The 144,179-nt window shown below is 36.5% G+C and overlaps 6 protein-coding genes and 1 long non-coding RNA gene across 12 annotated transcripts; 4 read left to right on the forward strand and 3 right to left on the reverse strand.

The window, feature by feature from the left end:
- Positions 1 to 18,979: 18,979 nt before the first annotated feature.
- Positions 18,980 to 20,488, reverse strand: LOC113305272 (3-ketoacyl-CoA synthase 6-like). The gene has a single exon (XM_026554344.1). The coding sequence runs from the start codon at positions 20,486 to 20,488 to the stop codon at positions 19,037 to 19,039; it is 1,452 nt and encodes a 483-aa protein (XP_026410129.1). The 3' UTR covers positions 18,980 to 19,036.
- Positions 20,489 to 38,819: 18,331 nt separating this feature from the next.
- LOC113304602 (CASP-like protein 1E2) lies at positions 38,820 to 39,811 on the forward strand. The gene is made up of 2 exons (XM_026553746.1): positions 38,820 to 39,232; positions 39,333 to 39,811. The coding sequence occupies exons 1-2, from the start codon at positions 38,982 to 38,984 to the stop codon at positions 39,670 to 39,672; spliced, it is 591 nt and encodes a 196-aa protein (XP_026409531.1). The 5' UTR covers positions 38,820 to 38,981; the 3' UTR covers positions 39,673 to 39,811.
- A 14,053-nt stretch (positions 39,812 to 53,864) lies between these two features.
- LOC113302666 (acyltransferase-like protein At1g54570, chloroplastic) lies at positions 53,865 to 57,326 on the forward strand. Of its 3 annotated transcripts, none has more exons than XM_026551614.1 (12): positions 53,865 to 54,315; positions 54,460 to 54,511; positions 54,617 to 54,672; positions 54,841 to 54,999; positions 55,089 to 55,193; positions 55,312 to 55,418; positions 55,487 to 55,608; positions 55,706 to 55,814; positions 55,923 to 56,056; positions 56,172 to 56,541; positions 56,628 to 56,827; positions 56,949 to 57,326. In XM_026551614.1, exons 1-12 carry the CDS (start codon positions 53,967 to 53,969, stop codon positions 57,247 to 57,249), a joined length of 2,064 nt encoding a protein of 687 aa, XP_026407399.1. In that variant the 5' UTR covers positions 53,865 to 53,966; the 3' UTR covers positions 57,250 to 57,326. The 3 variants fall into 3 exon arrangements, with proteins under 3 accessions (XP_026407399.1, XP_026407401.1, XP_026407400.1); XM_026551616.1 differs by having other exon boundaries at positions 54,081 to 54,315; positions 54,813 to 54,999; XM_026551615.1 differs by having other exon boundaries at positions 54,081 to 54,315; positions 54,460 to 54,672; positions 54,813 to 54,999.
- Positions 57,327 to 76,473: 19,147 nt separating this feature from the next.
- LOC113303374 lies at positions 76,474 to 79,653 on the forward strand. Of its 4 annotated transcripts, none has more exons than XM_026552404.1 (4): positions 76,474 to 76,598; positions 77,288 to 77,483; positions 77,579 to 77,905; positions 78,764 to 79,310. In XM_026552404.1, exons 2-4 carry the CDS (start codon positions 77,288 to 77,290, stop codon positions 78,829 to 78,831), a joined length of 591 nt encoding a protein of 196 aa, XP_026408189.1. In that variant the 5' UTR covers positions 76,474 to 76,598; the 3' UTR covers positions 78,832 to 79,310. The 4 variants fall into 4 exon arrangements, with proteins under 4 accessions (XP_026408189.1, XP_026408188.1, XP_026408191.1 ...); XM_026552403.1 differs by having other exon boundaries at positions 76,475 to 77,084; XM_026552406.1 differs by lacking the exon at positions 78,764 to 79,310 and adding an exon at positions 79,318 to 79,653 and having other exon boundaries at positions 76,475 to 77,483.
- A 16,213-nt stretch (positions 79,654 to 95,866) lies between these two features.
- LOC113306795 (F-box/kelch-repeat protein At1g23390-like) lies at positions 95,867 to 97,364 on the reverse strand. Its single transcript, XM_026555714.1, has one exon. The coding sequence runs from the start codon at positions 97,328 to 97,330 to the stop codon at positions 96,149 to 96,151; it is 1,182 nt and encodes a 393-aa protein (XP_026411499.1). The 5' UTR covers positions 97,331 to 97,364; the 3' UTR covers positions 95,867 to 96,148.
- A 29,218-nt stretch (positions 97,365 to 126,582) lies between these two features.
- On the forward strand, positions 126,583 to 127,455 carry LOC113305274 (mitochondrial outer membrane protein porin of 34 kDa-like). The gene is made up of 3 exons (XM_026554346.1): positions 126,583 to 126,837; positions 126,929 to 127,198; positions 127,399 to 127,455. The coding sequence occupies exons 1-3, from the start codon at positions 126,583 to 126,585 to the stop codon at positions 127,453 to 127,455; spliced, it is 582 nt and encodes a 193-aa protein (XP_026410131.1).
- Positions 127,456 to 137,752: 10,297 nt separating this feature from the next.
- LOC113304830 lies at positions 137,753 to 142,710 on the reverse strand. Its single transcript, XR_003338436.1, has 6 exons — positions 142,176 to 142,710; positions 139,687 to 141,526; positions 138,846 to 138,941; positions 138,682 to 138,750; positions 138,403 to 138,453; positions 137,753 to 138,208 (listed from the first exon to the last, which is right to left on the reverse strand). It is a non-coding gene; the product is annotated as an uncharacterized LOC113304830 (long non-coding RNA).
- Positions 142,711 to 144,179: the final 1,469 nt, after the last annotated feature.

Genomic DNA, 144,179 nt, shown 5'->3' on the forward strand with positions numbered 1-144,179 from the left:
AACCCAAACAGTTGGACCTCTTCTTTTTCAAAACCTTTTGTTGGGCTCAATTCAAAATAATTCGTTGTACTTCACTTCACACAAGTTGTGGGTTGTTTTCAAATTTCTAGTGGGTTGTGCATTCTTCCACCAATGTGGGCTTGCTCCCGATTTTAAAACCAAATTTTTCTTTTCAAAACCCATTAAAAACCAAATGTTTTTCTCCCATAACAACCAAAGTTTTCCAAATGTTTCCCTAAAAATCAAAAATTTTCTTTTTCCCATCAAAACCAAATGTCTCCCGACAAAACCAAATTTTTCCCAAAAAGTCCAATCCCATTAAAAACCAAATTTTCTTGTATAGAATCTAGTAGATAGTTTCTTAGTTAAATCTTTTGTTTCTTTTGTACATATTTTGCTAATATAATGTGACTCTTAACTGAAATATGTTGGATTTTTGCCGAATAACGGAGTTCTACTTTTGCTTTCGCCGTCAAATCGGGTATTCTCTTTCCTTTTTCTCTACTCAGCATAATCCTCTTCGTATGTTATAATTCTTTTCATATTTTGAAACATTGAGGACCGTGTTTAGTTTAGGTTTGGGGGTATGGTATAGATACCACGATCACATGTTAAAATTGAAAACAGAATTCCTTTTTTTTGAAAAAATTGAAAAATTTGAAAAAAAAAAAAAAATTGAAAAATTGAAAAAATTAAAAATGGAGCTCATTTACCTTGAAATGTTGACTCTTTTGCATGTATGTAAACATAAGGATTCTTAGTCTAGATATTTAGGCACCCTGATTCTAGCACAATTCACATAGTGATAAGAAACTTGCACGCGCACGATCTACCAGTACATGTATAGCCTCATCCTTGAGGTGTTCTATCAGAATTCACGATTTCCAATCACTTTAGAATACTGAACGAGACTTGACTAGATTGTTCTTTGGTTGGTTGGGATAGAAGGTGGAGGTTACATTAAGAAATACAACCATCGAATTTAACTGGGTGCTCCAAAAAGGGCTACCTCTTGCAAAGTGTCATGTAATTTTTTGTTTCTTTATGCTTATGTATCAAAAGAGTTACCATGTTGTAAATAATGCTTTCAAACAAAAAAAAACACGATGTATATATTCAGAAAAAAATCAGAAAAAAAAAAGTATTTATCAATTCCATCCTCTCTTGTTCCAAAAATAAAAGAGAGTAGTCAATGTAAATAAGAGTCATGTAAAGAGTCATCTTTTGTGTTTTTGTGTTATAAGCAAGGAAGGGTGTATGCCATTGATGTACAACGTGAGTAGTTGTGAAATACCTCCAACTCATTCACAATTCTCGTAAAGTCCGGACAGCTAGCTAGATTTCGACCTCGGTTCTTAGCCTGAGAAACTATCTCTTGGTGATTAGTAGTCATAACATCCGATCTTTATTTACACATGTGTAGATACGCTTTACACTCTTATCACATGTCTTTATTTGTTATCAGTGCTAGGATTGTGCCTTTGATAGCTAGATTGACATCTCCATTTTGCTGTGAGCTTAAACTTTCTTGCACATGTCACATTTCATGGAATCTGAGCTTATATTTTGTCCTAGAACTTTGTAGGTACGTTCTAAGCAAACCTTCACGAGACTTCACTCGTCCACTAGGGACACTTAGTGGTTTAAAAGGCTTAGTGCATACGCTAAATGCATTCGAGAGACCAGCGACAGTGGTATAGGTAGGATTTCCTTAGTTTTGTTTTACTTGAGGACAATTAAAATTCAGGTTTGGGAGTATTTGATGAGTGCCAAATATTGTATATATTTGCACCTTTTTATTGGCATTTAACTCATCATTTTTGCACTAACGCTCCATTTTATCCCATATTCTGTGTTTTCGTTGTTTTCAAGAATAAATATTTTTCTTAATTAATTTTGCATTTTTAGGTACTAAATAAAGCCTGGTTAACTCACGGAGCGAAAAGAGCAAAGAAACGGCAAAGACTCCCGCAGAAAGGCAGCGAAGAATGATGTTTGCAAGAGCCGGATCAATTAGAAGTGGGCTTGAAGAGGAAGAATTGTTCTTAAAGAAGATATGGGCTTGGCATACCCAAGGCCCAAAACCCTTACCCAAATCCATTTCCATTATCCATACCCATTTCCATGAGAGCCGTCAGATTGGATCCATCTCATCATCCAACGACCGCCTCATCATTGTGCATCAAAATCCGAAGCTCCTGTCAAACATCATAGTACCTAACTCCATCTGAAGCCGTCAGTTTTGTTGTATCTCATAATCCAACGGTCGCTACATACCTCTCCATCGTAGCCGTTCGATTCAATCTATATGGGATCATCCAACGCTCTTTACTCGCTGTGCATCAAAGTTCGCTATCCCCGCTTCACACCCTAGCATCGGAACCTATACCCTTCACCCAAACACTCCCTTCCCTTCTTCCTATCGATCTTCTCTTCTCCAAATTTCTTTCTTCTTCCCCCGACAACAGTCTGCAACTCCATCCCTTCACCCGCTGCGCCACCATCTCCAAAACCCCATAAACCCATTCCCTAGTTGCCTCTCTTTCTCGTTCTTAGCACCCACACACTCTAGGTGCTACAATCAAGAGAGAGATGAAACTAGGGTTTCATCACAGTTGAAGAGGAGTTGATCGAGCAGACAATAACAGAAGAGGAAGAGAAGTACAAGTATGGGTCGAGCAGATTTCAGGAAAGTATTGATTTTTTTTTAGTGGTTATTTTCGAAACCCTAATTTTTCTGATTTGGAGATTTTCATTTAGGGTTTTTAAAATTTGGGGATTTCTTGTACTATAAATAGATATTAGGTTTGTGTGTGTGAGGGTATGCCTGGGCTGGCCAGAGCTTCACCCAAGAGGACTGGACTAGTCAGTGCCTCAACTGTGCTGTTTTGATTTGTTCTATCAATGCTCTGTTTATGGTCAATGTTTCAATTCCAGTTATTTAATGTGTTAAACATGTTCTAGTTTAATTTGCCAGGGTTTAGATGAAACCCTAGCTTAACATTTGTTAATCATGCTCTTGTCAGTAGCCATGAGGTGTTTAAATGCTCATAGTGAAACTCCATCTAGGGCTTCAAAACTAGCCTTTCACATTGGATGTCAGGCATCCATTGTAGTTAGAATCATCTAGTGTTGCTGAACTGCAACTCATGCTTAATTTTATATATTGTTCTTTTGATTAATTGTGCTTTATCTAGACAGTTAATGCTTAGGAGGAGTACCTTAGTTGTGATAGGAGATTTCATATCAAAATGACCCTTGCTATATAGAGGATTGACATCCCTCTTGCTAGTGGTTATAGAAAAACAAAGCTATTGTTAGTGATGAATAATCAGTGTGAGTTAGAGGTGGATTCAAAGACCTTGGTATTTTGTTTACATTTGTCTCCAAATTCTTGCTTCACTGTTTGCTTCTAAATTCTATACTTCACTACCTTTGGCTCATTGACATTGTAACTGTCATTTGCCACTGTCACTCTTTACTTCATTAGTTCACTGCTCATAGAATTAGCTTAGGAAACTTAAACTCACACCCTAGTCCCTGTGGATTCGACCCGTATTTGCACAAGCTACAACCGACACCGTGCACTTGCGGTTATAACATGTAGGCTTTATCTTGCTTTTATTTTCTGTCATCTTTCCCAGCCTACCAGCTTGACAATATTTTAAAGAATTTTAGCATTTTTATCTCCTGCACCGTCTAAGCTAAACATGCAGTATAAACCATTTAGCATAAGACTCAGTGAGTAAAGTATGGGGGTTTACACTTTACATCACTTCACATAAATCGTCACGCAAACAAGACTGTATTTTTAGCTTTGATGGTTTACAACAAGTTAACTTCGGACTGGAATATAGTTGAGCCCCAACCAAGTCTCAAACCGAGTAAGGTACAGTCGCGTTCCTTACGCCTCTGAATCCCAACAAGACTCTACGCACTTGACTCCCTTAGCTGATCTCGCTCACAACTAAGAGTTGCTACGACCCAAAGTCGAAGACTTTATAAACAAATATGTCTCCCACAGAAAAGTCTATTCTGATAGATAAATCTGTCTCCCAAAAAAATACCTACGAAGTTTTTGTTCCGTCTTTTGATAAATCAAGGTGAACATGAACCAATTGATAATCCGGTCTTATATTCTCGAAGAACATCCTAGAAATATCAATCACATCACAATAACTTAACTATATGGTAGTAGAACTAGTTTTGTGGAATCACAAAGAATGAGACGAAGATCTTTGTGATTACTTTTTTATATCTTACCTATCGGAGATAAATCTCGAGCAAATCTTAGAGAAGATAGTACTGAATACTATAGAACAAGTAAGATCATAACACGCAACTACAGAGAAAATAGTTGGGTCTGGCTTCAGAATCCCAATGAAGTCTTCAAGTCGTAAACCTATAATGGTTTTAGGAAAAGCCTAGGTTAAAGGAGAATCGACTCTAGTACACAACTAGTATCACACAGAAGTGTGGGGATTAGGTTTTCCAGTTGCTAGAGTTCTCCGTTATATAGTCTTTCAAATCATGGTTTGCGTTCTAAGTTAGCTTAGTAACAAAGAAAAACAGTATTCACCGTTAGATGAAAACCTGATTTAAGATTTAAGATAAGTTCTCTTAAAACCAAAGCAATGTCTCTCCACCATTAGATGGTATTAGCTTGTTACACATAAATGAAATATACCTTCATTTAGATATGAGTAACCGTACCTAAACGTGTATATTGAGTTCGCTCTACAATAGTTAACCGAAGTTAGCCATATGAACAATTTTGTATTAGCCACATTCATCTAACATTTCTAGATCAAATGATAATCAAATGAATCTAATTGTGTTACTCATGGAGTTGTTCAATTTTTTATATTCTCATAGAAGTATACAAGACACAACTGAAGAAAAATCGGATTTGATTCAAGAGAATCAATTCGTGAACATTTAGCTACGGTTTGCAAAGATTGCATTCCTTTATATATAAATGTATTTGTTCATGAGCATGAAATCATACTTAACCGATTTTAGAACTGAACCAACTAAGTTTGCAAACGCGTACGCAGACTTAAGTTCCGTACTTTGGTCTTGTTCGACAGTTCGTAAACAGGTACGCATACTATCGTCCCGGACCTCAACTCAGGTAAAACTGTTCGCATACTTGTATGCAAACTTGGTTCCCGGACTTTAACAGTTAAAACCATTCGCATACTGGTATGCAAACTTGGTTTCCGGACCTGAATCATATCACAACAGTTTGCATAATGGTTTGCATACTGTGCTATATCTAGACAATGGTTGATTGTTCTAAACTCCTATTTCAATCATTGAAACATCCTTAGAAGACGTCAATATCTATCTCATACAAACTATTAGGTTATAAGTAATTTTCAAGTGATCGAATGATCAACACGAAACATTCCGAGTCGACATCAAATGACTGTCTCACACAAATCATGTAAGATGTTTCAAGGCAATTTTCACATGATCATCTTTTGACTTATTACTTAGTTTCCAACAAATAAATTGTTTCCAACTAAACTCGTCAGGAATAATGATGAATGTAGCTAAAGCAAAAAGCTTTCCAACACATATTTCTAGATATAGATATACGAGGTAAAAGTATATAGCTATACGACTTAGTCTCATGAGGAGATATAATAGAATAAAATTCCGAGTGATAGATAAGTTTTAGTCTCCACATACCTTTTGTTGATGAAGTTCCTCCAAGATCCCTTTAGTAGATCTTCGTCTTTAATCGATGAACGCCATGAAGTTTAAAGCTCAACTACACATTCTAATTTAATCCGAGATATAGCTATAAGTAGACTAGAAATCAAGACTTATAGTTTTGATTACCTAAACTTGAAAAACAATCTTGAGATAGCAACACTTGCGAGTTTGATTGAGCAGTGCTCTAACAATCATATCTACCAAATTCTTAAGAACCTTCCCGGAGCTTAAATCCCGCGATCATACCGATGATGAAGCTTGAGAATGAAAATTGGATCATGTTTAATTCTAAGTTTTAGTTATCTAGTTTTAAGTTATTTCAATCCATGTAATTTTAAGTTATTTTAATCTATGAAATGAAACTCGGTTCACGTAATATTATTGGTTCAAATTAGCTAATTTTAAATATTTAATTCCAAATCTATAAATTTTGTTTTGAATTTTTTAAGTTGTATTTTTTAATTTCAATTTATAAAAAAAATATGAACAAAAAAACAGACAATTCATTTTTGTGATGTGAGAAGAGTGTAATTAAAGTAAATTGAAGATTACGCCATTTAAAATAGCGCTCAACGCTATTCACAATAGCGCAAACCGAAATTTATTTAAACAGCGTTGAACGCTATTCGGATAGGCGCTTAACGCTATTTTGATTGGCGCTCAACGCTATTTACAATAGTGAAAAATACTATAACCACCCTACTATATGGGTTCAACATATAGAAGTCTCATTAAATGGATCATTCATTGTCAACTCCATACTTTAGGAAGATGATATTGGTAGGCCCAAAAAAGGGTTATTTGGTTTTTGGTACTCAGGTTTTGACCATAACCTGAGTTTGGTCTAACATTTATCCAGCCTTTTCGTTTGGTCTAAAGACCAACGTTGACCTACATTGACCACGTTAAACTTTGACTTCTGTTAAGTAATTAAAACTAGACTTAACCAAGTCAACGTTGGTATTTAGACCAAACACAAAGGCTGGACAAATGTTAGACCAAACTCAGTGTTCGGTCAAAACCTGAGTACCAAAAACCAAATAACCCCCCAAAAATTCAAATTTTCTTCAGATCTGGCCCATAATTAATTATTATGAATTTTAATAATACCAAGAATACCCTTTAGTATTTATACAATAGGAATATCAGAAGATACTTTCATTTTCAGATTTTCTCTCTCTCTCTCTTCTCCAGACGATTTTTCTTCTGCAGATATGGTTTCTCGTCAAATTCTTCATTTCCAGATCTGAAACAAGATTTCTCTCCCAAAATCAAGTTCACACACATAACAATATCGTCAACAATTATTGTTCTTGCGATTTCAGTGCATATCGGTGAAAAAAAGTGAATGAAAATCGTCAACAACAACTAGAAATGAAGATTTAATCATCAAATCATGATGACAAAGATAAGTTCGATATATCTTCATATTTTCATTCGATTTAAACTTCTAATTTGTTTATTTACAAATGGAAATCAAAATAAAAAAAAAAAAATTGTTTACTGTTGAAAACCTAATCGATATGATTTCATCTAGAAATCTTTATTCAAAACATGATCATAACATAGATCTATAGTTATTTCATCTTGATCTCTCTTTTGAGATTGGCATTTTCAAAAAAAAAAACTATCTACAAATTTTCTAGAGTTTCGAATTGAAAGTCGATTTAATTTTTAATCTATATTTCCGATACAAAATCTAAGTTTATTTATGAACTCAGAGCATCTTAATCTTCGTTACCCATCAAATGATAGCGGAGATGAAAACAACACGATTTTTCTTAAATCAATCGATTCATTTATTTTGAACCTAGGCATGTTTTTGTTTGTCATTGTTATTGTTGATGTTGTTTTTGTTGTTGTTTCAAGTTCGATTTATTGTTTTTTACATTTCAATTTGATTTTTATAGGGTTGATTAATGGTGTTGGTTATAATTTTGATGGGGAGGTTGAATAATAAGTATATAAAATTGAAGGCGAATATGAAAAGAAAGAGGATGAACCATGTTTAGTTTCTGTTGCTGGTGTTGGCGGTCGTCACAGGTAATTAGTTGATCTCAAGAACTGAATCATGTATCTAATTTAGAGTTTACGTAAATTTTAATTTGGGATAAATCAAGTAAGTTGGTTATTAAGATTGATTGTAACTTTTAATTTGGAATAATATGACTTAATACAGACTTTATTAAGATGATTGCATTTTCTTATGGATCTGTTTTTTTACATATGAATTGCAGAGTGTTGTAACTTTGGAAAGCTAAATGGATGTGTAGCTACTAGTTACACATGAAAATTAGATGTGTAACTTCTAATTACACAATCTAAATGGATGTGTAGATAGTAGTTACACATGCTAACTGGATGTGTAGCTTATAGATACACATTCTAATTGGATAGGATAAAAAGTCTATGTTTATATTTTTGCAAGCTCTTATGGAATGGGATATCATGCAGATTGGATGACACTATTATAACTTGTAGTTTATCATATTTGTGTTATTGTAACTTTTAAGTTGTGGTGTTTTCATAATTGATAAATTGAAGAGATGGTGAGAAGAAAGAGGATGAACCATTTTAAGTTTCTGTTGCTGGTTCTAATGGTGGTGGTGGTCGTTACAGTAATTAGATGGTTCCAATTATTGATTTTGCTAGGTTCTTTTATGGATTTAATGATTTATTTTATTTTGGGTTCTAATTTTTTATGAACTGCTTTATTTATTTTTGTGCATTTTGTTTGATGTTTTGATTTTATTGTTATGCAAGTGGCTATAGATTAACCAACATGAGACACGCTTGAATCGCAAAGGAATTTGATTGCTCAACTATTCTATTCTCCTGAGAAATTGGAGAACTCTGATTTATCCTCATCACCAGTCTCATATATGTTGACATATATGAAAGAAAGTAGAGCAGAGAAACAGAAGTCAGGCAATGAAGATGATTATAGATGCCATGCTGCCAATTCTTTTAGTCTTGAGGTAAAATTCTTTTGTTGTTTATCACTGGCTGTGTCTGAGTCATTTGTTTATGGTTAGTTACTACATTTCTGATGTCATGCTACCAATATTTAGGTTACTCTTCCAATATTAGGTTGGGAGTAGGACTTACACTAGAAGAAAGAAAAACTCAGGAAGAAACCCTTATAAAATACCTTGATATGACATGTGTAACTGTTGATTACACATGCATATTCGCATGTGTAACTCCCAATTACACATTTCATATGCATGTCTAACTCCAAATTACACATGCATTTTTATGTGTACTAGCTGATTATATATGAGATTGTTTAATGCATGATAGGATATTGATGTATAGAAGTTCCTGGATCAAGACCTATGTGGTAGTGCACTGGAGCAATTCAGATGTGAAGTAAGCTCTTTCAGGTATTGATCTCTCTTACAATTTTTCTTCATCATCGTTTTTGTTTGATAAGTTTCACAGTGATTGTTCTATATGCATAGTTAGGTGATTGCTTACGAGTTAGGTTAAGAAATTACAGTCTTAGACATTTCTTTGCATTATAAAAACATGCATTCATCCGCACATTAGTTTAGATTTATCCAAACTTAATTTTGTTTAATTATAAATACTGAGGTCTTTGAACCATGTTAGTTTGATGCTCAGATGGAATTTTTGTTAGAGATGCACAATTAGACTTAGTAATTGCTGAGTACATAGGTCATATGTATGTGTAACTCCTAGTTACACTTTCTATATGCATGTGTAACTTCTCCTTACACTAGATAAATGCATGTGTAACTTCTAGTTACACAAGTTAGATGCTTGTGTAACTCCTTGTTACACATGCTAAACTGAAAAAACCTTATAACCAAAAAATTACACATGCTAGGTATGCTACTCATATGCATGTGTAACTTTCAATTACACTAGATAGATACATGTGTAATTCCAAGTTACACTAGACAAATGCATGTGTAACTCCTAATTACACATGCTAAGATAAGTTATCATGTGCCTTTTATGTCATCTTTGTTCTATAATTTTGTTTTGCAATTATTCTATAATTTTTTTTCTTTATTTTTTGTTCATCCAACCTAATTCCATGGATGTTTATTCTTGTTGCAGATGTGCAAATATATTGGAATCGAGAAAGACAAAAAAGGAAGGAAACATTTCTATTATAGGATATAATGGATTATTTCTAGGATTTCGCTTTCCATATCTCGTGTTTTAATTCGTTTATTGTGTTCAAACAACCAATTACTATGATTGTAGTAATTGATGAACGGACAAATTATTGTAAATGAAAATTAGTGTAATACATGTATTTTATGATGAATAACTTGTAGATAACCTTACATATAGCATGTTTATTAAAAAGCTACACATGCATATTGATGTGTAACTTGTAGATACACATACCATATGCATGTGTAACTTCTGCGTACACATGTGTAACTACAGAGTACACATCTATGTACAAGTGTAACTTTGCATTACACATTTTATATGAATGTGTAACTTCTGGATACACGTGTCATATGCATGTGTAAGTTCTGTGTATATATCCATATGTTGGTGGTGGGCGGTGGTGGTTTGGCGGTGGTTGGCGGAGGTGGCTGGCGGTGGTGGTCGGAGGTGGCTGTGGTGGTCGGAGGTGGTTAGAACATCATCAAATAATATTTTAATCCCTCTGTCCCACTATTAAGTGACCTATTTACTTTAGATTTTTTTCCACTATTAAGTGAGCTACATCACTAAACAAGGAGATATTTCTAAAATTATCCTTTTAATTGATTATAAGAAATATAAGAAATATGCATAATTTGATAGGCATGTTTATATTCGTTACGCAGGTGTTTTAAAATGCTTTTCAATGGTATGAAGTTTGCGAACATCCGTGGTGTAGCTTGAGAGATAAATCATTTCAAAATTTCACTAATTATTATACATAAGGGTATAATTGTAAAAAATGCTTAAATATACTCTTTTCCCTTACTTTACTTAAAAATTGAGCAAACTTGAACTAGGTCACCTAATAGTGGGATGGAGGGAGTAATAATTTTGGGCCCAAATTTAAATTTTATTTAATTATGGGCTTGACAAGATGCATAAGAGTATCAAGGTCTTTTAATATTTCGGGACCTAAATTTAAACTTATTTTAATTAAGGGCCTCATATTATGGGTTACCCACGGGTGAGATCTTATCTTAAAAACCCCTTTACAATAGGGAAAAAAACGGTTTAGTCCAAAAACGCATCAAAAAGTACGGATTAGGACATCCCGAGTTAACTAGGTACATTTTAGTCCAAAAGTTATTTAAAATATGGAAAATACACAAATAACCTTTCTGATTTACAATTTAGTCCAATATATACAGTTTAGTCCAAAATGACTCATGATGATGTCACAATTTTAAATAACATAATAATAATTAAAAAACAATTTATCTTTCGAACAACTCATCCAAAATTCGCAAACTTTATATATTTGGAAATCTCTTTCCGAGACCTGCAAAAAGAATACTCATATGACTATATAAGTTTCATTTTTAAAATTTTTTAGTTTACGTTGGTGTACAACTATGTACACATCTGTAAAAATCCAGAAAATCATGCCTACTAACAAAATAATCGACATATATATATATATATATATATATATATATATATATATATATATGTATAACTATGTCCATACTAACAAAACAAAAAAAAAACATGAATATTTTATGGATGATCTTTAGAACATGAGGTTGCTAGTAAAGCTTTCATAAGGAACATAGATGTGTCAAATAAAATGCAAAATTACCATAATAGTATCAAATGTAGGGAGGAAATCGGCTCTGTAACTTGTAACTTGTAAGAAGGACAGTCTTTCATGATAAAAAGTGCAAGTACAAGGGAATCGTGAAATCACATCAAATACACTTATTCAAGGACATAGGTTTCCAACTTCAGGGATATGCAGTTATTTTTTTGTTTGCTCTGCAAGAACACCACAATGGAACGTGACAGAGTTGGAAGACACAACCAAAGATAATTTATAAGAAAACTTGTTTGGTCGACGTCACTGTACAAGAAAATGTATACTTCCTTGTGAAGTGATTGAACAATAAAAGACTGCATGAAAGTTGAAAACAATACAAATAACCCCATGAGCTTTTGCTAAGAAAGAAACAAGAAAAATCAATCGACGATAAAATGGTCAATTTAGAGACAATCATAATACTTGTTTATCCTTGGAGTGTTTTTCCTTGTCAGCAGCTCCACCATTTACTTTTTGCCCACTCTAATCTTGCTAGTCTCCTCTTTCTCACGAATGAGCTTCTCTTTCCTCTTCAAAGAAACAACCTCTTGATATGCTACTTTAATTCTATCACTGTAAAATGAAATAGAAGAGTGGGTTAGTGAGAATATTCATATTGTAACAAGGTACATAACGACCACCAGGTGTGCAACTATGTACACATTAAGAATCTATATGTGTACAATTATGTATACATTAAGAAAAAACGGGTGTACAACTATGTACACATTAAAAATCAACATGCGTACATAGTTGTACACATGTAACCAAAACAGATATACCCAAATGATAGGATCATTTCTATGTTTCCCTCAACCATCAATCAAAAAGCAACCTAGAACATAATATCGTAACAACAAATAATACCAACCAACTGGGTTACAGGGATAACCTTATTCCAAGTTCCCCTGCCCCTAGACTAGCAAGGAAATGAGTAAAAGCATATTATCTTTGTAACCCAGAAATTTCATAGTTGTCTTGATTGGAATGAAATAAGTCATATACAGGAGCACACATGTTTATAAATAGATAGGACACAAAATGAAGTGACCACTCAAAATTGAGATTAAGTACTCTGAGTTACCCGTTTAATTTGATCATAACTAGCCAGTTTAGCATCATTTATAATGGCATTTCGACTACATCAGGACCAATTCCAGTCCAAGGAGCTTTAATTCCTCCCTAAATATTGGGATCAAATTTAGTAAAAGCGAATACACAGATAAAAAGATAGAAGACATAAAGTAATATCTTGAAACATAACCTGGTTAACGCTCGAAAATAACGTCTTGCTCCAAAGTAACACTCCACATGTGTACTAGTTTGTACACCCTAGTTATTTATGCAAGTATAAGCTTACGGAGTCATTATTTTCATAAGTATACTAGTTAGTACGCGGTAGTTATATATGAAAGCAAAACCTCATGAAGTCATTATTTTTCACAAGTGTACTAGTTTGTATACCCTAGTTATTTATGCAATAATAAGCTTAAGGAGTCACTATTTTCGCATGTGTACTAGTTTGTACACTCTAGTCTTGCATAAATAAGCTTATGGAGTCATAAATTTCACATGTGTACTAGTTTGTACACCCTAGTTATTAATGCAAGCATAAGCTTGTGGAGTCATATTTTCACATGTGTACTAGTTTCTACACACCTATAAAACATGCATGAAGTCGTTAATTCAGACCTACTTTTTCCATGGAAAATACATTGGTGCACAAGCATGTACACACCTACAAATATGCATGAAATCAAGTATTCATACACATAAACAGGCTACTTATCATAGGAAATGGCCTGATGCACCAGTTTGTACACCAGGCTACTTCGTACCCATTAACATGCTACTTCTCATACAAAAATTACTTGAAATTTTCAGGCCACGACAAACGATAGAGAAAAAGTAGTATATTTATAGGGTACCTGTTGGTTCTTAGAACTGCATTCTACATATGCTAATACACCAATCTTTTTCTTCAGTTCCCCACCCTGAAATAATTTTTAAGGACCAATCAGTCAACATTGAATTACCGATGCATTCTTGACTAACTCGTTAATTAACGAAAGGATAATAAACACTATACATCTAGAATGTTAGATATAGTGCTACTGCAAAAAATGAAGGCTGGAGCTATTCATTTTTTTTTCTGAGCCTCATTGGATATGGACTTTCTTCTTGATAGGAAATCTTATAGTAAGTAGAAAACAAATTTTAAGGTGAGGACTGTTTTTGCTTCAAAAATAGTCCTCACCTTATTCCCATGCGCAGACTCCTTTGTTCAAGTCATGCAAGTTAGTTCCGAAATCCACTTATAATACCTTCATTAGCCAGGCATCTCACAACCTGATAGTAGAATTAGATATGAGAATCAGAACATTCTAGGGTAAAATCTAACTAGTATATGGTTTCAACTTGTCAAAATTCAGGCATGATAACCCCCCTAAACACCAGTACGCTATCTTTACTTTAGTAGGGTCAATGATTCCAGCTGCCATCAAATTTTCCTAACACCAGTACGTTATGTTTATCTTAGAAGGGTCAATAATTCCAGTTGCCATCAAATTCTCCTATTTACCAGTTGCAGCGTTGTACCCAAACTTGAAATTTTGGAGAGTACCTGAAGTAGAAATATAACAGCCAGTCAGCAGATGGAATACCAAGAACTATTGTGCTGGCAGAAGCAACTATACATGTACATGTGATCACCTCACCAAAAATTATCGAAGGACAGTAAGACATACCTGGTCCCAATTTTATTATACTAATTTGGACTCACAATAGTCAACATCATGGAAATGACATTACGAATTTCAACAATTCTTAAAAATGATCTATCAGATGTATAAAGACGACAAGCTACAATGGTTCAGCAAAACTAACAAAAAAGTGGACTACAATATTATACCGAAAGTTTATTTTTAACACCGAGATGTATGTGCAGAAGTGATTGGTACTGGGTGGGATTCAAAACCAAATGCATATATTTATCATTTGTAATCGTGAAGACATAAAATTAAGAAGTCCTTTAGTTGCAGGGAATTCTTACAAAAACATAGATGATAGCGAAAAATTGCAATAGTCCATTATCTTCCAAGGTATGCATCAACAAGAAAATCTCCAAGTAATGGTGTAGCATAACAAGTTCCAGACCAATTCGAGACATTATTGACGACTACAATATTATGTTGGTAAGTTGAACTTTAAGATGGGTTACTAGATTTGTACCCATTTCATAATATGTCAATTTCTCAAAACATTTATTTCCTGTTCGAATTTCAAAATTAGAAAAACCAGTAAAACTCATGGTTTAGTGGCGATAAATTTAAATCGGATACAACAAAGACGAGTGACTACCTAAGATAAACGGGCAAGCCTTCCAGGTTCTTGTTTTTGTCTTGTCAGCTGGGTTATTATGATAGTCTACTGTACCATCTTGACTACAGAAATCTTCTTCTGACATAACTACTTCTACTTTCCTTTGTTTTGCCATGACTTGAGCTGTAGTAGTACCACAACTTGTTTTTGCAGTACTCTATTTTTTCTTGGATTCCACCTACAATATCATCACCATTTTAACTCATAAAATATTTTGAACAGTAAAACCTAAAATCTGAGTAAGCTAAACTTAATTTCTAAGTAGCATTTTATTTCACTACACCAGAATAGATGTTTCAGTTTATATTAAGATTTAAACCTAGAACACAACTTGAATTCTTCAAGGAAGATCAACATTTCATTAAAACCTATATTCAATTCATAACTAAACCTAAATTCAGTTCACAAGACAATCTAATACAGTTGACATAACTAAAAATTAACAATCAAATTTATACACAAATATTGGCACATTACGAATTTAATCTTAAATTTAGTACAAACACCTGCAAGGAAGAAAAGTATTGGAACACAGTTTTCTCCCAAATAATCAAAAAAAACAAAATGAAACCAGAAAATCTAGTGACACTGCAATATTGGTCTTGAATTAAAGATACAAAACTAAAAAAAATCAAGTAATTTTTGATTGGATCTACAACAATCGATCAAGAACAAAATGAGGTCAAGTATTCAGATTTTTGAAAACTGCAAAAAAAAATATGAAATTGATAAATTAACCTATCGAATTAAATGATAATAATAGATTAATTTAAACTAACCTTCCATTAGCTGATGAAATCTTCAATTTGGCTTGCTCAATTGATTCTCCTCAACTTCTTTTTTTTTTTTTGAATTCGTCTTCATGAACTGATACTTTTAATGAGGATAATTTAGGTTATTCAATTTGACATCCACTGAACCTACTATTTGCTTGATTCTCAGATTTATTTGGAGCAAGATTTGGCTGCAGGATTCAAGAGCTGTTTCGACACAATTTTTTTTTGAAAAGTAGAAACTGAACTGCAAGAAACATATGATATGGGTATTTTTACCATCAATGAAATTCGTTTTGGATTAAATCGTTGAAGAAAGGACTGACTCGTTCTGAATATGGTGAATTTGGACCTCCTAGTACTAGGCTTGAGGGGACATGACTAGACTGTCTAAAGCCCAAATAATTTGGGATTAAATGTTAATTTCTACTTTACAATAACGCATAGGGAACACTAATCTAAACAACGCTGAACACTATTGTGATTAGCGCTTGAGTTTCGCTTTTCTGATTAACGTTCAACGCTATAATGATAGGCGCTTTGTGTCTTCTAGCGCTATTCTGAATAGCGTTTTACGTTAATCTGATTAACGCTTCAATGGATTCCACGGACCATCCCACGAAATCATGGTACATGGCTTGGATTTTCTGTGGAAGACCCCAACTTGAAAACCATTAGATTTGACATTCCACGATTTTTCCATAATTGGAATAGGTTGTATTCCACCGGAGGACTTGTTCTTATAAATACTATCCTAAATTTATAATAACGGGTATTACCCAAATTGATTTTGGACGGTCTCTATATAGGGACTCAAGATTCATTTTGGAAAGTCCCCAAATGGGACTCAATATTTTTAATGGGCTTAACACCCAAAGTTAACGGGCTTTAGTGACAAGATTATACTTCTATCTGAAGCCTCCCCTAGTTAGGGGTGAGCATTTGGCCCGTAATCTGCGGATTTAATCGGGACCAACTGTTTATTTGCGGATGGATGTCCGGACCGTTCGTTAATGGGTAGGATGCGGATGAAATTTTTGAAATTCAACGGATTACGGATCGGGCACGGATGCAACTTTGAAAATCCGTTGGACATCCATATCCGTTAAATTAAGTGCATTTATATAGTTCTAAAAAATACTATGGATCATTTAGGAATTCTTAAGGTGTTTCCTTGTATTGTACATGGAATTTTCATCTTCCTATACATATATAGGATATGTAGGTTCTATGAAGAGTCATTTGTGTTTGCTTTATTTTCTTTATTATAAATTTCAACTAAAAGAAATCCATTGGATTATCCATATCCAATCCGTCCATCCGCATATCCATTAGATGCAAATCCGTTGGATGTGGATTGGATGCGAATGCCAAATTTGAAATCCGTAATATATTGGATTGGATGCGGATGGGATGAAAACCGGTCCATACTGGCCCATGCTCACCCCTACCCCTAGTGCAATATCTGTATGAAAACCTTGTGCAGACAGCAGTGTTTTAGACATGGCTTGCGAAATTTTAAAGCATTTTAGCAGTTTTATCCCCTTCACCATCAAGTCTAAACATGGAGAGGAAATCATTTAGCATAAGCATCACTACGAGGAGAATTTTTTTGATGGGGGCGTTTTTTGAAGGGATATGGGGGACAAATAATATGTTGACACGTGTCTTCAATTTTAAAAAATACCAATACGAATAAAGAAAACAAATTTTCTCTCTAAAAATACACTTTTTTTATATTTTTGAAAACATAATTTATTAATATCAAAGACACGTGTCAACATATCATTTGTCCCGCATGTCCCTTCAAAACACGCCCCATCAAAAAAAAAATTCTCCACTACGACCGCCTAAAGAATGGGGTTTTACACTTTACATCACTTCACAGTAATCATCACGCAAACAAGAGTGTTTTTTTTAGCTTTGATTGTTTATTGTTCCAGTATACAATGAAAGCAGGAGTAGGTGTGTGTAACTTCTGATTACCAAGAAGAACCGATTCAGTGCAGACATCCCTCTCCCTGTTTCTCTGTAAGTTTTAACTTGTAACCTCTCTGTCTCTCCACTATCCTTTCGTGTGTTGCGACTAACCTCTTTCGCTCTCTAGTAACAGCTAGTTCTCTTTTGCTTAATTAGTTCAATTCCATGCGGAGGAATACATGTTGAACATGTATGGATTCTAGGACATTTGGAAGAATTTGGGGCTTGGAGAATCCTACAAAGTTGGACTGTGCTGTGTCAACCGAATATGCTAACAAGACCTGGCCGTTTAAATTTGGAGCTTGTAGAGAATATATGGCCCAAGCAGGCGCTCATTGTTATGGGAGACAAAAAATGCTTTTAGTGCACAAGCTCAAGGTTAAGAAACTAGAGTGAAATCATCCACCAAACGAAGTTAGAAATTTCGATTCTATGCTTAATGATCTCATTATCAAATTTCAATTCGAATGCCGGAGTGCTGCACTTGACATCCCTCTATAATCTGATTATTACCCTTAGCCTTAGGTAACCAAATTTGGATATGAAGAGAGCATCGCCTGCCCTGTATCTCATTGAGATCATGTTATCTCAATGTACAAGTGGTGAATAGTTAATAAGATTCAATAGATGCTATTGAGCAAGAAAAAAGCATCCCAGGATTGACTATCCTGTAGTTTAATTTATTCAAAAATTTAGGTAATATTTACTCAATATTTTTACATTTTGGATCTCATTGTTACAGATTTGACTCTGAGATCTGTCTTCCTACACAAACTAGAGAGTAAATACATGATTAAACTAGCAGATTGAGTTCCTGAGCTTGTGATTAAATCTTCGATATCTTCAAAACCAAAACTGAAATTCAAAACTCAGCTAAAATGTCTTCTATTTGAGGTTAAATTTAGATTTTTGAGAGTAGAAATCATTATGCCAAATATATTTTGTTGTTGATGATCTTCCAAAATCATCTTCCATGATTTGGTTGTTGAGATGTATTTGTTGTCATCGCTTATGATCATAGATGCGGCGGCAGCTTTGGTGTTAGTTCTTTTAGAGATTAGGGTTTGTTTTTTAAGGAGGCACAGCTGAGCTTATAAAGGCAGCTGTAGTAGAGTTAACTCAATATCCGACGGCTGTGATATATGTTATGAAAGATAACTCCACCCAAAGAGGTCCTGCAATTGCGACGTGTTGTCTTTACATTCTATTTTACATTGGTATTGAACTCTGAAGGATGGTTCAAAAGAGAGAATAAATAAAAAAGAATGTGTTACAAAATGACTAGTGTATTGAGTTCGAAGTAGTATAAGATGCACGCTTAGCACTTTTTTTTAATTGTTTGCAATTCCTGGCCGTTTAACTTACAAAAAAATAAATTAGATCCTGGCCGTTTAAAGTGACCATGTTAGTCATTGATAACCGGATACCGGTTGATGGAGTCCGACCACGGCCCTCTGAGTAACTCATTTTGTATTGGCCTTAGGCATTCCCACACTGCAGAGTTGCATTTGAATCCACTGCCGATACCAACTTGCCAAACCTTGTCACCCTTCTTTACTCTTTCCTTAGCTTCCATGTAAGCTAGCACATACCACAAGGAAGAAGCAGACTGGTTTCCAAACCTCTTTAGCGTCATCAACGTTGGCTCCAACTCTCTTTCACCAAGATTCAAGCCCTTCCCAACCTCTAATACCACTGACTTTCCTGATGTCGGAATACAAAAATGTTGTATCACAGACATGAAATCTGGCACATAAGTGTGCTTATCATCTGCACGCGAGAATCTCTTTCGAAGCGTCCAAAGAACGTAACGTATCATCTCTTTGGTTGGTAAAATGACTCTACCCAAAACTTCAATGTTGGACCTAAGAGTATTACTGAAAGCTCCGAACGAGTCACGGTTAACGTTGAACCCGTTAAAACCTTTAGAATCCTCTTGGCGCATGGCAGCATAGAAACATTTATCGTCGAAGGCTCTTTGAGTTCTAACTAGCTTAAAGAGTTTGTATTTTGACGTGTTTTTGGATTCTTTTTTGTTGGTAAGCAGGACGGCCGAACTTCCCATTCGGAACATACAGTTTAATGGTAACTTGGATTTATCGTTACCCATGTACCAAGCAGAAGAGAGAATCTCTGCGCTGATAACAACTGCGTAGCAGCTTTTATGGACCTTTAACAGGTTTTGAGCAATATTAATACCGATGGCACCAGCACTGCACCCCATTCCAGAGATGTTAAAACTCTTAATATCACTTCTCATGGAGTATTTGTTGATGATGATTGAGGAAAGTGAAGGGGAAGGTGAGAAACTACTACAATTTAGAATGAGGATATCGATATCAAGAGGTGAAATTTGTGTTTTGGAAAGAAGGTCGTCGATGACAGGGAAGAGAAGCAATTGTGCTTCACTAATAGCGTCTTGATGCGAATCCTTTGGTGGTATATAATGTAAAGATGGTGGAACGCAAGTTTCTTCTCCTTGACCCGAAAATTTTATGCACTTTTCCATAAAATTGATGCTATCTTGGTTAAAGACTTCATACAAAGTAGCATGTTCAATGAAGCTTGATGTGGGCACTCTACAAGTATGTGGTGGCTTTAGACATGAAAAATCTACTAAATAGATGGGTTGAGAATTTGAACATGAATTGAAATTGTTGAGGTATTTGAAGATAAAAAATAGTACTAGGACAAGGATTGATGAAATGAAGAATAGATAAGAAATGGGTGTTCGTGCTTTGAATGCAAGATAACATTCTGTTGATATTACAATCAAAAGAGACAGAACGTTAAGAACATTATACAGGGTTTGAAGGAGTTGCTGTTTTACAAGTTTTGCACATGGATGAGCTTCCATCTTAGAGAATGAGATTATGACTACGGACTCTGACTACTTTATATAGTACTATGTTGAGTGCTCATATTCATAGTACCCAGCATAGAATTAATGAGGGTGCAACAGCAACATAATAAAATATGCATCAACCGAGGAAGATAATACAAGAAAAGAAGAGCACACCAAGTTTGACAAAAATATACGTGTTTTTCGTAATGAATTTGTCTAACCCAAGCATAATAATGCCACCTTGTATTGCGTCATATTTATGGGTATATGATTGAAGGGATGGATTTTTCATTAATAATTTATGCAACAAATAATGTTGTTTATCCTTAAGACAAGTAGATCTTGTTCACGATCTTGTGCTAAGTTGAGGACCAAAAACCTGATCTCTAAGTAAGCAAGACATCTCTGACTAAATTTTGGTGTCTTTGATCGCACAAAAACTTGAGACAAGAGAACTTTCAGAAAAAATAACGAGTATTTGATTCGAAAACAGTTGACTGTTCTTTTTGAACCAGTAAAATTAACCGTGATAAGGTGCAATCACATTTTGGTGCATGGTCGCTCCTCCTGTAGTTGGTTGTTTTATGCCATACCATTTCAGTGGGAAGGATGTTGGCTTTGTGCTACGTTGGTGCATGCATGCCTTATTTTGTTGCGATGTTAAAAAGAATAAATCTAGTCTAGGCTGGAATCTGGATTCCTAAAAATCTCTTTGGTGTGTTATTGGCAGTAGTTTCTCAATGTAAGTGCCTATGTGGTGACTGGTGCGAAAATAGAAATAAGAAATGCTACGGCATTTTAGGAATAAGTCATGTCAAATAATTGGAAGTCGTTTTTGTTTGTCTTTGGTGAGTTGATTGGAATAAGGTTTCGTACGCAGTGCTTTTTATTGTCACTGTGTTGCTTTAAAGGCCTTTGGGTTTCCCTCTTTCTTTTTTTTTTTTTTGTTTGGGTCCATTTCTTAATTTCCTTAACGCTCATTGATATAAAATTCCCATGTCCTATTTTACTATTATCCCAATCGTTTGAACCAGTAGGTGAAAGGTAAATGCCTATTTGTTTTGTAGGGGTTGCTTTACTCGACATGCTGGCTAACAGGCAGCTAACGAAGTAATCATAGGGAAGGACATCATGACCTAATTTCCTTGATTTGAATTGAATGTGAAAAGTTTTTTTTTCTTATAGAAAAACTTAGTCCAAGAAAAGCCTAATGCAAATAATGAAAAGTGATGCGGTACATCTCATAAGTGTAGCCTTCGGCTAAAGGTGTAGGTACACGAAATAGGTTCGCCACGTGACGGATATAAGGAGAAGAAATAGGGACAGAAAATTTCACTAAAAGATCCCAGTCAGAAACTTGTCAATTCAAATGTCAGAATTATTTCGTCGACGATCGCCCCTGCGAAGTACAAAGAGAGTGAGTGCGGAAACGAGGAAACTCGCACCAAGTGGAAGTACCCAACAAGATATCAAATACGAAGTCATAAGGGACGAAGTAAGATTACTTGGCTGAAAAGACAATCCACGAGATAGATAAATTATGGAGCAAGAAAGAGACAGGTATCCCGACAAGCCCATGTGAAGTAAGCGAAAGAAGGGGAAAAACTTTATGGAAAACGGCCTGGGCGAAATGTAAAGCATTACTGCGAGAACGCGACGAGATAAAATGAGTTGTGTTCCATTAGAGTTAGATGGACTATAAATAGAGGTCCTTGGGCAATGTATAGGGGGGGGGGGATTTTTGGAGAGTGGGAGAGTTTAACCTAGGGGAGAGATTAGGGTTTCCTTGTATTCTAGAACTTGTATCTTTTTTACTTTGAATGATTCATCAATAAGAATTTTCGGTGTTACTTTACTTAAGATGTCTTAGATCTTGGTTACTATTACTTTGGGTGCGCTACTGGGCTTCCAGTAGTTACATATTGGCGTCCAGAAACAAGGAACTTAGATTGGGGATTCATCCTCATCTAAGGAGTGGAGAGAAGCTAGAATTTTAGGAGTAATAGATCCTGGCAAGACATCTTAGCTAAAGTTGTAAGAGTAAGAGATTTTAGCAAACATACCTTTTTAAGATTAGGTTTTAGAGAAAAACCAATATTGAAATTAGGGAAAATCGATGACTAGAACACCAGATCTGGCGGCACACATGATAGCGAAGAGGAGAAGCAAACGATGGGAGTCCAAAAGGGGAGGAAGAATGGAAAGAGGAGGAACATCTGCTGCAGGAGAAAGACAGGGCGTGAACCAGCGGCGGACTTAGAAGGCTAACGAAGATAATTTTAGAGAGGGATCTGTACACACTTCCGACATGGAAACCGTCGCAGGAGAGGAGATGACTCGTGAGGAAATTGAGGAGAATATTGGTGAAGAAGACATGACGTTGGAACAGCCAAGGGAGACACTCCTCCTTGAGAGGGAACGAGACAAGGATCTAACAGAGCAACATGCCAGATTTACGAGACAAAACGCCAGGTTGGTGTTGCAGAATCAATAGCTGAACGAGGAAGCGACAGACGAAGCCACGGATTCAGAGGTGGACACGATATCATCAGGAGAAAAGAAGTTACGATGGGGAAGATACACCCGTGAGGATGACGTAGGAGAGCGAAGAAGAGAAAGCAGCGAAGAAAGAGGGTTGAAAAGAGCATTGGAAATATCAAACTGGGGATATCAAAGGCGGAGGTACGAAGAAGGAAGGAGGCGCGATGAAAATGAGAGGATAAGAGAAGATGAAAGACATTGAGAATTCAACCGGACGGATGAGGAAGAAAGGAGACGTGGGGAAGGAAGGCTCAGTGTGATGAGAGGAGACCGCTGGGAAAGAAACGAAGGGAACCTGAACCAAGACGTCTTAAATAAGCTGCGAGATATGCGAGCATTGATAAGCAATTCGCGAAGAGGAATCAGGGTGCAGCTGGCGGAGGCAATATAAGAGGCCGATAAATCTCCATTTACCTATGAGATAATGCATGCGGACATCTCAGAGAAATGCGTGTTACCAACTCTACCAAGCATATTCAGTAGATCTGAGAGTGTTGTGAAACACTTGAAGAAATACACCCTTTCGCTGATGCAATGGGGACGAAATGATGCGGTACTCTGTAGATACTTTCCCGCGAGCTTGGCCGGGGAATCATTGTCCTGGTTTGATGGGCTCCCAGAGATCGATTTCGTCGTTCAAAGACTTACAGAAGATATTACTAACCACCTATATAACTAACAACATACTGAGGCCAGGAATTGAGACTCTATTCAATTTAAGAAGGAGACCCACAGAAAGCCTGCGAGGATTGGTGACGAGGTGGAGAACGGTATGCAGCGATCTTGCAGGGAGAGTTGATGAGAAAAATTCCATCCTAGCTTTCGTGAACGCTTTAATCCCAACTGACCTGTTGTACAATCAAATATTCATTATCCGAAAATCTTTGACGACGAATAAATTAAGAGAGTACCAAGAGGAGTACATAGCCTTAGAAGAAAAGCAGAGGCAAGTTAGCGAAGTGGCACCGATGCCAGCGAAAGAAGGAAATTCAAGGCTATTACCAAGGACAATGCATGTCGTGGAGAATGATTCGAAACATGAAAAGGGAGAGCCTTCAACTCCAGTCTCAGCGAAGCTTGTTGTTATATCTAGTGGCGATCAAGAATGAATCGATCAACAAAGGTATGAGGAGTCAAGAAGAAGGAATTATGAGCCACGAAGTTACAATGCAGGGTATCAACAAAGGAATAATCAAGGGCCTAGATTTGGAGAGCGGAGACCAAATGCACCAGATTTCGAGGATTTGATATGGGAGGCAATAGTATTAACAGAAGAGATCCCACCACCCCACCAATCTGGGAAAAGAGCCACCCCCAGGAACCAGAGTCATGAGTTCTGCAAATATCATCGTTTTCATGGACACCGCACAAGGGACTGCCGAAACATTCGACGAATCATCCTTCGTCTGATAGAACAGGGAAAACTCGCGCATTTTCTGGAAGGCTATGTACCACCACCACCACCACCACTTCGTGACAATCAGCAGATATACCGAATTGAAATAGATCGGGAAGCACAAAAGACGAACTGTAATACGATAATACATGCAGCGAAGAGCATCCAAATTTCCATGACAACATACTTAAAAGGGTACATAAGAGGGACTTTGAAGGAAACGAAATATTCAGTGTTACAACAAGAGAACCATTAGAGGAATGGCAGAAAATAGAAATAACGTTCTCAGCAAAGGATGCACCATAAGGAGGAAATTCTCACACAAACCCCTTGGTTGTAACACTGAATTTTGGTAAGCACTCAAAATGGGAAGAAGATCAAACCGAAAAGAAGAAAATCTGGGCAATTGACAGAATCTTGGTAGATACGGGAAGCTCGGTCGATATACTCTTTTATCATACCTTTAGAACCACGGGGTACAAGGACTCGGATATCGTGCCATCAACATACAACATACATGGGTTTAATGGAGTAGCATCTAAGCCGAAAGGAGAGCTAGTTTTAAATTTGTTTGTTGGCGAGCTGGAAACGAAAGTCACAGTCTGCGTGATAGACATAGACTCACCTTACAACGCTCTCATAGGGAGACTATGGATACACGGGATAAAATGTATTGCATATACATATCATCAGGCGATACAATTTCCCATGCCAAGTGTGATTGGCGAGATAATAGGAGATCTCCTGGACGCAAAAGATTGCGTCAAGAAGGATGTCCATAACTATAAGGAGAAGCAAAGAAGGAAAATCGAGCAAAGGAAGAAGGCATGCGAAGAAAGGAGAGCGGAACAACTGATGGTGTTAACAATTGGTACATATGAAGAGTTGGACACAACACAGAAGGGCTCAGACGAAGAGGTAAACATGACGAGTGATGGTGAGAAGGAACGCGAGACGACTCCGAAAAAGGGGGATCAAGATGAGGAAAAACAGAGTGGAAAGGAAAAGAAAGGGAAAACGGCTGAAGGAAGCGAGGCACCAACCACTAGTGTTAAAGAAAAGCGAACCCCACGAGGAGGAGCAAAAATAAACACTTCTAAACATAAAAAGGTGTTGGAACAAGAGGCTGATGGAAGCGTCGATTTGCATGATTCTCTAGGGAAAGGGAAAATGGTTATACGAAGAAGAAGAGAAGGAACGATTAAAGGAGGAACTCTACCAAGAAAGACAAAAGAAGGAATACTTGGTGAAGGAATGCATAAGGTTGGAAAAACAAAATGAGAAGATTATAATTAAGAACAATAATTTAAAAAGGAAGCAAGGGGGGAGTAGTACACGAAGAGAAGAATATGCTCCGAAAGGGATAGCAGAAGGATGTTACGACTACCAGAGAGATAACAAGGGGCGAGGGGAACAAAACGAAAGAGAAGACTTAAAGAGAGTCATAGAGAATAACAGGAGGGAATTCCGAGAAAAAGAGTATCTAATGCAACAATCGATGGTGGCCGGCAGGAGAGGAAACAGTACCCAAATAATAGAAAAAGCAACCAGGCTGCAACCCGAATTAATGAACAAATGTGCAAGAAGCGAACCATGTAAACCAGAAATAGCAACACTATTCTCGTTAAGGAAAAGAGAAAATGAAAATATGCGAAGTATAGTGGCAAGATGCGGCGCGATTTGAAGATAACTAAAAGGAAGGATTTCAGAGGAAGATTTAGTGCGCTCATTCATCTATCCATTGTCAACTAGGCAGCCTTTATTCACGACGTTATTTAAGGTCAGAAACGAAGTAAAGATGAAGGAATTGAAAAGATATCAGTCTGAGCACATTCGCATGGAAGAAAAACACTGATAATCAAGGAAGAGTTATAAAAGTCAAATGAATGTACTTAATTCAATCTACCAATTGATAATGTATCAAATTTCAAAAGGATAACAATGAAATTTTTATGAATTTTGATAAATCATACCATGAATGTGAATTTCACAAGAGAAAAGTAAGACCTCACATTAGGAGGCAAAAAAGATTCATAAAATAAACAGTTTCTAGGGAAACTTAAAACCTTCGCCTAGGAAGGCTGAGAATCCACGACATGCACCCTAGTTCGCATGAGAGTGCAAGAGGCAAGACCTAACGCATGTCGTGAAAAACTCTCAGAAATATAAGCTAGGGGCAATAATAAGACCTATCCGCTGAGGGTCCCTTTTTATGATATCCTTTAGTAAGGGGTGCAGAAATATGACCAAGGCGCCGACGTATTCGGTTGAGCTGCGGGTGCCTGGGACATCTGGAGCGTTACCGGTCATGTCTGTATGGAAAGTCTTGGCTACGATGCACTCGATCCCAAAGAAACCTCACTTAGGTTATGTCTTCGTAACCCAAAGCGATATCGGAGAAGGTAATAAGAAGCCACGAAAACAACTGAATGTCGTAATAACTAGATGGGAGGATACCAACATGCATGTTAGGGTTAACCTCCTTGAAGGGGAAATCAAGGGGAATATAAAGGGATGGCACCCTCCAGATTAGGGAGCTGTGTGACCAAAAAAAGACGACAATGTCATGGGGCTAATGTTCATGGGAATAGTTATGCCTGTCACATTGTCGCGGAAAAAATAAAATTAAATTTTAAGACGAGGTAGATGGATTATTATTCGCAAGGGTAATAAGATCCTGATACTTCGTCGAATTAAAATCCTTCAAAAGGGATGAGGAAAAATTAGACCTTAATTAGGAGGCACGCTAAGACCTTGTATGAGTAACATGTAACAATCAGAAAGTGAATAGGAACTAAAGGCGACGAGATAATTCTTGGGAAGTAAAGGCAATAAGGTACCAAAGGTAAGGCTGTCAGAGGAAAATAATATTTTACATTTTAACATTATCCGTGCGAGATTTAACGTTTCACCCCGACGAAAAAAGTGAAGGCAAAGACAAGAGACAAAGACAAGGGCAGACGAAATAAGAAAGTTGACGATAGACACGACATGAAAGATGGAGGCGAAATACAAGATAAGATGCAGCGAGATACTTCGTAAAGGATTCAGCAAGATTGAAGCACAACTGGGAAAGAATTGATTAACTATTTACCCTACCTCGGATACACACAAAAGAATAAGAGGCAAGTATATACTTTAAATTTCATTATTCTTTTGAGTATTCCCCCGGTAAGTATATACTTGGTAAAATAAAAATCATGGAAATAAATTTAATCAAAGGTGCTACCCAAAAAGTTAAGATGTTTTTCCCCCCCAATCTTGGAAGCACCTAGAAAGACAAATTGTTTCCAGAATAGTCAAGCATAAAACCAAAGTATGTCAAGCATAAAACCAAGATATGAAAGAAGAAAACTAAGACTGTTATTGAGGAAGAACGTCGTCAATAACCGTTTCCCCAGGGACTTCATCACCCATTCCAGTAAGACCAGCACCAGTATTAGCAGAAGTACCCTTGGACTCTTCCTCCTCAACTTTTGTATTATCAACCTTCTGCTCCTCGCCCTCTTCATAGAATCTATCCTCTTCACCTGAGATGACCCTATCATCCTTTGGTTGCTCGTCATCGTAGAATACCTCCAGAGGAAAAGTAGGATGAGGGATACCTTGCTCGTCGCAGTAGTTGCCGAAGACAGAGGTCAGGTAATTCTGAGTATTCTTGCGAGATGCCTTCGCTACCTTCGCAGAAGTCTCAATCATCTCATCCATATCAACATTCAAATCATCGAACTCAGTCTTGAGGGGAGAATCCTCCGTGCGAAATTCATCCCTTTCTTGGGAAAGGAGAAGGACTTGAGTCTTGTGGCGCTCTTCAGATTCTGCAAAAGAAAGTAAATAGAATTTCATGAGAAACTGGAAGTTTGACATAATCAACAATATTTTTAGTTGCACCTAAAGCTACCTTCCATCTGCAAGATAGTGGTATTCAAGGTTTCTTTAATGTCAGTATACAAATGATCCATCTTGGAGATCGCTAGATCCGATTCTTTAAGTCGGACATATAACTCGTGATATGCATTGTCCCATCCTTTACCATGACCGGAGTTCGAGGTATCTTTGACGGATTGAATAGCTAGAGCCCTCTTGTTTTTGCGAGGTTCGATGGACTTGGCTTGGGAGGAAGGTTTGATGGCCTTCAGGCGAGATGAGATATCTTGATGATCCTGAAGGAATTCCACTTTCCTTTTTGGACAGTTAGTCTCTTCGTTTAAACCGGAAACTTTATTACAAGACCTGCGAAGATCAGCCACAACCTTACTTTTACTGTTGATCACGCACTCGTAATCTTCTTTCAGTCTCTTATAGGAAGCCTACGACGAGAGGTGGAGACCCCTCGAAGTAAGGAGGGAATTGTTGATTTGTTGAAGTTCCATCTTGAGGCGCTCATTGTCAACATGAAGATGGTGATTCAGCTCCTCATTACGAGAAAAATCAATGGACAGACGATCAACTTGCGAAAAAAGAGTTTCAACCTTCTCATAAATTACGTTCTCAGATACATATCAGTCATTCTGGGTCACGAGGTTCACGTTCTCGGCACGAATATCTTCTAACTAGGCAGATGCTTCAGAAGCACTCATTTGGCGTTGCATGCACCGAGCTTGATGAAATACGAAATGAAAAAATAACAAATATGAAAGCAAAGGCAAAGAATGAATCTGCGAAGGGGCGGAACTTACTCAGGAGCTTCTCTTTTTTTTTGACCCATCTTGCTGGAGTGCTCCTTCTCCACTTTGAGCTCCTTTTCCAAAGTTTTGATTTGAGATTCATCCTTCTTGGCTTTCTCGCCGACCAATCTAATCTCCACGAGACTGGCCATATGACGATTGACCTCCTATGAGTCAAAGAACCAAAAGTTAGAAGTAATCCTCGGAGCGAGAGGAAGGTCGAACTGAGAAAATACAAAGGATTCACTTGGCACATTAAGGAGGAATGCTGATGGAGAGACAAGTTCATAGAGGCGTTCAGCATCACAGAAAGATCTTGGGAAGGAAAATCGTCAGAGCTAAAGGTCACTAAGGATTCCAAGGCAAGGGACTTCAGAGATGGATCTTCGCGAGATTTGTCAAAAACCTCCTGAAGAAACTTCGTATCAGGATCGTAAATGAGATTAGACATCGCCGATGAAGCCGCTTACTTCTTCTTCTCGCCGACAGAAGGATCCTCAGTGGGCTTCTTGGAGCACTCAACCTTGGGAATAACGGGAGGATCAATTACTGTGGGATATGCGGTCGTACGAGGCTGAGAAGATTGAGGCTTGTGAGGAGTAGAGAGTCTTGTAAGTACGATAGATTTCGGAACTTCGGTCAAAGCAGCTAGATCCAGGACCTTCCGTTGCCTCTTATGCTCGCCTGAAGGAGTAGCGCGAGTCTTCGAAATAACAAGATTAGCAGGATGATGGCTAAGAGTTTGAAACGGGCGAGGTAGTAATGATGATGAAGTAGAATACCCGAGAAGAATGAGGAAGCGGAGCAGGGTGGTCACGCCTTTTTCGCCCCTTTGATGACCCAGAAGTAGACTGCTTAATGGGAAGATTATTGTCCTACGGAGATTAAAGAGTAAGAATTTAAGGTTATCACAAAGGAAGGATAATAGGCGAAGTGAATACCTGGTTGAGAAGGTTATGACAAAGTAAATCATACCTTGGCTGGCACAGACCACCAAAGTCTACAGGGATCACAATCAGCGAGATAGCAGTGTTTAGGGAGATGACCTTGACGAGGAACCCCTTTCTCGTCAAAACCCAAGACGAAAGGGCCACCCACCACCAGAGGATACGTCGCCCAATCATCATCGCAAGAAAGGAGGAGCTGGGAATCCACGTCTAACAAAAGAGATTTGATCGGATCCGCGGCAGTCTTTTGAACGAGATCGATGCCCCATTCCTGATGCTCTCTCGTACTTGGCTGGCACAGACCACCAAAGTCTACAGGGATCACAATCAGCGAGATAGCAGTGTTTAGGGAGATGACCTTGACGAGGAACCCCTTTCTCGTCAAAACCCAAGACGAAAGGGCCACCCACCACCAGAGGATACGTCGCCCAATCATCATCGCAAGAAAGGAGGAGCTGGGAATCCACGTCTAACAAAAGAGATTTGATCGGATCCGCGGCAGTCTTTTGAACGAGATCGATGCCCCATTCCTGATGCTCTCTCGTACTTGTGAATTTCGCCGAATAGTTGGCCACGAAGGAATCCACGTAAAAGTCACGAGGATCAAATTTTTTTCGGCTGCTAATGGAACTTGTGAGATACCATTAGCAAAACAAATTTTAAACTCGTTGGACATGCGGATTGCGTTACCAGAAAGCTGAAAGGCCCGGCATTGAAACTTTCCCATAATCTCAAGAAAGATAGGTTGGAAGGATCGTAAAGTGGGAAAGATAATCCATCCCTCAACTGACCGACAGTAATGATCATCTTGTCGGCCGACCATATACCCGACTAAATCCAACCATAGTTAAGTTCCTTGTCCTGAGTAGCAGTAACAGGTGGACTCACAGAAGAATCGACAGCATAAGTTAAGGTTAAGCCAATCTTCTTAAAATCTTCTTGGAAATCCTCAAGGGACTTGAGTGAGGAGATAGTTGTGGAAACCTTCTGGGAAGCCATAATGACAAAAGAAGAATAGAGGGCCGAGAAGGGGTAACAATGGCAGAAGAATGAGAAAATGCAAAGACCAGATAAATACAGAAAGGAGGAAGAGGGGAAGAAACCCCAGAACAAAGTCAGAGTCGGATATAAATAGCACGGGAAAGATGACCGTCTTAGTAGGTAGACGGCACGTTCGAGGTATACTAACCGGTAATAAACGGTTACCTAAATAACGTGGACACGTGGAGGCAGGAAAGTGGATAACGTGACGGCTAGGGAATCTGAAGTGGTTCTTATTCCATTCTCGCATGATTCGAATAGAATAAGAAAAGGGAAAATGTATGTACACGAAATAGGTTCGCCACGTGATGGACATAAGGAGAAGAAATAGGGATAGAAAATCTCACTAAAAAATCCCAGTCAGAAACTTGTCAATTCAAATGTCAGAATTATCTCGCCGACGATCGCCCCTGCGAAGTACAAAGAGAGTGAGTCCGGAAACGAGGAAACTCGCACCAAGTGGAAGTACCCAACAAGATATCAAAGACGAAGTCATAAGGGACGAAGTAAGATTACTTGGATGAAAAGACAATCCACGAGATAGATAAATTATGGAGCAAGAAAGAGACAGGTGTCCGGACAAGCCCATGTGAAGTAAGCGAAAGAAGGGAAAAAACTTTATGGAAAACGGCCTGGGAGAAATGTAAAGCATTACTGCGAGAACGCGACGAGATAAATGAGCTGTGTTCCACTAGAGTTAGATGGCCTATAAATAGAGGTCCTTGGGAAATTTATAGAGAGTTTAACCTAGGGGAGAGATTAGGGTTTCCTTGTATTCAACAACTTGTATCTTTGTTACTTTGAATGATTCATCAATAATAATTTTCGGTGTTACTTTACTTAAGAGGTCTTAGATCTTGGTTACTATTACTCTGGGTGTGCTACTGGTTTCCAGTAGTTACAAAAGGCTGGTAATGAAATATTAGATCCTTTCAGGAATGATAGCTATTGAAAATTTTGCAAACAAATAAATACAAACAATTTATTTATGAGTATACGGTAACACTTTTTTCATATTTTGCCCGAAACTATTTTCCTTTTTGTTTTTCATAGATTTTTATTTGATTTTTGACGAAGAATTTTATGTCAACAATTTCCGAATTCAGGCCATAATATTATGGTCCAGTAATTTTATTATTGTATTACCATGATATCGGCCACAGTTTCATTGTTATAAGTTAGCAAAGTAATCAAGAGTTCCGTTAGGTATTTCGCATGAAGATTTTTTCTCTGCATAAGTATAGACATGGTAGTTTTTTTTGAGTAAAAAAGGATATATTAAGAGAAAAAAAAGATATGTACAAGGCATATACAAAGTCGAAAGACTTTCAAAGGAAAAAAAAACAGTCAAAAACTACATATGCTACACTTCCTCCCATTGATGCAGAAGCTGATTCATAGATATGTGTTTAAAATGATCTGTAGCCGAACTCCAAAGACAAATCAAAATCTTCACCGAAATTTCCAGCTCATATAATGATTTCGATCTTCCCCCTTGCACTCTCCTGTTACGTTCATTCCATAATTCCCAACATTTAGCGCATATGGTATTAGTTGCCAAACCCCTTGTAGTCTTGGTGAAACTCTTGCTATCCTCCAGCTGTCCATAAGAGACTTGAAGTTATAGGCAATGCCCAGTTAATTCTCATATCAAATATAAAACTATCCCCTAATTTCAAGACCAACTGCAGTGAATGAACATATGCTCCAATGTTTCTATAGATGAGTTGCAGAACAAACATAAGTTCGATTGAATAATAACCCGCCTATACTGAAGCATCGCTCTAGTTGGTAGTGAATCATGTAACGCAACCAAAAATAAAAACATCACTTTAGGAGGCACGTATTTACTGGACAAAATATTGTGTTCCTCCCAATCAGGTTCTGTTTCTGTTAAGTTGGTGTAAATATCCCTAGCTGAGCACTCTCCTTCCAAGCCATCAACTTCCCCTTGCGTCAGATTCACATTGCGAAGATCGTACTTAATCTCTAGCAATTCTATCCTTTCGACATGATTCAATTCTCTGCTGATCTGAAAATCCCAACCATTGTCATACATCATAGCCACAGTCGCCATCTTCTGGTTACTAATCTTGTACAATCTTGGATATTTCTCCTTTAAGGACTTTTTCTCTATCCAGCAGTCGTTCCAAAATATAAGTAATCTACCATCTTTCACCTGAATCTTCACAGCATCAAAAAACACATCATAAACTTTTAATATACCAAACCACATGCTTCTGCCAATTGGTTCGTTAACTTGTAGAGGCAGTAAACAGTCCCCATCTGTTTTTTATTTTCTCGCGTACAATACGTCTCCAGAGCGCCGTCCTTTCCTTGCAGTACCTTACATGCCACCTTGCTAACAAAGATTTATTCACCAATCTTAAGTTGTGAATCCCTAAACCCCCTTTCTTTCGTGGTTTGTAAATTCGTTTCCATGATACCCGACTCATCTTCTTCTTATCATCATCCTCTCCCCACAAGAATTTCCGCATAATAGTATTCAACTTCTTATCCACTGCCGCAGGCATATGATGCAATGACATAAAATAGACCTTGAGACTCTCTAGTATGCTTCTGATCAAAACTACCCTTCCCGCTTTGTTAAGATATCTTCTTTTCCAAGGCGCCAATTTCTTTTGCATTCTCTGAATTACTATTTCCCAGATTACTTCACTTCTTCTGCTCGAACCAATGGGCATGCCCAATTCCAAAGCCAGCTCCTCCACCAATTGGTCTGCCCCCTATGCTTATCATAGTACTTTTTTCCAGGTTTAATTTCAAACCAGTTAGTACTTCAAACATAACAAGTACAATGAGTAGCCTTCGTACCTGAACTGTAGAAGCGTTTAGAAATATGATTGTGTCGTCAGCAAACTGCAAGTGTGACACCACCGTACCTCCTCCACCACTTGAAAGCCGTTGATTTTTCCTTGTGCCACTGCATTAAGTAACGAAAGAATTTCCACCACCAGTAGGAATAAAAAAGGTGACAGGGGTCTCCTTGACGAATACCTTTAGAAGGTTTAATCAAGTTAGTTGCTTCCCCATTCACCAAAATTGAGAAGTGCACTCCTATAACACACCATTTCATCCATTGAATCCATTTCTATCCAAATCCATTCTTAGTCAGAATAGCAAACAAAGAAGGCCAGCTGACATTATCAAATGCTTTCTGCATATCAACCCTGCACATTATTCATGGTATTTTTTGCTTCAATCTGCTATTAATGAGTTCATTAGCAATTAAAATACCATCTAGAATCTGTTTATCCTTGACAAAAGCCCCCTGAACATTTGAAATCAATACCGGCATCCCAACCTTTAGCCTTTCCGCCAGAATCTTATAAAGAATTTTATAAAAGCTACTTATTAAACTTAAGGGTCTATAATCCTTGACAGTAGTTGAATCTTTTCTCTTAATCAGCTTTAAAAACGAAGTATTCAATCTCCAATCCAATTTACCTTTACAAAAGAATTCATTAATTGCAGCCATTACATCATTCTTCAAGATTCTCCAACAAACTTTGTAAAACTCTAATTTATACCCATCCGACCCTGAAGTTTAATTCGCTCCGCACAATTTGATTGCTTTCAAAACCTCCTCCCCACATACTTCAATAAAAAAAATGGAAAAAATATATGTCAGGAGGTTATATGTTGCACTCTCAAACTAAAAAGAGATCACATTGCAACTCCCAACTTCCAGCTTCCAACCTAAACCTGGCTTTTGTTGGTGCATATTTATGAGCCGTTATGAATGTTGAATGCCCTCCCAACATTAGTAGACAAGTAAAGCGATCCTACTGCCACCTGCCACTGCTTTATCACCAACCCAGCAGCCAATCACAGCCGATTTGACACCAATACATTTATGCCTTTTCAAAGAAAATTGAAATTAATTGAACTCTGTATCTTTAGCATATCTTTCCAGTGGGAGGATGCAGAAAGAATTGTCGGGCTTCGTCCATGGTTAACTCTAGTTTTAAACTTTTAGTATGGCCACCGGATAACAAGGACCTCTTTTTTTAGAAACGGATAGAGTACTATTATTCTCGTACAATGCATATAACCTAAGTTTCATGCTTTGTAGGAGAAAAAAAAATGACATGATTTTTAAAAGTTGTCAGTTGTGGGCTCAAGATCTTTTTTTCTTTTTCCTCTTTATATTTATTTTTTATTATTGGATGAAGAGTATTACATTAACTAATTGAAGTCTAACAAGCTAAACTCCAACAGCGCACTACTACATGAATTGAATAAGTTGTCGTGCTAACCTACCAGCGAATCTCATGAATAACCTAACCAAGAGAGTCGAAGCGGGAGGGGGGACTGAGATTGTATCACAAGGGCGGCAAGCTAACTTTACCGTCCATGTTAATTTCTGCAATATTACGTCACTGGGGCTCGAATCTGAGACCTTCTGGAACGCCTAAAATTATGAAGAACGGGAATGACCAGCTGAGGTAGAGGGCCGTTGGAACATGTTAGATATTCAACTTTTTCATAGGGTATGTTAAACATGTTACATCCTCAAGTGAAAATTTAGGTTTGGAACCCTATAATAGGATTCAAAATTTATAGTCAATTTAATTTCTGTATATGTTCGTTGGAATTTTTCTTCTTTTTTTCTTCTTTTTCTCCGAGCATTGTTGGAATTTTTTTGTTTGTGCGTGATGGGATGATGCGATGAAGTTTCCTGTGAAAGTCCTTTGTTGTCACCGTGTCGCTAATGTCACGGACATTATTTTTTCCTTCTTCCTGTTTAGGTGTGTTTGGGACCTTTGGGTCCACTTCCTAACGTTCATTGAACCAGAATCCATCAGTGGAACAAGGGGGCTAGAATCCGGATTTACAACCTGCATATACATGCGACAGGAGGTGATCACACTGTGTTGTTTGGAGACATGACAGTGGGGGTTTGTTTTCTCAACATGCTAACATGCAGCTAAGCAGCTAACCGACAAACCATTGGGAAGAAACTTGCGAACTAGTTCCCATGAAAAGTGATCTAATACATCCTTCAGTTATACAGCGTACCATGATCCTTAGGGCTTGAGTTAAAAGATTGGTGGTAGGATCTATACTGATCAATCCATCGTTAGGGTTTGATGGTACAATAAGCAAAGCCGTTGGAAACTTGGAATTGTATCCCTGCAAGCATTTGTTGGAATGTTTGGATTGAACGCAATGCTCACTACTTCAAGGGGTAAAAGAAGAGCTGTAGATGCAATCATTAATACTGATGTTAAAGTCAATTGCTATCAGTAGGTTTCCGCTAATTCAATTTCTGTCAACTTTTTTCTCCAAGATGTTATTGCTAAACGAAAAACCTATTGTTTGAGCTCAGTGGGTTGTTCTAGTTGGAAAGCTTCCTTTGTTTTTTCTGTTCCTGGTTTCTCTTTGTTTGGTGGTGTTCCCTTTGTGCCGTGTTTGTATTTAGCCTCTTTTCTTAATATATATACTAGTAAGATCACATGTGCGATGCACATGTTTGATGTGGATTCTTTTAATAATACCAAATTTGATAATAATGAAGAATTTTTTTTTTTAATATCCTTGTTTGTACTCATTATATAGATAATTTAAAGAGCTTTCCAAATATATTAATTTTACAAAAATCCGATGTGTATTTTAAAGATATCTAAGTTTTAATTTTTTTGATCTATTTTTAAAAATAATGGCATTCCTGTGAATATACAAATATTAATTGAAAGCTTAGTTAATGGGGGTATTATTGTCATGAGAAAAAGCTTCACCAAACAATTACCTCTTTTCTTTATATTGTAACCCGTTATAGGGGCGACATGGTTTATTAGAGGGGAGTCATTCTAATATGACAAAAAGGGTCATTACATGATCATTCAAGGTGTCCCTTATAAAAAAAATACTGGAAATGACAAATTAACTCTCATAATTGATAATCTAGTTTAGTGATGATAATCAAGTTTAGTGTTAATGATTAACTTCACTTATGTTAACTCAAAATCAAAACTAAAATCAGATTTTCAGAGTTAAAATAAATAAAAAATTAGAGGAGAAGGTCAATCTCAATCAATTGAAGAAATTAACCAACAAAATGAAGAACCACGACCTGAAAATGACCTCGTATACTTCTAAATTAGTCCCAACTAGCTTTTTTTTGCTCAAAGTTATCTAAAATACGTAAAAAATTCAATTTTTTTACATTTTCAGAGCTAATTACGGTTGGAATTGTGCTCATAACCAACCGTAAATCGAAGTTACGGTTCGTAAAAGATGAACTACCAACCATAACTGGTTAAATTTGAAGAAAACTCAATCGTAAAACCAGTTACGGTTGGTAACTAAATGCTCGATACCAACCGTAACTGAGCTACGATTCGTAAACTAAATTGGTTACCAACCGTAACTGAAGAAAATTCTCAGATATAAGAACATACAGTTGGTAATTGAACTATTACCAACCGTAACAACATCAAAATATCAAGTTACGGTTCGTAATTAAGAAATCAACCGTAACTCACATGAACCCAGAAATTTCAATTTCAATTTTCATCTAAAACCCTAATTTTCGATAGAAATTAAACTTAAATCGAACAAAATAAACCAAATCGTAACTGGGTTTTCAAAACATACCTCATATAAGTCATTACACTACACTTGATTAATTTTTGAATCGTCGATTAATCGAAAGCGATGAAATTTTGAGTTTTAATGGAGGTTACGGTTGATGGGAGGAGGAGAAGAAAAGAAGAAAGAAAACAAATTTTCAATTTAGCTTTGATTTAAGTTAAAATATGGGAAAGATAATCTAGTTAATTTACACCTCTTATAAAACATCCCCTAACCAACTAGAGGAACATTGCTATCACGCTGCCGCCCCTCTAATAAAATATGCCGCCCCTATGACAGGTTACTTTATATTAGTACAAGATAAAATTTCCGTGTAAAAAGAAACGTTTTTCAGAAAATAGTGTGGATAGGTTTCTGCCTCTCTTTCAGGCCAGTATTCTATTTCACCCCAATTAGTCCAACAAATTGCCATAGCTTTTTTTCTTTTTCGGGGAAACCACACCGGCTAAGACTCATAATTTGAATGTAATGAGCAGTCACTTAAACACCATCCATCCTTCAACCAAAAAAAATAAATAATCCTGGGCAAGTTTTAACAACCGCCACACACCAAATAAAACAAAAATCTTGGAAGCTCAATTTAAAACTGAGCGCTGTGGATTGTTGTTGAACGTTACTTTGTGTACCCACCCATCCCAGGCAGTATTTATGATGCTTTCCAGCAGAAAAAAAGAAAGTGAAAAAATGATACATTACTACTGGTGGTCCAAACTAGTCGACCTATCAAAATCTTGGTAGGGCGATGACCATGACCTTCCCAACTTTTAGCATTATTCATAGATTTTGGAAGCTGTTACTGAAGTGAAATATAGCACGGCCCATTATATATGTACCATAAGTTTTTGATTTGGACGCATTAGTGATAGATGCATGTCGAGTCCTTGTAATCTCCCAGCGTATATGTTTCCTTGTAATCCATCTCAGGTTTCTGAAAGATCTTTTGCCACCGGTCGATTTCACTCTTTGCCCTGCGCAAACGCAACTACGTTGTTAATCTTATCCCTACATGCAACTATAACGTCATTTGATTTGATTTTCGTAAGGCTTTTTTATTTTTGATAGCAGCAGGCCGCACGACATTTCACCCAACTTCCTTACTAGTTCTCTGAAGGCTTTAATACCTTCTTTATTTTTACACCTAATATTGACCGGCCTCTTTTCTCTTCTATTCAAAACCATCTCTCTTCACCATCATTTATCTCTCTATTAATACTTGTCCTCTCTTTCTCTAACAGGGTACATCTTGATATATATTCATTTCTTTCTTTGATTCATTCTCTCTAACAGTTTTCGAAATGGATGAGAATGGATACAAGAACCCCATTGATGGAACACCAACAACAAATGGAAGCAACATGGCTAACAAAAGGAGTGTTGCAACTTCTGAATACATCCTTAGGTTTCTAGCCTTTGCTGCTACTTTGGTAGCTGTTATAGTGATGGCTGTTAGTAAGCAAACTAAGTCTGTTTCTGTTACTCTTCTTCCTGATCTACCACCAATCAGTGTTGAAGCTCATGCTAAGTGGCAATACATGTCTGCAAACGTGTAAGCTTCTTCAATTTGTAACGACTTTTATCCATATCGAAATCAAAACAATTTTTTCTTCAATTTTGTTTACTGTTTTGCTTTGTTTTCGCATGAACAGATTCTACATGGTGGTCAACATCGCGGCTTGTGTTTACTCAGCTCTATCTCTAATCTTAGCAATTGGAAACCGATTTGGATCAAAGGGGTTAGATCTAGGAGTCATTTTCCTCGACTTAATAATTTTATCACTTCTTTTTGCCGCAAATGGAGCTGCTGCTGCCGTTGGTGTTTTAGGTTACCATGGGAACTCCCACACGCGGTGGAAAAAAGTTTGTAATATATTTGATAGTTATTGTCGCTATGCAGCGGCATCCATCCTTTTGTCCTTGGTTGCAGCATTTATGTTCGTGTTACTATTAGCTCTAGCTGCTTCCAAGCTCCACAAGAGATGTCTATAGTTTTGGTTTAAGAATTGGATGGGTTAATGTGGGGATTGGTTTCAGTATGTGGCAATCAATTGTATGGTACATGCATTAAGTTTCTGTCAGACATATTGTAACTGTATTTCATTTGTATGGTATTTATTTTGGTTAGTTTCTTTTCTTTCATGTTGCGCAAATTAAATACAGATCATGTTGTGTTATCATCGTCCCATTGAAATAGATCCAACCACTGAATTACATACAAAATATATTTAAAGTAAGTTGCAAACTTACAGTAACATTTCGAACCCAAGAGATAGAGATATACGCCATACTAAAAATCTCTAAAGTGGCGCAATATTTATCAGGATGGTCCGAAATGTGCTTCTTGTGCAGGTTGTGCCTGGAAGTAGCGCGCATGCACATTTCATGGAAATCCAACACTTTGATGTAAAATAAAGTGTTCCCGCAGAAACAAAATTCCAGAAGTCTACTTTGATTTTCGATCAATTTCGAGAAGTTGCTTAATTTTCCACACCAATCATCTTAGACCCAGTATTATCGCAATACTGGGTTTGGGCTTGTGATTTATTCCCTCGCGCCAGCTTCTTCAATGAACCCTGTTTTAGGGCATACCAAAAAATTTCAGGGCATACTGAATAAAGACAAAAAAGGGTTGGAAATAGTAAATCCAATAGCCCCTTAATCAAATATTTTTGATAATGACAAATTTTAACCTTTGTGTGTTAGTATTAATAATAACGAATAATTTTGATTAGTGTTTAATGTAAATAATTAGTGATTAAGATAATTAAGTTATAAAAGTTTGTTTTGATGATAATTTTTGGGGAAGAAAAAAAAGTTAGGTTTTCTGGCGAAGAAGAAGAAGGGGAATTGAGGAAAAACTTGTATTTTTATGAGCCAAATCCAGAAGATGAATACAACGATGAGAAACCCAATGCTAACAATACACAAATATACTTCCAGACTATGTTTAATTTCATTTGTATATGTTGAAATCATCAAAATATTGATTTTTTTCACCCAAGTTCGGCGAACCAGAGATAGGTTCGGCTTGAAATTATCATCCGAGCCTAACTTGTATACTACAAAAGATGGACAGTTCGGCTTACTCGAAATACAATAGTTATTGACCGAACTTATATAGTTTGTAACTTCCGACTTACTTACGAGTTAACTGTTCGGCTAATAAGAAATTTTCATTATAAGTCGAACCTTCTCTTAAGAATTAGGTTCGGTTTTCACTCTAAATATCATATCACCAGAACCATATATTTTTCCAAGATCGGCTCGTATTCAAGAAATCATATCAGCCGAACATGTTACTGATTTTCTATAAAATACTTTGTTAGAGCATTGCTCGGTCGAACTCGCATGCGTTGCTAGCTCAAGCATGTTTGTCAATGTTAGTGATCAAAACTATAAGTCTTGATTTCTAGTCTACTATAGCTAAGGTCTCGGACTAGGATAGAAAGTGTAGTTGAGCTCAAGAACTCCATGGCAGTCAACATACAAGACGAAGGACTACTCAAGGAACTGGTGGATCTTCATCGACTAAAAGGTATGTGGAGACTTGAACTTATCTATCACTCAAAAGTCTATTTATCTCCTATCTTGAGACAAAAGTCGTTTTGCTATATAGACTTAGATTATACACATTTGGTATTTCGAGCCGAGTTTATCTCGCCTATCTATTTCTCGAAATATATGTTGGTAAGCTTTCGCTTTAGCCAAGTTCATCTTTACCTAGTGACGAAAGTCATGTTATATTTCAATCACTTTGAAAATTTCTCTGGCGAAAAATGGTTTGTGAATAACAATTATATAACGTCCTTTGAGAATGTTTCAATGATTGAAATGAGAGTTTAGATTATATAAACATTGGAGGACATAAGCATTGTTGTGGAAACACATATATGTATAAGTCCTTATTCCTTGAACCGAAGTTTGCGAACTTTGTTGATCAAGTGAACCGGAGTGCGTGAGCTAAGTCCGCGAACCCAGTCCGCGAACTGGCGAAGTTCTCAAACCCAAGAATTTCTGCTGGAGTTTGTGAACTCCATCTGAGAACTTAAATCCGCGAACTTGAGTAGGCTATATCTAAAAACGATGTTTGTGAACTTATTCATATTAACTAAGGAATGAAATTGCAAACCGTGGCTATATAGTTCATGAACCGATTCAAGTGAATCAAATCGTTTTTGCTTCAATTGTGTCTTGTGTAGTACATGAGATTTCCCTGCAATTGAACAACTCTCTAACTAATTCAATTGAGTCATTTGAACTAGTTATGGTGAAGAAGAATATGGTTGATATGAAAGTGATCATATGGCTAACCATTTGGTTAGCTATTGTTGAACCAACTACTGTACAAGTTTGGGTACGGTTACACAAGCCTAGAAACATGCATTTAATTTGTGTATAACAAGCTATGTTTTCAATCTAACGGTTGATAAATTAATATTAGCTTGAATCTAATCAGGTTTTCATCTAACAGTGAATGTTGAATGCTTTGTTACCAAGCTAACATTGATTGCAAACCCTGATTTGAAAGACTATATAAGAGATAACTCTAGCAACTGGGAAACCTAATCCCCACACCTTACGTGTGTACTAGTTGTGTGACATAGAGTCGATTCTACTTTAACCTTTGGTTTCTTCTATAAAACCAGGTTAACGACTTAAAGACTTCATTGGGATTGTGAAGCCAGGCCGATACTACTTTCTCGTAGTTGTGTGATCTGATCTTGATATTTCTATCGTCCGAGTACAATCGCAAAGATTGGCTTGAGACTGATATCTCCTATAGGCAAGATAAAAAGTAATCACAAACATCTTCGTCTCATCGTTTGTGATTCCACAATATCTTTTTTCGCTGCGTCGATTAAAACTATTGTGAGGTGATTGATAGTACTAGGATGTTCTTCGGGAATATAAGTCCGGATTATCAATTGGTTCCTGTTAAGCTTGATTTATCAAAAGACGGATTTATCTATTACCATAGAATTTTCTGTGTGATACAAATTTGTTTATTAAAGTCTTCGACTTTGGGTCGTAGCAAATCTTAGTTGTGGGTGAGATCATCTAAGGGAATCAAGTACGTAGTATCCTGTTGGGATCAGAGACGTAGGAGCATAACTATACCTTGGATCAGTGTGAGATTGGTTGGGGTTCAACTACAGTCCAGACCGAAGTTAGTTTTTAGTAGGCTAGTGTCTGTAGCGGCTTAATATAGTGTGTGTTCAATCTGGACTAGGTCCCGGGGTTTTTCTACATTTTCGGTTTCCTCGTTAACAAAATTATGGCGTCTGTGTTATTCTATTCCGCATTATATTTTGTTATATAATTGAAATATCACAGGTTGTGTGTTAGAAACAATCAATTGAAAATCCGACCTTTGGTTGTTGATTGAAATTGATTGATACTTGAACATTGGTATTTGGTACCGTTCAAGTTATCTCTCTAGTATTTGATAAAGACTCGCATATTTCTATTTTTTGGGTATAGATCAAATCGAGAGATTGAGATATTAACTCTTTGATATACGTTTTAAAGAGTGAGTCTTATTGATTCTCTTAAAAGTATATTAGAGTTATTCCATACAGATTTCTAAGCGAAATATTGGGTGTGGTTGTTCTACCCCCGCTTTTTCAATTGATATCAGAGCAGGCAAACACGTTAAAGACCTTATAAGTCTGTGTTTTTAGTGATCTGATTATGGACGAGTATATCTCTAATAACGTACCAGTCCATAAATTTCCAGATGATTTTAAAACCTCGTTTAATTGGGGGCCCCAAAGAACAGATAGGGGCCTTACCAATTTATACTCACACCAAAAATCATGGGAGGATTCCAAATATAGATGAGAGTATTATTTTATCCTTTCCCAAATAATAAAAACTTAAAACCTAATAACCCTACATCTAAAAGCCTAATGACTCAGAAAACCAAAACCCTCCCTTCCTCTCCCTCACCCGACTCCCATCTCTCTGTCTCTCGCCATTAACGACACCTGAAGAAAAATAATTTCTTCAATCGATTTCATCGTTGTAATCGTCAATTCGAAATTAAAAAGACCAAATTTAATTCATGTTTGCGTTTAATTTGGTGGGTTACTTCCGACATTAGGTTTTCCAACCAAAAAATTGCAGTTACAGTTCTAGGGTCGTCATATCGATAGGTTTATACCCTAACGACTTTTCATTTATTTTATTTTTTTATGAAAAATCGTCATCGTGTAAGATATAGGAGATAACGACCCTAATTCTGGGTTTTCAGATTTAATTTCCTAGGTTAGAGTCGTTTGGGTTTATACATAACCAAATGACGACTCTAAAGGGTATATTTATACAGAGTCTTTGGGTTGTAGAGTCGTCTATGTATATAGACAACCCTATAACGACTCTTCCTTAGGATCGTTATGCTATAAAATAAACATTGACGACTTTTCATAACCTGGAAAAGTTGCAGGTTTGAGTCGTCAATGTTAAGGCCAATACAATAACGACTTTTAAGAGTCATTTGGGTTTAGACCCCCGATATTGACGACCCTTTCACTGTGTGGTTACCAGGTAGTTGTGATTCGATTACTTTGAGCAAAATATAGACCATTAGAAGAGTATATGAAGTTTACCTGGTTATTTTGAGCTTTTGGTTGTTCATTTTCCCCACTTGAATCACTCATTTCTACAAACCCTAGTTTTCCCTCTAAAACCTACTCTTCTTCTTCTCAACTTACAAAAACCCAATTTTTTTTTTCAATTCTAATTCTAAAACTTGATTTTAATCTAATCTAATTAATTAATCTAATCAATTAATTATTAACACTAATCATCCAGGGGCATTTTAGCCATTTAAAAAAGATTTGGTTAAGGGGTGCCTTTGAATTAAGTTTTGGTAACCTTTTTTGTCTTCTAGTGCAGGGCCTCTAATTGTTTCTTGGGGCCCCCAATTAAACGAAGTTTTAAAAGCTTGGATTCACCTGAGAGAACTATCACATCTATGTCAATATCTAAACATTCTCTTGGTAAAAACTGTTGATTGGGAAACTCTCCTAGAAGAACAGTTGGATGAGCTTTCTGATGAAGGTGATTCAGATATTGATAGAGATGTTGATGAGGAAGTCTCAGAGTATGTTAAGTTTTTGGATTCGTGGAATACAAAGAAGATTACAACCTCTCATGTCTCACCTCTTCTGAATCCTCTCTGTCGAGAAAACAAGAAACTGAGAAGATGCTACGCATGTGTTTATTTTTCGAATCGTTCTAACGAATCGATCCTAAAGGATTCTGAGGAAAACCTACGTATGAAAAGTACTTTTAGTTGGAAGAGAAACTTGCAGATCTGAAGCAAGGTTTAACTCTCAACAAATTAGTTTTGATGACAGAGAAAGTGCTTGTCTCGCTCGAGAAAAATGCCTTGAGGATGATTTAACTGCTGCTCTTGATAAAATCACGATGTTGGAAGATGACTTGAAAAATTTCAATACTAGTTCAAGAAAATTAACCACTATGCTAGGAGCAAGCAAAAATCACCATGATACACGAGGATTGGGCTATAAGGGAATAGATACTCCAAGTATTAGCAAAGAGGTAAAATTTGTCAAGGCTAGTGATTCTTCTCATCAAAAGGTTTCCACTGATGGAAAAAGTGAAATACCTTCACCGGCAATTAAGGTTCGAAAGAGCAAAGTACATCAACCTCCAAAGTTAGCACATATGGATCGAGGTAAGAACATTCCTTATGTTTGCCACTATTGCGGAAATAAAGGTCACCTAGAAAGGATATGTCCTTTCCGTATAGGAATGAGAAACTTTTTGATGTTCTTGTTTGGGCATCACAAGAAGTTGTGAAACCAAGATCATATGTTAAGGCTAATTCCCTTAATGCTACAGGTTGTAACTGTCCAACCTTTGGGCAAAGGAATCAGTGTTGTGATAAACCTATTTTTTCCTATAAACGTCATACGAATCCTTTTCACAATCGTAATGGTTATTAAAAGGATAACTTCCTAAAGACGAAGACAATATCCGATGTTCCCAGTTGGAGAAATACTAACTTGCAAAAGAATAGTAAATCCAATCCTCTTTCGAGAAATCTAGGAGAGATTAACGGGAAGAAGGTTCCGGTTGTTTCTAAACGCACTCATAAGTGGGTTCCATCAATGACACTTTGAGTGTGAAAAGTAATGATCTCCCAGAAAATTCCATGACTATGGAGAAGGCAGTATCCATGATGTTGAAACTAAAGAATTCTTTGGAAAAATGGATTTGGATGTGAAAGGTTCTAAAAGTGATCTCTTTCATGATATTCCAAAAGTCACTTGTGGTGAGCAAGACATTATTCACCTCAACAAAACTTGAGTGTGTTTTAAGTGCATCCTCACCAAGGAAGGCCCTGTTATGTATATGGTGGGGGAAGCACAAAAATTGGGGCGCACAGATTATGTTTGGTAAGGCTGTAGAATTCAATTGGATTCGTTTAAAAAGGTATGTCTATATGAGTAAAATATGTGCTTTTATTTGATTAGAGAACTTATAATGATTCACGTAGCTTTATTATCGTTTTTTTCTACCTAACTTAATCTGTGTTTAAGGTTCTTAAATGTTTAGGTTTGAAAATAATAGTTCGAGATGTTTGGAATACATGGTACACATACCAGGTATGCATAACATTATTTAAAATCAAAATCCAAGGGTTTAGGTACGCATACCTGTTTGCATACTGCTCCAGGATACGAAAATTTGTTTGCAAACCCGTATGCATACTTGATGACGTCGATATTCGGTAAATTTGTTTTGGCCGTAACTTCTTCGTCCGAACTCGGAATGACCTCATTCTTTTTGAATTCTCTTCCTATTTTAATTATCTTCAAAATAGTGATGAGAAATACTAAATGTGAATGAGTTGATTTTGGTATTTGTCCCGTATCTTGTTTTTGAGTGTTTTGCTCCGTTTCGTCGCACTTGTTCTACTGGACTTGGGCACTTGGATTCTTGGAGTAATTCTCTTCTAATCTCATTTGTAGCTTTTACAAGAATGATGTTGGTGAGTCATAAAGAAGAAAATTCAAGAATGGGAAGTAGTACGCATTTCTATGAGATTCTTGAATGTTCACAATCATCTTATGTGAACTATGATGCATGGTCTTTAATGACTTTGTATGTTCTTCTTTGTTGAGAAAATATTTTTATACGCTTTTGGTAACTACTCTTGGTGTAAATCCGTGCGAAAAAGATTGATTCTACCTTCTAAGGAAAAAGATTGAGTTTTGCAGTACTAATTTTATATATTGCAATATGTTATGGGATATGAGTGTTTGCATCCGTGAACTATGATTGTCCCATACCCTGTCAAAAGTTATTTCTTTCATATGTCAATATGCATGTATTAATAAAAGAATGAATGAACTTTTGACAATACAAAAGTTAAACCTATTATGTCATTTATTGATGGAAGATAGGTTGAAATATTTTGTTGACAAGGATTATGTATATTGAATGTCCTTATGCGAATAGTGATGGAAAATAGAATGAATCCTTGCTTATTCCACAGTATTTGGTCGACCTCGGTCTACAATTTTTGTATATACTGTGTTGTTCCGTAAGGTGTCTTATGTTGAGCACGATCGACTGAGTTGATTATTTTCTTATGATTAGCTTAGTTGTTGCTCCGTGAGGTACTTTATGTTGAGCATGACCAATTAAATTGATTACTTTATGTGATTAGTTTGGTTGTATATTACGGTTAGATTAATTATGGGTTCTCTTGTGATTAATCTAATTGAGTATTTTTTTAGGCTCCGTAAGTTCACTTATGTTGAGCATTTCCGATTAAATTAATCATGAATTCTCTTGTGATTAATTTAACTGAGTTTTTGGATTCAAATTCATACTTGTATGTGAATTGTTATGTCCAAATAAATCCTTCTTTTCTTTTTGAAATTAAGGTCGCTCTTGTTGTTCTTTAGGGAATGACATATTATGGGGGAGATTTGTGCTTAATTGCTAAATCTTTGTGGGGAGTGCGGATGTGGAATATTATAGGGGTTATCTTGTATCTTTATAGACTCTTTGATGAATGCATTTACCTTCGGTTTTATGGTTGCATCTAAATAAGATGATATATGCTTTCTTTTGGACATGAAATGTCTCTTTCGGAAATTTTATTAGGATCCCGTTCTTGTACCTTTGCCAATTTTATTGACAAAAAGGAGGAAAATTAATATGTAGTTCACACTACAAATACATGTGGTTTTTGGATCATTATGTAAGGGGGGGTGGTTTCCATGAGAGATGGAGTATTGAATAAGGGGGAGTGACATATCACCATAGTATTGTGTTTTAAAGTTGTGATACAATTGAATTTTGACGCTGTGTAATGATACTATGACATTGTATAACAATGATTAAAAACTCGTGTTTTCTCGTTGTTATAGCTACGGATTTTCAACAACGATGATGCTAAACTTACAACCTTTGGGATCATTGGAGTACTTGGAAGTGACGAAGATTTCGAGTAATGTTGAAGATTATGCATGTGGAATAGGAGCTACAAAAGTTTATTTATATATTTTTTGTATTTCATATGTATTGATAGTCTGGTCACTAAAATTGACAAAGGGGGAGATTGTTAGAGCATTGCTCGGTCGAACTCGCATGCGTTGTTATCTCAAGCATGTTTGTCAATGTTAGTGATCAAAACTATAAGTCTTGATTTCTAGTGTACTATAGCTAAGGTCTCGGACTAGGATAAAAAGTGTAGTTGAGCTCAAGAACTCCATGGCAATCATCATACAAGACGAAGGACTACTCAAGGAACTTGTGGCTCTTCATCGACTAAAAGGTATGTGGAGACTTGAACTTATCTATCACTCAAAAGTATATTTATCTCCTATCTTGAGACAAAAGTCATTTTGCTATATAGACTTAGATTATACACATTTGGTATTTCGAGCCGAGTTTATCTCACTTATCTATTTATCGAAATATGTGTTGGTAAGCTTTCGCTTTAGCCAAATTCATCTTTACCTAGTGAAGAAAGTCATGTTATGTTTCAATCACTTTGAAAATTTCTCTGACCAAAAATGGTTTGTGAATAACAATTATATAACGTCCTCTTATAATGTTTCAATGATTGAAATGAGAGTTTAGATTATATAACCATTGGAGGATATAAGCATTGTTGTGGAAACACATATATGTATAAGTCCTTATTCCTTGAACCGAAGTTTGCGAACTTTGTTGATCAAGTGAATCGGAGTAGTGCGTGAGCTAAGTCCACGAACTGGCGAAGTTCTCAAACCCGAGAATTTATGCTGGAGTTTGTGAACTCCATCCGGGAACTTAATTCCGCGAACCCAGTCCGCGAACTTGAGTAGGTTATATCTAAAAACGATGTTTGTGAACTTATTCATATTAACTAAGGAATGCAATTGCAAAACGTGGCTATATAGTTCATGAACCGATTCAAGTGAATCAAATCGTTTTTTCTTCAATTGTGTCTTGTGTAGTACATGATATTTCCTTGCAATTAAACAACTCTCTAACTAGTTCATTTTAGTCATTTGAACTAGTTATGGTGAAGAGAAATACGGTTGATATGAAAGTGATCATATGGCTAACCATTTGGTTAACTATTGTTGAACCAACTAATGTACAAGTTTGGGTACGGTTACACAAGCCTAGAAACGTGCATTTCATTTGTGTATAACAAGCTATGTTTTCGATCTAACGGTTAATAAATATTAGCTTGAATCTAATCAAGTTTTAATCTAACGGTGAATATTGAATTCTTTGTTACCAAGATAACATTGATTGCAAACCCTGATTTGAAAAACTATATAAGAGAGAACTCTAGAAATTGGTAAACCTAATCCCCACACCTTACGTGTGATACTAGTTGTGTAAGCTAGAGTCGATTCACCTTTAACCTTTGGTTTCTTCTCTAAAACTAGGTTAACGACTTAAAGACTTCATTGGGATTGTGAAGCCAGACCGATACTACTTTCTCGTAGTTGTGTGATCTAATCTTGCTGTTTCTATCGTACGAGTACAATCGCAAAGATTGGATTGAGATTGATATCTACGATAGACAAGATAAAAAGTAATTACAAACATCTTCGTCTCATCGTTTGTGATTCCACAATATCTTTTTTCGCTACGTCGATTAAGACTATTGTGAGGTGATTGATAATATTAGGTTGTTCTTCTGGAATATAAGTCCGGATTATCAATTGGTTCATGTTCAGCTTGATTTATCAAAAGACAGAACAAAACTCATAGGTACATTCGTGGGAGATAGATTTATCTATTACCATAGACTTTTCTGTGTTATAAAAATTTGTTTATTAAAGTCTTCGACTTTGGGTCGTAGCAACTCTTAGTTGTGGGTGAGATCAGCCAAGGGAATCAAGTACGTAGTAGCCTGCTGGGATCATAGACGTAGGAGAATAACAGTACCTTGGATCAGTGTGATATTGGTTGGGGTTCAACTACAGTCCAGACCGAAGTTAGTTTGTAGTAGGCTAGTGTCTGTAACGGCTTAATATAGTGTGTGTTCAACCTGGACTAGGTTTCGGGGTTTTTCTACATTTGCGGTTTCCTCGTTAACAAAATTATGGTGTCTGTGTTATTTGTATTTCGTATTATATTTTGTTATATAATTGAAATATCACAGGTTGTGTGTTAGAATCAATCAGTTGGAAATCCGACCTTTGGTTGTTGATTGAAATTGACTGATACTTGAACATTGGTCTTCGATACCGTTCAAGTTATCTCTCTAGTATTTGATAAAGACTCGCAGATTTCTATTTGCTTGGGTATAGATCAAATCGAGATATTGAGATATTAACTCTTTGATATACGTTTTAAAGATTGAGTCTTATTGATTCTCTTAAAAGTATATTAGAGTTTTTCCATACAGATTGCTAAGCGAAATATTGGGTGTGGTTGTTGTACCCCCTCTTTTTCACACTTAAATTCATATACATTTAGGGGTTAGGCTTCCTTTTTATTACATATGTTTTCTATTGTGCATACTTTTCATAGGATGAATCAAACAAAAAAGTGGACATTACTAAAAGTGTTAAGAAAGTTAAGTCTTAACACTTCGGACGAAAAACTTATGGCTAAGGTCCAAATTTAACTAATTAAATTGAAGGATATCTTATCTTCGACTTCAAGAGAATGAAAATACAAACACAATGCAAAAATAATGAGGTCATTCCGACATCGGAAGAAAAAGTTATGGCCAAAACAAGATCGAAAGTCTTGAGTCTGCAGATAGCAGGTTCGGCTGATAACTCAACAACACGAGCTAACCGAACCTAGAGCCTTCAAATTAATATTTTCGAAGTGTTTATAGAGAGAAGTTCGGCTTGAAAGTGATCTAATCGAGTCAGCCGAACCTGACAACCACCTGGGGTAAATTTCACTTCTCAGGTTCGGCCAGGAAAGGTTTGGAAGGTATTAGCTGAACCTGACACTGTTCTGGGACGTATTTAATACATATTTTGGGATTCGGATAAAAAATGATACTTACTGTTCATAGACACTTTCAAGGTGAAATTTCAAGAACAGTTCGTCTCAAAACTCAACTCAATTATCAACCGAACCCGCTACTGTATTCGTCAAAACCCCTAAATTTTTAGCAATTTAACCCATTCAATCCATGAAAAACAACAAATAAAAGATTGGGTTTGTAGGAAATACCTTCTTATCCTCATTTCAGGAGTTGGAGCTTCAAAAGGTTGAATTTCTGATTCAATTTCTGGTTCAATTATAATATTTACACCTTCATCTTCAATTGGTTCTTCTTCTTCAATTCATGGACTAGAAGAGGATTTAGAACGCCTGACGTTTGCTATTTTCTTTATACGATCCATTATATAGTTCAATTTAATCGACGATCAAATTTTCACGAACCGATAATTAATTAAGGTAATGGAAAAAAAATTCTAAGAGGGAAGGAAGGTGGTTCAGCTAGAGGAAGAAGAAAAGATGTTTAGGATAAAACATTTTTTGTTTTTTGTTTTTTGATTTTAGGTTCAAGGATATATAAATAATTGAACTACCCATTAGACACCCATTATAAGGTCACTTAGGATGAAAAACTATTTTGTATGCCTTGAAATTTTTTGGTACGCCCTAACACAGGGTTCCTCCTATAAGATGAACTTATAAAATTAATTCAGATGGTTCCATCCTTAATGTTAATAACACTGGAGGTATATGACTAATCATACGTGATTTTACTGGTATTCACGCAGAGTGTAGGAAATTATGGGAGGCAACTCAATGGGCTAAAGAACCAAATTTGGAGAAGGTGGAACTTGAACTAGACTCAAGACTAGTGATCGATGATGTGACCGCAGATTCTTTCAACACAGATCGGAGAATCAGGAGCATGGTTTTAGACATTAAAAATTTATTTCATAGCGTTAACTCTTGACAATGTTCGTATGTTCCTAAAAAGAAGAATAATATTGCACATATTTTGTCAAAATCTGCTAGAATAGATAGAATAGTGGTGTCTGGTTATAATTATTAACCCTTCTAAGAGTTGTATCATAGATCAACTAGGAGAGGATAAAAAATACCTAACACTCCTTAATAAATTCAATCTCCAGTTTCAAAGAAAAAAATAGAAAAAAAAAAGAAGTAAGGAACAAAATTCCAGAAGTCTATTTTTGATTTTCAATCAATTTCGAGAAGTTGCTTAAGTTTCCACACCAAACATCTTAGACCTAGTAATACTGGGCTTGGGCTTGTGATTTATTCCCTTGCCTCAGCTCCTGGCCTCCTGCACAAACATTAGAATGATCTTTTTTAGGGAGGATGGTTTTTTTTGAGGAGACCATCGTTTTATTAGGCCACCTTTCCAATAGTTATAAAGGGTGTTCTAAAGTGTTGAAATGACTAACCTACTCTTAATCTAATTTAATTTAAAACCAACCTAATAACCATATATATATATATATATATATATATAGTCACCTCCTCCTCCCACCACCGCCCGCCACCGCCGATTACCACCACCACCACCTCTGATTATCACCACCACCAACCACCGATTACCACCACCACCACCGCCCACCACCGCCGATTACCACCACCACCACCTTCGATTATCACCACCACCAACCACTGATTACCACCACCACCCCCGAATACCACCACCACCTCTCTATATATATAGCTTAGTTTAAATCTTTAACAAAGATATTCTCACAAACACATTACTTGTCATTCTTTTTTGGTTGAGAAAATGATAAGTAATCATCAAAATGAGTTGAAAATGGAAGTTGCAGAGAGGTTTAATGGAGATTGTTTTTTTTCAGAGAAAGGTTCGGTTACGTCGCAAAAAATTTCTATTTTTTGTAACCGAACTTCTTACTGGTAACTAATCATTACTAATCATAATAATCATTACTAACCATATGAATCACTAATCATTAAGTTCGGTTTTTGGTCATAAATTTGGGTAACCGAACTTAAAATTCGGTTTGATCGTAAAAAGTTTTAAATTTTTTTGTAACCGAACTATTTAATGGTCACCCCAAATATATAGTTCGGTCTGATCGCAAAGAAAAATTTCAATTTTTTGTAACCGAACTTCTTACTGGTAACTAATCATTACTAATCATATGAATCACTAATCATTAAATTCAGTTTTTGGTCATAAATTTGGGTAACCGAACTTAATCACTAATCATTAAGTTCGTTTTTGGTCATAAATTTGGATAAATGAACTTAATCGCAAAAAAATTTAAAATTTATTTCACCTCTTTAGTCCACCTTTGGAATTGTGCATCCTGATTTTTAAGATTTTTTTTTTGCTCTTTTGATGGTAAAGAGCTCCTTTTGGACACACAAAATATGTGTCTGCTTTATAGATAAATATCAGGAAATTTTCTTTCGTCAAATTAGAGACCTACAAAGATACCAGTTTTTGTGCAAGTCAGTTTGCTTGCAGTTGCAGCAAAATCCATGGCCTCGACTTTAAGAAAATAAACAAAAAAAGGTGGTGATCAATAAGATACCACGTGGCTGTGCCAGTGCCATAATTTCTTACTGCTTTGGTGTATTCTAGGGACCAGTGCCACAATTTCTAACTACTTCTCTGATTGTCCCTATCTTGCATTTATATTGTAGGGATCTTAATTAGTTTATTTATATATCAGTTGTTGTTACGGAAACCTGTTCGTTAGTAATCTCAATTGTGCTTTGCTGATTCTTTTCACCGTTTTATCTGTTCTTTTGAACGGAAGAGATTCCAGCTTTTTGAGTTGGACAGTTTGCTTGCAGCAATGTCCTCAACTATAAAATTCTTTGCTTCTTCTATTTCCAACTCACCTTTACATGGAACTTTGGACACCGAATGTCGGGTTAGTGGTCGATTTCGTGCATTTGGAACTCATAATTCAATGCACGAAATTAGTTGTATAGCTGATGAAAAAAAGTCAAAAATTGCTAAAAGTTGTCAGAAGTTGGAAGTTTTGTGGGATGATGGATATGGAACTAGTAGTGTAAAAGATTATCTCGATATATCAAGAGAAATGGTTAAGAAGACTGATGATGGTGGGCCGCCTCGATGGTTTTGCCCGGTTGAATGTGGAAAACCAATCAAAGGCTCTCCTGTTCTTCTTTTCTTGGCTGGTAATTTGTTGTTTATTAAAAAAATTATGAAAGTTTTATTTTTCATATTAGATTTCTTTAACATAATATTCAATAGAATTTTTTTTGACGAAATTATGCATTCTTAAAATCTGTAAATGTTCTTTCTTGCATTACTTTTGGCAGGAATGGATGGTACTGGTTGGGGACTCGTTTTGCACCACAAATCTCTCGGGAAGTAAGCTAATATTTAGAACATTTGTTGTAGAACATTTATATGTAGAACATTTGTTGTCACGTCAACAAATGCAGCTTAGACTTTGGTTTTATGCTATGAATGCAGGGTTTTTGAAGTTAGATGTTTGCATATTCCTGTTAATGATCGCACACCCCTTGAAGGTATGATAGTACGATACACATGTTTTTGGTAGCTATTTATTTAACCTGTCGAATTTATCGGCTAGAAGAAAAGAGGCTATAGTGATGCTTACAGATCACACCGTGCTCATGTCTGACTAATGTTGGCACAATTCAATTAGTGGTTTCTAATTGGGTCCTTAACCAAAGGTCTGTTGGAAATGATCGAGGATACTGTAAGGGCTGAACATTCTGCATTTCCCAAGAAACCAATTTATTTAGTTGGGGATTCCATGGGAGGATGCTTAGCACTTGCAGTTGCTGCCGGTAACCCTACTACTGATCTAGTACTTGTAGTATCCAATCCAGGTCAGTGTCCAAAAGACGATTAATGGTTCTTTCAACAAGTATTTTTCTGTTTTGTTAGGATCCTGAAATTTGATTTCTTTGTACTTCAGCAACATCATTTGGCAAGTCAACCTTGCAGCATTTGCTCCCTACCTTGGAAGCTTTGCCTGATAGCTTCCATATTAACCTTATTTACCTTCTTAGCATTATTGCAGGTACATGTTTTTCTCCTTTAACCATACTGACTGGACTTTCAGGAATTCTTTGTGGAAAGTTCTGAACCACAACACTCTTTAACTGTTTATCTATAACTGTGAATTGTCATCATTTCAGGGAACCCTATGAAGATGGCGGCAGTCAATGCTGAAAAAGGCCTCCCTCCTGCACAAACACTTAAGCAAATGCTGAGAAACCTCATTACTTTGTTACCACGTATTTCTGTAAGTATTATACGAACGAGTCTCAATGGATTACTATTTGTGGGTATAGTCTGATAAATTTCCTGCAGGGTTTGGGGGATATTATACCAAAAGAGACTCTTCTGTGGAAACTAAAGCTTTGTAAAGCTGCAGCAGAATATGCTAATTCTCATCTTCATGCCATCAGAGCTGAAGTGCTAGTGCTTGCAAGGTGTCTATTCTTGCAAATCTTTTAACTGGACAGTACTGGTTATTAGATTCACTCCTGAGTTCTTTATTTTTGAAACCTGTTGTACATTTTTATTTAGTGGAAAGGACAATATGTTCCCAAGTAGAGATGAAGCTCGGCGGCTTTGGACCTCGTTACTAAACTGCAAAGTTCGACATTTTAAGAAAAACAGTCACACCCTTTTATTGGTAAGCGTCGTATCTTAAAAAATTTGGGCGTGCAACTCAATTTCATGCTTATGTCAGAAACAAGGTTAATTATTCATTCTGAAACGTTACCTACATGATATTGTGCAGGAGGATGGTCTAAATTTTTTGTCTTTCATTAAAGCTACACACATGTATCGTCGTTCTACAAGGCACGATTACATCTCAGATTTCATTCCAACTAGTTTATCAGAGTTCAAAGACATATATCTGCAAGGTTTCTCGTGAGTAAGCTCAATCGTCACATGTTATCAATACTCCACTATGGTTCATGTTTTATCAAACACTAGACGTATGCCCATCTACATATTAATTTATTTTTACTTGTTTTGACTGTAGAGCACTAACAACAGTTACAAGTCCGGTGATGCTGTCCACTCTCGAAGATGGTCAGATTGTGAGGGGTCTTGAAGGGATTCCTAGTACAGGTCCTGTCATCTTAGTGGGTTATCACATGTTGATGGGACTTGAACTTCCTTCAATCGTTGGAGAAATCTTGAAGGAGAAAAAAGTTATGGTTCGAAGTATTGGACACCCAATGCTGTTTTCTCCAAACAACGAAACTTCGTCAAATGAGTTATCAAGGTTTGACGTAATGACCATTTTCGGCACACTACCTGTCTCACCAAGCCACTTGCATAAGTTACTGTCGAATAACGAAACCATTCTTCTTTTTCCTGGCGGTGCTCGTGAGGCTCTTCACCGGAAGGTGCAGTATACTTTTGAAAAGTGCCTTCTTCTTTCTCGATGATTATTTGGCCACAATGCAGAATAAGTTTGTTTATTTATATGCAGGGTGAAGAATACAAGTGCTTCTGGCCAGAACAACCTGAATTTGTGAGAATGGCAGCTAAGTTTGGAGCAACAATTATTCCATTTGGAGTTGTTGGAGTAGATGATATTCTGCATTATCTTCTAGATTATGATGATCAGATGAAAATTCCGTTCACGCGAGACTTTATAAAAAAAAAAAATCAGAATATTGAAAATATAAGGTACTACTCGAGTTTGTCTGTTCTTCTTAGTTAAATTCATTTTGTTAAATGAGTTGAATGGTAACATCTTCTTTTTTTTGCTGCAAATCTGCCATTAACTAAACTGGTTTATGTTGCATAGGATTGATGCAAAAGGGGAGGTCGCTAATCAGGACATGTTCGTCCCGGGTGTTTTTCCAAAGATACCTGGACGGTTCTATTACCTATTTGGAAAACCAATCGAAACAAAAGGGATGAAACAAGAATTGAAAGACAAAGACAATGCAAATGCAATGTACTTGCAGATAAAATCCGAGGTAGAAAACATCATGTCATATTTGGTAAAGAAGAGAGAAAAAGACCCATACAGAGGTATACTTCAGAGAACTATTTACAAGGCCATGAAAGCACCCGCGGATCAGATTCCTACCTTTGAACTGTAATTAAAAATTTTTGTTTGAATTAAATTATTTTGGTAATTGCTAATAAGAAGAAGTAAGAATCGTATCTTCCCCTCAAAGGCCTTGACAAATAAAGCTCTCACATTAAACGGTGATGAAATCCTCGCTTCCTATTGGCCTATAAAGGCATTTTCCCATGCAGAAGCTATGGTGATGACACTTAGCATAATTTCATTGGTTGTAATAATTAAAATTTGGTTACAATTTGGATACATCAAATATTTAACTGTCCGTTAGTAACGGTGTTGAAAAAAAGTAGGTGAACAATAATTATGTTAGAAATTTAAACTTGACTTATTTAATTACACCGTGTTTACACCTATATTTAACTGTACTTTATGAAGGGTGGACAAAACTCACATCCAAACCGTTACGTAAATAATAAATAAAAAAGAAAAAAAACTTGAAACTCCTTAAAAGGAATTCCTGTAAAAAAAAAATCGTTGACACACCAAAGAAAGGAAATCGGTTGAAATCAGGAGTTCGATCCCAAAAAGGAATTGACCTTTCTTTACATATATATATATATATATGCAAGTCGTAAGATTAAACCATGCAATTACAAAGCCTTTAATCATTAACTTAAACCTAAATCATGGAAGCCTTTGATATTAATTAAGTACTACAAACTCAAATTTAGTCAGGCGGACATTTAATTTTGAGCTTCCATTGGGCTTCTAAAATTTTACATCATATTTCCCTGTGTTTGTTAAAAGTCCAATAGATCCTTTTTTAACTGTTAACTATGATTTTACAGACATATTCACATAAGATTTTGGCTGCGAGAATGTAATTGCAGGAAATCCTACAATCACATCCAAATGTTGTTTCCCTTGGGTGCGAAGCCCCGCGCACACCAAATCATACATCGTCAAGGGGGCGAAGCCTCGCACCCCGCGCACACAAAGCTAGAAAAGTATATGCCCGGTGCGTAGCACAGGCACAAATTTAGTAATTATAAATTAGCTAATGAAAACTAAAAATAAATATATTATATATATATATATTCAACTCCCTCTACTTAGGAGGCTTTCAATTTGCACAATTTATGCAGCATATACTTATTCAACTCCAACGTAGAAAACGAAATAAGTTACTAAAGTATGTGGATCACAATCTCACATTAAAATTTGTTCAAGAGCCTAAAAGGATGCAGAACTAGCAAAGCAATATAGGTTATCCCCAAATAATGATAAGAATATATTAATTATGACAATTGAGATTGATGATATAAAACGGACCAACAGCACGTAATCTGTTGCGTGTATATACTACTCATTAAGATACTGTCAATAGCATTAGGTTTGCGAAAATGTTTTTCCCTTTGAAAATGTAGCTCATATACAGAACATATACAATGATAAGGATATATTAATCCTAAATACCTAAGAAAATATTACCAGCATTTATAGGCATGTTTCTAGGACTGTCATCTTTCTGCAACTGCTTCATCGGCTAATCGTGGCTTTCTACATCCTCGATTTTCTCCGACTCCATTATTTGGGTATTTTTTTCTCCCAACTCTTTCAATGAAATCACCGTGTTCTTGTGAGGGAATATTTGAGAACATTGTTCAGCACCGAAATCCATCAGCATTTCCGTGGTTGAAGTTTTTGGATCGTAAATATTGAAATAGTTAGATGAACTGTAACTTAAAACGCGACCACTCTTTGTAAAACCTAATACTTCCGTATCACTTAGATTGAACTCTTTAGCCCAACCCAACGACTGGTATTGTTCCTCCCGCTCTTTTTTTTCATGATCATCATTCTGCCTTTTATATAGCCATATGTCATAAGTTGTGCTGTAATACGCTGATCTGCTCAAAAGCCCATCTAAAACCCCTATTCGCCAATGATACGAAGCATTCGCAGGTATAAGAATATGTTGACGAATTTTTTCATCAGCCAAGTCGAAGACCACAATCATCCCATAACAATTGCTCACAAAATAAAGAGCTCCATTCAGAAAGACACCTATTTTGTTGTCGTAATTATCTAAATAAAGCTTTCCAACATTTCTCCATCCACTGCCACTACCAAGAGTATATATCACGATCTCAAAAGAGTAGGCATTGTCATACGCTGCAAAAACTTTATACTCGTTGGTTGAAGGAAGGTAACCAAATCCAACAAACCAATAATCGGCGTGATTTGTCTTTGGTTTCGAAAGAATAACATATTCTTTAGTCGTGGGGTTACATATACAAAAATTTCAGTCGAATCACGAAGACAGATCAAACCATTAAACGAACCAAGAAAAGCATAATATTCCAACGGAGAAGTAAATTTGAACCTTCTGACATTATTGATAGGTGTTTCATGATTATCATTATACTCAAAATAATAGAATTTTTTATTCCCAGCCAAATCAAGAAAACTCAACTTACCGGAATCTGCATAATGATTAACGAGACGATTTAAGTGCATCCAGAAGAAAGATGGACATTGAATAAGACTTCTCCATGTTTTGGATATGTTGGAAAACGATTAATAAAAAATAATTTTTTAAAGTTTTAATAAAAATTATAATTTATTGTTTTCTTTTGTGAATGAAACTTATTAGTCCCACGTTGTGGAGATTCTAATTTTTAGTAGTTTTAAGAAATAATATAAACCTTTTAGTCCCACATCGGGGAGTTTTTCTTCTTAAGTTGTATTTGTCAATTATATAAACAAATTCACTACTTTTGTAAAATCTATGGGAAAGAGGTTGCTCTATATTTAGAGGGGCTCCTAAAGGAAAAAACATTTTATATTGTTTTCTCAAGTGTTCGAGATTTTCCTTTATGGTTTTTTCGGAGTTGCCAAGCTCAAGTTGAGCATCTACTACATATGCTAGTAGTAGGTGTAGTAGGGTGTTTTATCCTAGAGATATCCGTCCTGTGAGGGCTATAGCATCACTCTTGAGTGTATCCGGGCGCTAATGTCTTAAGGGCAACGTGTTGAACACGTGACTCACTCGGTTTTCCAAAGTTTTTCCTTGTTGCTGTTGCGGAGATATGGGGAGCTCGTCCGTTTCATCAAATCGATCACTTCCATTATAAAGGAACTAAGTATCAATAACTTTTTCTTATTTGATTTTTCTTTGTTTTTGATTATTGCACCCAACAATCTTAAGACATTAGAATTTGTAATAATCGAAAATGGTTGGTTGGTTTGTGAATTATGGATGTTAATTGTGGAGTGAAAAACAAAAACGAATTTTTGATCAGCTGTAGAGTTTCAGGTTTATCTCTTAACCTAGAAGGAATTTCGATGAACCCTTTTGACACAACGTAGTAGACATCCTGATAGTTAACCACGTAAAATTTCAGAATTTTTGGAGTTGTAAAAGTATTTGTTTTGATATTTTACAAAACAGAGAAACGTTCCTGAAAAATTCTGATGGGCAGAATTTTGTTGTTAACTAAAGTAGTTTTATGGGGTAACCATGAGTTTTTTGATATGGTGGTTCAAACGAAGTTTATAAATATAGATATTATCTTCAAAACTCATATTTTATCTGAACTAAGGTTTGTGAGATGTGGTGTATTAGGTGATTGGAAAATTACCGTGTCCGTGGTCAGAGTATAAACGAAGTTTGTGACATGAAATTGAAAAGGAACATGGATACCAGGAGCATGTGGATGAACACAAGTCTTCCAAAGCTGACAAAGGAGAGAATATCAAACACAACTCTAAGCGTAGTCTTCATAAGAAAGGTATGTCTCGTAAAACTGAATCCAGCATTAATTTAATTAAGGGTGACTGTTATGTTTGTAAAATTCCTGGCCATACGGCAGTAAGGTGTAGACAACATAAAACCTTAATAAGTAGAAAGTTAATGTTAATTTAGTTGAAACAAATTAGAACGAGTTCATTGACATGATGTCGGAATTTATTTTAATAACCAATGTGATAGACTGGTGGGTGGACTCTGGAGCCACTAAGTATGTTTGTTGAAACAGAGACTTGTTCACCTCTTATCAGAGTATAAGGGATGTCGAGAAACTCTATATGAGTAACTCATCTGCGACAGAGGTTGCATAAAAGGGAAAGGTCGGGCATAAGCTCATATCTGTAATATTCTCACACTGAATGAAGTTTTCATATTCCGAGCATATGAAAGAATCTTGTATCTTTTTCTCTTGAAGATGGTAAAAGATTGAAGATCTTAATTAAATGTGGAAAACTTGTTATAACTAAGGGCATTGATTTTTTAGGCAGCAATTATATGACTTAGGGTCTATATAAGTTTAAAGGAAAATCTGATGAAGTGAACATAGTTGATTCTTATACTTTCTTTTGTGTGTCTTTGAATGTGTTGCATGGTAGACTTGGAACCGTAAAATTATAAGTCAATGCATAAACTGCCTAGCATAGGCTACGTACCCAAATTTAGTTTGGATCTTGAACACAAACGTGAAAGGAATATGCTATAAAATCTTTTAGCACAAATGTTCAGAGTAATTCTAAGACCTTAGAATTAATTCAGTTAGGCCTTGTTGACATGAGTTCAGCCGAAAACCACTATGGTAAAAGATGGTTTATAACTTTCATGGATGATTGTACGAGGTACTATCTTGTACACTTTCTTAGGGATAAGGATGATGCCTTGGAAGCCTTAAGATGTTTAAACTTGAAGTTCAAAACCAATTAGAAGTCTTGAACATAACAATTGTATCCTTAAGAAGATGATAATTGTCATGTTGATTAGTTCAGGATTACCTGCGGGCTTGTGGAGGGAGGAAGTCCTCTTAAATAGTATATCCTGAATATAGTACCCTTAAGGATCAGATGAAACTCCATATGATTTATGGAAAGGTAGATGACCTTCTTATGAATACGTCAAAGTGTGGGGGTGTTTGACTAAGATTGCCATTCCTCTTCCCAAAAGAACTAGATAGAAACCAAATATGTTGATTGTGTCTTCATATAGGTTATGCTGAGTATACTTATATATATATATATTTTTGGTTGTGTGTTCTGATTTTTCATACTTTGGTGTGATTTTTCTGACTTTGTTGTGAATACTATTACATAATCTAGGGATGCTGAGAGTTATAGTCTTGAAAGTGGTAGTAAAAGTTCGTTGCTCGGACTTGTAAAGATTTAAAAATAAAAAAAATATACACAATATTTTTCACAATGGGCGAGAGGTACTGGGACTAGGATTCCGCCAATTTCATTTCTTAAGGTTCAAATAATAATTCTTTTATCAATAATAGCTCAAAAAATATATTAAATATATCGACTCTAATTTATTGCCAAGATTGATTCTCAAAATATTAGGTGTAAATGTTAAGCATGGGACATCAAATCATCTAAGCTAAGCATGACCCATCAAATCAAATCACAACTAATTAATTTAAATCATAATTTCAATTAAAATTAATGCAAAAGTCATGAAAAGAATTAAATATAATTACCCAAGTGTGAAATAAGGCTTCCTCCATTTCCCCAGTGTTGGGACTTAGCTTCTCATATTAATCATAATCTCAAAATACATGTATGTTGCTCAAAAGTTGATTAAAATGATAAAAATGAGTAAAACAGAGAATGTACGACCCACAGGGGGCGTCACAAAAAGAACGATAAGAGACAGGTGGTGCTGATATTTAGACAGCGCTGCGACCCACAGTTTGCGTCTTAGACACTTGTGATAAACGACTGCCCTAGAGAGTCCGTTCTTCGTGTTCTTGGTCTTCATCAATGGCAGCAGCAGCAGCAGAGAGAAATCATGGTTCTCGATTTTGAAGCGTTCCTTCTCTCCTCCCAACTTTCGACAGCCGTTCTACTCGACCCAAGGAGTTAATTTATACCCAACAGCAGCATTTAATCCCTCGCAATAACTCCATATAATTCTCATTTACTCGGGAAAATATTTTTTTTATTTTCTTCACTGTCAGCCAAGATACGATCTTTTCCACCTCTTCTGCCTGCGCAAATGAGTTGTAATACTTCCATAAGCCACATACAAACTTTATAAGAGAAGATATCTTCCCCTGTTTGTCCACAAACTTTCCAAATTTAGCTCACAGTGCACCCGATAATATCTTCCCCTGTTTAACTTTGATTTCCTCCCACGGCTTACTTGCCCCATTTTGCTCGATCAAAATGCTTGTACTAACTCTGTCATGTGAATTCAAGCCCAGCCCAATTGATTTCAGGTGTTGAATCTCGCAAAAACACGTCCAAAAATTCAACTCCAAATCATGCAGACGATAATTAAGTTTCCCGCCAATTTTGGAATTTGAATTTGGGAAGAAAACTGGCCTCCCCCTAATCCTGTACGGGTGTCCCTTTAGCAATTTGGGCTGAAATAGTAATTCTTGGGTGGAAATAGTAATTTTTCAAGGTTCCTCCGGGACATTTCTGGGACGTTTCCGGTGCATTTCTGGGGTGCCTTTAGTACTTTTCTCCGGGGTGTAAATCATCACTTTTTGAGCAACTCTTTCCACAGAAGGGTATTTTCTCCAAAAACACCTAAACAAACATAAAAACACCGTAATAAGAACAAATGGGTACTAACAAAATACACAAAAGAGATGAAAATAGACACATAAATGTGTCTATCAAATACCCCCAAACTTATTATTTGCTAGTCCTCGAGCAAATTTTATTCTTGAAAAGTGACCGAGTTAATCTCGGGTGGGTTTATCAGAGGTGTACCCACAAAAACCAATACTCCAGACCCTAGCTATCTACGCAGAACCTTGGAAAGCACTAAAGAACCTCCTTGGTTGGCGTACAATTATTGACTCTAAGAGGAAGAACCCTGATGCGAAATTCCAATTGTTGTACACGAGTTTGCACTCAAGCATACTAAAATTCATATAAGTGACAGAGCTCTACTAAGATAGTTTCACAATGGACATCATACTCGGAGTCAGACTAATCACATGAAAAGATTAAGAAGATGGAAAAAGAAAAATGTAGATGGTTGAAAAGTGAACGGTGTTTCCCATATCTGTCTGAAGGCCTCTGCCAAGATGAACCTAACCTAAATGACTGAGATACCGGTCTGACTAATATTAACACACTGGCATATACAAGGGAACCAGGGGTCAATAACTTAAATCTAGATCAACAAACTGGCAAATACAAGGGAACCAGCAGTTGACTACACATAACAATAACCATTTTTTTTTTTTTTTTTAACTTAACGGCATGAATAGATCTCTTTGATCCAAGCGCATGCTTCTTGTCAGCAGATTACACGATAGTTCCCACGGGTCCTGCATTCCACGCTTGCTTAGGCGACGGAAACAGGGAGAACACACGCATATTGCTATCCAAGTGTTAATACTTATTCCGATTGGTCTAACTGGTCCGGTCTAAAAAAATTTTTTTTTTTTTTGAAAAGGTAACTCAGTCACTCTATTTCACCCTAGCAAAGGTAACAACTTGAATCGTGTGCCCCACCAAATCACTTGAAATAAAAGAAAAAATAGAAAGTGAAAAGGACTCGACGAGATATGGCGAAACTATCATGTTATTTCTAACACCTGAGCTCTGTGCTTTTATGAATAGATTCTATAGATGTTTCCATCTAGCCAGATTGGTTCCTCAACTCCTAAAACAAAAATGTTTCCATCCACTTAGATTGGTTAATGCTATCCTTAATAGGCATAAATTTCTAGGCTCTGGAGTTTATTTATTGCAACTAAAAAGTTTCTCCCATACCCCCAAACTTAATATTAACATTGTCCTCAATGTTCTAAAGATGAAATTAAAAGCATGAACAAGGAGAGACAATTACTATTTGAAGCAAAAGAGTGAAGGAAGGATATTACCGGGTTGCATGAGATTGGGTTACCTCCCAAGAAGTTCTAAGTTTAAATTCTTCATCCAGACATCGGAAGGAATTAGTAACCTCATAGAATCATATAGAAGTAGTCGGAATAACTGTGGGTCATCTGGATCAAAAAGTATTACCCACAAGAAGAGGAAACTGTAACAGACCAAAAAGATGCCGAACATACCCTTGTTTAAGACAACTACATCTAGTTGTGGCTCAGGTTCAGGTTCTATAACTGGGTCTAGATAACATGTTTTCATCGGTTGGATTTCCTCAAAGCTAAGATCCGGTTCAGGTATTAGAGTCTGGAAAAACTCAACTAAGAACTTATAAGCACATAACAACAACCTGAATAACTGGGGATCCTCTAAGTCAATCAGATTTGACTCACACAGCTGATCACAATGAAAGAGGTGATCTTCCTGAAGAAAATGTGTCGACCCTAATATCCTAAAGTGATTAGGTTTAGTCTCAAAACTTAATAACCGACACATCTTAAAATCAAAAGTTCCCACAATTGGTTCAAAAGTTTTTGGTGGGAAAACAAAGTCAATCTTGGTATCATAGCCTGGGTTAACCACATCAACCAGAGGATGGGTTTCTAACAACTGAGCTTCTTTTTGGACATCATTAGGTTCGGAAAAACGTGTATGAAGATAATCTTGTAAGATAGTTGAGGCACAAATGTCAAGTCCTACAGGAGGGTACTTACTAAGAGTTAAAACACATGGAGAATGATAATCACCCCCAAACTTAGAGTTTTCTGTGTCTCTAGAAAGATTAGTCACAACTTCCCTAATTTCTAGGTCATCAGATTCCTGGAGATGGTCAATAGATTCTTCTAAGTTGGGTTCATCCTCACTCATTTCTACGAGTTTATCATCTTCTAAGACTAGTGTTTCTAAATCGCTAGATTCTAAAACAATATTCTCAGGGTAAACTCTTTCCTCTAAACCATCATCACAATCATATAAAGGATTATCAGCGAAAGGCTCATAAACTAAGGTTTTAATCATAGTTACCTCCTCCGATTCACTAACAGGCACATCAAATAATGGATTATCCAACATACTGCAGGCTAAAGGATCATGAACTACATCATCTAAAACGGTGGTATCTCTAGTTAAATCCTCGTCCTTTTGAATAGGTGAATAATTATTAAAATTATTTGGATTTTTATTAGAAACAACACTATCATTATAAAGCTCAATCGGAGTAACAAATTCCTGATCACTATGCCTACATATTTCATGTTCTTCATCAATACTATCCTCATCATAATCATCACTATAATAACATGAAAAAGATCGAACCTTATCAAAACAAGTAGTGTTACCAATTCTAACCTCGTCCTCTAAATTAGGCAAACAACTATCCTCATTTTCAAGGGTACTATTGGAAACACTATATTGGAAATTAAGACTATCTTGAGCAGTTCTGTTCTGGGCCTCTAATAAAAGCTTTTGAATCGACTCACATGGCTTCCTTATGGTATTGTGTATAAAAGGTTCACTCATGGGTGCATTTTTTTATTCATTTCTAACACAAACCTATTTGTATTCTCAGTTAATTGTTTGAGAGACTCTTCTAGAGGAAGAACAGGTTCAGAAGGATCATAATAGGGACTAGTTTTCAATAGTTTGATTGTCTCCTCGAGACGAAGAACTAGTACTATAATCTTCTTGCTCGTAAGACTGATGCATGTGTGGATAGTAATTGGGCTCACCAGGGTATGACCCATATCCTTCCAAAGGATGGCGTTCCCAACCACTATTCCCAACATGGTCATAAAAAGGATGATGTCATATTCAAATTCAGGTCGATATTCATTGTATTGGCTTCTATCATACCAGCTCGACATTCTTAATTGCAAGGGAATTCTACACAACCAAAACAAGGCCGACTCGACTCCACCAAAACAAACCTAAAGATTTCTAGCAAACAAAAAGCATGATGGCTCCACTTAGATTGTTTCTAGACCAGCTTCTATCTTTCGAAAGGGAATTCGTTGCAATTTGAGCAAACCCCTCTGGAATCAATCCGAGTCAAAGTAAGTTGAATTGAGGCGAGGGAAGCTCAGTGGAGCTTTGATACCCAAGGCCTCACCGCTATCACAAGGCGGCGCAGTCACGCATTCAACTCACAGAAACCATCATGAACTTTGGAGTGTGCTTAAAGAGCAACCAATATTTTTCGAACGAGTTTCCTATTAAGCTCGTTACCCTATCGGTCTCGTTCTATTCCAAATTTTAAGCTTGGGTTCGCGTTAGGTTTCGTTTTCCTAAGGCGGGCAAGAAGGGAACGGTGATGAAATACGAACCCTTATCTTTTTTAGGCCAGGCCTTGCCCTTTACTAGGAAAATAAAGACAGTCCGGTTCGTCCTCAAACACCTTAAGGCAGACAGTAACCCGCTTGCAGGAGATTCGCGGGTGTTTCGATTGGACTTACCTCCCGTACCAGACGGGCGATGAACCGTTGTCGTCGACTCGGGCCACGAATCCTATGCCGTGTGCGAACCGGAGGGGCCGAGACGATATAGTAATCGTCGTCCTTCCCTGCACACAGTTTATATAATATATTTTTTTTTTAATAATACCCTTCCGTAGGGTTAAAAAAATAAAGTCCAATTGTTTAAAGTCCAAAGTCCAAAATAAATAAATAAAAAAATTACAGTTTTCCTCACACACTCTAAAAAAATTAAAAATTAAAAATTAAATCCTAAAATTGTCCTTTTTCTTCTCTTTTCGCTTTTCGCTTTAAGCTTTTTCCTGTCCAAGTCCTTAGTGCTCCACTTCGAACCTGTAAATCAAAGAAAAAAGACAAAGTAAAAAGGAACAAACAATTCTAAAAAAAAATAATAAACCTAATAATAAAAAAAAATCAATCTATATACAAGTCCGCGTCGGCGGCGCCATTTTGTTATAGTCTTGAAAGTGGTAGTAAAAGTTCGTTGCTCGGACTTGTAAAGATTTAAAAATAAAAAAAATATACACAATATTTTTCACAATGGGAGAGAGGTACTGGGACTAGGATTCCGCCAATTTCATTTCTTAAGGTTCAAATAATAATTCTTTTATCAATAATAGCTCAAAAAATATATTAAATATATCGACTCTAATTTATTGCCAAGATTGATTCTCAAAATATTAGGTGTAAATGTTAAGCATGGGACATCAAATCATCTAAGCTAAGCATGACCCATCAAATCAAATCACAACTAATTAATTTAAATCATAATTTCAATTAAAATTAATGCAAAAGTCATGAAAAGAATTAAATATAATTACCCAAGTGTGAAATAAGGCTTCCTCCATTGCCCCAGTGTTGGGACTTAGCTTCTCATATTAATCATAATCTCAAAATACATGTATGTTGTTAAAAAGTTGATTAAAATGATAAAAATGAGTAAAACAGAGAATGTACGACCCACAGGGGGCGTCACAAAAAGAACGATAAGAGACAGGTGGTGCTGATATTTAGACAGCGCTGCGACCCACAGTTTGCGTCTTAGACACTTGTGATAAACGACTGCCCTAGAGAGTCCGTTCTTCGTGTTCTTGGTCTTCATCAATGGCAGCAGCAGCAGAGAGAAATCATGGTTCTCGACTCTGCAGCGTTCCTTCTCTCCTCCCAACTCTCGACAGCCCTTCTACTCGACCCAAGGAGTTAATTTATACCCAACAACAGCATTTAATCCCTCGCAATAACTCCATATAATTCTCATTTACTCGGGAAAATATATTTTTTTTATTTTCTTCACTGTCAGCCAAGATACGATCTTTTCCACCTCTTCTGCCTGCGCAAATGAGTTGTAATACTTCCATAAGCCACATACAAACTTTATAAGAGAAGATATCTTCCCCTGTTTGTCCACAAACTTTCCAAATTTAGCTCACAGTGCACCCGATAATATCTTCCCCTGTTTAACTTTGATTTCCTCCCACGGCTTACTTGGCCCATTTTGCTCGATCAAAATGCTTGTACTAACTCTGTCCTGTGAATTCAAGCCCAGCCCAATTGATTTCAGGTGTTGAATCTCGCAAAAACACGTCCAAAAATTCAACTCCAAATCATGCAGACGATAATTAAGTTTCCCGCCAATTTTGGAATTTGAATTTGGGAAGAAAACTGGCCTCCCCCTAATCCTGTACGGGTGTCCCTTTAGCAATTTGGGCTGAAATAGTAATTCTTGGGTGGAAATAGTAATTTTTCAAGGTTCCTCCGGGACATTTCTGGGACGTTTCCGGTGCATTTCTGGGGTGCCTTTAGTACTTTTCTCCGGGGTGTAAATCATCACTTTTTGAGCAACTCTTTCCACAGAAGGGTATTTTCTCCAAAAACACCTAAACAAACATAAAAACACCGTAATAAGAACAAATGGGTACTAACAAAATACACAAAAGAGATGAAAATAGACAAATAAATGTGTCTATCACTGAGTTCTTTGAACATGTTTATTCTTAAACCTGTACCTCATTAGAGATGTGTTGTTGATCCCCTAGATTTATTTTCAAATAGTCAGAACTTATCTTAAAGGAAGATGAAGTTAAGGGTGAGCCTAAGAGAAATAAAACAATTAGACTTGAGACTTCTTATGAAGCCGACTTCATAACATGCGTAGCTTAGTCTAAGCCCTGGACTTGTAAAGAAGCATTGATATCTACTGAAACCCCAATCTGGTAAGAAGCTTCATTTAGTGAAATGAACTCAGTCTGTAGGAACCTGACTTGGGAGGTTTCTAGTTTACCTCCAGAGAGTAATACCATGAGATGTAAATGAGTCTTTAAGAGGAAACATTAGGTATATGTAACTGTGGAAAAATATTAGGCTAAGTTGGTAGCTAAAGGCTATAAACTAAAAGAAGGTGTATATTTCCTTGATTCTTATTCACATTTGACGAGATTTACTTCCATTGAGATGCTAATTGTTATTGTTGTCATAAACAAATTAGAGATACATCAGATGGATGTTAAGACAGCTTTTCTAAAATTGCGAATTAGATAAAGAAATTTACATAGACCAACCTGAGGACTTTGTAGTGAAAGGTTATGATGACAAAGTTTGTAAGTTGAACAAAATTTTGTATGGTTTATAAAATAAGCACGTAAACAGTGACATGCAAAATTTGATTATGTGATAATGTGTAGTGGATTTAAGTTAATGAATCTGATAAGTATATTTACAAGTAACTTGTTAAGGATGCCTGTGTGATTGTATGCTTGTATGTTGATGATATGCTTATACTTGATACAAACATAGATGTGATTAATTCCACACAAAACATGCGCTGAATGAGAACGTTGACTTGAAAGACTTAGGCCCTGTTGATGTAATCTTAGGGATGAGGATTAGAAAATAATCTAACATATTTAGTCTGAGTCATTCTCATTATGTTGAATTTGTTCTTAAGAGATACAATCAGCGTGATTGTAAGCCTGCTTGTACTCCGTACGATTATTCTTATAGACTCAAGAAAAAAAAGGGTAATGGAGTATCTTAACTTGAATACTCAAGAGTTATAGGATGTCTGATGAATTTAATGAACTGTAAGAGTCCAGACATTGCCTATATTGTGAGTAAGTTAAGTAGATATAATTGTAGTCCAGAGCAATAGCATTCTGATGCACTGAGTAGAGTATTATGGAACCTAAAATACTCTATTACCTTTTATTTGATTTATGAAAGGTATCTTGCTGTCCTTGAGGGACTTTGTGATGTAAACTGGATAGTTGACTCAGAGGAGTCTAAGTCTGCGAGTGGATATGTTTCACTCTAGCATGAGGGTTTGTTTTTAGAAGATTTACAAACAAACATATATTTCTCAATTCATTATGGATATGAGAGTATTGAGTTAGATAAAGCACGAGAGGGGGCCGAGTGCCTAAGATGCTTTTTAGAAGACATTCCTCTCTGGCATAGGCATGTGCCAGCTATATCTATACATTGTGTTAGCCAAGCTATACTAGCTAAAGCTGAAAATAACTAATCTCAATCGGCGTTATTTCCATTGATTGGATAAAGTCCAAGGAGAATATCGCGCAACCTTTGACGAAAGGTTTATCCCAAGAGATAGTTAGAAATGCATCGACGGGAAGGGGCTTAAGCTCATAAATTAAACTTTCCATGAAGGATACTCAACCTTGCTGACGAGAGATTCCAAGATCAAGGTTTCGAATGAGACAACTAATTTGTGGTGGGTAAAGGTAAACACTATCAGAGAATTTTATTCTCTGTCCCTTCCCTATGGTGTATACGTGATAGTGTGACTGCATGTGAAGGATGACTTTTAAGAAGTCTCAATGAGTTCTATAGTTTCAATTTAAGATTGAAGTGGGGTGTAGCAGTAACACTCTTTACGGAAACTCACCTATCTGAATGAGGAAGTGGGCCGCTTCCTATGAAAATATGAGCTTTGAATCTCTAGAGCATTCTGAGAAACATGATATGTCCAGCGCCAAATTGGACAAAACGGCACGAGCTTGGCAACAACCTTGGAGATATCACACGTGGTTGTTATCGCGAATTACATCAAATGCTAGCAGTTCAAGACATAGTTCACTGTCTCTAGCAAGCAATTCCGGTAATATCTCACTAAGCAAAGGTTCAAGACCTCATGGACACCTCTGCCTAAAATGGTATTTCCTGCGCTTTTTATGTGATTTTCGTTTTGATGGTTTTGGTATTACTAGAACTTAGGACCTAAAGGTCACTAAGGGTTCACTAGTTCATGCTTTTTCACTTTGGTGAAAGATACATATAGTCTCACCATGTGAGAACTAAAGATGAAAGCTCTCAATACTATTATGATTTGTGCAATCCATAGTATGACCTTGGGGTCAACACACTTTTGTGTGAGGAAGAGGACATAGAAATGACTAGTATGATTTCAACACTTGCACGATCAGTCTGTTTGGATCGTGAGATTGGGATGTTGATCTACCAAGATCTATCTGTGTTTTCATGTTTTATTGAGTTTTCATTCATGTGGGGGATTGTTGGAAAACGATTAATAAAAAATAATTTTTTAAAGTTTTAATAAAAATATAATTTATTATTTTCTTTTGTTAATGAAACTTATTAGTCCCACATTGTGGAGTTTCCAATTTTTAGTAGTTTGAAACTATATAAACCTTTTAGTCCCACATCGGGGAGTTTTTCTTCTTAAGTTATATTTATCAATTATATAAACAAATTCACTACTTTTGTAAAATCTATGGGAAAGGAGTTTGCTCTATATTTAGAGGGACCCATAAGGGAAAAATATTTTATATTGTTTTCTCAAGTGTTCGAGATTTTCCTTTATGGTTTTTACGGAGTTTCCAAGCTCAAGTTGAGCATCTACTACATATGCTAGTAGTAGGTGTAGTAGGGTGTTTTATCCTGAAGATATTCGTCCTGTGAGGGCTATAGCATCCCTCTTGAGTGTAGCCGGGCGCTAATGTCTTAAAGGCAACGTGTTGAACACGTGACTCACTCTGTTTTTTCAAAGTTTTTCCTTTTTACTGTTGCGGAGATATGGGGAGCTCGTCCGTTTCATCAAATCGATCACTTCCATTATAAAGAAGCTAAGTATTAATAATTTTTGCTTATTTGATTTTTCCTTGTTTTTGATATTGCACCCAACAGGATACAACCTTGCAATCTAGGATTAATTCACTTGGTAAACGAGCGAGAATGTCTACTGTAACCTCTATGGGAAGAATTTCGAAATTATCCATCAAAACCCACTTCTACAAAGAAAACAGGATCGATGTCAGAGATCCTAATATTTATAGGGCTGCTGGGAAAAACCCTTACTGTTGAAGAAAGGACCGCATCTACATAAAAATAGGTATAGAGAGATACCAGTTTCTAGGAATAAATTTTTTTTTGGTCACACGAATAAATATTAGCACCGCATTAAAACTGATACGACGTGCCCCACACGGCAGGTCGTGTCTCTGAAAGCCCCGGGATATTCAAACTAGGAGATAAGGTATTTTGGTGAGGATCATGAAAATCTGTGGGACATGAAAACATCGATTTTGTTCCCTGGTGTCCGTTGAACGCTTGAATGGACTGAAAATCATTTGATTATCGTGGTAGGACGCAACATACTCAAGTTTAGTCATTTGTCGGTGAACTTCAACACGAACATGACACCATCTCAGCCAGCTCTACATTGAATTTTTTACTTCCTACCCATTACAAGGCCATGAAAGCTCCCGCGGATCAAGTTCCTACGTTTGAACTGTAAACAGATTTTCTTGCTTATCTTTAACCCAATGTAATCTAAATCATTTGAATTATATTATTCTGGTAATTGCTAAGATGCGAGAATTGTATAGTTATCAATTAGCTAATGCTGAGAAATAAACATCAGATACAAAACGGACAAACAACACGTAAGCTGTTATCTGTATATAATGCTCGTTAAGATACTGACAATAACATAAGCTTAGCAAAAAGTTTCTGAAAATGTAGCTCATATATTTTAGCATCTTTTTCTCCCAGTTCTTTCAACGAAACCAAAGTGTTCTTGTAAGGGAATACTACTCGAAATTCTTCAGTACAGAAATCCATTACTAGCCTTCTTGTGGTCAAAGTTATGGGATCATAAATATTGAGATAGATGAACTGTAACTTATAAAACGCCCACTCTTGGTAAAACCTAACACTTCGTTATTAGGAAGATTGAACGTTCTAGTCCAACGGTATTGTCCCCCCTCCTGCTTTGTATATAGCCATGTACTGCTATAAAATATGCTGCTATGTTTCTCAGTGCAGATTCTACATATCAAAAGCCTCCCTAGGACCCCTAGTCTACTTATCCATATAGGTCTCGGTGGCGAATCAGGTAGTGAAATCTGTTCACGAAAGTTTTCCTCAGCCAAGTCGAAGACCATAATCATCCAACTTTTAATGTTCACGAAATAAAGAGATCCGTTCAGAAAGACACCTGGTCTGTCGAAAATTTCATTGTGAAGTTCAAGGTCATGCTTTCGAACTTTTCTCCATCCAGTGCCACTACCAAGAATATATATCACGACCTCAACAGAGTAGGGCAAGTAGGCATCTTTATATATCGCCAAAACTTTGTACTCATTGGTTGAAGGAAGGTAACGGAATCCAGTTAACCAATAATGGCCTTGATTTATATTTGGTTTAGGAAGAATAACATACTCTTTAGTCATGGGGTTACAAATACAAAATCTAAATTCGAGATCGTTAAGACAGATCAAACCATTAAACGAACCAACATAAAAATTACTCTTAAATGGGGAAGGATGTTTGTACCTTATGATCTTATTGAAAGATGTCTTATGATTCTCGTTATATTCAAAATAGTAGAATTTTTTTTCCTCAGCCAAAGCAATAAAACTCAACTCACCAGAATTTACATGATGATTACGACGATCGAAGTGCATGCGAGAGAAAGATGGATGCTGAATAATACTTCTCCATGTTTTGGATGCTAACTTGCAATTTATTACAGATTCACTTGGTAGACGGGTAAGAATGTCTAATGCAATCTCTATGGGGAGAATATCGAAGTTATCCATCAAAACCCCCTTCTTCTTAATGAAAAAAACAGGCTACCTAGGATCGATGTACATAAAAGAGATCGGGCTACTATTGAAGAAAACAGGAAGTAGATGCAGGATCATATAGAGATCCGAATATATATAGGGTTGATGGAAAATCCTTTCTTGGATCGGAAGATCTGTTGAAGCATTAAAACTGCCAAACATGCCGCGTGCACCCTACGGAAGATGGCCACAGGATCAGACCTGAATGGCCAAATAATGACGACTTGGAGATTTTCAGAGGGGACATGTGCCTATCAATGTTCACAAGGAGAATGAACGCGCGATATAAGGTTTCCCTTTTTCGAGTGAGTTATCCTGGATTATGATGATCAGAAGGAATTCCATTCCGCGAGACTTTATCAACAAAATAAAACGAGCTATAATAAATATAAGGTGTAAAACGAGCTATAATAAATATAAGGTACTCAGCCGAGCAAAAATAAAATAAATACAAGGTACTACTCGATTGTTCTTAGTTAAAAAATCATTTTCTTGTTCTTAGTTAAAAACTCATTTTGTTGAATAAGTGAATTGAAATATCTTCTTTTTGCTACAAATTTTGTCATTAACTAAACTGGTTTATGGTGTTTAGAATTAATGCAAAGGCGGAGATCGCTAATCAGGAGAGCGTTCGTTCAGGGTGTTTTGCTGAAGAAGATACCAGGACGTACCGCTTAATTTATTACCTATTTGGAAAGACAATTGAAAAGGATGAAACAAGAACTGAAAGACAAAAACAGTGCAAATGTATGTACTAGCAAAAAAAAAAAAAAAACAGAGGTAGAAAGCATCATGTCATATCTGGTACAGAAGAGAGAAGAAGACCCACACAGAGGTATATACTTCAGAGAACTATTTACAAGGCCATGAAAGCTTCCATTGATCAAGTTCCTACCTTTGAACTGTAATTAGATTTTCTTGTTTATCTTTTGCGAAAATGTTATTCCCTTTGAAAATGCAGCTCAAATACATAACATATGATATGATAAGATATTACCAAATTCATAAGTATGTTTCTCGGAAAACTCATTCTTCTACAACTGCTTCATCGGCTAATCGCAGCTTCGCATCCACAATTCTTTCCAACTCCATTATTTTAGCATCTTTTTGTCCCAATTCTTTCAATGAAACCAACGTGTTCTTGGGCGGGAATACTTGACAATATTGTTCAGCACCGAAATCCATCAGCATTTCCGTGGTTGTAGTTTTTGGATCGTATATATTGAGGTAGTTGGATGAATCGTAACTTAAAACACGGTCAGTCTTTGTAAAACCTAATACTTCCTTTTCACTTAGATTGAACTCTTTAGTCCAACCTAACGACTGGTGTTGTTCCTCCTGCTCTTTTGTGTCATGATTATCATTCTCTTTTTAAATAGCCATATGTCATAAGATGTGCGGTAATAAAATGAACCGCCCTGAGTAATATAGCTCAACGTGTAATCTACTTATCCAATGACGCGCAGCAGGTATTGGAATATGTTCACAAATGTTTTCATCAGCCAAGTCGAAGACCACAATCATCCCACTATTAGTGCTCATAAAATAAAGACCCCCATTCATAAAAACGCCTGTTTTGTTGTTGTAAAGATCAAAATAAAACTTTCCAACATTTCTCCATCCACCATCACTACCAAGAGTATCCATCTATAATATAAAAGAAAATGATTTGTTTGGTGTTAGTGACAGAAACTTTGATGGTCGTTTTCTACTTTCCACATATACCCTTCCGTTATTTTCATTTTGTTCATGGGAAATCGTAATAACGTACAGAGAAGAAGGGTACGTTAGTAAAAGTAATGAAGGACAAATATAGCACCTCTGTTTTTTCCCTTTCAGAAGTTCGATCTCTACTCATTCTTCTCTTTTCTTTTCTTTCCTTCTCAATCGAAATTTTCTATCTCTTCTCATTCGTTCTTCCCCATCGAAATCTCTTCTTTCTTCATATATATAGATATATTTCTCACTGTATATTTCGAGTAAGCACAACTCAGTTTCGAATTTAGAGTACACGGTTTTGATTTGATTGAATATTCAATCATCATCTAACCTGTAACCCTAAATTCGAAAATTTGGTGAATTTATTGAATAACTTCCCATTGATTACCTTATATAGAAACTTCAACCCCTCCCTTAGTGTAATTGATTGAATTACTTTTGATTTGTGAGGGAATTAGGATTTTGATGAAATCCCCAAAAAAAATTCTCTAACCTTCAGAAGAACAATTTGAGATAAGAATTAGCAACCATTTTTCGAGTTTTATATTTTATGTCTGATCGTGTAATTTTATGTTTTGGTAATTGTTATTATTTTTTGTTCATTTTGATTTTCCAATTTTAGGTTTGATTTGGTTGTCTATGTTGAAAATGTTAGGGTAATAATTCGGATGATTACAGTTTTTTTTTCTGTGCAAGTGAAAAGAAAAGAACAATCTTAACCAAACAAGTAGCCTTGATCCAAACAGGTTACATTCTGAATCACAATTGTATACAGTTGTGCATTTCAGAGTTCATGTAAACTCTACCAAAGATTAACTTTGTCAGCATTACCTGTTTGTGCAAATTGCCTAAGAAAATATTGTTAATTGATTTTTTTTATTCAAAATCTCTGTGCACCTGTTCGTGACAGATTTAGTTTGACAGATTTAGTTCACCTTTTGCTTTGTAGATGGCTAGACGAAGTCCAAGAATTATTGCAAGACAATCTCAGCAACAAAGAGATGTTGAGTTACAGCGGAGCCGTGAAAAACGGGATTCGGTGACCGAAGTCGAAAAACAAACGCTTCGTGAAAAACGCCATAATGCTTATCTCATTAGGAAAGCAAAGATTGGATGTGGAAACACAGCAGAGACAAGCAATCAAGGTAATGCTGTAGATGACGACAATACAACATTTCTACACCTCATAAGTTTGTGGTGATGGTGTGAACAAGAGAATACTGATTTTTTACATGTGCAGCAGGTTTACCAGTTTCTGATTTAGCTGGAGAGCATAAAGCAGAATCACGTTTCATTCCTCGCCGTAGCCCTAGAATTGAGCTGCAGCGGAGAGAGCTTCAATTAGAGAAGTATCGTATTGCAATGAGAGAAAGTAGAAGTTCTATGACTGAAAATGAAAAGCATCAGTTCCTTGAAAAAGCCCGTTCGGCAATGAAAGAAAGAAGAAGTTTAGTGACTGGAAATGACAAACAGCTGATCCTTGAACAATGCCGAAGGGCTTATGAAATACGAAGAACAAGAGTGGGTGAGGGAACTAACAATGAGCACACAGCCGGTCCAAGTAGTGGTAAGTTTTTAATATTTCTTTTATGTTGATGTTTTTATGTTAGTTTACTGTTTGCTTGCATCCATGATATAAAAGTAATAGCAGTGATGGATTAGTTGAGACTCGAGAGATTATGTAACTGACCATAGAAATCCTGACTCACCGAGGTGCTGTTACATTATGATTCTTAACTGAAAATATATTCAAGAACTTACCAATATTTGTTATAAGAAACATCATATTTGAATTGTTATGTCCATGTCATTTTCATTTGAGATCAGTGAGTCTAAACCATCGTAGTATGAACCAATATTATAGTACCATTAGCGACTATAATTTGGCAACCCGTTAGACATTGCAGTCTGCAGGTTGTAATATGTTATTATTTTGTTCAACTGTCCCTAATAAACACAATCATATTTGTTGTAAGTTACGTTTGCTTTGAACATAACTTACCAATATTTGTTGTAAGGAAATAAAAGTAACAGCCCAAGCAATACATAGACTATTTTTCTTTTCTTTTTTCTAATTAGTGGATTGCCCGTGCCATAATGGCACGGGGACAGAAGGGGTGCTAGGGATCTATCTGAAGCTGGGTTTATTTTTAAAACTATAATCTTTACTCGTGCTGTATGTAAGTTTCTTTTTATATTATTTATCTATTATTTATCTATAAAATTATGCGCCAATGTAATCCACATGTTGGCGAAGAACATAAATAATAGTCCTGTCCATCTCCAAGTGTTGCATTCAGCATTACAATTAGCCAAGAATAGACACCGTTAATAAGAGCAATAGAATCAAATTTTGAAAACAAATTTATGATAACACTTCTGGATACACAACATTTATCTTTTCATGTCCATTTTTGTGCTTTAGGAGTAACACATGGATCTTACCGGCTCTTGTGCATCTGGACAGTGCAACATAGAGTTGTCCATGGTTGAATACGGGGCTACTCAAGTCTACCCCCACGTATTTCAGTGACTGACCCTGAGATTTATTTATGGTCATCGCATAAGCCAACCTGATTGGGAACTGTCTCCTGGTCAATCAAATGAGAACATGCGATGATGATGGTGTTAGTGATATGCGTGGAATGAAAACCACTTCCCCAGCTTTATCTCCTGTTAAAATTGTTGCTACAATAACATGTTACTCGCAGATCTCTACCCTCAACCTGATAACACAACAAATCATGCCACTATTACACAATCCTCGATGCAAGGATCTAAATATAAACAACACGATGAAAATGGATGTGCTGAATCGACATGTGATAATCTGGATAAAGCACATACCTAGTACCGTTGCATAGTCCACTTCTAGGAGCTAGATTACGTAACAACATAATTGGACAACCGACTTTGAGTTCTAACATGAAAGGTGGTAATCCTGACGGATTTTGTTGGTTTAATGTTTCACTCGTATAGGTTGTAACTGTTGATGATTCACCAGAAACCTGCTTTTGTTTGTCTGCTGCGAGAAAGGTGTGAGATTCACCATTGTACATCTCCAACACAATTTTATTTATTTTTGAAACCTCGTCATTCCTAGGAGACACTATTGTTTTTTCAGTCATATATTCTGCAGTGGGCTTGCTCATTTCTTCAATTCCCGGATATATCTTTGAAATCAACTCATGTAGACCGGCATATTTTGACATAGCAGATGGTAAGTTAACTTTTGGCTCTGGATTTTCCCCCACCTGCAAAATGACATGAGTATATCGGAGGAGTTAATATTTCTCAAACCACAATTCAGAAACACTACTAATAGAAACACTTGGGGTATATAATCAACTGTCAAATTTGAAACACGATTTAAATGTCAGAAACTTGAAGCATCTGATCATCTTAAGTCTAGCACATGCATCAAAGAAACCGCTAACCGATTTGCAAAATCCAGGTTAAAACATTAAACTACAAACAGTCTTGCAAATCATGCTTGTTACTAGTATCACACATAAAACTGGATTATCTGCCTGAAGTGTATCAGTATTCTCCGCCTATTGGAAATTAGAGGGTGTTCACTCAAATGCTTCTATAAAGCTTGGTTGCATGTGGATCAGTATTGATTCCGTAGTCTTTCAAGTAAACAAAACTCCGTAACATACTATTTTCCCTTGGCCTGGTCCAAATATTCCTCCCTTAAACAAAACTCTTGGCTTACTACATTACAACTGATTGTAAACAGAACTTTGCAACGACTATTAGAATAAAAGATAATTTTTATCATGCTTGAGATTATAACTTTGCATATTCCCTAAGAGATGTTACAGTCATCAAACGAAATCCTCTCCAAGGATAAGAACATGTGACATACATTTGAGTTGTTGTTCTCTACATTATACATTTCCCTAAACAATATGAAATAATGTACCAACTGTGGTGTTATTGCGACAGGCACTTTTTTATTCCTAAGAATAATGATGGGAAGACAACTCTAATTTTTCTCCTGTAGGTTTCAAAAACATATTCCTAATTAAGAACTAAGGATAATGATGGGAAGAAACTCTATTTTTTCTCCTGCAGGTTTCAAAAACATATTCCTAAGAAACATATATTAGGAGCACGCTACATAGTGAATTACGTTTCATATATTAGAAGACATACCTGAAGTAAGTACTTCGCGAATCTCGCTAGCACCAAATTCTTTACCGATCAAAAAAAAAAGTACTCCGTGAATGCAATGCTATCAGGACCTTGACTCTCAAGCCGCATGTTTTGTGTGAGCTTAAGAACATTCACGTCTCTCCACAAAACAGATCTTCTAATCGAAGCGTCTATGATTTGTTCTCTACGACCCTTTTGTACTACCGGTAAATTTTGCTAAAGTCTCCTCCAAGCACGACGGTGATCCCTCCGAATGGTTCGTCACTTGATCTCACATCCCTTAGAGTACGATCTACCGCTTCAATACAAAATCGGTGTTGCATTGCCTCCTCATCCCATATAATCAACTTGGTAGCTCGAAACAATTCCGCCTCGATCAAATCAAAATCGACAATACACTTGGAATCAAATTGTGGATCGAAAGGTATCTTAAAGGTAGAATGTGATGTCCTTCCACCAGTTAGAAGCAATGCAGAGACGCCGCAAGAAGAGACTGTTAAAACAACGTCACCCTTGCTTCTACGTGTTGCTACCAATGTGTTGTACACAAAAGTCTTCCCTGTCCCAGCACTACCATTTAAGAAGAACGTTCTACCAATATTATTCACTATGGAATCTGTAATTGTTTCAAATGCATTCTTGAATAATCTGTAATTATTCACTATTGAGTTTATCCACATTCGAATCCACCACCGATTCTTGAATCTCAAACTGCAGTTCTCTTTTCTCCCATAGTAATCGATTTCCAACAATTCGGCTCCAGTCACCGGTATGTTTGGGCATTCCAATATCCTTCATTTTCTTCCCTTCCTCCTGAACTATTTTCTCCATGAGGTAAAGACCGTAATCAAGAACCTGCTCCTCCGTTGGATTTTCAATTCTGTTTTGTCTTTTGACCCTAAATGGTAAATCATCACATATATCTTTCCCATACCTCTCCCATAGAAATTCTGGCCGTGTAGGACTGCACTTGGTTAGTATTATACCAAACAGTTGTCGCAGCTGATGCCCAATTTTGATTACGACGGATTCTTTCAAGCATTTATCACATTCTCCGTCATCTTCCAACAAATTTAATGCAATACAGGCAGACTTGAAAGTTCGGTGGACCTCTTGAACACCACTCTTCATCGTAGTTCTCAGGTGCTTGAAGGACCTAGCCCCCGCTACTACCGTAAGCAACAACCTCAAGTAATACAGTTCGCCACTGTTTGGGGTGAAAAAATACATTCTCCCAATTGCAAAGCCTTTCTGTCGAGGAGACCACTTCTTATCTGACAAAATGACATGATGCTCAGAACATGTTTATTTTCAGAAATATAATTCAAGTGGATACTCAAAAACATGCAAATAAGCACATGTAATGATGATCGTTTCATTAACAATTACCACAATCAGACTATAACCGTTCATCATTTCAGTAACTGATAGCAATGTAACTGAAGAAGGAAATGGATATGTAAGCTGAAGACCATATCTTACCTGACCATAAAAACTTCTGAGGGAAGTCTTGGTGGATATATGCGTCGTCTTCTGGATTTAACCTGTATTTTTCAGAAACTAAAGTTGTGAAAGAAGAGAAACTGAACAGAGCTAATACGATGCAAGATAGAGGCAACAGAGAAAACATGATGCAAAAATGAGGTAGAAAGACATAAGACGTGAAAATAAATTCATAAAATGATGTTAAATGGATCTGCTTAATGATGAAGAAAGTATAAAACTCCTATACGCAAAGCCTGGAAAATTTACTAAAGGTAATTTATCATCAAAAAACATAATTGTACAAAAATCTGGTGATTACACAATAAAAATGTTGATCTCATGAAATGGAATAAAGAATAATACCCTTCGAACATGGTTCAAGGTGAAGCCTCAAAAAAATCGTGGTTGCGCTAATAAATATGTTTATCTGGTACGTGTACATGATTCCTAAATCCCAATGCATTGAAGAGCTTAATAAAGGGATTTTCAAAAAGAAATCCACCCTATTAGGAATTGTCTTCCCGAGCATTGTAATGGTACAAACATCTAATCACCAACCATATAACAAAGGAAGAAAGACATAAGTCGTGAAAATATGCATTAGAAAGACAAATTTGAAACTAACCTGTTGTAGTCAAAATACCCCATCAGAGTGGTTACTACATTTTCTGCCTTGTCCTGAATTACTTCGACTGGATCATCAGGATCGTAAATAACTCGCTGCTTGCCGGGAAGATGTATCGCTAGCCGCTGTACCTTGGGCTTCTCTTTGTGTAGACGGTTTCCAAGTAATCTCCAAGCTGCCTCGGGTGCTCCAATATACCTTGCATTCAGATATTGAAGAATCTCGTAGGGGCCACCACCAGCAACCATAATCGTCAAGTCATATCCCTTATAGATATACTTGTGTATATACTTCACGGCAAGGACGTTGGAGCAGACCTCGACATTGATATGGCAGTCAAACATCCTGCTAAGTTGTGGATTATAAGGGACCACATCCATATTAGTGTATGACTGGTTGCGATAATGGAAAACCCGGCCATCATCGCGTCGGAGATACACTGGATACCCATCCTCACTAATTGAAGTTGACTCTGCATATTGTTTCGAATATTTTTTGGTGCACCTGCCACCATCCATGCAACTTGCACTCGGTTTCATAGCACCACACGGTCCATCAACCATGCATCTCTATATAGTTTGAAAAAGTTCTGGATCCTTTTTTTCATCTGGGAATTCGGAACATACCATCTTATCCACTTGCTCCGGGGTGTGTATTTTATCTTCCTTGTCCAGAAAAATCAACATGTGCATATGCGGAAAACCCCTCTTTTGAAACTGTATTGTGTAAACATATCCAACCACCCTGCCAAACACTTTCTTATCTTCTATTTCTTTTATTAGCGCCTTATGTTTGAGCTCAAACCCCTTAGCCACCAAATCAGGCCTATTGTGTGGTTGTTGGTTTTCTAACAGATCACTTGTAATTTCTTCCCAGCGCGGATTTGCTGTCATGATGAGGAATATATCTGGATAATGGTTGTACCTTAGCAAGAAACTGATTTTTTTATTAGCAATTTTTAACATTCCATTTCTATTCTGATTTGATGAAATAACAACAATGATCCATAAGTCTCAAGAACACAACAAAAATGCAGATACATTAAAAACCAACTCAATATGGTCTCACTAAAGCAATACTAAGGCCAAAACATTAGACGGATATTGCGCAAGAAAATTCTACAACCAAATTCCCATATCAACTACTTGTTATAGACATGATAAGAATTTGGAGCCATTTTCTCGACCAAGTTACCAACTAATAAACAATTAAATAAACAACTGGCTAAGAATGCACACACAAAATCGAACCAAGTTATGAAATGAATCTACTTTCTGCCATGACTAACTGATTACTTTATTAGAACTCAAACAACTTCTAATATGTGAGGTTTGTCGTGCATTTATGTGCCTGGAGTAGAACAGAACAATCCACAAAATAAGATCATCCCTACTGAGATATAACTAATTATGAATGGCTATTATTACTCACCGAAGTTCATCTAATTAACAGTGATCTCTGTCCGTCAATTATGACATTTTACTTGGTTCTCACTTTTCAGATAATATTGAAGATCAACTTATAAATAAAACTAAGTTTAAAGGCATCGAATTCAGAGAATTAACAAACAACAAAAGGGATTCTACCTGGTGATGGCCATTGAGTCTTGATATATCTCGTACATGTGACGAGTACCGCCTATGAATGTGGAAGGAAGTCTGACTGGTTGACCACGTTCCGCCGCTTTGTTGCCAGAAACCCCAAGGTCAGCAAGCCCTTTATAGTTCTGAACTCGCAACTTGGTTTGATTTTTCCAGATCCACCGAAGGCGATTCTGTTCAGCTGCTTACCAAGCATCGACTATAAATTCCTGAAAGAGCATACCCGCTCTTAGTATCGTCGAATACTCACCTCGCCTCTGAAACAATATTTAGTTGTAATATTCAATTTACGTGAGCCGTGTATCTGTAGTCTTAATATGAGATAAAAATGTATATAGTTTGTTTTGATGTTATTCACTCACTCATTTGCTTTGGCATGCTACTATTCCCCTATAAATGTATCACTTCGGAACTTGGACTGAACTCGATCTTTGAACCATGCCCACCGTTGTTTACTATTCATGGTCAGCTAAGGCATATAACCGGGATACTCTTACCTGAAAATCCGCAAAGCGGCACATACTCACAGCTGTACATTTACGATCCTAAGGTTGCAGTATCAAAACACCTTGAGCTAAACCCAAGGTTAAACATTACGGTGCTTGAGATCATACAACAAGTTCTATCTTCCAACGATCCCTTCGTGAAGAAATACAGTCAGGCTTTTGAATTATTAAAAAGCAATGAGCAGAGGGGAAATGATGTCCATGTTTCTCTCCAATTCGAAAAAGGGTCAGATCCGAGACGTTGTAACCTACCCACATCAGATTAGATAGCCGTTATATTTCTTGAAGATGGACAAACCATCAATTCTGGACCGCGTGACATAGTACTTCATATGAAAGGAAGTCGTGATTTACAAAGAATCAATGAGTGTCATCCAGCATATTTTCCTCTGCATTATGTTCTTTTGTTCCCATATGGTGAATTGGGATGGTACACTGGATGTCGATCTAGATAAGACTACAGATACACGGCTCACGTAAATTGAATATTACAACTAAATATTGTTTCAGAGGCGAGGTGAGTATTCGACGATACTAAGAGCGGGTATGCTCTTTCAGGAATTTATAGTCGATGCTTGGTAAGAAGCTGAACAGAATCGCCTTCGGTGGATCTGGAAAAATCAAACCAAGTTGCGAGTTCAGAACTATAAAGGGCTTGCTGACCTTGGGGTTTCTGGCAACAAAGCGGCGGAACGTGGTCAACCAGTCATACTTCCTTCCACATTCATAGGCGGTACTCGGCACATGTACGAGATATATCAAGACTCAATGGCCATCACCAGGTAGAATCCCTTTTGTTGTTTGTTAATTCTCTGAATTCGATGCCTTTAAACTTAGTTTTATTTATAAGTTGATCTTCAATATTATCTGAAAAGTGAGAACCAAGTAAAATGTCATAATTGACGGACAGAGATCACTGTTAACTAGATGAACTTCAGTGAGTAATAATAGCCAATCACAATTAGTTACATCTCAGTAGGGATAATCTGATTTTGTGGATTGGTTCTGTTCTACTCTAGGCACATATATGCACGACAAACCTCACATATTAGAAGTTGTTCGAGTTCTAATCAAGTAATCAGTTAGTCATTGCAGAAAGTAGTTTCATTTCATAACTTGGTTCGTTTTTGTGTGTGCATTATGAGCCAGTTGTTTACTTAATTGTTTATTAGTTGGTAACTTGGTCGAGAAAATGGCTCCAAATTCTTATCATGTCTATAACAAGTAGTTGATATGGGAATTTGGCTGTAGAATTTTCTTGCGCAATATCCGTCTAATGTTTTGGCCTTAGTATTGCTTTAATGAGACCATATTGAGTTGGTTTTTAATGTATCTGCATTTTTGTTGTGTGTTTGAGACTTATGGATCATTGTTGTTATTTCATCAAATCAGAATGGAAATGGAATGTTAAAAATTGCTAATAAAAAATTTAGTTTCTTGCTAAGGTACAACCATTATCCAGATATATATTCCTCATCATGACAGCAAATCCGCGCTGGGAAGAAATTACAAGTGCTCTGTTAGAAAACCAACAACCACACAATAGGCCTGATTTGGTGGCTAGGGGGTTTGAGCTCAAACATAAGGCGCTAATAAAAGAAATAGAAGATAATAAAGTGTTTGGCAGGGTGGTTGGATATGTTTACACAATACAGTTTCAAAAGAGGGGGTTGCCGCATATGCACATGTTGATTTTTCTGGACAAGGCAGATAAAATACACACCCCGGAGCAAGTGGATAAGATGGTATGTTCCGAATTCCCAGATGAAAAAAAAGGGTCCAGAACTTTTTCAAACTATACAGAGATGCATGGTTCATGGACCGTGTGGTGTTAGGAAACCGAGTGAAAGTTGCATGGATGGAGGCAGGTGCACCAAAAACTATCTGAAACAATATGCAGAGTCAACTTCAATTAGTGAGGATGGGTATCCAGTGTATCGCCTACGCGATGATGGCCGGGTTTTCCATTATCGTAACCAGTCATACACTAATATGGATGTGGTCCCTTATAATCCACATCTTAGCAGGATTTTGACTGCCATATCAATGTTGAGGTCTACTCCAGCGTCCTTGCCGTGAAGTATATACACAAGTATATCTGCAAGGGATATGACTTGACGATTATGGTTGCTAGTGGTGGCCCCTACGAGATTCTTCAATATCTGAATGCAAGGTATATTGGAGCACCCGAGGAATCTTGGAGATTACATAGAAACCGTATACACAAAGAAAAGCCCAAAGTACAGTGGCTAGCGGTACATCTTCCGGGCAAGCAGTGAGTTATTTACGATCCAGATGATCCAGTCGAAGTAATTCAGGAAAAGGAAGAAAATGTAGTAGCCACTCTGATGGGGTATTTTGACTACAACAAGTTAGTTTCAAATTTGTCTTTCTAATGCATATTTTCACGACTTATGTCTTTCTTCCATTGGTATATGGTTGGCGGTTAGATGTTTGTACCATTACAATGCTCGGGAAGACAATTCCTAATAGGGTTGATTTCTTTTTGAAATTCCCTTTATTAAGATATTCAATGCATTGGGATGTAGGAATCATGTACACGTACCAGATAAACATATTTATTAGCGCAACCACGATTTTTTTGAGGCTTCACCTCGAACCATGTTCGAAAGGTATTATTCTTTATCCCATTTCATGGGATCAACACTTTTATTGTGCAATCACCAGATTTTTGTATAGTTATGCTTTTTGATGATAAATTACCTTTAGTAAATTGTCCAGGCTTTGCGTATAGGAGTTCTATACTTTCTTCATCATTAAGCAGATCCATTTGACATCATTTTATGAATTTATTTTCACGTCTTATGTCTTTCTGCCTCATTTTTGCGTCATGTTTTCTCTGTTGCCTCTATCTTGCATCGTATTAGCTCTATTCAGTTTCTCTTCCTTCACACCTTTAGTTTCTGAAAAATACAGGTTAAATCCAGATGACGAGGAATATATCAACCAATACTTCCCTCAGAAGTTTGTATGGTCAGGTAAGATATGGTCTCCAGTTTACATATCCATTTCCTTCTTCAGTTACATTGCCATCAGTTACTGAAATGATGAACGGTTATAGTCTGATTGTGGTAATTGTTAATGAAACGATCATCATTATGTGTGCTTATTTGCAATATTTTTGAGTATCCACTTGAATTATATTTCTGAAAATAAACATATTCTAAGCATCATGTCTATTTGTCAGATAAGAAGTGGTCTCCTCGACAGAAAGGCTTTGCAATTGGGATAATGTATTTTGTCACCCCAAACAGTGGCGAACTGTATTACCTGAGGTTGTTGCTTACGGTAGTAGCGGGGGCTAGGTCCTTCAAGCACCTGAGAACTACGATGAAGAGTGGCGTTCAAGAGGTCCACCGAACTTTCAAGTATGCCTGTATTGCACTAAATTTATTGAAAGATGACGGCGAATATGATATATGCTTGAAAGAATCCATCGTAATCAAAATTGGGCATCATCTGCGACAACTGTTTGGTATAATACTAACCAAGTGCAGTCCTACACGGCCAGAAATTCTATGGGAGAGGTATGGGAAAGATATATGTGATGATTTACCATTTAGGATCAAAAGACAAAACGGAATTGAAAATCCAACGGAGGAGCAGGTTCTTGATTACGGTCTTTACCTTATATAGAAAATAGTTCAGGAGGAAGGGAAGGAAATGAAGGATCTTGGAATGCCCCAACATACCGGTGACTGGAGCTGAATTGTTGGAAATCGATTACTATGGGAGCAAAGAGAACTGCAGTTTGAGATTCAAGAATCAGTGGTGGATTCGAATGTGGATAAATTCAATAGTGAATAATTACAGATTCCGTAGTGAATAATCTTGGTAGAATGTTCTTCTTAAATGGTAGTGCTGGGACGGGGAAGACTTTTGTATACAACACATTGGCAGCAACACGTAGAAGCAAGGGTGACGTTGTTTTAACAGTCTCTTCTTGCGGCGTCTCTGCATTTCTTCTAACTGGTGGAAGGACAACACATTCTACCTTTAAGATACCTTTCGAGCCACAATTTGATTCCAAGTGTAATGTCGATTTTGATTCGATCGAGGCGTAATTGTTTCGAGCTACCAAGTTGATCATATGGGATGTGCTGGCAATGCAACACCGATTTTGTATTGAAGTGGTAGATCGTACTCTAAGAGATGTGAGATCAAGTGACGAACCATTCGAAGGGATCACCGTCGTGCTTGGAGGAGACTTTAAGTAAACTTTGCCGTTAGTACAAAAGGGTCGTACAGAAAAAATCATAGACGCTTTCATTAGAAGCTCTGTTTTGTGGAGACACGTGAATGTGCTTAAGCTCACACAAAACATGCGGCTTGAGCGTCAAGATCCTGATAGCGTTGAATTCGCGGAGTACTTACTTCAGGTATGTCCTCTAATATATGAACGTAGTTCACTATGTATCATGCTCCTAATATATGTTTCTTAATTAGGAATATGTTTTTGAAACCTGCAGGAGACAAAATAAAGTTTATTCCCATCATTATCCTTAGTTCTTAATTAGGAATATGATTTTGAAACCTGCAGGAGAAAAATTAGAGTTTCTTCCCATCATTATCCTTGGGAATAAAAAAGTGCTTGTCGGAATAACACCAAAGTTGTTACATTATTTCATATTGTTTAGGTAAATCTGTAATGTAAAGAACAACAAATCAAATGTATGTCACATGTTCTTATCCTTGGAGAGGATTTCGTTTGACGACTGTAACATCTCTTAGGGGAATATGCAAAGCTATAATCTCAAGCATGATAAAAATTACCTTTTATTCTAACAGTCGTTGCACAGTTATGTTTACAATCAGTTGTAATGTAGTAAGACAAGAGTTTTGTTTAAGGGAGGAAGATTTGGACCAGGCCAAGGAAAAATAGTATGTTACGGAGTTTTGTTTACTTGAAAGACTACGGAATCAATACTGATCCACCTAAAACCAAGCTTTATAGAAGCATTTGAGTGAACAACTTCTAATTTCCAAAAGGCTGAGAATACTGATACACTTTAGGCAGATAATCCAGTTTTATATGTGATACCAGTAAAAAGCATGATGTGCAAGACTGTTTTTAGTTGAATGTTTTAACCTGGATTTTGCAAATCGTTTAGCGGTTTCATTGATGCATACGCTAGACTTACAAAACCAAGGCTAGATGATCAGATGCTTCAAGTTTCTGACATTTAAATCGTTCTTCAAATTTGACAGTTGATTATATACCCCAACTGTTTCTATTAGTAGTGTTTCTGAATTGTGGTTTGCGAAATATTAACTCCTCCGATATACTCATGTCATTTTGCAGGTGGGGGAAAATCCAGAGCCAAAAGTTAAATTACCATCTGCTATGTCAAAATGTGTCGGTCTACATGAGTTGATTTCAAAGATATATCCGGGAATTGAAGAAATGAGCAAGCCCACTGCAGAATATATGACTGAGAGAACAGTACTGTCTCCTAGGAATAACGAGGTTTCAGAAATAAATAAAATTGTGTTGGAGATGTAAAATGGTGAATCTCACACCTTTCTTGCAGCAGACAAACAAGAGAAGGTTGTTGGTGAATCATCAACAGGTACAACCTATACGAGTGAAATACTAAACCAACAAAATCCGTCAGGATTACCACCTTTCAAATTAGAGCTCAAAGTCAATTGTCCAATTATGTTGTTACGTAATCTAGCTCCTAGAAGTGGATTATGCAACGGTACTAGGTATGTGATTTATCCATATTATCACATGTCGATTCACCTCATCCATTCTCATCATGTTGTTTATATTTATATCCTTGCATCGAGGATTGTTTAATAATGGCATGATTTCTTGTGTTATCAGGTTGAGGGTAGAGATCTGCGAGCAACATGTTATTGTGGCAACAATTTTAACATGAGATAAAGATGGGGAAGTGGTTTTCATTCCACGCATATCACTAACACCATCATCATCGCATGTTCTCATTCGAATTACCAGGAGACAGTTCCCAATCAGGTTGGCTTTGCGATGACCATAAATGTATCACATGGTCAGTCGCTGAAATACGTGGGGGTAGACTTGAGGAGCCCCGTATTCAGCCATGTACAACTATATGTTGCATTGTCCAGATGCAAAAGAACCGGTAGGATCCATGTGTTACTCCCAAATCACAGTACTGGACATGAAACGACAAATGTTGTGTATCCAGAAGTGCTATCATAAATTTGTTTTCAAAATTTGATTCTATTGCGCTTATTAACGTTGTCTATTCTTGGGTAATTGTAATATTGAATGCAACACTTAGAGCTGATAGGACTATTATTTATGTTCTTCGCCAACACGTGGATTACATTGGCGCATAATTTTATAGATCTATAATATAAAAAGAAAATTACATACAACTCGAATAAAGATTATAGTTTTAAAAATAAACCCAGCTTTAGATAGACCGCTAGCACCCATTCCGTCCTCGTGCCATTATGGCACGGGCAATCCACTAGTATATCATGATACCAAAAGAGAAGGCCTGTTTATAGATTGCGAAAGCTTTGTACTCATTGGTTGAAGGAAGGTAACCAAATCCACTAGGAGAGCTTTTCATCATCAGCCAAAGCAAGAAAGCTCAACTTACCCGAATCGGCGGAATGATTAAGGCGGTTTAAATGCATCTTAGAGAAAGATGGATATTGAATAAGATTTTTCCATGTTTTGGATACTAATTTACAATCTAAAACATCAGTTGTTAAACGAGTGAGATTGTCTACTTCAATCTCTATGGGGAGAATCTTGAAATTATCCATCAAAACCCGTATATAAAAGAGATCCGAATATTAATAGGCTACGGGAAAAACCCGATTATTGAAGGAAACAGGATACACATGCAGAATGGTATTATATATATGGGGTTGATGGAAAAAACGGTTTCTATAAAATTGGACTTTTTTGGTCCCGGTTTTAACGATGATCCCTTGGGAAGGTGTAGGTAAGTCGTCATGTAATTGTGAGGCGCTCGATCGTTAGAATCAAAGTAAGTTACTCCTATGGGCTAAGATAAGAATATCATTAAGAAGGTCCAACCAGACGCCTGAAAAAGGAGTTGACATATTTTTTGTACCTTTGGACTATGAAATACTACTACTATCATTTTACTTAATCACTGCAGTATGGTAGATTTAAAGTCAAGAATTTAGGACGAGTAGATGTGATTTCCAGTTCCACTTGCATTGCATAGTAATTTTTTTCTTTTTTTTGACTTGGGATGATATCTTGTGCTTTGTATCTTTTCAAAGCAGTTCGAGCAAGAAGTGTTCCATTGATAAATTTTGTCAAGCCAGAGTAGTAGTTCAATCATGGAATCACTTTTAACTGATACAGTAATTAGCTAGTCTGTGGAAACTTCGGTTGATTGTTGGGTGGTGATATGATGGGTAGCACCAATAATAAAGGATGTTGTTGTTATGCAGTGGAGAGTGACAGTTGTAGATCAATAATTCAACAAAAGATTATGCTTAAATAAGTCCGTGGTGGTTGAACTCTTAAATGAACTGAAAATCATACAGTGCGACGATTGTTCGTGGTAGGACACAACATTTTGCTGTTTATTGACTACTGAGTTACATTCGGATTTTATGATTTATTGCTGGATTTCAGCACAATTACGATACAGCTAACAAATAACAGCTACCGAATAAGCACTGTATGGGCAATTTGGAAGAGACTCAAGATCATCTATTTATGAACTGTGAGATATCGAGATACATCTGGGAGAAGTTTTTGGATACTCTTAATGTCTTATGGGTTCTACCAGCAACTTTTCAAAACTTGTTACTAAGCTGGAGAATGGTTGGTCTGGGAGAAAGATGTAAGGTAATATTGCACTTAATTCCTTTCGCTATTGGCTGGGAATTATGGCCGGGAGTTATGGCTCGAAAGAAACAGAAGGAGACACGGAGGAAGGCACAGAGATAAAGATGAATTGGAGTATGCAATCAAGTCCCATATTTATCTATGGAACTCTTCAACTGACATCTTCAAAAGCTTTACAACGAGCCAGGTTACGCATCAATGGGAGGATGTCATTCATATGTAATTGAGGTTTTTTGGGTTTTGTTTAGGTTGATAAGGCTGCCTTGTATATACCACTGTAAATATCACCTTTTTCCTCAAAAAAAAAAAAAACACTGTATGGGCAAATTCTATGTTGAGTTTCTTACTTCCTACCCAGAAAGCCTTTCGAAGATTATGAGGTTTACCTTTGAGCACGTAAAAACAAATCTATCCATGAGAACTCGATCATTAAAGAATCATAAAATTATTAAATTAGCTAATGAAAAGTAAGAATCAACATATTTAACTCCCTCTACTTAGGAGGCTTTCAATTTGCACAATTTATGCAGCATATACTTATTTAACTCCAACGTAGAAAAACGAAATAAGTTATTAAAGTATGGAACACATTCTCACATTAAAATTTGGTCAAGATCCTAAAAGGATGTTATCCCCAAATAAAAAGCACCCCCACGACAATTGAGATTGATGATATAGAACTTACCAATAGCATTAGGTTTGCGAAAATGTTTTTCCCTTCGAAAATGCAGCCCATAACATATATAATGATAAGAATATTAATTCTAAATTCCAAAGAAAATACTATCAAAAAAAAAATTCCGAAGAAAATATTACCAGCATTTATAAGTATGTTTCTTGGAATCTCATCTTTCTGCAACTGCTTCATCGGCTAATCGCGGCTTCCTACATCGATTTTCTCCGAGTCCATTATTTTGGTATCTTTTTCTCCCAACTCTTTTAACGTGTTCTTGTGAGGGAATACTTAGCAATATTCTTCAGTACAGAAATCCATCAGTCTTTCCGTGGTTGAAGTTTTGGGATCATAAATATTGAGATAGTTAGACGAACTGTAACTTAGAACATTGCCACTCTTTGTAAAATCTAATACTTCCCTATCACTTAGATTGAACTCTTTAGTCCAACCCAACCACTGATATTGTTCCTCCTGCTCTTTTGTGTCGTGATTATCCTTCTGCTTTCTATATAACCATATGTAATAAGATGTGCGGTAATAAAATGAGTTTCCCATCGCAATAAGCTCAAAATCCCACCTAAACCCCTATTCTACTCGGCCAATAACGCCAAGCAGGTATAAGAATATATTCGCAATAAGCTCAAAATCCCACCTAAACCCCTATTCTACTCGGCCAATAACGCCAAGCAGGTATAAGAATATATTCACTAATATTTTCATCAGCCAAGTCGAAGACCACAATCATCCCACTATTAGTGCTCATAAAGTAAAGAGATCCATTCAGAAAGACACCTATTTTGTTATTTTAAAGATCAAAATCAAGCTTTCCAACATTTCTCCATCCACTGCCACTACCCACTACCAAGAGTATATATCACGACCTCAAAAGAGTAGGCTTCTTTATACGTTGCGAAAACTTTGTATTCATTGGTCGAAGGAAGGTAACCAAATCCAGTTAACCAATAATGGCCTGTGATTTCTGTTTGGTTCAAGAATAATAACATACTCTTTAGTCATGGGGTTACATATATAAAATTTAGCAGTCGAATACGAAAACCGATCAAACCATTAAACGAACCAAGAAAAGCATTATTAAACTCCAACGGAGAAGTATATATGAAACTTCTGATATTATTGATAGGTGTCTCATGCTTCTCATTATATTCAAAATAGTTGAATTTTTTATTCTCAGCCAAAGCAAGGAAACTCAACTTATCAGAATCTGCATAATTATTAATGAGACGATTTAAGTGCATCCGACAGAAAGATGGATATTGAATAAAATTCTCCATGTTTTGGATACTAACTTGCAATCTAGAACTGATTCACTTGATAAACGAGTGAGAATATCTACTGTAATCTCTATGGGGAGAATATCGAAATTATCCATTAAAACCCCCTTTTATAAAGAAAACATGATCAAACATGATCGATGTGGGAGAACCGAATATTTATAGGGTTACTCGAAAAAAAACCGTACTGGTGAAGAAAGGAGACAACATAAAGATCTATTCTATTATATAAAGCGAACCCCCTTAGCAACAGTAGTTGAAGCTGCAACTTTTGATATTTCATATTTGCCCTTAGTTTGATTTCTTCTTTATGACAGGTAAATTAACATCAATTCAATTGCATGAGGGGAACGCTTTCTACACCATTAACAGATCTGTTTCAATACTTGATCGAAATGAAGGAATCAGTGAAATTACGAACTGTTTTGAATTAAAAAATTAGTTAAGAAGGAAAAATTGAAGTTAATATGGGAAATTTTAATACTACAACACCCAGCAAATTGAATGAGGAATATGATGATATATCGATTGATTACTGTACAAACCGAAGAGAGTGCTAGCTTTAACCTTACATTTAACTCTTCTAAATATGATTAAAAAATGAAAAGGAAAATATTAGTGGAGAAAAAGAGGCAGCAGACTAAGTTCTAGATTTTCTTTTTATCTTTGATTTTACATGAAACGAAGGCAAACTACCATATTACCCTTATGTTCTTACAACTGTTTACCATGCATGTTTTGTGCAACACGTGGGACCAAACTTAGGAAGAAATAAATTTTATGGTATAACATGGTCGAATAGGAATTGGTCCGACCCCTTATTCCATTTGTCTTTCATTTTCCCATTTTAATCTATGGAATCTACTAGAGAGGAAACAAGCCATTGTATGTGCCCTCAAACGGAAAGAACTATCGCCTAAGGGTTGGAACTATCGACTGCGCACGCGCATACGCACGTGCTTAACACTCTTGTAGGTATATAGAGATCCGCGAATATTTACATGCTTTTGGTAAAACGGGTTTCTAGGAATAAAAGGTTTTTTTGGTCACACGAATAAATATTACCACAACATTAAAACGGACAGGACATGCCCATGCACTACACGGCAGGTAGGAACTCGGAAAGCCCCAGGATATTCACACCAGGCGAAAAGGTATTTTGGTTTTTTTCCAACGTGGTTAACTATAAGATAAGTTGTGTACTTGTTTTCCTTTCGCTGACGGATGTTAAGAACTGAGTCGTGTATTAATAGTGAGGCCGCTCGCAGTAATCAACATAAATTGAGTCGTACTGCTGATAATATTTAAACTAAACTCTGCTGGTAGATTAAGTCAAGAATCACACACAAATTTGGAACGAGTACATGTAATCTTCCACTAGCACCAATATCATTGATATGCAGATCAATAATGCTAAAATCTGTGGGACAGGTGAACAGCGATTCAGTTCCCTGGTGGCAGTTGAATGCTTCAATGAACTGAAAATCATTCAATGCGGAAATTATCGTGGTAGGACACAACAATCTCATGTTTATTGAGTTACATTCGGATTTTATGGATTGTCGGTGAATTTCATCAACAGGATCTTGATACAATTAAAAAATAACAGCTACTGAATAAGCACCGTCTCAGCCACCTCTACATTGAATTTCTTACTTCCTACCCAGAAAGCCTTCCGAAGATTATCAAGACTTACTCTTGAGCACGTAAAAACAAACCTATCCATGAGAACTCGATCATTCAAGAACGTACATCGGACACTACCCCATTGGCATTGACATACCCTTACACTCAAATCACAAAAGAATATATTTCTCGGTTCCGACGAACTGTATACGTAAATGAAATTCTCTGCCGCAGAAATATCGATCGGCAATAGCGTCGAATTCTCATTCTTAAGCGTATCCAACATCTCCCACGGCATCTTTCCTATCTCCTCACAGTAAAAACTATCGCAATTCACCTCCCAAATTCTTAAACTTTCAACATTCTCGGGATCGCCCATGAGCCCAACTAGTATCAAACGACCACCTGCAAAACCAATAACGGAGAAATAGATAGCTGGGTCCGGGCGCAGATCAAATGAACCACTGGCTCCGCTCCATGTCTTTGTATTTGTGTCGAAGGAACAAAATGTACCGGAATGTTTCTCAAGCAAATACATTTTGTGGTCTGAAACCGCGACAGATAACCATGTGGAAGCAGCAGAGTCCTTCGGTATATTAGGGATGGGTTGACAAGTGAACCAACCAGGGGAAGCGGTGTCGTATATCTCAACAGTGAGTGGATCATCCTCAAAATCACAAGTACCACCAGCAACCACAATACACGACCCAACAATTGCAACTACTGGATCAGTCCTCCAAACTCGTGGTCCGACAACGTCAAGCCACAATTCATGAAGCAGATCAGATGAAAAACTGAATTTCGAAGGACTTAACATGTAAAGAGTATCAGAATGAGAGGCACGGAGTGGTGACGTATAGGCCACAGTTGACGGTCCTGTAATTTCTATCCAAACATTTGAGCTGGGATCGTACGCGTGAGTGGTGGTTGATGAAAGACTTCTTCGGCTCTGGACATTGATTATAAGCCATGGTTTAGCACGTGAAGAGTTGGCTAGACAAGAAAAGACCGCACGCTGCCAGGATTTCGAAACGTAGAATGATGGAACGAGATGGATTGTTGGTATGAGGGAAATTATTTTATCTAAAAGATCTCCATGAAATGGAGTTTCTTCTCCATTTTCTTGATTCTCTGCCGTCTCTCGATATCTGTTTTCTGTAGCCATTTTTATTTATCTGTCTCTCTAATTTTGAAGATAGGAAGAAATTCCTGACTTCTCTATTTAAATGAGACTTTTGGGAATAGATAAGATAACAGTGGAGTGGATACATCTTTTATGATTTTTGGCGCCATAAGGCCCATCTACTAATTGCTCAATGTGCACATGTCAGTTGGGAGCTTAGATAGATACTCGTATGATAGTATAGTATTACATAAATGTCATTTTAGGCTTAAACCACACCCATCGTGGATGCTAAGCTCCCCAAGTTTAATCCGTATCTGTTGAAAACTCTTAAATTGCTTTTGGAATATTGCAGTGTGAACATCTTAACAAGTCTACCTGAAACACCTGGTGCATACAGTCCAAGACAGATCAACCATCCAGCTGTTATCATGGCAAAGGAAGCTCGATGCATAAATTTAAGATCTTTACTTTAGTTTATCCCTGAATACATTATTGTGAAATGTATTGCAGCCGTGCAAATGGTACACCTATTTATTTACCGGTGAGGGTACCAAACCTCATGCGAATTTTTTTAATTTGCTTCATCTCATATGGATTTCTGGTCTGTGAATTACTTTATTTAATAAATTTTCACCTTTCAATGACAACATATAAAAATGTTTTGGTAATGTTTAAACAGCAGATGTGATGGACCAATTGTGCCTTGAGAAAAATAAAAAACAGATGAATAAACTAGCAGCCATGGGATATGAAAGTCTGGGTAGGTACCCAGGACGCTCCCAACTTTTATTGCTAAAAGAAAATCAATATTTTGTTTGCACCATATTTAAATATTTTTTTTATAATCATAATCTACATTATCGATCAGTGCGGGTGGAGCATTCGTGGTCATTCAGAGGTGGAAAGAGAAGGAAGTTGTGTGTGGAATTTTCGGTGGAATGGTCGAAGTCAATCTAGACTTATTGTATACCATATGTACTAAATAAAAAAAATAAATTCTCACACGCAATTGAGGTTGATGATATAAGACGGACCAACAATTTGTAATCCATATATCGTCCAAAAAAACTTCGCAAATAGTTTTAGAATAACCGAGTTATTTATCCCCAAAAAATTACCGACTGAGATATGCAATGGACTCAAGGTAAACCATTACCATTAGCCTTCTCACCGTTGGATCTCACTCGGGTCATTTGTTGGGACAAATATATGGTCAGTCTATCACCACCCTTGGGATTACAAAAAAGTTGATACTATTTGAAAATGCAACACATATGTTATGATAAGAATATAAATTCCAGATTTCAAAAAATATATTACCAGCAGTTAAAATAAGGACACCAAAACTCATACAAAAAAACTAAAAAATGCTTCCTCTCGTGTGGATTTTAGTATCTTCCGCAACAAATTGGTACACTATCAGCAACCATGATATAGTTGGTAATCTCGGAAGGGAGACTATCGGTTTTCTAATCTGCGAAGCACGTTATTTAATATATTTTCATCTTTCAATAACAACAAATAAAAATGTTTTTGTAATGTTTAAAAGATGGGTAAACTAGCAGCCAGGGCCCATGGGATATGAAAATCTTGGTAGGTACCCAGGACCCTCCCAACTTTATTGCTGAAAGAAAATCAAAATTTTAGTTGCACCATATTTAATCTTTTGTAATTTCAATCTACGCTATCGAACAGTGCAGTTTAATCTTTTGTAGTTTCAATCTACCCTATCGAACAGTGCAGGTGGAGCATGGGTGGTCATTCAGAGCAACGGCAATGGTGCGATCTGTTGGTGTAAAATTTATCGCCCCAACAATCTTCGAAATTTGTGTGTTGATCGAGTCTCCACCGTTATATTATTTCTCCAAGATTATACATGAAAGATGAGGGTTACCTGTAAAGACACACTCCGATGTTTAAGTCAAAGAGAGCTCTAGACAGGTTTTTTAGAGGAGAAAATTAAGTAATTGTGATTGTGTCCCTTTTGAGTTAGATTACATCCTCTATTTATAGGCAGAAAACAAATCTGATTGTTATGATTTGTAGTTATCTCAAATAACCACCAAGATCTACCTTTATCTTATAAAATTTGTAGCTATCTTGATAACCACTTAGATTTATACTTATCTCTCTAATATTTGCATATATCCTGGAAGATTCATGTTTATCTTCATCATATTTGTACACATCTTGAAAGATCCATGTTTATCTTGTCAAGATTTGCATTTATCCAAGAAGATTTATATTTATCTTTACAGATCTAGATATATCTTGAAAGATTAAAATCTATCTTCCCCAGATTCATAATTATTTCAAAAGATATATGTTTTTTCCTTTGAGATTTGTATTTATCTTTAATGGTTTCCATAATAACCATTGGGCCTCTTTAATAAACCATTTTTGGTTTCCTTAATAAACCACTGGGTTACCTTGATAACCCAGCCGGACTTCTTTAATAAATCATTTTTGGTTTCCTTAATAAACCACTGGGTTACCTTGATAACCCAGTCGGGCTTCTTTAATAAGCCATTTTTGGTTTCCTTAATAAACCACTGGGTTACCTTGATAACCCATCCAGGCTTCTTTAATAAGCCATTTTTGGTTTTTTCTAATAAACCACTGGGTTACCTTGATAACCCAGCCGTGCTTCTTTAATAAGCCATTTTTGGTTTCCTTAATAAACCACTGGGTTACCTTGATAACCCAGTCAGGCTTATTTAATAAACCATTTTTGGTTTCTTTAATAAACCACTGGGTTACTTTGATAACCCAGTCGAGCTTCTTTAATCATTTTTGGTTTCCTTAATAAACCATAGGGTTACCTTGATAACCCATCCGACTTCTTTAATAAGCTATTTTTGGTTATGTGCAAACTATTTTATCTAAAAGATCTCCATGAAACAGAGTTTCTTTTTCTTCATTTTTTATAGCCATCTTTTTCTCGTCTCTTTTAGTAACCTGTTATAGGGGCAGCATTCTAATAGGACAAAAATGGTCATTACATGATTATTCAAGGTGTCCCTTATAAAAAAAATATTAGAAATGACAAATTAATCCTCATAATTGATAACCTAGTTTAATGATGATAATCAAGTTTAGTGTTAATGATTAATTTCACTTATATTAACTCAAAATCAAAACCAAAATCAGATTTTTAGAGTTAAAAAAAAAAGTTTAGAGGAGAAGGTCAATCTCAATCAATTGAAGAAATTAACCAACAAAATGAAGAACCAGGACCTGAAAATGATCGGGTATACTTCTAAATTAGTCCCAACTAGCTTTTTGTTGCTCAAAGTTATCTAAAATACGTAAAAATTTTGTTTTCTTTACATTTTCAAAGCTAATTATGGTTGCAATTTTGCTCACAACCAACCGTAAATCGAAGTTACGGTTCGTAAAAGATGAACTACCAACTGATAGCTAAGGAATTAAACCTAAAACTATGGTTATATTTACACCTGCAAGTGCACAGGATCTAAAGTAGAAAGTGAATAAGCAGGGGTTTGTCCACAGGGACTTGGAGGGAGCTATTGTTGTTTTCCTAGAGATTTTTGTGTTGTGTTAAAACACAACTGAGCTGTTTTGGTGTAACTGAATTAGTGACAGAAAGTAAAGTAAATGTGATAGTGAAGCAAAGGTAACTGGAAACAAAACCAAATAAACCAAGGCTGTTAGCCAAGGGCAGGGAGGAGAAGAAGTAACAAAACAGTTAAAAAAAAAAGGAAAGAAAAGCAAAGCCAAGGCAATGGCTTTAGGCATTCATCTAGAGTGGGAAGAGAACTAGCTTGCTCATTGTCACTAGTGAGCACTAGTTTCTCCCCACTACTCAATCAACACAATGCACTGAGATTTCTAGCCTAACATTCCACTAAACTAACATTACATGGAACACCAACATTTAACAGGAACAACACATATTAACAGGACATATGTAAACAACATTTAACATTAACAGGAACATCACACATTGAACAGGATCAACACAACATGTAAACTACTAAACAGGGAATGAAAATTGCAAAACAAGAACCCTAAAAATTAACAGTGAAATTAAAATTGAAATTAAACCTAATTGGTAACTTGGCTAGTCCAAGAACACCTTCTATTCGACACCCTTGTGTTCAATTTATACAAAAAGGGACCTATGAACCCTAAATTAAAAACCCTAATTTTACAGACCTAGGGTTTGATTTTTTTTTTTACCTAATTTCATTGACAGGTCTTCACCACATCGTCGAGCCATGCTTTATCTCTTTTCTTCTCTCTCGGTCCTTCTCTGCCTCCAATTGCGTCAATTGCTCCCTAATTCGAGGTGTTTTATCAACCCTCACCTAGGTCAGTTGGTGAGAGGAGTTAAAGCAACTCGGCTAGGGGGATGGTGTGGTGTCGGGTGATGATGGTGAAGAAGTGATGGCGCTGCAGAGGTGAGGTGGTAGAGATGGTGGAGCAGGTGGTTTGTGGGAGAAGATGGTGGAGTGATTTGGGGGGAGCGTCACTGTTGCAGAAGAGGGGAAGAAGATGGATTCGATGGTTTTGGGAGAAGGGTGTGTTTGGCTAATGGGTGTAGGGTTCGGTCGCTATGGTGTGTAGCGGGATCATCGAGTTAGATGTTTGGCGAATCTCGACCGTGGGATATGGAGATGAAAGATCAACCTGACGGTGAGATGAAGTGGATCCTGTAGTGACCGTTGGATTATACAATACAACAAAATTAACGACACCAGATGGAGTTAGGTGTTGTAGTGTTTTGCAGGGACTTCAGATTTTAATGCACGATGAAGAAGCGACCATTGGATGATGAGATGGATCCAATCTAACGGCTGAGAATGGAGGCGGGTATGGATATAGAAAATGGGTTTGGGTAAGGGTTTTGGGCCTTGGGTATGCCAAGCCCATATCTTCCTTAAGAACAATTCTTCCTTCTTGAGCCCATTTCCAGCTTTTTGGACGTGCGCTCCATTCTTTGCGGCTTCCTTGCGTAATTCCTCCCGGCTTTTCACTACTTTTCTGCTCTTTTTGCTCCGCAAGTCATCCGAACTTTATTTATTACCTAAAAATGCAAAATTAAGTAAGAAAAATATTTATTCTTGAAAACAATGAAAATACAGAATATGGGATAAAATGTAGAATTACTGCGCAAAAGATGAGTTAAATGCCAACAAAAAGGGATAAATATATACAATATTTGGCACTCATCAAATACCTCCAAACCTGAATTTTACTTGTCCTCAAGTAAAACAAAACGAAGGAAATCCTACCTATACCACTGTCGCTGGTCTCTCGAATGCATTTAGCGTATGCACTAAGCCTTTTAAACCACTAAGTGTCCCTAGTGGACGAGTGAAGTCTCGTGAAGGTTTGCTTAGAACGTACCTACAAAGTTCTAGGTCAAAATATAAGCTCAGATTCCATCAAATGTGACATGTGCAAAACAGTTTAAGCTCACAGCAAAATGGAGATGTCAATCTAGCTATCAAAGGCACAATCCTAGCACTGATAACAAAAAAAGACATGTGATAAAAGTGTAAAGTGTATCTACACATGTGTAAATAAAGATCTGAAGTTATGACTACTAATCACCAAGAGATAGTTTCTCATGCTAAGAACTGAGGTCGAAATCTAGCTAGCTGTCCGGACTTTACGAGAATTGTGAATGAGTTGGAGGTATTTCACAATTACTCGCGTTGTACATCAATGGCATACACCCTCCTTGCTTATTACAATGAAACAACAAAATGACTATTTACATGACTCTTATTTACATTGACTATTCTCTTTTATTTTTGGAACAAGAGATGATGGAATTGATAAATACTTGATTTTTTTTATTTTATTTTTTTTTGATATTTTTTTTCTCTTTTTTTTTTTCTGAATATATACATCGTTTTTTTTTTTTTTTTTTTTTTTTTTTTTTTCTTTTTTTAAGAAGGAAACACTTTTGATACATATACAAAAGGAAACAAAAATTACATGACACTTTGCAAGAGGTAGCCCTTTTTGATGCACCCAGTTAAATTCGATGGTTGTCTTTCTTAATGTAACCTCCACCTTCTCTCCCAACCAACCAAAGAACAAGCTAGTCAAGTTTCGTTCAGTATTCTAAAGTGATTGGAAATCGTAACTTCCTATCAAACACCTTGAAGATCGAGGCCATACATGTATTGGTAGATCGTGCGCGTGCAAATTTCTTATCACTATGTGAATTGTGCTAGAATCAGGGTGCCTAAATATCTAGACTAAGACTCCTAATAAAAATACATATTTGCACAATAGTCAACATTTCAAGGTAAATGAGCTCCATTTTTATGATTTTTTTTCAATTTTTTAAATTTTTTGAATTTTGATTTTTCAATTTTTTTTGGAATTTTTCAATTTTTTCAAAAAGAAGAAGGAGTTCGTTTTCAATTATGGAAAATTATCATGGTATCTACTCTATACCCCCAAACCTAAACTAAACATTGTCCTCAATGTTTCAAATTATGGAAAGAATTAAAATGCAACATATGGAAAGGGACATGCTGAGTAGAGTAAAAGGAGAGAGAATACCCGATTTCGGCGAAAGCAGAATTAAAACTCCGTTATTCAAGGCAAAAATCCAACATATTTCAGCCGAGATCATATTGGATTAGCAAAATATATACAAAAGGAACAAAAGGGTTTTTAAGAAATTTTAGCTACTGGATTATATACAAAAAAATTCACCATACACCAAAAGTCTAAAGAGTTGAGGATCAACCCAAAAGAAAAAGTGTAGAGACAAAGAAAGTTTCAAAGCACTAAAATTGGACTTAAATGGGAGTGAGAGTGAAAAACCGAATGAATCACCCCTAAACCAAAATTTTTCAACAGGTTCACTTTTAAGCACAAAATCTAACAATTTTAGGGGTGCAGGATTCACAAGGTCTAACTGAAAATGGACTTTGTTCGGGATGGGCAAAGAAATGCATTCCAACTGTGGCTCTTTAAAAGTGTTATATTTTGAAGCAAAATAGTCCAAGAGGACTTGGGAAGCACACAGTTCCAAACCTAGATTAGGAATTTTCAGAAAAGTTGGCTTAAAATTTTTGTTACAAACCAAATCTAGGTTGGGTGGAAGGCCATCAGATTGTGACTTAGGTAGAAGAATAGGCATATCATTATCAATCAAATCAAAATCTCCTAACTCATCTACACATGTCACATCATGCTCACAATCATCAATCAAATTGGCAAGATCACAATCAGAATTATCAACATCATCAACAGGTTTATTCTCGTGTATCGGCACATCAGGGGAAACATCACATGGAATACTAGAAGAAATATCATGCATTAAGGTCGGGGCAGAGAAGCCTAATGTATTTGAACCCAAAGGTTCCATAACATTTTCATTATAGACATGTTCTTCTAACATAACATCATAATCATCATCATCATCATGATAGGGATTTTGCAATCTAGGATAATTTTCAATCCTAAGGTCGGATCTATTACAAGAATAAAACTCTAATTCATGGGGGTGACTCATATCATGTGGTGTTGTTCCTGTTTCCCTAACGGATTCCCATTGATGGGTTTTCTCTGCAATCTCGGCTAAAAAATTCCATGCATCATCCACAGATTTATCAATAAACTCAGCATTACACATAGACTCAACCATGGTTCGAGATTTAAAGTCTAGTCCCTCATAGAGGATGACGACAAGTCTCCACTTCTCAATTCCATGGTGCGGACATTCACTCAACAAATCATTAAAACGTTCAAAATAGTGAAAAACAGTTTCCTCATCCAATTGGACAAAACAATTGATACTTTGACGAATAGCGATGGTCCTATGATGTGGAAAGAATTTTTTGAAAAATAGATCTGTGAGTTGGTCCCAAGTGTTGATTGATTGTGGTCTCAAACCGTAAAACCATGTTTTGGCCCTTTCCTTTAAAGAAAATGTAAACAAACGCAATTTCAGAGAGTCTTCGGACATATGATCAGGTTGCATAGTCCGACAAATTTGTTCAAACTCTCTTACATGAGTATAGGGGTTCTCAGAATCGAACCCTCGAAATATAGGAAGTATTTGTATCATGCTTGCATTTATTTTAAAAGGGTTATTGGTTTGAGGTAATACAATACATGATAATGGAATTTTTATTGACGGATACATGTATTCATGGAGAGCATGAGGTTGGCCCATTTTGAAAAGACACAAAGCCCACTATTTGGTTTTAATGGGTTTTTTAAAAATTTGGTTTTTTATGGGAAAATTTTGGTTTTGATGGGATATAAAAGAAAAAGAAAATTTGGTTTAAAAATGGGAGCAAAGTAGAAATTTGGTTTTAAAATTGGGAGCAAAAGAATTTTTTTTTTTTTTTTTTTTAAAAAAAGAAAATAAAATTTGGTTTTTGAATGGGAGCAAGCCCACTGTTTGTCCTCTAATGGAATGGAAGGCTGCGGCCCAAGAAACACTAAGTTTTAATTTTGAAAGTTTAATTTGGCCCAGTTGGTTAAGGCCCGACGTTTGTTTTAATACTTTGGTTTCGAGGTCCACTCTTGAGTGGAAACAAGCCCACAATCGGTTACAAGCTCAGCTGGGTTTAAACCCAGAGTACAAGATATAAGTCCAAATTAAACAAGCTCATAAAAATTAAATACAAGCCCACAAATTAAACAAACAAGCCCACAAATAAATTATTACAAACCCAACAGAAAATAAGAGAAGCCCAAAAATTGGCTTTAATATTACATGCCCACAATTAAAAAATTGGAAGCCCACAATTCGGGTTCTCTTAAATGGGTTACCTTTTAAGCACAGCCCAGCTGCTCTGATATTGTTGCAAAAACCCAGTTGGGTTTTGGTTCTTTTCCTTGGTGGCGTCCCAGCAGAGGAAAAACAGGTTCAGAACAGCAGGTCCAACAGCAAATGAAGTGAAGCAGATGCAGATGCAAATGCTATGCAGTGAAATACAAAATAGCTAATAAAACAACAAGAAAAACACAGCACCAATCCCCGGCAGCGGCGCCAAAAACTTGGTAGGCCTCAAAGATATTCTATTTAAATGCAAAATGTTCCCCGGCAGCGGCGCCAAAAACTTGATAGCTAAGGAATTAAACCTAAAACTATGGTTATATTTACACCTGCAAGTGCACAGGATCTAAAGTAGAAAGTGAATAAGCAGGGGTTTGTCCACAGGGACTTGGAGGGAGCTATTGTTGTTTTCCTAGAGATTTTTGTGTTGTGTTAAAACACAACTGAGCTGTTTTGGTGTAACTGAATTAGTGACAGAAAGTAAAGTAAATGTGATAGTGAAGCAAAGGTAACTGGAAACAAAACCAAATAAACCAAGGATGTTAGCCAAGGGCAGGGAGGAGAAGAAGTAACAAAACAGTTAAAAAAAAAGGAAAGAAAAGCAAAGCCAAGGCAATGGCTTTAGGCATTCATCTAGAGTGGGAAGAGAACTAGCTTGCTCATTGTCACTAGTGAGCACTAGTTTCTCCCCACTACTCAATCAACACAATGCACTGAGATTTCTAGCCTAACATTCCACTAAACTAACATTACATGGAACACCAACATTTAACAGGAACAACACATATTAACAGGACATATGTAAACAACATTTAACATTAACAGGAACATCACACATTGAACAGGATCAACACAACATGTAAACTACTAAACAGGGAATGAAAATTGCAAAACAAGAACCCTAAAAATTAACAGTGAAATTAAAATTGAAATTAAACCTAATTGGTAACTTGGCTAGTCCAAGAACACCTTCTATTCGACACCCTTGTGTTCAATTTATACAAAAAGGGACCTATGAACCCTAAATTAAAAACCCTAATTTTACAGACCTAGGGTTTGATTTTTTTTTTACCTAATTTGATTGACAGGTCTTCACCACATCGTCGAGCCATGCTTTATCTCTTTTCTTCTCTCTCGGTCCTTCTCTGCCTCCAATTGCGTCAATTGCTCCCTAATTCGAGGTGTTTTATCAACCCTCACCTAGGTCAGTTGGTGAGAGGAGTTAAAGCAACTCGGCTAGGGGGATGGTGTGTGTGTCGGGTGATGATGGTGAAGAAGTGATGGCGCTGCAGAGGTGAGGTGGTAGAGATGGTGGAGCAGGTGGTTTGTGGGAGAAGATGGTGGAGTGATTTGGGGGGAGCGTCACTGTTGCAGAAGAGGGGAAGAAGATGGATTCGATGGTTTGGGAGAAGGGTGTGTTTGGCTAATGGGTGTAGGGTTCGGTCGCTATGGTGTGTAGCGGGATCATCGAGTTAGATGTTTGGCGAATCTCGACCGTGGGATATGGAGATGAAAGATCAACCTGACGGTGAGATGAAGTGGATCCTGTAGCGACCGTTGGATTATACAATACAACAAAATTAACGACACCAGATGGAGTTAGGTGTTGTAGTGTTTTGCAGGGACTTCAGATTTTGATGCACGATGAAGAAGCGACCATTGGATGATGAGATGGATCCAATCTAACGGCTGAGAATGGAGGCGGGTATGGATATAGAAAATGGGTTTGGGTAAGGGTTTTGGGCCTTGGGTATGCCAAGCCCATATCTTCCTTAAGAACAATTCTTCCTTCTTGAGCCCATTTCCAGCTTTTTGGACGTGCGCTCCATTCTTTGCGGCTTCCTTGCGTAATTCCTCCCGGCTTTTCACTACTTTTCTGCTCTTTTTGCTCCGCAAGTCATCCGAACTTTATTTATTACTTAAAAATGCAAAATTAAGTAAGAAAAATATTTATTCTTGAAAACAATGAAAATACAGAATATGGGATAAAATGTAGAATTACTGCGCAAAAGATGAGTTAAATGCCAACAAAAAGGGATAAATATATACAATATTTGGCACTCATCACCAACCGGAACTGGTTAAATTTGAAGAGAACCCAATCGTAAAACCAGTTACGGTTGGTAACTAAATGCTCGATACCAACCGTAAATGAAGAAAATTCTCAGATATAAGAACATACAGTTGGTAATTGAACTATTACCAACCGTAACAACATCAAAATATCCAGTTACGGTTCGTAATTGAGTTAAAATCAACCGTAACTCACATAAACCCAGAAATTTCAATTTCAATTTTCATCTAAAACCCTAATTTTGATGGAAATTAAACTTAAATCAAACAAAAGAAACCAAATCGTAACTGAGTTTTCACAACATACCTCATATAAGTCATTACACTACACTTGATTAATTTTCGAATCATCGATTAATCGAAGATGATGAAATTTTGAGTTTTAATGGAGGTTACGGTTGATGGGAGGAGGAGAAGAGAAGAAGAAAGAAAACAAATTTTCAATTTAGCTTTGATTTAGGTTAAAAAATGGGGAATATAATCTAGTTAATTTACACTCTTTTTAGAACATCCCCTAACCAACTAGAGGGACATTACCATCACATTACCGTCCTTCTAATAAATCATACCTCCCTTATAACAGGTTACCTCTTTTAAGCCGTTGAAGATGAGAAGAGATTCGCAGTTACTTTTAAATGAGAAATTTGGGAACAGATAAGATTGGAGGACAACCACCATTCATTCCTGCACGACTTAAAGGTCTTTATCTTGTAACTGGCATGGGGCCAATTCCTGAAAATCCAAAATAATAGTCTCCTTGGTTTGCACCATGTGCATAGGTCCTTGTGTAAAGTGGATATTTTTTTTATTTTTTCTTGATCAGAATGGTTAGTTGGACGTTTTAAATAGCAGAACATTGTTGGAGAATGCTAATTGTACCAATTTAAATCACCAGAGTTCGATGCATTATACCAATTCTCACCCGCGTTGGGCAAACAAAAGTGCAATTTGAATATGTTTGCTCAACTCCCATTTACAATGCAAATAGATATGAGTTGAGCTAAATATACCATGCCGTCATAGGCCTTTACCGTTTTTGTAATTATCTAACCTTTTACAAATTGAATTAAAAAAAAATGTTTGAAATACTGTTTTTGTGATCCTCATTCTTATTCTAATACGTGTTAACCATAATTAGTATGTAACCCATACTACGTACCGGGTCCGATGGAAATTATCAATTGGTGTGGCGGGGCTTCGCTCCTCTCCCGTTGCCTATATGCGTTAAAACATCTTCGAAGAATTCTTGATTTGTCTGATTATTATTAATGGATAGGAAAGTTTGATACCCTTAAGTAATCAAACTATTTCTTTAGCAATCAAACTATATTATATGTATAGTTTAAAATGACTTGGACTCAATGGTAAGGCTTAATCTCAATGGAATATCAACTCTAGACAGTCTACTCTACGACAATATTGCCAAAACTATGTTCGAATCGTAGCCAAGCTCAAATGTTGCCGGTTGATCAATCACCATCCTATTGACTACTGTTGATAACGAACCATCAAGATATAAGAATTACAAAGGACCCAGTTTCTTGTAAATTGTTTGGCTAAACCACCTAAGACGATCACGGAAAATATTTGTTCTCTTAATGGAAACAATAAAAGATGACTTGTGCTTAATTAAAGATGACATAAGTTTCTAACATGAGATAATTTTTCCATACATCAGAAAACTATATCATGCTTGGATCAGGCAAAAGATTACAAATATGTTCATCCATATGAAGTTTTGGACTTTATAGTGCATTCCATGATATTATGAAAACATCTACATCCTCAGTACAGATAAAAATTCGAAAGAAGAACATGTCCATTAATAAAGTTTTTTACTTCTCTAATGCAAAATAAGGTTCTATTAGACACTTCTCCGAGCTTGGAACACATATTAGGCAGAGCTCCATTACCTGCTGATGTAATTTTGTAGTGGTAAGTAAAGTGTTCGTTTCTCGGACTTGTTGAGATTCGATTTTAGACTTAATATAATATGTACAAGGAAAGTTGTCACAGTATCGAGAGGTACTGAGATTCAGGATTCCACAAAATTCCATTCATGTGACTCAATTAATAACTCCAGTCAATTATAGCTCAAATATTAAAAATATGGACTCTTATTCTTTGCCAAAAATAGATTTTTAAAACTTTAGATGTAAATCACAAGCATGGTGTATCAAAAGCTCTTACGTCTAAGCATACACCATCAAACGAAATCACAACTAATTAGTGAAAATCATGAATCAATTAAAATAAGTTCAAAAAGTCATAAAGAATTATTAAAATTACCACATGCGTGAAATAGGGTTTCCTACGTCATCCCAGTGTTGGGGTTTAACTCCTCATATTAATCATGATCTCAAAATACATGTATAAAGCTCAAAAGTTGATTAAAAGGGAGTAAAACAATGGAACAGAAAAATCGCAACAGAAATAAATGTTGCAAAGGCGTTGTTCACTGTTACAAGAAGAACGATATATATGAAGTGCCGTTGAGACTGCAGCTGCGACCCCCACAACTTTGTCGTAAACACTGTTGAAGAACGACTGTCTTCAGATCGTCCGTTCTTCGTGTTCTTCAGCAGCAGCAGCAGCAGAAACAGAGTTTGATCGAACTATGATTTCTTCTTCTCTGGCCCTCCTAAGGTTCCCAAACTCTCGAATCCCTTCTACGAACTCCCAGCAACTTATATATAGCCAACAGAGCGATTTAATCTCCCCAAAACTTCTCGAAATCTCTTCGTTTCTTTTCTTGGCAGTTACGGAAATAATCTTTTCTCTAAATTGTTCCACGCGTTTCTGAGCTTTCCCGATTGTCTCAAACTCTTCCTTAGATAGATATGTATCTTTGGAAATATTTTTAGGTCTTTAGTCTCTCTAGAACTTCTAAAAATAATCTCAATAGGGTCCGTGTAAAAACACTTTCCCGGTTTAGCTCCAACTCGGTTTCTAGCCCAATTCGATCCAAACAAACGACTATACCAGGCTTGTTTAGTTGAATCACGTCCAGCCCAATCAATTCTGGCGATTGAATCTCACTAAAACACCTTCAAAATCCAACCCAAAGTTTGGTTCTTTGCTGGATATTTTTCCAGCCAAAATTTCATTCGAATTTGAGAAGAAAGTGACCTCCCCTATCCTGTGCTGGTCTCCATTTAGCAGATGCCTGGAAATGGGTCACCCCTTAGTAATTAGGTTACCCCTTATCCAAAGTGAGAGTCCGTATAGTAATTTTCTCCCACGAGCGCAAAAACTACTTTTTTAGCCAATTTCGCCGCAAAAACTTATTTCTCCAAAAATACCTACAAGGACATAAAAAACCATAATAAATATAAAATCGAGCACTAATAATATATACAATTGAGATTATATAAGACACAAAAATGTGCCTATCAATCATATAGTATCGAATTGATGCTTTGTGTTTGTTACACTTGCAAAGAAACTCATAATATATCTTAACTTGCATGTGGCCTTAGGACAAAAAATAGCACAATAGAGGGGGTTCATTAATTGGATACATAGGCTTCTTCAATCTCCATATATACATCTTTCAATTCAAATTTAGCAGTGAAATAATAGACTTTCATATTGAGTTTACCAGTATTTACAGAGCATAGAAAGTGATAGCTATCCTTGAACTCCTCTCCATCTCACCCAAGCAATATGTTTCAAAAGTGGTGTGTATAAATATAAATACTCATGTTGTCTATAATTTTTTTTGTAAATAATTCATTGCCTTATTCATCAATCTCAACCAACGATGGCATGTCATGATCCCTCTCCAATCTCGTCCATTTCATCAACATGGTCATCCAGTTCGATCAACATCGGCATGTCATCATCGTTTTCTATAGTGTTATACTTTCTTGTTTTTACCAAGTTTTTCTTAGCAGGTGTCTAAATCATTATTTCTTGTGACAAATATGGAATTGTCAGAAATGTGTCGACGCACGATTTCTTTAGCATATCCATATGGTAAATTCTCCTTGATGAACCTTTAGATGCATTTGAAATGCTAATATAAGTTGGATTTCCATTCTCATCGGAAGCTCCTGATCTCAAGTAGAATCCCGCATTGTGAAATCATTTTATCCAGCTATCATCCATATGCATTGCAAAACAAATCTTGACTAGAAATTAAAATCTAGTAAATGGCATTGTATCCATTGATACCATCACTTCCTGCCCAATGATAAATATCTTCTCAACATCAGCCCCAATAAGCACTTCTGACAATCCACATAGATGGCATTATTTCTTTACCAAGGTACGTTTTCCACGTAATCGTTGCGATATTTACTGCAAGAAACATGATTGCCCACATATTCTATTTTCTTGTTGTAAGTTTTGCAAGCCATGTAGTACCAATTTTCATCCTCCAGCATCTCAATAATCTTTGCTTCACAGTAGCATATGGTGTTCTGTATAACATAAACACATATGTATTAATCAATTGACTGTATAACCAATTGTTCCCACTTCAAAAAAATTAAAAAAATCAAATCAAATGATTGTACGTCCTCATAACATTTAGAGTTTTGGCACATACCTAGTTTTCACTAAATCGTAGCTTCTCAGTCACTTCAAACAGAGTCTATGTTTTCATAAGGATTCTTTTTCTCATACCTTATCAACACTTGTTTCCTCTGAATTAATCTTATTTTTCCCAAAAAAAAAATACAGGGTGTAAGCCACCAGTATTAGTTTATCCCTCATAATACATTACTTACAATGCCTTAAATTTATTGACTTGCTGGACATCCTGATTGATGAACACTCTTCATGCAGGTGTAGTACAAAAGCTAATCGTACCTATAATGCAATAATAAGTTAGAACGCATGTATGTATACACTCATATAAGCATGAAAAAGGATGAAAAATTTACCCAAGTGATCTTTCACGTTTGTGCCAGTAATCACCACCATAGTAGGTACATTCATAGAGTCCTCTTGGATGGAATCACTAATTACGTTAACTAATTCATCCCACGTTGTTATTTTCATGGCAGTTCCCTTGGGTAAAACGTGAACAGTACCTCTCATTCTCGACAAAAATTTCCCGCATCAAAACATCATTATCACCAACTGATTTCGTTAAAATGTTTGAGACAGACTTCAGCTCTCCAATAACATATACAAAAAACATCCAATTATGTTATTTACAGGAACAGTTGTCCGGGGGGAATTTTTGAATGGTTGTGGCGGGAATTTTCCCCGCACCCGTGTCCAGATACATTGGAGCATCTTCAAAAAATTTATTCATTAATTATAATAATAATAAATCCTCTCATTATAGTTTTTTTATTCAAATCAAAAAAATAAAACAAAATAAATGTTAATTTCCTCATTTGATATTGTAAGTTTTAAATTCCGGTCATACGAAACTCCCTTTGAGTCTATGTTGTTATGCAACTGAATATGATTTATGGATCACATCATCCAGCATTACTTTTTCAGTGGGCTAATATGCATTTGTGCAATAAAAATAATGAACAAATAATATAATTAATCATTTCAAATGTCAAATTAGAAGACTTAAAGCAACATTCAATCAGTTGTTTATTCCATATGTTTGAAGAAAACCGAATTTAACTTCAAAGAAATCTAATGAATAAGCAGCCATTCAACTATAACTTGAACATTATCTCGAATGATAAAATCATATTTACTTCTATCAGATGACTGACTTGAATGTTCATTATTATTTCTATAGTTCTACACATCTCCCTCTAAAACAACACAAAACAACCCTCTCACATACGGTGGGCCCGTCGTTCTTGGTGTTAGCATTGTGTCTGCTTTTGGGCCCCACAATTAGAAGTTATGTGAGAGGACTGTATTAGGGTTGTCCATATGGGTGGTATGTTAACAATTAATTTTATTTTTTCTCCGTCCTTGGAACTTTATTCAGTCTCTTCTTCTTGGGGTGTGCGGGCCATTTTTTCAACATCTCCAGTGGTATTTAATTCTTGCAACTTTTCTGGATAAGCCCTCCGCTTTCGAATTTCTCATAATCTGTTATACAGACTTTCAACACTTTAAAATTGTGTCAATGGTTTGTTATGCTGCATTATGAAATCAACAACTTAAATACAGAGGTCTCATTTACAGTTCCATCAATCATTCTCATAGCTCAACCCAGATAGTTCATCTGCAGAATAAATTGTGTACACCAACAATTGTAAGCTCCACACCAATGAAAATAAAAATTCAAATCATTGAATGGGAGGATGATATTAAGTGAGTATATGTTCACTCATAAGTTGTATAATGATCTCGCATATTATATGGTGAGAGTTGGGTACTATAAATTACTAAGAATATGAATATGACCAAACAAAGACCTGCTTATTGCCAGGCTCACATCTAGATTCTTGTAAGAACCTATTTTCTTCGGTAATTATTAATTAATAAACAATCGGCATCTAAAACAACTCCCTCATGAAGTGGTATTCGACCACTATGCTTATTTGTTTTACTTTGGATATCTCCCATCATCTGGCTTAATGACGATAATATATATTGCCAGAAAAGAGGAATACTCGAGTCTGGAGTTATCTCAGTTTGGATATGGATGTTGCACGAGGCGTGAAAAATAAAAACAAGAAGGTTTTTCTCGAAATGACAGGATATCTACTCATATTTTACAACAAGACGTGTTACCATTGATTGGTGTTAGCATGAACCATCCCATGAGTGCCTTCGGGATTTATTCATCTGTTAACATCACCCAAGTCATCATCGCCTGAATCAGGGCCGTACCAAACTATTTAGGGGCCTTAGGCAAAATCAAAAACGGGGGCCTAAAATTTTTTTCGCCGATCGTTTAAAATAAAATTATAATGCTATAAAATTTGCAAATGAAAACAACTACATAAAAGTAGCTAATCTACGTAAAACTCCCCAATCATTTCAATAAAGTTCAAAAAATTGTCGTTGTTTGATTGGCCAATCTTTTCATCATCACCGCGGAAAGCTCAAAAAACAACGACGTCATGCAGATTTCAAACATAAATTAGAAAAAAGAAATGAAGTACTGAGCTACTAATTGATGATGAACTTACCACTGCCAGAGAGAATATGAGATTGAGAGTTGAGAGAGGCAGAGACGGAACAGTTTCTTGGTTTAAATGGGATCTAGACGATTAGAAGTTTTTATTATTGAAATGTGGATACTATACGTGGGCAAGATAGGGGCTTTTGTTTGTTGGACTTCTATACAAACATCTAGTCTGTCGGTAATTTTTTTAGAACGATTTTTTGGGGACCATGGTTTTATTTTGGGTAAAGGTATTAGAAGTAATTTTAGGTCACCCCATATCTAGTTATTTATTTAATACTTAATCCACCCTCTTAATTAATTTTAGGTTATGATTAGTGAATGATTTAGTTAAAAACAATTAGTGAGATTAAATTAAAAGATGGGTTTATTATTAGTTGAGTAGAATTATTGAGAGAGTAGAGTTAGAGAAGATGAAGGAGAAAAACATGGAAAATAAAAAAAAAAATTCCAATTCACTAAGTTTGAGTATTCAAATGATGAAAACTCATCTGATTCTTCATCTCCATCCTCTCCTAGAATATTTGTTAATCTTCAAAATGATCCGGATTTGAACTGGATTTTGAACAGTTCGGTTACTTTATATGAAGAACAAGTAACCGAACTCATCTGAAGCTGTAGTTCTGTTGCCCCGTGAGATGAACAAGTAATCGAACTCATCTGAAAGTGTAGTTCGGTTACTTGTTCCAAACACGCAGGTTACCGAACTCTCAAATAATAGAATTTCTAGAAGTTACAGTGTTATGTTCGGTTGGTTCTCAACTAATCGAACTTTGGTGTACAAAGTTCGGTTGGTTCGCAAACTGCATGCACTTTTGATCTAACCGAACTTTACGTAATATAAGAGTATATAAGTTTACAAAGTTCGGTTCTTTCGCAAACTTGAACCTAACAGCTAACCAACCGAACTCTGAGTTCGGTTTCTGCGATAAAATTGTGAAGTTACTGAACTTAACAAACAAAAAAAATGTGAAGTTCCAGCGTCTATTGGCTAAGTTCGGTTACTTTGTAGTTTTAAAAGTTTCTGCGAACAAACCGAACTCTATTGGCTAAGTTCGGTTATTTTGGAACTCAACATAGTGGCCACAACAACACAGTTCGGTTAGACTGGATTTGTTTTTTTTTTCGGTTCTAAGGGTGGAGTTCGGTTACTTTGTAGTTTTAAGTTTTTTTTGGGAAACAACTAAACATAGAGTTCGTTGACTTAGTTTTAAATCCAATAGAACCGAACTGTTCTTCGTGTTCTTCATTTTCAAGAAATTCGGCTAGTAAACTGGGATTTTTTGGAAAATCGGCCTAACCGAACATGGCTCTGTAACTCCTATTAAAACCCTATTTTGATGATTTCTATTCGATTGAAGCAATCAAAATCAAATTAAAGTGAAGGGTTTGTTGGAAAATACCTCCGGAGTGGTCCCATGGCAGAATCAGGTTGCGGCTGACATCTTTTATACTCGATAAAATTATTATGTAACCGAACTTAATTGTGGTTGCATTGATGTTGTTACATTTCTTAAATAGGCGGTGGCGGTGGTGGTGGGAGGAGGTGGTGGCGGTAATCGGTGGTTTGTGGTGGTGATAATCGGAGGTGGTGGTGGTGGTAATCGGCGGTGGTGGGCGGCGGTGGCGGTGGCGGTGGTGGTAATCGGTGGTTGGTGGTGGTGATAATCGGAGGTGGTGGTGGTGGTAATCGGCGGTGGTGGGCGGTGTGTTTTAGTAGTTTTAATGCGTTAAATAAGAGTTCGTTGCTCGGACTTGTAAAGATTTAAAAATAAAGATATATACAAAAAATATGTCACAAGATCAAGAGGAACCAGGACTCAGGATTCCAATGTGTTTCATATTCAAGTGGCTCAGAAAATAATCCTAGGCGATTATAGCTCAAAATAAAACAAATATTAACTCTATCTTTGCCAAATTAGATTCCAGAAAATATTACTTGTATATTATAAGCATGGCACATCAAGAATCCCTAGGACTAAGCATGTTCCATAAAACAAAATCACAAGTAATTAATTGAAATCATAAATCAATTAAAATCGGTGCAAAAAGTGAATTAAGAATTATTTAAATAACCACATGACTGAAAAACAGCTTCCTCCATCATCCCAGTATTGGGGTTTAGCTACTCATAATAATCATGTTCTCAAAATACATACTTGATGCTCAAAATATGATTAAAAGAGTGAAAAATATAAAACAGTGAAACTACGACCCTCTATAAGCGTCCAGAGAAGAACGATATCAGGGAACTGCAGTAAAGTAACGATACTCTGCTGCTGCTGTTCATGCTGCGGAAAATAAGACTGCTCTGTGCAGTCTGTTCTTCGTGATCTTCAAGGTCCTCTAATGGCAGCAGCAGCAGCAGGCGGGAATTGCTGCTAATCCTTCTTCTTCGCTCCTGCGTCCCAAACCTTCCCCAAACTCTTGATAAAGCTTCTCTGAACTCCCACAGGACTTTTTATACTCGACAGGCCCAAAAATCCCTTGGTTTAATCCCGAATATCTTCTATTATTCTTCACAGCCTCGTCCGTTATTTCTTTCCCTGTGGAATCTGATTTCTCGTTAATAGCAAATATTTGGTTTTTAATAACTTTCCAAACTTTGTTAAGATAGGATAGAAGCAAATCTTATGATATCTTCTGCTGATTAATCACCATATCTTCGAAATATGTTCACGCTCCTGCTGTTGACGCTGTCTTCCTCCAACAGATTATCCAGCCCATTTTGATTAGTTAAACTTCCCAAACTAACTTTGTTTGATCAATACAAGTCCAGCCCAATCATTTACAGCGATTGAATCTCGTTAAAACAGCCCGAGAATTCAACTCCAAAATCTGCAGCGTCTGCATTAAGTATTCCCGCCAAAACCAAATTCAAACAAAGAAGATGACCTCCCCCTATCCAGTTCAGGGGTGCGAATAGCAAGTGGTCACCCCTTATCAAGTGGGTGCCCCTTATCCAAAGCAGAGAGTCCGAATAACAAATGTCCTCCGGGGATGCTCCGCATAATTTTTCGAGCCGATTTTTCTAAAATTATTTATTTCCAAAAAAATACCTACAAACACACAAAACACCATAATAAGGACGAAAACGAGTACTAACAAAATACACAAAAGAGATGAAAATAGACACATAAATGCGTCTATCAAATACCCCCAAACTTATTATTTGCTAGTCCTCGAGCAAATTTATTCTAGAAAGGAAAATCATTTGAACCCCTAGGTGGCCCTAGTGGCGGAGTGTTGTCTCCGGAGGGTTTACCAGAGGTGTACCCACAAAACCTTTACTCCAGACCCTAACTATCTACGCAAAATCTTGGAAAGCACTAAAGAACCTCCTTGGTTGGCATACTTATTAATTATAGGAGGAAGTACCCTGATGCGAAATTCCAATTACTGTACACGAGTTTTCACTCAAGCATACTAAAATTCATATAAGTGACAAAGCTCTACTAAGATAGTTTTACGATGGACATCATACTCGGAGTCAGACTAATCACATGAAAAGATTAAGAAGATGGAAAAAGAAAAATGTAGATGGTTTTGATGTTAACCAAATGATCGATGTTTCACATATCTGTCTGAAGGCCAATGCCAGAATGAACCTATCCTAATGGAATGAGATACCGGTCTGACTAATATCAACACAACTGGCATATACAAGGGAGCCAGTGGTCAATAACTTAAATCTAGATCAACAAACTGGAAAATACAAGGGAACCAGCAGTTGACTACACAGAACAATAACAATTTTTTTTTAACGGCATGAACAGATCTTTTGGATCCAAGCACATGCTTCTTGTTAGCATATTACACGACTGTTCCCACGGGTCCTGCATTCCACGCTTGCTTAGGCGACGGAAACAGGGAGAACACACGCATATTGCTATCCAAGTGTTAATATTTATTCCGATTGGTCTAATTGGTCCGGTCTCAACTTTTTTTTTTTTTTTTATATATAGTAACTCAATCACTCTAATTCACCCTAGCAGTGGTAACAACTTGAATCGTGTGCCCCACCTAATCACTTAGAGAAACATAGTTTAAAATGAAAAATAAAAAATAAAAATAGAAGTGAAAAGGACTCAACGAAATATGGTGAAACTATCATGTTATTTCTAACACCTGAGCTCTGTGCTTTTATGAATAGACTCTTTAGATGTTTCCATCTATTCAGATTGGTTCCTCAACTCCTACGATCAAAATGCTTCCATCCACTTAGATTAGTTAGTGCAATCCTAAATAGGCATAAATTTCTAAGCTCTGGAGTTTATTTATTGCAACTAAAAATTTTCTCCCATATCCCCAAACTTAAATCTAACATTGTCCTCAATGTTCTAAAGATGAAACTAAAAGCATGAACAAGGAGAAACTGTTACCATTTGAAGCGAAAGAGTTAAGGAAAGATATTACCGTGTTGCATGAGCATGGGATACCTCCCAAGAAGTGCTAAGTTTAAAGTCTTCAGCCAGACTTAGAAAAGGATTGGTCAACTCGAACCACAAAGTAACAGTCGAAATAACTGTGGGTCTTCAAAACCAAATAGAGCTGACCATAGGAAACTGCAGTGAACCAAGAAAATGGACAAGGATAGCATGCCCTTACCTAGTTTCCTGAAAACTATCGCTAATTGTGGTTCAGGTTCAGGTTCTATGAAAAGGGTCTAAATAAAATATTTTCCTCGGATGCATTTCCTCATAGGTTGGATCCAAATTATTAGGTCCTAGAGTCTGGAAAAACTCAAATAAGAACTTAGAATCACAAAATAATAATAACCTAAATAACTGAGGATCCTCTCAGTCAATCAGGTTTGACTTACATAATTGACCACAGTGAGAGTAGTGATCATTCTTAAGCAAATGTGTCGATTCTAATTTCCTAAGGCATTTAGGTTTAGTCTCACAACTTAATATTCGACACATTTGAAATCTATATGTTCCCACATTTGGAAGAAAACTATTTGGTGGGAAAACAAAATCAATCTTGGCATTATTGCCTGGGTTAACCACATCAACCAGAGGATGGGTTTCTAACAGTTGAGACTCTTGTTGGATATCATTAGGTTCTGGAAAACGAGTATGAAGATAATCTTGTAAGATGGTTGAGGCATTGATGTCAAGTCCCAAGTGAGGGACCTTACTAAGAGTTAAAGCACATGGAGGATGATACTCACCCCCAAACTTAGAGTTTTCAGTATGTCTAGATAGACTAGTCACAACTTCCCTAATTTGTAGGTCATCAGATTCCTGAAAGTGGGCGATTGATTTTTCTAAGTCAGGTTCATCCCCGCTAATCTCTACGAGTTCATCTAAGACTATTGTTTCTAAATCGTTTGACTCGAAAACAATACTCTCAAGATAAACTGGTTCCTCTAAACCATCATCAGTTTCGTAATCATCGTCTAAAACGGGGGTATTTCTAGTCAAATCCTCGTCCTTTTGAATAGGTAAATAATTATTAAAATTATTTGGATTTGAACTAGAAATATCATTATAATCATCATCACCATCCTACTCCTCATCATCATCACAATATAATTTTTGATATTCACGAATTCTCAAGCTTTGTTCCCAACTACATGGTCTATGTTTATAATATTTCTCATAGATCGTTAGAGGTGATTCCTCAATAAAAGTTGGAGTATCCATATATCGCTGCCAACGCATATATTCACCAAGAGTCATTTCCGAAGACGTCTCTTGATAACGAGAATTTCTAGACATATATTCTCGTAACGTCATCTCAGGTGGCGTCTCCTGAAAAGGATTCATCACCGAGGAAACACAAACTACAGAGGAATTCTACACAATCAAAAACAAGGCTGACTCGAACAAATCAAACCTATAAATTCTAGCAAACAAAAAGCATGATGGCTCCACTTAGATTGTTTCTAGACCAGCTTCTATCTTTCGAAAGGGAATTCGTTGCAATTTGAGCAAACCCCTCTGGAATCAATCCGAGTCAAAGTAAGTTGAATAGAGGCGAGGGAAGCTTAGTGGAGCTTTGATACCCAAGGCCTCACCGCTATCACAAGGCGGCGCAGTCACGCATTCAACTCACAGAAACCATTATGAACTTCAAGGTGTGCTTAAGAAAGTAACCAATATCCTTCGAAATTTTTTCCTAATAAGCGCGTTACCCTATCTGTCTCGTTCTATTCCAAATTTTAAAGCTTGGGTTCGCGTTAGGTTTTGTTTTCCTAAGGCGGGCAAGAAGGGAGCGGTGATGAAATCCGAACCCTTATCTTGTATTGGCCAGGCCTTGCCCTTTACTAGGAATTTAAAAACAGTCCAAATTCGTCCTCAATCAATGAATCACCTTAAGGAATACAGTAACTCGCTTACAGGAGATTCGCGAGTGTTTCGATGGACTTACCTCCCGTACCAGACGGGGGATGAACCGTTGAAGTCGACTTGGATCACGACTCCTATGTCATGTACGAACTCGAGGGGCCGAGACGATATAGTAATCGTCGTCCTTCCCTGCACACAGTTTATATATTTTTTTTTTCTTAATAATACCCTTCCGTAGGGTTAAAAAAAGAATAAAGTCCAATTGTTTAATGTCCAAAGTCCAAAATAAAAAAATAAAAAAAATAACAGTTTTCCTCACACACTCTAAAAAAATTAAAAATTAAAAATTAAATCCTAAAATTGTCCTTTTTTTCTTCTCTTTTCGCTTTTCGTTTTAAGCTTTTTCCTCTCCAAGTCCTTAGTGCTCCACTTCGAACCTGTAAATCAAAGAAAAAAAAACAAAGTAAAAAGGAACAAATAATAAAATAAAAAAAAAAACCTAAAAAAATAAATAAAAATAAATCTATAAACAAGTCCGCGTCGGCGGCGCCATTTTGTTTTAGTAGTTTTAATGCGGTAAATAAGAGTTCGTTGCTCGGACTTGTAAAGATTTAAAAATAAAGATATATACAGAAAATGTTTCACAAGATCAAGAGGAACCAGGACTCAGGATTCCAATGTGTTTCATATTCAAGTGTCTCAGAAAATAATCCTAGGCGATTATAGCTCAAGATAAAACAAATATTAACTCTATCTTTCCCAAATTAGATTCCAGAAAATATTACTTGTATATTATAAGTATGGCACATCAAGAATCCCTAGGACTAAGCATGTTCCATCAAACAAAATCACAAGTAATTAATTGAAATCATAAATCAATTAAAATCGGTGCAAAAAGTGAATTAAGAATTATTTAAATAACCACATGGCTGAAAAACAGCTTCCTCCATCATCCCAGTATTGGGGTTCAGCTACTCATAATAATCATGTTCTCAAAATACATACTTGATGCTCAAAATATGATTAAAAGATTAAAAAATATAAAACAGTGAAACTACGACCCTCTATAAGCGTCCAGAGAAGAACGATACCAGGGAATTGCAGTAAAGTAACGATACTCCGCTGCTGCGGAAAATAAGACTGCTCTGTGCAGTCTGTTCTTCGTGATCTTCAAGGTCCTCTAATGGCAGCAGCAGCAACAGGCGGGAATTGCTGCTAATCCTTCTTCTTCGCTCCTCTGCGTCCCAAACCTTCCCCAAACTCTTGATAAAGCTTCTCTGAACTCCCACATGACTTTTTATACTCGACAGGCCTAAAAATCCCTTGGTTTAATCCCGAATATCTTCTATTATTCTTCACGGTCTCGTACGTTATTTCTTTCCATGTGGACTCTGATTTCTCGTTAATAGCAGATATTTGGTTTTTAATAACTTTCCAAACTTTGTTAAGATAGGATAGAAGCAAATCTTATGATATCTTCTGCTGATTAATCACCATATCTTCGAAATATGTTCACGCTCCTGCTGTTGACGCTGTCTTCCTCCAACAGATTATCCAGCCCATTTTGATTAGTTAAACTGCCCAAACTAACTTTGTTTGATCAATACAAGTCCAGCCCAATCATTTACAGCGATTGAATCTCGTTAAAACAGCCCGAGAATTCAACTCCAAAATATGCAGCGTCTGCATTAAGTATTCCCGCCAAAACCAAATTCAAACAAAGAAGATGACCTCCCCCTATCCAGTTCAGGGGTGCGAATAGCAAGTGGTCACCCCTTATCAAGTGGGTGCCCCTTATCCAAAGCAGAGAGTCCGAATAACAAATGTCCTCCGGGGATGCTCCGCATAATTTGTCGAGCCGATTTTTCCAAAATTATTTATTTCCAAAAAAATACCTACAAACACACAAAACACCATAATAAGAACGAAAACGAGTACTAACAAAATACACAAAAGAGATGAAAATAGACACATAAATGCGTTTATCACGGTGGTGGTGGGAGGAGGTGGTGGTTATATATATAGGTGGTTAATAGGTTGGTTTTAAATTAAATTAGGTTAAAGGTAGGTTAGTCATTTCAACGTTTTAGGACATCCCTCACTAGTGGAAAATGGGTATTAAACAACACACATCTGAGACCCTCAGTGACCGTAGTTGGGCTGCTGACCAAATATAACGGTCTATGATATGGTAAAAACACGCAAAAAATCCGAGAACCTATATAGCTGTCTCTGAATAACTAAATATATTTACCATTCTACCCTCCAATTCAGAGACCCTCAAATTGCGATGTAGATCTGGTAGTTTTGTGTCAGTATTTTTGGGCCCACACTGTGTATGGCCACGATTGAGCAATCTTAGATTCTAAAGTGAGCGGGCGGGATGAAGCAAAAACCTTATCTCTTCACCCACCTCCTATCTTTCCATCTCTCCACCTTTGTATCTCTCTCCCTTGTTTCTTCTTTCTTACCTTCTCCTCCCAGCCACCACCGGTCACCTTCACTTCCATGAACACCACCAACACCGATATTCAATACACCAATTTTTTTTTTTACCACCATCATCCCTCCAGCGCACCACCAACAACACCGATCTTCTTTTAGTTGTTTTCTAGTTTTGTTTATCAAACTTCAGGAACAATCGTTCGTATCTAAATCCCCTAAATCAAAACTCTAATTTCATTTGATAAGCTATCTTATTTGCAAAGGAAACCATTAGATCTGAAATTCTTCTCAGATTTGGAGTGAAACTAAGGATTTGATTTGGGGGTTTTATTAAGGTTTCACTAAATTGTGTTTGTAGAAATTTTCATTGATTTTTCTTTGGATTTGGTATAAAATTCTCTGGGTCGTGACTGATTTTCTGCAAACCAAGGCATTTAATTAGTATTTGATATTCATCAAACTGTATCAGGTGATGTAATTAGGCTTTCGAAAGGGTTTGATTTTGTGGATTAGGATTTTGTTGTTTAGTTAATGATGGATTTGTTTTTGATTTGCAGAGGGATTGTATTTACTTGTACCTGTGGATATTATACTAAATATGACTTGTTTCTTGTATGTGATTTCCTACAGTTCTGGATGCTAAACTCCCCTTTCCACCTTTGAAGCTGATTTCAATCACAATGTCCTAAATCGTGATGCCGTGTTGGTGCATATAATTTGTTTTTTTTTAATCTCTTTGTTGTTCTTATTTTTGAAGATCCAGTTGAACTAAATTCTTATATGTTTACTTTTTTAGCAACAACTTTAATCGGATTCCACTTCATTGTGACTGCATTTGTGGGTATGGTATGGTTTTTAAATCAAGTGCCTTATCAACATCCAAGCATGTGCCTTTATGGGAGATTCTTTGGTTCTCAATTGTTGCTAATATGTCAATCACAGGAATGAGTTTGAGGCTTGTGCTAAACTCTGTTCGATTTTATCAGGTCTGAATTACATAGTAAAAATATTTCTTTCGTTTAAGAATTTGTTTCCATATGCTGTTGGATGAATTTTCTGGTGACTATTGATGCTTTATGGAGTACTTGTTGATGCAGATGAGAGGAGACTGTCCATTGAAGCCATTTTGGATGAGACATTGAAATAATTTTAAGTGTTACTGGATGGTTAGTATGTCCACCACTTAGTTTGCTTTTATCAGACTTGGTTTTTGGATATATAAATGTTCTTGTGAAGATTGAATGCAGCCATCCAAATTTAGTTTTCCATCATAAACTGATGAATGAATTGAATTTTGAGATAGCCCATTACATGCTTGTTAAAATCACCCAATGAGTTCCGTCTTTCAACTATTGATTTTAGTTTTGAATTGATGTACAGATTTCACCCGGTTTCATGTTTTTACCATTTGTTTTCATATATTGTTTGTAAAAAGGACTCACTGAGTTCCATGACTTCCCTCCCCTAGCTGGGGTAGTTAGTTGATTCCATGTCATTTTGCTTTGCTTTTGCTGCTGGAATATTGTACAGAACCTCTACGTGGGTTTAAGCCAAACTTGGTGGTGTTAGTAAGATGGTCTGGGATTTTTCTGTGCTGTTAGAGCTGTCCCGAGTTTTTTTTTTTGGTTACTTTGTCAAGTTTAAATTTCGTGTGTTTAGTTAAATTTTCCTAAATCAGTACCTGCACACCAAAAACAAAAATGGTGGTGCAATTGGAATTGATTTCTTGTTATTCACCATCTCAAATAGATTTTTCCAATTTTATTTAAGACAATGCGTTGTCTATTCGTTTGTATAGTCAGTGTTCCCTAAAAATATCCACCATGCCACCAAAATAGCAATGCCGAGTCCAGCCATCACATCCAATTTGTATCAGCTAATTCGCAACCCGAAAAAGAGAACATCTATAACTAATTTGATGCTAAAAAATTGTAGTTCAATGATGTCTTGTCTCCTCTTTTGCTTGTATTTTTTAAAAATATGGTCTTGCAACATATTTAACTAATTTTATTTATTGTTTCAAGAACGATATAAGTGTATTAGTCTTCTTTTTATGATACTGTATACTTGATATGTATATGTACCTTCAGTGTACAGCTCATGGGATTTCTAGGAATCATTCTTGTGGATACGGAATTGTGGTATAGAGTGTCGTGTACTTAATATGGTTTGAGTTTATAGTATCTTCATTTGGTTAGAACACCTGTTGCTCTGTAATTGTTGATGGGTCTATTAGAGCACCTGCGTGACTATTATCATCTGTTGAATTTGTATTCCAATACCAGAATGGTTGAGACGTTCATTGATTGAGATGTTCAATTATTTTTTATAATTTTTTATTCATTATTCGTATGATTATGAATCACTACGGATTGTTTATTTGTTTGTCTCCATGTTTCTGTTTGTAAATTTCTGAAACAATGTTTCCATGTTGATTTAAGTAAGCATCAGCTCGATGAGAAGATGAGTGTAACAGAAAGCAAGGTAGTGTACGATTTACGGAGGATGGAGATTGACAGAGGTAGTCGGAGGGTACATGGTATCTTTCTGTTTCAGGAAGCATTGAAGATCTCCATCTAAGGGAATAGGTGTGTATTGTGTTTTGTTGTATTGTGTTTCTGATGATCGTAACATGAGGGTTATGTTAGTGATTAATCACATCTCTGAGTGTTTTGACTGGAAACAACTCGAGCTTCAGTATCAACATGAGTACAACAACATCAGTAATAGCATTGGCTTGACAGAAAACCCCATGGTCAATTTCTCTGGAGTTGTAGGAACACCCCTTCTTGCTCTTGGTACTGATATTTCTTACGACATTGCATCCGGTAACCTCACCAAATGCAATGCTGGAGTGAGGTTCGCAAATGCTGACCTGATTGCTGCTGTCACTTTGTGAGTATTTTCTTTTGAGCTCTTTCATATGGATGACCGACTCTTTGTTTTTAGTGAGTGTTTTTCTTTTTTTTGATTGCCAGGCTCCTTGTTTTCTTTTGTCGATGTGTGTGTTTTTTTTCAATGCTTCTTACTGCCACGTTGAGAGTCCCTTGACCTATACAGATGTTGGTGCCAAGCTTTCCCATAGTTTCAGTACAAATGAGAACACCTTGACCATTGGTACCCAGAAAGCTTTGGACCAATTGACTTCTGTCAAGGCTAGGATCAACAACCATGGTAAGGCAAGCGCTCTTATCCAGCAAGAGTGGAGGCCAAGGTCCCTCTTCACCGTCTTAATTAACCAACTGACGGTGAATTAGAGTAGCCGATAATCTTATACTAAGTTTTTATCAACCAATTTAGTCTTTGTTATAGAGAAGCTCAGATAATAATATTGGTTTCTTGTATGATTGTTTTACATTTTACACGTGTTTTACTGTCACGTTTAGGAACTGAGAATGTGATGCTTAATATCTAATTTCTAAAATGAATTCTTCATGTATGATTATAGGTGCAGTTGGGTCAACCGTCTATTGCCAGTCGCACTGGCTCTCGTTTTCCTTACTAGGTATTCATATTTTCCCTAAAGCTAACTAGGCTCAAACTTTATTCTCAAACTTTATGTTCAAATGATGGAATTCAATTTAGACTGTTGGATTATATATTTTAGAATTAAGAAGTGCATAATTTCACTCTTGTAGTAACATGAATGTTCCCTTGTTATTTTTTCAATTTATTTGCTTCTTAATAGTCTTATATATGTCCTTTTTGTTTAAACATTAAGCCCCCCCACCCCCCACCCACCCACCCCCACAGTTAGTATCATCAAGTGTCGGTCATTTTTAGGCATTGGGCATCTATTCTTTTAGCCTACTGCACTTACGTGTACAATAATTTTTGTGTACAAATGCATGATTTGGTTCTTTTGGCTTGATAAGTTCTCTAATTGTTAGTACCATTACATTTTCTTTCATTTATTTCTTTAATTGATAAAGACTATAAAGTAGAGGCATAAACAATGGTTTTGTTTGTATGATTAATATCCATAACGTATCAGTTAGATGCTTAAGTATAATTTTTGGTGTTTTTTTCTTGTTGTCTCTTCTCTTGGTGTTTACCTTGTGCTTGTACCATCCAATTTCTTGACTAATCAATATATCATCTGTTGTAGGCATGGTTTTAAGTCTAATTTGAAGGAAGTGATCATACCCATCACGTACTTACTGGTAAGTCATACTCATCCTATCTAATTTCTTTGGATATGCACATTTATGTCCCTTTATTTCTTCTATTTTTGAGAATCATAACTTACTTTTGCTACAGATACACCATTATGAAGTATCTTCTCAATTGGGGAGTTGGGAATTTTAACATTTTGTTGTTTAATCAATTTTCTATTAGTTAATCATGTTGTTTAATCTTAGAACTTACTAGCTATCTCGAACATATGTATTCCTCCGAACTAAGGATTTCAATCTTTTTTTTGTGTAATTTTAAACCCAGTGGATAAAATGAATGAATGTGGAATTCTCAAATTTGAGTTTAAATTTGAATTTCAGTCTTCCATTTGATTTGACTTGACTTGACTTTGATGCAGTCAGATCATTTCAGATTTACCCATTCAGGCATTTCAGCAAATCTGAATCTATATTTTTTTTATATTATAATTTAAATATGAGACCCACGGTTAAGGGTCTGTACCTCGTTACCCTTATAATCGGTCGTTATTCTGAGACCCATGGCGTTGGGTCGTACCAAACAGAGACGCTTTATCAGAGACCCCAACAGAGACGGTTAAAACTGGTCGTATAACTCGTATATATGACTTGTCCTGACGGTCGCGGAACTTCTGTTTTCCACTAGTGCCTTATCACTATAGTGAAGGTGACCTAATAAAACCATGGTCCCCTCAAAAAAAAACATGACCCCTAAAAAATCATTCTTTTTTTATTTATTTTTCCTTTGTACTCTGACCGGCCATACACAGTGCAGTGGCATATACCAAGATTTTTTTTTTGGGGCCTCTTAAATTCGGGGGCCCTAGGCGGCTGCCTACTCCGCCTAAGGATTAGGTACGGGCCTGGCCTGAATCATTCTGTGCTCATAATCTGGTCATGCAAATGTGAGAATTACAAACCTTTATTATCATGTAATTTCATCAAAACTTTCACATGCACATTAACGATCGGGGATTATGATTATGTTAACCTTTAAACTTTAAACTGGCCAAATGAAAATTTTAAAAGTGAGTTTTCCTTACAAATGTACCAAAACTTAATAATGGAAAAAATTTCCTTCTGACATTTCGACCCCTGTTATGTTATAGTCCATTATATCTGTCATAAACTGGACCGCTTGCCCGTCCATAATGTAGGTTAGGTCTACTATCTTCCATTCCTTTCCAAGGACTATCGCGCCTAGCACCATGCTCGTTGTCCTCCCTGAGGGCATACTCATCAGAGACATCCCTGCCACAAATCTTGCTGCAAATCATGGAGGAACAAATTATAAAAGGAAAATCTTTAAGAAACCAAAGCAACCATCCAGTAGTAAGACATATATAGAGATAGGGTAATCCGTACTTCATGTTAGTGCACCCAAGGTCCTTAAGAGATTCTTCTTTAAGGTCTTTTAAGAGCTTCTTCGGCTATAACATGCAATACCCTACCATATGGGCTCAAAATGCTTTTCAATGTCACAGGAATGTTTTTTTTTTCACGATCGGTAAAGAATTTGGTGTTGGCGAGTCTCGAACTCGGATCACTGGTATCATCACCCTTTGACTTATCATTGTACTACAGAGACACAGGAAGGAATGTTTTTCTTAGTAGTAAGCATTTCGGCATCTTGGTCTGAAAGTCAAAGAATGTGTGTGTAAAATTTGTTAACTCACTTCACGCCTGCTATTACCAAACTGTACGACTGGAAATGATGTAATTAGGTTCCCAATATCGTCAATACAGTTTATGTTTTGTTATTAATTGTACTGATAGGACTCAGGAGTCGGGACTTAAGTCAAAAACTTGCAATATTAAGAGCAAAATTCTGTATAGACCGCCCCATCCAAACTCCCTTAAAACCGAATAGACACAAAAACATCCAAAAAAGGGATCCCTATTATTGATGATAAACCATGTGTTCTACTTCCAAATATTTCAGATTTTAACGCATTAGATTTTTTAACCGTAACATGAATCTCAACTCCAGTCTCTGATAAGTCATGCCAAGGTGTACCTATTGCTCCCGGGGTGTGCTTACTGTGGTAGCTTTAAATAAGATGTAGTGCATATGTCGTTACGCTGTGAGTTTGTTTGGAGAATATAAAGTTACTTTATTTACTTGCTAGATTTATGTTGGGTCGCAGTTGAGAAAAATTTAAGATGTAGCCATGCCAAATCTAACTAATGCAGAAATTTATCTCTTAAATCTTCAAGAAATTCAACTCGTAGTGATATTCTAGAGGTAACTGGTAATGGTGGTGGTGGTGCATTTCAAATTTTGGTGCTTCTGATATTTATATGGACATAATGATATATCAAGAGGTCCAACACGACCTTCAAACCACAAATAAATCAAGGTTTCATTATCATGCTTGTATTGTTACACATTTCTCTACTGCCTCAAAACTTGCTCCTGGTTCTACACTTCGAAAAACACCGCTAAGTCATGAATATCAAAGAAGAAATATCATGCATGAATATTAAAAAATAGTTCCACAGAACTTTGAGTTTAATTAAGACATGAGAGAATTCACTACTCCATTTTAAGGGATTAGCAACGACAAAGATGCCGTTGCTAATTTTCTGTTGCTAATTTTGCAACCGCAATTTTTTGTATCCTCAAGCATGCGAAGTGCGCGTGTGGCCGGGAACACTAGGACTACGTTTTACACCCAAGTCAACATTTGGTCAAGCCTTCTTTTCTATTTTTTCACCCTTCACCCATATCTACCTATATCCTTCCTTATCGAGTTTATGTTCTCATTTTTTTCTCCGCCACAGAACGCCGACTTCATCTGTTATCTCCTCTCCACAGAAGCTCTGAAGAACCACTGAAATCAACCAGGTCTTAAGTCTCTTTCATAATCTTTTCGTTTCAGTTTATAGGTTTTAGAGATTTTACGAATTTAGAGATTTTGATTACTAGGGTTTCAGCTGTGAATCCTATACGATTTTATATTTTCGTTTCGTTTAATCCCATTTGTTTCTTCTTACTCTTGTTAGGTTTTGATTTTTTTCTGATTCATCTTGTTTGTTTTTGACGATGAAAACCTAAACCCAGAACAGGGTCTCCTCTTCAAACATCATCATCAATGGATGACGATGATCAAGATGATCAGGGTGATATTGGGTAAATCTCTATTTTTTATTCTTTTTTTTATCGATTTTCAGCAAAGTTTTCAATTAGGGTTTCAAATTTTCTGTAATTTTGAGATTTTCGAATTGATTCTTGAACTCACAAATACAAGGATGAACCAGTTGAGGACGTTACGGTAAGTAGATCGACCAGTTTTTTTTGTTTTGTTTTTGGTATAATTTTTTTTGATTTTATTGATTGTGATTGCAATTGTATTTGTGATATTTGTAGGAAGGTGATGAAGTGGATGTTGAAAATAACAATGAAGATGATGCTTCCGATGGTGTAGTTGTAGAAGGTGTAGAGAAAAGGGTATAAATCTTATCTTTGATCTCTTGATTAATTCTGTTAATGTTTTCAATTAGGGTTTGTGGTTGTTCTTATGGTGGAACTAAAGAATTAGCTGTTGCTGTTTGTTCAATTTGAAGTTATGAAGAGAATTACAAGCTGGGTTCGGTCTAATTTGTCATTGTTTAGGGTTTCGATCAGATTCAGACACTGAGATGAACAAAGAAGATTTGGGAAATGGAATTGAATCTGCTGTGATTGATAGAGATAGTCAGGGAGAACTGAAATGGACCTGGTGGTACAAGGGATGCTATGTGAGATACAGGGAATGTATGTGGAGAAGAACCAAGTTGCTACTGTTAATTTGAACAAGGATCTGAAAATGGTGATACTGAGAATGGGTTTGCTGGAAGAGATTGGGAACGATAGTGGTGTTACACTGCAGTGAGTTAGAGATGGTGTTGCCGGAATCTGTTGGTGTCAAGAATACAAGTTCAGTTCCTATATGGCTTTAGTTTGGTGGAGTTCTTGAGGCTGAGTGCAATGAGAAGTGATTGTTGTGTTGAGTCAAGAGTTATGGCAAGTGATTTGAAGGTTGTTACTGCAGATGGATTTAAGGGTTTGCAGGAGACGAAGTTATTACAAGAATCTGTTGCTGTATTGATGAAATTAATGTTGAACTCATCTAAAGTTGTTCTTATTATTGTGATAAGCAGCCTAGCAGCGACTTAGTGTTTATGGTTTCAACTTGATATATACTCTGAGTCTAATTAGTTTGTTGTTGCAGGAATTTAACTGCTACAATATGGATAAGCGTTGGATGCAAGGAAAATCTAGGTTGCATTGTCAGACACGTATGGTGGTAATTTTTAAATTTCCTACGGGATTGTGTGATTTATGTTGCCGAAGAGTGTCATATAGGTGCAAGATTCAACAAAGAAACTAGAAAGGCTTCAAGCTCTGTTTTCTGACGGACAGGGTCGTATTTGGAGACAAATCAAAATAAAACCTTAATTCCTTTCAGTTGCTAAATGATTATAACTTAGTCTAGTCTGAGCACAACAAGTTTCAGCTTCTCTGTCAAAAAAATGATAGACAGATGTTTGATGAAATGCTTAAACGATAGGTTTGTCTGTCAGTTCTGCTTGACAACAATTTTGACCTTCTTAGCAATAGTACTAGCATAAGATAATTTCTAATCTAATAGTAAGATATTAGAAAACTTTCTTTTGTAGTGATCATTTTAAATACTTGCTTACACTAGTTAATTTAAATTTGAATAATATGAGAACTGGTAGTATTATTATACTTTAAGTTATAGGGCTTTTGTTAGCAGAAATTGTAATATTATAAATAGCTCGGGATGCCCTGCAATATTTGTATACGATATGGTATTCGGGCACTGATTCGCAGGTCATGCTTTTTTTGTTCATCATTTATCATCATTTTTAACCACAGCCAGAATAGACATTCTAATAAGATTATGCCTCCATTTTTGTTTTGTTTTGTTCTTTTTGTTTCCTTGTTAAGGTGATCGGAGACTAAATATTTTTTCTTTGGAGATTGTAATTATTTATGCTTCTAAGTCAACTCTCTTATTGTTTGTTGTCTTCAAGTCGTACATGTATCGTTACGTAAATTTTAGTGGAGTAGGCTAACCATATTTTTTTCCTAGTTTCAGGCGGATCTAGTATAGTTGAAGACGAAGTTGGAAAAGGCGAATATCACGTAAGGCTAATCTGTTTGAGGCAAATATATAGCTAGAAAATTTTGTCTATTTTTGTTTGTACCGTGTGTGCAACTTCCTGAAGCAACGTTGCAGATGCTATGTGCTTATATATACTTGTACTGTATTTTCTGAATCAATTTATTTTCTACCAAATCTTGAGACAATTGCTGTTGATAAGAGTGTCATATTTAGGCAGGATACAATCATCATGGTTTATGTTGTAACCTATAGAAGGACTAGGAATGATATAGTCTAGGTAATTCATGATAAGTGAAGTTTGGGTAATAGTACTCTCACAATTAGACTGAAAGGGGTACTGATATTCATCATAAGTTTTCCTCAGAGTTAATACTTCTTCTTCGATTAGTATTAACCATGCCCATGTCGTTAGTGCTTTCTGCCACTGATGTGAAATCTATATTATTGTTGAAATGGTGGCCTGTAACGGTGTTTGTGCCCCTTATCCTAATCCTAGAGAAGTCCCATCAGCTGCAGCTATATTGGACCTGTAAGTCTTAATCAATAGGCTCGATAAATTGATTAACTCACAGTTAAGGGTTTTAATTTCTTAACTCACAGTTCATTTGTTCTCATCTTTCAGAAAGAGTGGGAAGTCTATGAAGTAATCTTGGAAGATGGAAAGCTCATCTACAAATAAGGTGGAGAGTGTCTGGACACTGTTGAAGGTTTCAAATGGATTTTTGTCCTAAGCACATCGAGATCAAAATTGGTTAAGCAAGCGGAGTCTCGTGATACTTCTGGTAATATTTTAATCTTTCTTTCCCTGTATTTCAATGCCTTTGTCAGTTGACACAAACTAGGTTATCCATCCATTTATGAACATCAACATATATCGAATATTGTATGTCAGTCGCAAAATTATAGATTCAGTAAGTTTACTTGTGTACATTTGTATCAATTGAAGAATCGTTACTTTTATAATATTATCTAGTGGTGATTCTCAACAATACAGTTTTGTATGACCATTTTGTATCTGTGTGGATGTTAATATGGGGGAACTGGGTAATTGCAGAGGGGGAGGGAATGCGGGGGAAATGAATTTTGACTAGGTCAATAAACATAGACTTGACCCTTTTTTTTGTGGTTGCGAAACATTAGCAACGTCTGTGCTCTGTTGCTAATATAGAACCAGAACCAACCGTATCTAGATCCGGTAAGGGTACTCTGTAACTGGGAACAGATTAGCAACGGCAATTGATGTTGCGAATTGCCGTTGCTGACCGAGATTAGCAACTAATGTTTGTCGTTGCTAACAATTGCGACACCGTCTTTAGCAACGCAAAAGTCTGTTGCAACTCTGTTTAGCAACAACTATGGTAGGTTGCCAATCCCTTAAAATGGTGTAGACGATTAGTGATAGGGAAGAGAATATTTTGAAACATGAACGCATTGGTGCAGAGGGGGAGGTCATAATTGTCTATACCGCAAAATAGATTTTCGACGGAATGCATAGCGCAAGTAAAGGGTCGACATTAAAAGATCAACCATAGAAGAGAGGAAGCTCAAAATATATCACAGTACTAAGGGAAATCTAAAATCAAGGGAACGTATGAACTTAATTACCATAGAAGATGATAAATATTTCGAATGAGATACTTCTGCTAGTTTAATTTGATATTTGAGCATGACATATAAAATTTGCAAATCAAGGATCCGGTAAAATTAGCTTTTATTTTAGTTGTACACTAAGGAAAAGTTCAAATATGAACACAACTCTCTTTATCTCGTATGCTAATTATCCCGTATTTTCATCTTTTCTAGAGATTCAAGTTCAAGCCAAATATGGGATATAAACACAAAACTCTATGACCATGATCAGCTTTCGCATTTTGAAGTCTTTAAAGCGTCCATCCATCGCCTGATGACTCAAAAAATATATTCGAGGACCGAGAGAGTTCAAAATGGGACTTGAATAAATAAATGTATATATAGTTCAAATTTTGCATCCCGTTCCCGTCTAAGTTTGAAAATTTCTCCAACCCCCCAAAACACTTGCTAGATACAAAGAAAGTAGAATCTTCTGTTCATGTACATCGACACGGAAATGAACTACCTCCTCATAAAAAAAGCATGACTATTTATCTTTACTTAAAGTTAAAGCTAGCCGAGCAGCGGTATAAACTGGAATGGTATTGTTTTTGCTAGATCAAGAAACACATCAATACAAATTCATAGTTCATACATGAACGAACCAAAATTCCCAACCAATTAGAGAAGAGTAGAGAAGATCAAGAACTGCTAACATGTTGTTTAGTAAATTCCCGTGTCTTACCCTTTGCCCGCAAACACCAACACCGCGTAAAGTTACCTCAAATCTTAGGTGCAACATAAGATAATATCTCATAGTTAGATGATACATCAAGAAAATAACTTGATTTCCCTGATCCTGGAGTTTAGGTTATCTTGATTGAACAATAACTTCATCTTGAACTCCTAAAGATATAATTGAAATAATTGAATTAAAATGCGACCAAATGACTGTCGCACCGACACCTAAAATCTTAGACGATCAATGCGTTTTTATTTTCAAAAACGGCTGGCAAAGAATAGATATGGAAGAGGGAACTGAAAGAAGATATTTTACGGTAATGAATGTATACTGGATATATTTTACCGTTCAATTATCATCGAGATTTCCTGATCTTGGATTAGGGGTTCAGATCGACACATATGGGCTAGATTCAACTATATTACTGTCGCACGTGAGGATAGGTCATTTTAGTAATCTTTACACGTTCACGAGATCTCACTACATGAAATTTTAGCGAGATATTGACAAGTCAACATGAGATATTGACCGAGCTAACGGATTTGGATGGAATCCGTTCAATAGGATTACAATGTCTACGAAGAGACCCTATGTCTTTATTAGCATTGTATTCTAACCCTTTTCTTGAAGATTGAATGTGTTTTGATTGACGATTGAAACATACCGAAACTTTCGGTATGTTTAGGTATGTTTTGATTGTGAGATAGACGTGAACACATTTCTACCGATTGTAGTTCATTTCAAAATAATAAAATTTTAAAACTATATGTGTACACATTAACTACCGATTATACTAAGATTCTACCGATTATTTAAGTAAACAACCGATTGTAAAAAAAGGGTATATTAACCATTTAAAAAAAGCAGAGATAAAGGGTGTCTGCATTTTAGGTTTGGGTAACATTTTTTTGTCTTATTATTTGCCCCTAATTCTTTCGGGGTCGCCCCTAAAAATACCAGGTTATTTATACCCTAATATCGTGGCACTAAATATGAGTTTATGGAGGCCTTATACACCTTGTACATGCTGGCCCGTGTAGCAGGGACGCACCGAAAATGATCAGGTGTCTACGTCAGACTCTTGTTCGACATTTGGACGCGCGCATTTCCAAGTTAGACATATCAATGGCATCACATGCATATGTCCTACACTATTTTAATATAAATGTTAACCAAAAAATACATGTATTTTGTGCATATGTATTGTTTTATAAGTATGTATATTTATTTTTATATAAATTTGTTTTTTTTCTTTTCTGACACTAATCAAACTAAACTACGGGTCCAAGAACGTAGCTCAGTGGTACCCTTCAATCTCCCAATAAGACACCAAAAATGAAAAGTTACTGAAACCAATAGTGTATCACTACACCATATAAAAACTGCTCCCACACAAGTAAAATTGATGATATAAAACGAGTTATACGGACCACAAATACATATATATATCAATGATTCAATAGAAAATTTTCAAGGGTGATTTCTTCCTAGACCGACAAAAAAACCACATATAAACCACTCTTTCACATAAATGGGTGGGCCCTTTCCTTTGAGATTAGCAGGGAGCCATTATGAAAGATGTAAGAGTAACGGTTTCTATGTGGTTTTTCTTCTCGGTCTGTGAAGAATTTTTGATAGCTAAGTCAGAGTTTCTTGTTAGCTAAATAGTTTCTTGTTATGGCACTTGAAAATGCGGCAGTGCTATTTGGCTCCCTAATCTCCACCTCCCTATTTTCCTCCCTACAATCTAAACCCCACGTTAGGGAAATGATGAATCCCACTTGAACCTGAATACGAATCTCGATATGGATGTGGGGCTTAGATTATAGGGAGGTGGAGAATAGGGAGGCAACTAACATTTCCGTTGAAAATGCACATATATATCCGTGATAAGAGGACTAAGTCGGAGTTTATATTTTAAAGAAGATTACGTATAGATATGTTTCTAGGAATGCAATTTCTCATCAATGCTAATAAAAACGAAATGAGATCGTAGTAGACATTGTATTCTAACCCTTTTCTTCCGTTCAATATGCTAATAAAATAATAAAGACATAGTAGTCATCAATCAAAACACATTCAATCTTGTTGGTTGTATTAGCGAAAAGCTGCAAACCAAGGCCAAGTTCGAAAGTCGGAAAAAATAGGAAAGATCCATATAAAGACATAGTATAGTCATCAATCAAAACACATTTACTCACTTAATAAACTTACAAAATTGCGTAGATCACTCACTTTCTATGAACTCATCACATGTAATGATATATTTCTAAGCAAACAATCAACCGAAGACTAAGCCATTTAATATTATCTAAGTTTGGTATGTTTTTTTAAATTACTGACTAAACCGTATTCCCTCTTCTTTCGGTATAATTTATGGCCGAAAGTATAAGCTAGCTCTATTATATCGTCCCCTGTTGTCTCATGTGGGCACACAAAGCACAAAACCGTGTCCCCGTCCCGCTAATTCATGGGAATAGATGAATGATCTGTTCTCCTGACTTAATACAGATATACAGTTGATCAAAAGGCGCGGCTATTGGGTATTTGGGTGCTACATTATTTGACTACTTAACCAGTCATATTGCTTCAGTAACAGCCTTAGCTATACATCCTTATATCACCAGCTTTGTACACGTCATCTGCCTTAAAGTGGAGCTGCAGAAGAGATGCTAAAGTTTATTAACTCGTTAACCTGAACTCCAAAAAGCGGCAAACAACATTCATGAAGAATGAAAAATTCTAATCCTAGAGCAACAAAAGGATAAAATCGTATTAAGGAAATTAAGCAGATAGCTGAAGAGAATTTTTTTTTAAAACATGCATATACAAAAAACCAACCGAAATATTACCTATACCAGCATTCATTGTTCCTCTTAGACCAATTGGTGAACTGGAACCATCTGGTGATGGCAATAAACATCAAATGATTAGCGACGGAAACTGTATTTCCTCTAAAAGGAAATAATAAAAAAAGGAAAGCATAGGCATGCTGGGTTTATCGAAATCTCTGAATGCAGAAATCAGTCTTTGTTTCCACTGCAAAAACAGCCCCTGAACAGAACTATGAAGTCGCATTTTAATAGATCACCAAAAGTTATTTCTCCAATTAAGATGTCGATTTGACCTACCATTAATGCTCCCAAAAGCTCTTCCCCAATCGTCAGCAGCACCACTAAAGAGGGTATCACGGAGAGCCACTGCAAGAAGACAACCGAAAGCACAATTGTTATATTGTTATATTTACGTTAACAAAGGAATAAGACCACAACCACTAAAATTCAAAAATGACTACCAGCCTATCTGTATGTTGTATGAGTCTGACACGGAGTTCACATGTCACAACAATAGCATAGACAACATGAATCTGATAAGTGTCCATTTCAAGAATCTGCACCACATCAATAGCATAGACATCAGCATATCATTAAACCTATAACAGTAACATCAAAACGTAAAAATAAAAATAAAATATGCATCAATAACATGCAGTACAAAAATGAGGGAAGTAAAATCGATGACGCAGAAAAGGAAGAAAAACAAAATACATGGCAGTTTAGTTACATCAATCTAATATAGACATGCAATTTTGCTGTGTTCAGGGTCAAAAAATGTTGGTAATTATATCCACAAAGTGCTAATATAATATAGACATGTGCAATCTACTGCTACTGATAAACTGATAATAGGTGAGTGTCATCCCAAGCACCAAACCAAACAAAAACTCCACTAAGCGTTGAATTTATATAAAGCAGTACTAAGCAGGTGTCCACTGCGCACGCAAACTACAAAGCATACAAAGCATCAAATTAATTAAAATTCAAATTTTTTCATTGATTTATAGAATATAACAGTCTGTATGTATCTCTGAGGAGTCTCCTGATAAGGGATTTCTTAGGGGATAGGCTGATTGGTGCTGCAAAGCCTTTTCATAATCTTGTTCACCCATGCAACATCATCAGCCAACGTTCTTTCAGCCATTTACCCATTATGAAAAAAGATAAGTGTTGGCTGCATTTTCTTTGAAATACTCAAAATTTTAAAGAAAGATACCAACACGTGAAAAGTAATTAAACTTCACTGACAGGAAAAACAGGGCAAAGAACAGCAAGCACAAACATCAAAAATAATGGTACCTTATATGCAGCGCATCAGCAGCTATTTGCCAAAAAGTTTCTTCAACTGCTTTTATCATCAACAGTTTTAGCTAGATTCAACCGTTCAACTCGTAAGCGGCCTAATCTCTTGTATAGATGCAGTTTCGGTAATTCCCAAGAAATTGTACCAAACTCTTTCAGCCATCATTGATGATTCCTTGATGATTCCCAAATACTCATGTCTTGTATAGATGCAGTTTCGGTAATTCCCAAGAAGTTGTCATAGCAGTTGCAGCAACGGAGAAACCTGGACATCTTGTTTTTTGAGAAAGGCAAGATAAGATTAGAAAAGAGAAAGAGTGCCAAGATAGCACCCTTTGAAGAAACCTGGACATCTGATACACCTTCACACTTCAAGGAAATATTTATATAAATTCTCATGGATATTTAAGTACCTTCAGCGATAAGACACTATAATATTTGTTCAACTATAACTGGTTGCAGCATCTTGTATTCATGGGCTACTACAAAACATGTTTCACTCTTTTGGAGTCCATCAAAATACAAAGGCACCACTAACGACTGGAACATTTTAGAAAAACAATTGATAAAATATTAATGTTCGGATAAATAAATAAATTTGTTTTAGCTCTGCAGATTATGAAAACAAGATTACACCATAAACCACGATGACTCCAACTGTAACTCGTCGATCGTTTTATAGTGGAGCTGTTCTAAAAAAATTAAATATTAAATGGAATAAATTTATGTTCACTTCGTTTTTACATAATGAAAATCAGGCGTTAATTGAATCGACAACTTCTTTTGTAAACCAAGCACCACCAAAATTATGAAACCGAAATCCAACAGTGACTGCTCAAAAAAAAAAAATCAACAATATATTGGTAATCTGGCTGGCTTACAAACCTTGTTTACGGTTATCCATTGTTTTTTGATTTTTCTTCCGAACCATTAAAAGTGCGATCTTGATTTTGGTATCCTATATGCGACTTTAAAATTACTGTTGGGATATATGTTTTAAAATAATTTTTTTTGTATATTTATCAACAATTTGAGTTTGGCCCAGTGGTTAAGTATTTTGGGCCTTGAGGGTGAGGTCTCAGGATCAAATCCCTCCCCCTACTGATTGGGTACATATATATAAATAATATGTATATATGATTCTGAAAAAGAATTTTCAATCCAGTTTTACTGCCCTTGGCTATAAAAATCAGTTTTGGAAGCAGAAGGAAAACAAGTTTTCAATATCACTGTTGTTTTTTTTATGAGAATTAAGAAACTAGTTTTTCTGAGCAAGATAAGAAAGAGTGAAAGTGATCAATCTCTCATTGTGTGCGTGAGGGGTTGAAGAGATTTTTTATCTCGCCTGTTTTATCCTGGGACATTGTGACGAAGAACGAACTGCTTGCACAAAACTCAAGCCAGAGCCACGAAACGTCTTAAAGAGAGCGACCTGATCGTGACTCAGCCGTTATCTTGTTTTTGTGTTTAACTTTTGTTTTGCAGGTTTGAAATCGGTAATTGTTCCAACAATTACGCAAGTTGAAAGACAGTAGGGCGATAGAAGTCAACTTGACCTTTACTTGAAGCTAGCGGAGCAGCAATGTAAACTTGGAGAGTATTAGTTTTCCTAGCTTGACTCGGGTTAGTATTAATACATCCAACACTCTAACAGGATATGTTTTCCAACAAAGTGAACATTATTGATGTACAAATTCTAACCAAGTTCAGCTTGCAGCAACATTCTCTCTTTCTGTAGCATGGAGATTTGGGCACTTCCTCTTAACTATCACCATTCTCTCTTTATGGTAAAGTTGAATCAACTTTCTGTTCATCTTGAGAAGTCTTTCTGATTTTCCTGCATAATCAAACAGAAGAAAAGGAAGAGTCAATAACTCCCAATACTGAAGAGAAGAGTCTACAACGTGTAAGCTGAAGAGAATGAAGAGAAGAAAGAGTACTATATATATAGCGTATAAATTTTAGCTAGTGTGTTATATATCGTATATGAAGCCCCTAGGATGCTTTATCCTCCGTTTATGATTTCATAGTAACATGTACAAACATGTACACAAAGTAGTGAGCAAACTCCATAAATGATCTAATGAACATCTTAGGCGAACCAAGAAAACCAAGATTTGCAGACAGTACCAACCACCGCAATTCCGAATTAAAAATAGGAATATATACAATTATAGGCATGTTCTGGATCCTCATTTTCAAATCTAAGACTCTTTTTTTATTTCTTATAAATATGAGCCTATTGAACGGATTCCATCCAAATCCGTTGGCTCAGTCAATATCTCATGTTGACTTGTCAATATCTCGCTAAAATCTCATGTGGTGAGATCTCATGAACGTGTAAAGATTACTAGAATGACCTTTCCTCACGTACGACAGTAGTATTGTTGAATCTAGCCCATGTGTGTCGATCTGAACCCTAATCCAAGATCAGGAAATATCGATGATAATTGAACGCTAAGATATATCCAGTATACATTCATTACCGTAAAATCTCTTCTTTCAGTTCCCTCTTCCATATTTGTTCTTTGCCAGCCGTTTTTGAAAATAAGAGAATCAAAACCAGTGAACAATCCATGTTGGTATCTGTTACCAGCGAGAAATAAAAAAAATTAGTAGAATCAATGGATCGAGAAGAGGGTTACCGAGATCAAAGATTCGATTGAGTTAGGATTTCTTGTACATTTAAGAGGGTTGAATAAAAAAATAAAAAAAAGTGTTACGGATGAAGGAATCAACAGAAGTTTTGGGATCGAGAGAAATCGAGAAAGATCAAGGAGTAGTTGATGGTGCTGGTTATTTGGTGAATTCAAACCTAACAGTAAGACAATTTAAATTAGGGTTTTCTTAATTGAAGATTTAATTGGTAAATTTAATTGATAAACTGAATAATAGTGACGTGTTTTGATTTAATATGAAGTAGATATGTTTGCATGAAGTTTAGTTTTGGTTCAACAAAAAATTAGGGTCTACTCATGTCTTTCCCAAGAATTGGAAATTTGGGTTCTGAGTTGTGATTACAGAAATTGGAAGGGGGGATTGATTGAATAGGTACAGGTTGTAATTTTTGAGTTAATTGAATGGATTAGGTTGATGTTACGTGTGTGTAGCGGTTGTAATTGTTTTGAAAAGTTGGGTTGACGTTAAATATGGAATTTGATACATGGAAGGAGATACAGGGGGTTTACAAATCACCAGCAAGGTGTTTGAGAAAATGCGTGAGAGACAAGTTCTTCCTGAGAAATTTCATTTCTCATTCAAGCAGTTGCCGCCATCTTCCACTCCATAACGGGAGATCGAGACTTCGCAGAGATATGCAATAAACAGTTAGATGGGGTTGGTGTTAGCACCACCTGGAATACCGGTATGTGAAGATTCGCAGGCAGTGATGGTCATTCTACAACAGCAACATCAACTGAATTTGGGGGTTCTTAAATGGATCTATTTTGGGGGTTGTTCGATGCAAATCTGTATTGTTCTTGGCAGTTTGATTCTCATATTAAGAATTGACAGCATCAAGGTTCCAGAAGGAGATGAAATTGGTTGAACCAATGGTGTTTACACCGCAACATCGATGAGTTTTTGGTTTTGGAGAGCAATTAGAAGCACAAAGAGAAGATGGTACAAACTTGAGATAGTCTCAGTTTGATCTCTGTGGTGTGTGTTTTTGAGGTTTATGTTCAAGCAAACTATATCAGTTTCTCTCAACAGGACAGATTTTTGGAGCTTAAGGGGTTTGGCGTGGTCTGAAATTGTATGGCTCGTTGACAAATTCTTGAGATGGAGGAAAGGAACTTCGATATGAAATCAGGTGATTAAATAGTTGCCGGTGATGATGGATGGTGTCTGCATTTATCAAGAGAAGAACAACGAACCTATATTCTACAGGCGACGTTCAAATCTGCATTATTGGGTCTCTGCAGTTCGTGATTTCACAGAAGCAACAATGGGTATTTGGGTGATTTAGTGTGTTGGTCGTATGGGTAGTTATCGAAATTTCAATGAAGATTATGACAGCAACCAAGTTAGTGTTTATATCAATGAAGATTTGAGTTGTATTCAATCTGAAGTTTATACCAGAAGTGTTGAACGATTGAATCTTCAATGGTGGTGGTTGATTGTGCTGGTAAGGAAGGTATTGCTGCCTTGGTCATGGTTGTGAACAGATTGAGCAAAGGCATTGTTTGTTTCCGGATTTGATTATGTATGTTGTTTGGTATGAAACTGTATGAAGTGTTGAATCAGTGGAAGAAGGTGCTATGGATGGAAGATTTAGGAAGACGTCAGATAATGAAGAGAGGTGTGCTTGTTTATCTGATCAGGATGTAGGAAGGTGGATTAGGTTCAGGCCAATGAGTTGGCAAGAAGAGCAAGTATGAACTAATATGGTTGGTGGCTAGACCTCTTACGCATGTACTCTGTATAGGAAACCATAGCCGTTTGTTTTGAAAGGCAATATGTGTAGTAGATGGAGCTTTGAAGGACTAAAA

This window comes from Papaver somniferum, chromosome 8 (assembly GCF_003573695.1).
Source record: "Papaver somniferum cultivar HN1 chromosome 8, ASM357369v1, whole genome shotgun sequence".
Taxonomy (NCBI): domain Eukaryota; kingdom Viridiplantae; phylum Streptophyta; class Magnoliopsida; order Ranunculales; family Papaveraceae; genus Papaver; species Papaver somniferum.

Excerpts from the sequence above, each read along its gene's own strand:
- LOC113304602 (XM_026553746.1), top strand. The coding sequence starts at position 38,982 with ATGGATGAGAATGGATACAAGAACCCCATTGATGGAACACCAACAACA. Across the intron at positions 39,233-39,332 it reads CAATACATGTCTGCAAACGT|ATTCTACATGGTGGTCAACA; the intron begins GTAAGCTTCTTC and ends TCGCATGAACAG.
- LOC113305272 (XM_026554344.1), bottom strand. The coding sequence starts at position 20,488 with ATGGAAGCTCATCCATGTGCAAAACTTGTAAAACAGCAACTCCTTCAA.
- LOC113302666 (XM_026551614.1), top strand. The coding sequence starts at position 53,967 with ATGTCCTCAACTATAAAATTCTTTGCTTCTTCTATTTCCAACTCACCT. Across the intron at positions 54,512-54,616 it reads CACCACAAATCTCTCGGGAA|GGTTTTTGAAGTTAGATGTT; the intron begins GTAAGCTAATAT and ends CTATGAATGCAG. Across the intron at positions 55,419-55,486 it reads CTTTGTTACCACGTATTTCT|GGTTTGGGGGATATTATACC; the intron begins GTAAGTATTATA and ends AATTTCCTGCAG.
- LOC113306795 (XM_026555714.1), bottom strand. The coding sequence starts at position 97,330 with ATGGCTACAGAAAACAGATATCGAGAGACGGCAGAGAATCAAGAAAAT.
- LOC113305274 (XM_026554346.1), top strand. The coding sequence starts at position 126,583 with ATGAGGGTTATGTTAGTGATTAATCACATCTCTGAGTGTTTTGACTGG. Across the intron at positions 126,838-126,928 it reads ATGCTGACCTGATTGCTGCT|GCTCCTTGTTTTCTTTTGTC; the intron begins GTCACTTTGTGA and ends TTTGATTGCCAG. Across the intron at positions 127,199-127,398 it reads TCTTAATTAACCAACTGACG|GTGCAGTTGGGTCAACCGTC; the intron begins GTGAATTAGAGT and ends GTATGATTATAG.
- LOC113303374 (XM_026552404.1), top strand. The coding sequence starts at position 77,288 with ATGGCTAGACGAAGTCCAAGAATTATTGCAAGACAATCTCAGCAACAA. Across the intron at positions 77,484-77,578 it reads AGCAGAGACAAGCAATCAAG|CAGGTTTACCAGTTTCTGAT; the intron begins GTAATGCTGTAG and ends TTACATGTGCAG. Across the intron at positions 77,906-78,763 it reads CACAGCCGGTCCAAGTAGTG|GAGTAACACATGGATCTTAC; the intron begins GTAAGTTTTTAA and ends TTTGTGCTTTAG.